At 35.1% G+C, this 144179-nt stretch overlaps 2 protein-coding genes across 3 annotated transcripts; both read right to left on the reverse strand.

Annotated features, from left to right (window-relative positions):
- Positions 1-28230: 28230 nt before the first annotated feature.
- LOC149566488 (protein EXECUTER 1, chloroplastic-like) lies at positions 28231-112801 on the reverse strand. 2 transcript variants are annotated; one of them, XM_089819807.1, is made up of 12 exons: positions 112116-112801; positions 70649-70765; positions 70487-70552; positions 59257-59363; positions 59092-59173; positions 58294-58917; positions 29771-29897; positions 29496-29668; positions 29282-29356; positions 29090-29182; positions 28849-28998; positions 28231-28766 (listed from the first exon to the last, which is right to left on the reverse strand). In XM_089819807.1, the coding sequence occupies exons 1-11, from the start codon at positions 112521-112523 to the stop codon at positions 28876-28878; spliced, it is 1995 nt and encodes a 664-aa protein (XP_089675933.1). In that variant the 5' UTR covers positions 112524-112801; the 3' UTR covers positions 28231-28766; positions 28849-28875. The 2 variants fall into 2 exon arrangements, with proteins under 2 accessions (XP_089675933.1, XP_089675934.1); XM_089819808.1 differs by having other exon boundaries at positions 28231-28698; positions 112116-112663.
- LOC149566489 (uncharacterized) lies at positions 106600-108327 on the reverse strand. Its single transcript, XM_089817411.1, has 4 exons — positions 107753-108327; positions 107517-107641; positions 107168-107444; positions 106600-107060 (listed from the first exon to the last, which is right to left on the reverse strand). The coding sequence occupies exons 2-4, from the start codon at positions 107558-107560 to the stop codon at positions 106674-106676; spliced, it is 708 nt and encodes a 235-aa protein (XP_089673537.1). The 5' UTR covers positions 107561-107641; positions 107753-108327; the 3' UTR covers positions 106600-106673.
- Positions 112802-144179: the final 31378 nt, after the last annotated feature.

The raw sequence follows: 144179 nt of genomic DNA on the forward strand, positions 1-144179 counted from the left end.
TGTAAGCAATAACTTGAAGAAAATTACAAACAAATATGGAAGAGTAGATTATCTAGAAGGCTACAAGCATCACAAGGAAAGGAAAGACTCATCTATACTAGTGATGTGATCAGTTTCCTTCAAAGGATCTTCATCAACAATCAAAGTTGCATTTCAGATCGATCCACTAATTCATCCTAATAGGTGCATTGGTCCCAAATCCTTTAACTGGGTGGACCTAATAGTCCTTGCAAAAAATCTTAACAGAGTGCATACTTAATTGTATTGTATAAATCCTTTCACAAGGTGGACCTAATTGTCCTTATTACTCCTAAAAGAGTAAGATCACTAGAAGTGATCAATTGTAAGCCTTAACAGACCAACTTTATTACTGTAGTAGTGAAGCATTGTGGGTGTCATCCCCACCCAATTTTACCTTCTACTTAGAGGGTGTTTGGGTTACCAATTCTTGTGTTATGGTGTTGTTACTTTACTTCTTTATGTTTATTGCATGCAACTAGATTAGACAACTTTAAAAATTGGTTTAAGTGATTGAAGTTTAAGTGGTTCCTGATTCACCCTCCCCCCTCTCAATCACCTAGCTTGCATTACATTTCCAACAATTGGTATCAAAGATGAGTTCTCTTATCAGAAAGTCTAGCAGCTTGAGAGCAAAGATCAGAGACAATGGAAGTATGCAAGCTAGAGAAAGCCATTGAAAATAAAAAATTTGGATCTACATGTGGCCATGGATCAAATCAAGAAATAGAAGGAGAAACTCTCTCAATTCCTAAAAAGCAGAAAAGAATGAATGGAAATCTTTACACACAAAAAAAGATTGAAGACATTTACAAAGAAAGAAGTTCAAATGAAGCAAATGCAACAATAGAAGATCTACTTGGAAGGAACCTTATTCTTCAAGAAGTCAAAAAATTGAGAAGAGATCAGGAGATTCATTCAGTCAGAATATGTGAAGTCATGGAACAAAAAAATGGCAAAAGAAGACAAAAGATTACTCAATACTAGGTTAGAAGAAAAGGATAATAAAATCCACCAGCTTTCACTCCACCAAGCAGACATAACAAATTAGTTGAACAATGCAAATCAAGAAGTCATCAATATAAGGATATAGAATGAAAGACTCATGAATGATCTTAGAGAAGAAAAACAAATCAATGAAATAATGATGAACTCATGAGCAAGCATGGATCAGTTAGCTGAAATATCCCAAAATAGACAGAAAGGAAAAACCGGATTGGGCCACACTGAACAAGGGGATTCATCACAACAAGGAGCTCAAAACAACAAAAGACCTACATGCAATCATTATGGAAGGATAGGGCATACTTCAAACAAATGTTGGAGAAATAGAAAGTCAAAATTTAATGGAAAATGTTACAATTGCAAAAAGCATGGGCATAGAGCTAGTGAGTGCACTAAGAAAACCAAGTTTGAAGGAAAATGTATCACATACAAAAAATAAGGTAATAAATCTTCAAAATGTAGAACCAAGAATTGGAATCCTACTAAACAACTGGCTAAAGCTATCTTTGGTTGGGATTACAACACTCGGTGCAGATGTTATTTATGTGGAGAGTTTGGACACATTGGAGAAAATTGCATAAGGAATCACTTCCAAAAGAAGAATCCTACCAAAATATGTTATGTATGTAAGTAACTTGGTCATCTAGCAAAGAACTACATGAATAGAGGTAAAGTTGAAGATGAAAAGAAATCAAAGGCTAATAACATCAAGACTCAAATGAAGTGGCAATGGGTAAGGAAGTCTCCAGAGAATTCAAGTGAAGTTAGTGAAGTCATTGAATTCCAAGACAATGGATTGGGTGATTCAATCATCTTTGCATGAGAATGAAGGGTGATAACTGGAGCTATGATAAAATTTCATATTCTACATCACTTCCAGTCATCCAAGCAAAATAGTCCAGATCAGCATGTCAAATGCATTTGGACAGAAGAAAATTTTAGGCTAGACTGAGTTGTTAGTTCTAACCAAGTCACTCCTTAGATCTAACCGAGATGTTAGACCTAACTGAGTTTCCTCCTAGACCTAACTGAGTTGCCTCCTAGATCCAATCGAGCAAGAGTAGAATCGAGTGAGTAACTGACTCAACCGAGTGTGGGCAGTCTATTCTAACTATGCTTCAAGACCAAACCAAGTATCTCTTACCTACCCAAGTTCAAAGTATTAATGGAGCCCTAAAATTGTAAATCTAATAAAAGGGAGAAATTGTAGTTTCATTCTTCACCACGAATTCAGATTTTTCCAAGAGTACAGCAATCCTTGAGCCCCAAAGTGCTTTAGAGAAAGTTTATTGAAGGAGATTCTTAGGAAAAGTCATCATCATGAAAGTCTTCTTCAACCAAGCAGTATGGTAGTGTCTTCCAGTTTGAAGGTCGAGAAAGGTTTAGAAATGTTGGTTAAAAGTTCGAATTGCATTCCTCCAAAATTCCAGCTATATCTAGCAATTGCAGAGGAAAAAGATCCACAAGGTGCTCACTCTTCCATTCCTCCAAAGGTACTTCTCATCCACAATATCAGGTCATTTTATCATTGTTCTATTCAAGAGTTAGGGAATCTCGAGTTGGATCAGGCCTATGTAGCACTATGTGAAAATGATGTCTTGAAGCCAGATCACAAGCATTTGGAGGTCAAGGGTTTGACCCACATATTACACATGCCAAGGAACTTCTGAGTCAAATGGGTTAGACTTATACTATATAAGTTGAGTCCACGATATGTCATTTTGGTTGGAACAAACCGACCCTATCACAAGGAAGATGATCCACAAGGTAATAAGGTATCCTATGATAGACCAAGGCTACTAAAACCTTGGGTCAGACAGAACTAACAAAATTGACACTCATTGAATGGGATAGAAGAGGGATGAAGCTGAACAATGTGACAGACATGGAAATCAAGTTTGGCATCCATGTCATTGCTTACAAAATCTATGGCTCAAGTCATGCCAACAGTGTGCCATGTGAGGCAATAGACCTAGCATACAAGATCATCAAGAAGAATTTATCATTCAACCTTGTCAAGCTTCAACATTTCCAACTAAGCAAGAACATGGAGAGAATTTGGGCCTCAAAGAACAATTCATGTAAGTTCGGCTTGCTCTTAGTATGTTTGTTCTTTTATGTGCAAAAAATCTTTCCTTCGAAAGGAAATATTGTATGGAAGAAAGATACTTCAATTCTATGTTAGATAAATACATTCATAGATGAGATAGGTGAAAATTTTGAGGGCATCATGGATGCATACTTTGACAATTTTAAGGAGAGGATGCAGAGCATGCTTAGGGTCCCTAAGAAACTTGTGGAAGATTATGAATGGGATATATGTTTCCTAGTTGACTATGACAGAATTCACATACAGGCAATCAAATCTAGGATAGTGTGGGTTAGACCTCTATCTTATGAAGTGAATATTGATAAGACAAGGGACATCATTGAGGCTCTCATCAATGAGCTAGTGGACCCTAAGGCCACTTATTTTGGAAATTATGAAGAATCCAAGAAAATTATCTCACTTGAGATTCAGCTCCCTCAAACTTCGAAGAGAGGGAAGAAGAGGTTGGAAACCACAGGAAAGAAACTTGCCAAATCAGATTCATCTCTTATGATCATGAAAGGTAAAGGTGATGATGTAGAAGAGGAAGAGGATGAAGAGGAAGAAGAAGAAGAAGAAGAAGAAGAAGAAGAGGTAGATGTCATGCCCAAACCTACGAGGGCAAAAACATGCACACAAAATTTTTTTTGAATAATAATTATATAATGCTCAAGTTAATTACATCATAAGTTTATAAACTCTTGTGGAGGAGTACATTGTTCAACTGAAGCTCTTGATATAACAATTATATCGACGTTACCCTCGTTTCATATTAATCTTAAAACAATAATTTTAAAATTTACTCTATAACATTATAATTAAGGTAGATTTAACATTTATTACATAGCATCTTTTATCTCATATAAAGTTAACATTATAAGAAAGAAATTTTAATCAAGTTCAACTAGGTCAAGTTCAATTACAAATCTCATAAACAATTATCGATTTACAATTTAATCGATATTGAAAAGTCGCTAAGGAAAAGTAATTAACTAGAATTAAAACATATTATATATATATATATAATTTATTAACTTTAAATATTTCAACTATCTTAACATAAAAATTAACTATCTAATCTTACTAAATTTACATGATGATAGAACCTAAAATTTGATATTAATTTAGCATGATGCTTATAACAAAATTTAACTTAACCTTGTAATTCAAATAAATCACCATTCAGATACCAATTCGATTTATGCTAAATTAAAACTACGATTGCAACTAAACTATATTAAAAAGATAAATTTATTTAATAGAAATACGAACTATATTAAAATCTAAACTATATTACATTTAATATAAATTTGATACTAAACTAACTTAATATATAACTAACTTAATTCTAAACCCTAACTAAATTACTTATCACAAAACTAACAAGCTAAAAATTTAAAATAACTTAAAATTTAAATTAACTTAACACAATACCCTAACACCTAAACTAAATCTAACTAAAATTAACATAATAAAAATTAACTATTAAACTCTTACTAATTTTAAAATTTAACTAACAACTAACAAAATTCTAACTAATCATGAAATTAAAATTTTCTTAAAATAAGTAACCAACTAAGTTAATTAAAACTAAACTAGCAAACCAATGCCTACTAACTAAAAACTTTTATTAAATTAAAACTAATGTTACAAAAATTTAACATAAATATATAATCTAACTAAAATTAACTCCTAAAACTATAGATCAAAAACTAACTTATATTAAAACTAAAGTAAATATCAACTAACACCTATACTAACTATTAAAAACAACTAACAATTAAAATTATTAATAAATAAATTATAATACAAAACTAACTATCATAAAAAGCTAACCTAACTAACTAACCTACTAACCCTACCCTTCTTCCCCCTACACACCTACACCCTCCCTCCACTGCCATCATGGGCAGCGCTCTGCCCAACCTACCTTCAGCGCAGACTTTTTAAAAACTTGCATAGGCCAAGATAAAGGGGACGTGACCCAACTTTAAACAAAGTTTTTAAAACAACTTTTACTCCCTTTCCATGGTCAACAGCATTAAAAAGGAGGGACCAATGTGACGTCATCCCAATGATGACTAAAGACTTGGAAGGTTTAAACTTATTAAATATTCAATCCAAAGTTGACGTCCCCCATGGATGGATAAAGCATTAATGTTAAAAAGTTTTATAGGTAGCAAAGTTAGAATATTTAGGATATCTGCTAAAACTATAATATTTTTGTCATAATGAAAAGACTTTGGTTATAGGTTTTATTTTATTTTATTGTGATGTGAATATTTTAATTGTCTATAGTAGCATCAACCAAATTTTGAGTTTTCCATACAATTTCTAGAATGAAAATGTGCTTCTACAAGCCTCTTTTATATGTGTTTTTTGAAACTTACTTGATGGTTAAGGTCTTACTATGTAGTCTTATAGGATTGGTGTTTTAACTCTTAAATGATATTAATCTACCACCTTTTTATGCATTATGCTCAACAAAATCAACTATTGCAAGATCATCAAAATCTACGTAAATTTCTTATGAATTCTTGCTTAATAATTTTCATGAACCTCAGATGCTATGTATTTCAATGATACCTACATTACAAGGAACAATCATCTACAGCCAACTACAATTACATCTTATACAATCGACACCATCTATTTGGTTTCCTACTCCAATAGTCTAAGTTACTCATGATAAGTTATTACAATGATAGCGTGAGTTACTCATTGGACTAAGTATAGTTTAGGATGGTAATTCATATAACAATCAACATAAAACTTAATGCAGCCGATATACAATACATGGCAAGGTTAAAGATAAACTAACTGATTTATGCTTTTAAAAATTTAAGGAGATACATAATCTCTTAGTCCAATTGATTTGATCATAAGGAGATTTAACAAAGAAGAGATAATTTGAGTTCTCAAGGTAGGAATCCTAATTCATCTAATACTTATACATCAACTTGGAAATTTCATTTTATCAATTTGTTCTTCCTTAACAATTTAAAAACTTGAAATATCACAATTCATGACATTATCCGTTATTCTATTTTTAGTGTGCAACCATATTAAATTTAATACACAATTAAATCACATGATAACCAAATATGCTCAAACACCAATTTTATTGGCAAACCTGATTCAAAGGCTCAGCTGGGAAAGAATCAGGAAGAAAACCCAGCTTCGTTGCCCATCCAACAAAGTTTGAAATACCAATTTACATAGGATATCAATCCCAAATTCAACAATATAACTTAATTTTCTTCATGACCCTCATCCAGGGATTTATAATGTTTTCTGCAACACATCTCTAAAACCATGGCGGAAACAAATATCTAATCGGGTGACAACCAAGCATAATCCAGAGACAATCAAACATGCATAATCATACATGGTATGCACAATAGGATTCACAATGAATCAATACTAGGAAAAGGTGGATTCTTCCAACCAGGAGAAGTCAAGCACAACACCAATAGATGCCCAATCGGGGCTATATACCAAGAACTTCCGTTCTTCCATTTCAACATACCAGAATCATACAAGGTTTGTGCTGACAGGTAGGGGGCCATAACACCCTACCCTTTCTCCCTCTTCTCATCCTGAGAAGAGACTCTACACTAGATGGAGTCCGACTAAACAGACCTTTCCCAAAATTGGTCACTTCTGCCCTCTCCAAGGGTGAGTAATACCAAAACACCCATACAAGAAAAATCTCAAAATTGCAAACATAAACATGAAAGGAAATCAACCAAAAATAACATGGTTTCCAAAGCTTCCCAACATACCCACAAACATACAAACATTGAAACAACAACAAGGTAGCATAAGCATGAAACAAGACTGAAATCTGAACAAGGGAGATGAGGATTCCAACCTTCACAAAGAGGTAAAGGCAATGAACAAGTTTGAGTAGAGTATCCCTTTCCTTCCTTCCACCTTCAAGAATTCCTCTCTAAATGTAGAGATTGGGTAACAACCTCAACTAGTCCAACAAAAGTCTCTAAATAAGCCTTAAACTCAACCACCCAAAAGGAGCAATAACTATATCCACCCACCTACAATTCTAGAAACTCCTAACTCAACCCACACCATGGTTAAACCCTAAAAGGAGGTGAGGTAAGGCAACTCAAGATAACTACTTGCAATTTTCGCACAAAGGTAAAATGACACTTTTTGAGTGGCCTCCAAAGTCAACAAAAGGGGCTTAGGGGTTGGAAAAGACCCCTAACCCATACCCATACCCCTTGGGTATAATTATTCCATGTTTTGAAGCCTTAGAAAAAGGTTTAGAGCTAAACAAAAGCTAGGAAATAATTAGGACCAATTAACAACTCTAAAAAGCAGATTAAGCACTAATCTGGATTAGGGATGACTAAACTCGATTAACAAACAAATTAGCAAACTGACACTCACTTAAACCAACTAAGGTCCAAAGGGTACACAGCTAACCCCAAATCAACATGCTGAAGACCATACACAATTCACGAGTGTCAAGCGACACTAACAGAACATAATTACGAAACATTCACATTTATTGAACACGGAAAGATACATTCATACATCTCACAATACAATACTTCAATTACGAACAACAAGGTTTCCAACATTAGCACATAGAGATCAGTTATGTTCCTCCGTCGATTTCCTCGACTAAAATATCTGCACACTCATTGCACACATCAGTAGTCCCGAAAATCACATGTACATATATACGTATCAAAAATTTACATAAATTGAAACATACATACATTTTACTTAATTCATCACATACATATACATAAAGCATTAAATGACAGACGTCAATAACTGAAAACAACATCACACAACATGAAATAATATGATATGTTCAAGTATCTGATAATGTCTCGACCATCTCGAGTCATGAGCGTCAAAATGATAAAATAACAACCAAGGTTACGAAGGGTCGGGGCGAGGCCTCACAGTAGAGAAACCTCCCAAGAAGACATAAAAGACCCCATCCAAGCCACCTAAGAGAGCAACAAGGTCAACACCTGTAATCACAGCTACCAAGCCAAGGAAGGGAAGAAAGAAACTGAAACTTTAAGATGAAGATGAGGATGAAGATGAAGATAACGCTCCAATTATCTCACTCAAGAAGCCACCACCTACCTTTGAGCAGAGACTGAAGATGTTAAAAGAAGGGAATGGAATGGCAGATTTTAAATATTTGAAGTATGAAACAAGAAACAAAGAAGAGCAAAAATAGATTGATGAAGCATTGGTTGAAAAATTGGCAAGATGGATGTATGACCCCTTAAAAGTCAAAGAGCAAGCCCCTAAAGCTCTATTTAAAGTTGTCACTCACCATTGGACCAATGCAATGAAAATAGAAAAAGACATTAGAGAGTAGACCCTAAGGAGTCTCATGCCAAATCTCTCTGACAAAGAAGTCAAGGAGGCAATGACCAAATATGAAAGCAGAAAAACTCCTAGATTTAAAGCTTTTCAAGTTTTATCTAACAATATAGATGTTGTGCAATCCACAACAAATTTGTGGAAAAACATTTTTGACATCAAGGAAGAGAGAGACCTTTCTAAGATTCAATCAATTGAGGATTATGATGTTGAGAAGATTGCAGTAGAGATCATGGCATCAATTCCCTCCAATCCATCCATGGCAATAATTGTGCATCAATCAATTGAGTTGAACCATGTTCAACCGAGCAGTGCAATGGAGACTGTTACACCAAGTTATGTCACAAACAAAGCCGAACAGCAGGCTCCCACAACTTCAACTGAGCAAAAGACTCTCTTAGTCTCAACCAAGCATCAGGCTCTCTTAGTCTCGACCGAGCAGCAACAGCAAGAATAGCAGAAGGACTTAGTTGAGAAAGGAAAATCTATCATTCCTTCTTCAACAGCCAAAGGCAAAAAGAATATAATTGATGGAATTGATCTTTATGGGGATATTGTATTCCCGAATTGGGACCAATCAAATCTATTAGTTGAGAAAATGGAAATTTTAGGAGAACTATGGAAGAAAAGGGCAAAGCAAAGAATGCTAAGAGCTAAAAGAAATAGAAGCCAAGTCTTGGAAGACATCAAAGAAATATTTGTAGATGCTCTATCTATAGATAAATGAAAAGGCTCTCATCATGATCAATTAATTGATATTGTGCACAAATCCAATGCAGACACTAATGGGCAGGACAAACTCCTTATGAAAGTTGAAAGGAAGTTTGAGAATAAAGTGCTAGAAAATATAGCACAAAAGATAGCAATTGATCGAGTAGAATTGACTACTTTAATTTTCGAATTAGAAATCATTGTAATAATGTTGTATCTCTATTTGTAAAGTTGAGTGATTCTACTAAATTTACTAAAGAAATAAAAGAAAGATTGTCCAAGATTGACTTCGATTTGAAGGATAGTGCAAATTAGTTCGCACTTAATCCAAGCTCCAGTCCCAATCATTTTGTAAGAACCAGATTCCTAACAGATCTTCAGGCTAAATTACTAAGGGAAGAGGCTAGAATAAGGGCAACATTGGTTGATATTCAAGGTATGTTACTTCCACACATGGACATTATGCAGAAGAAGATGGATCATGGACATTATGCAGAAGAAGATGGATCATGGACATTATGCAGAAGAAGATGGATCATGCAAGGACACTAATCAAAGACACAAATCTATCAGTTGCAGATCACATGTATGAGTTATCAGTATAAATTCATATTGATCTACATATTTTGAAGGTACTACAAGATAATTGGGATACAACTTTGTCCATAATTTTAAAGGTACACCATGATTTTCTTTCTCATCTTGGCATAATCTTGTAAATATTTTGACATTTGTAACAAAAACAAGGGGGAAAGTAAGTGTACAAAGGGGAAAAGAAGTGTAAAAAGTGTAAAAGCATATAGAGGAAGTATATGTACAAGGAAATATGTACAACTACAAAGATATGTAAAAAGAAAATAAACAAAAAAAAAAAATCGAAAAACCCAAAAAATTAGAGTTTTAATTCAAACCGAGTTACAGGTCTTCAATACAAACCGAGCTACAGAATAGACCATACACAAAGGGGGAGTTTGACTGAAGAAATTTTGTTTTCAGATATCATGTATCATAAGTGTTTTTGATACAATGCCAAAGGGGGAGAGTGTTGATCACATGACAAGATATATTGTCTATCAGTGTCAAAACACTTAGTCATAATGTAAAGTCAGTATGCAGTGTTAACCGAGCTCACAAAGGATCCAAGCAAACAAGTTAATTTTGCAGTGGCAACCGAGTTACAATGGAAATTGAGTTGTCGATTCTCACCGAGCTATAGTGTCAACCGAGTTAACAGTGTTTATTGAGCTCCAATGAGAACTGAGTCACAAAAGTTTTCCAGAACAATACGCAAGTAGAGCAGTGCAAACCGAGTTTATAACATCTATCGAGTGATCATTGTCAACTAAGCACCTAGTATCTACTGAGTGCCAAAGCTAGCCAAGGAGACAGAGGTGACTGAGTGTTTCCAGTATCATCTGAGTAAGACATTAACCTGAATTACAGCACTAAGCCAACTTGGTAACTTTTTTTTGTGAAATAATCATATTGTAGCCGACCTATGTAATAACTATTTGAATGGATATAAGGTATTTTGGTTATCCAAAATATGTAAGCAATAAGTTGAAGAACATTATAAGAAAATATGGAAGAGCAGATTATCTAGAAGGCTACAAGCATTACAAGGCAAGGAAGAGACTCATCTATCATAGTCAGGTGATCAGTTTACTTCAATGGATCTTCATCAGCAATCAAAGTTGCATTTCATATCAAACCATTGATTCATCCTAACAAGTGCATCAGTCCCAAATCCTTTAATAGGGTGGACATAACAATCCTTGCAGAAACTCTTAACAGAGTGCATACTTAATTGTATTATATAAATATTTTCACAAGGTGGACCTAACAGTCTTTATTGCTCCTAAGAGAGTAAAATCGCCAGAAGTGATCAATTGTAAATCTTAACAAGCCAACTTTATCACTACGGTGGTGAAGCATTGTGGTTGTCATCCCCACCCTATTTTTACCTTCTACTTGGAGGCTTTCTGGGTTACCAATTCTTGTGTTATGGTGTTGTTACTTTACTACTTTATGTTTATTGCATGAAAGTAGATTAGACAGATTAACAAAGTGGTTTAACTGATTAAAGGTTACGTGATTCTTGATTCACACCCCACCTCCCCCCCCTCCGGTAGTCACCTAGCTTGCATTACATTTCCAACACTAAATACTATAATTTAATGCATAGCTAGTGTTGAAGAAACTCTTACAAAATGAAGAAAAAGAGATCAAAGTGAAGTACCTGAATACAGTCCAAAAGTGAGCATGCTCCAAAAGGTGTTGTCTAGACACCATATTGGTCAGTCTCCATTAATTTTTCTACACTAGCCTCAGACTGTTCACTTACTGAGCCTATTGTTACATGGCATATGAGAATTGATTCTAGTAGATGGGCTTATATTGGCTTGAAAATAATGAAGACTTAAAGACATGTATGTGAATGCTAATACGACTAACATTAGGAAAGCCACTTTTTTTATTAAGAACATGGTTTATCTTGTAATTCTTTTGGCAATTTGGATTCATTATCACTATCGGCTACTCTCAAGTCATTAAACGATGCCCACAACCATAACATAAAGTAGAAACAATTTTCCAACTTATGGGGAAGGATATAATTTTTGTGGTGTCTTGGACTTCTCTCCATCAAACAATATTGTTGCATGAGACCCTCTATGTCAGTGTATTCTTGGCATTTAAGGAGCATCTACAATGTCCACATCCTATAACATTTAATGAAGGGACACAAACTTCAACTTTTAGCTTAGTTTCAACTCCAATTAAAAAACCAAATCTATGCTTCCATTTGGAAGGTTCATACTCATGATAAAACACAGTAGATATGGAAAACATAAATTAGATATGTTATAAGTTAAATTTAAATGTAGATGATTGATTAGCCAAGTTCTACTTGGATGGTAAGTTATATACTTTTGATCATTGATAACAAGATTGTCTAGTTGTTGCCAAATAGTACATTCCTAGCATAGGATAATGTGTATTTAGAATTTTATGTCCACATCACTTACCTTTTAAGATGAAACATCCACCGTATGAGTGGACATTTCATACGTGAAATGAAAAATAATTTGCAGTAGTGGAGAAGTTTTGAAATAGTTTTGGGAGCATATATTCCTATCATAGCTTATTGTAGGCATTGCGCTTGGCTAACTACTCTTGCCTTTGTGGTTGTACTAAACCAGAAAAAACTTCATTTTCTATATTTTATTTTTTTAAGTAGAGAATCTAAAAATATGGCAATGTGAGAGATTCTAATTAGTTAAATTAAGTTACAATATACATGATAGTTGGATTGAGAAAACTTCCACTAAATCGCCCCTTGGTCGTCAAAGGTTTTGTTGCCAGCAATAATAATACCATTAAGTTTTGAAATATTTATCCAATTCAATAGTATAGATTCCCATGCATTTAGATTAAATGGTTGTGTACTTTTAATTTCTATACACTTGTATTTTTGTTAGACAACTTAAGCATCACACACTAAGACTTGATTCCTAGGCTAAAAGTGTTATATTCTACTAAGTTGTTGCATACCTTAGGAGGACTATTGAATTGTAGGGTCCCGAGAAAGTGAGGGGACCAACCAAAAAGTGGTACCCAACTAGGATGTTTAGTGTGGCAAATTCCATCACACAAGTTGCTTTCCAAGCTGCAAGAAATGCCTAAGAAAATTTTTTGTTGATCGCTGTGAACAAGGAAAGTGATAAAGATAAATAATCCATCCATAAGAAATATTTAATACCAACCATATAATATCCACCAATCCAATCGTCAGAAAATTAAATAAAAGAAGAGAACATGTTGAAAACTATTACATGAACATTTTCCTTTGTTATATAATATGACTATATGAACATTTTTATTCATAATTATTTTGAATGGCATCCCATCAATTGAACCTATAAAAAAAAATTGTAAAATCTAAGTACTACTCATACACACTTTATGGTCTTCATTTAAAACAAGCATCTTACAATGAATTTGATTAAGCTGCAAAATGAAAATAGAGGAAGGTGGATAAGTGTAAAAGAACTTACACTATAACTACACGACCTCCAACAATGTAAAGAATATTTGTCGCTCTAGGACAAGCTTTTTGTTGCTTACAGATTAGGGCTAGAATAAGCCAACCAATAGAAGAAAAAATAGCAATTGACGCCTTTTACAATAATAAAGTAGGTAAGCTTTCAGGGGCATTGCCCTAAAAAACCCCTTTGGGGGCATTGCCTCTTGACCCCACCCTATACTACGACATGGAGCACACTTGAGGCTCTATCCTAAGACCCTGCACTACCCCTTGACCCTATCAGGGGCAAAACCCCGTAGAATAATCTGGGGGGAAACCACACCGAATGAAGTAGGAAAAAATTAACCTCTGAATTTGATTAGGCTCCACATCACAACAATCTCCCACTTGGAAGCTAATCAGACTGCACAACAATAACTTCCCCCTTGGAGACTAATCATAGCACCAGTAAACTTGTAGCTCCCATTGGAATGTAAAACAACTCCACACTCTGTTGTTCTTTTATTTTGTTCAATCTAGAAGACCAACTGAAGCTGAAGAGGAGTTCAACTTCTCCTTGTCACTGCCTTTGTAAACATATCTAATGGATTATCATATGTATGTATCTTTTCTAGCTTTAATTGTCCATCATCCAAAACTGATCGAATGAAATGACACCGCAAGTGTATGTGTTTTGTCTTTAAATGTAGAGCAGAATTATTCGCAATATGAATGACACTCTAGCTATCTATAAACAAATGATTGTCCATCTGAGGGTGCCCCAAATCTTCCATGAAGAATTGAAGTGATATCATCTCCTTGGTTGCCTCTATACTAGCAACATACTCTGCCTCTATAGTGGATAAAGCATTAACTTTCTACAACCAAGAAATCCAACTCATTGTTGTCCCACTAATAGGAAATACATAACCTATAGCACTCTGCCTAGTCTCAAGATCCCCTGGTAGATCTAAGTCAACATAGCCCTGTAAATTAGTAGTAGAGCCTCCAAAATGTGAATAATTACTAGATGTTCCTCTAAAATATTTAAGAATCTATTTCACTGCATTCCAATGCTCAATCCCAAGATGACTCATATAACTACTAACAACTCCCACTGCATGTGCAATATATGGCCTAATACATACCATGGCATACATTAAGCCCCCTACAGTTGAAGCATAAGATATCTTAGACATCTTATCCTCCTCGTCTTGTGTATTTAGACACATCTTACGTCCTTGGTACCTCACCTGTTGTTGGACTCACGCTCTTCATATCTCCTTGGGATCTTTTAGGGTGGGTTCTCACCGGCTACATATTCAAATTGATCACCAATTTGGTAGGGAGGACAAGATTTGTCAGCTTTGTCACCTCGAGGAGGTCGAGGCCGAGTCTCACTTTATTTTTCATTGTCCCATTTACTATGAGGTCCAAGGGAAATTCTACTGTTTTTTCAAAGAGTATCGGTCTCTTCCCTCATTCTTTAGATATACCGACCAGCATTATCTTGCACTCTATCTTGAAGAGACCATGCAACTTTGCTAGCACACTATACAACTCCAACTTTTCTCGACATCGAACCCTACGCAACTTATCACCTCTTTCTTCAGTCCTATAGTTCCTGCCTGAGGATCGAAGCGACCTCTCTGCACTATCTCAGTTCACACCAGATCTGTGAGACCTCGTAGAGATTACACTCGACAACGTCCTTCTAGTAGACCTCAGAGGTGACCTTCCAAAGTACATGATTGCCCTAATGTCCACCTTTCCATTCTGTATTACTTCTCACCTATGAGGAGTTCTTAGCTATTGTTATTCCCTTTTCTTGGTTATTTTGTTGTTTTTCTTTCACGTTCTTTCTGCGGACACTGTTTGGTGCTCCATGTGCTGCCTTTTGCCCTTTGTACTGTTTCCAGTCCCTTAGACCCTCATTGATCTCTTGTTGGACATTAATAAATTTATCTTATCTTTTCTTATAAAGAAACATTGCAACACCTTCTCAATATAATCAACCTGAGATAATGTCAATGCTTTGTTTTTCCGATCTTTATAACTTTTCATATTAATGATTTTTTTTTGCCCCTAAATCCTTCATGAAAATGAATGTGTTAATTGTTGTTTCAACCCGTTAATGTGATCCATGTTAGACTCACAAGAATATCATCAACATATAAACATAAAATAATGTAGCTATCATCATCCAACCTCTTAAAATAAACACAATAATCTAAATGAAACCTAGTGTATCAATGCTCATGCATAAAACTGTCAAATTTAAGAAACTATTATCGAGGTGCTTGCTTCAAGCCTTATAAGCTTTTCTTCAATCTACACACTAAATTCTCTTTACCTTTAACTTTAAAACCCAGTGGCAATTTCATATATATTTCTTCATCCAAATCACCATGAAGAAAATTGTTTCAACATCAAGTTGCTCTAAATGCAAATTTTTAGTAGCCACAATACTTAAAACAATGTAAATATAGGTCATTTTAACAATAAGAGAGAATATCTCATCGAAATCAGTGCCCTTTTTTACATGCAAATCCTTTACCAACTAACATGGCTTTCAATCTTTTCTTTCCTCTATCCTCGTTTTTCAACATGTAAACTTGTTTATTCTGTAAAGTCTTTTACTTGCAGGCAATGTACATAAATCCCAAGTCTAATTTTTCAGTGAGGAGTCTATTTCATCTATCATTGCAGACTCCCACTGAAGCTTTGTATCCATCTACACAACTTCATCATAACAATCAAGTTCACCAACATTTGTTAATAAAATAGAGAGAATATTTCTAAAGGTTTATTTAGCCTTATTGATCATCTAGCATTAACTGGGGTGTGTGCTATTTGTTATTATCGTTGTTGTGGAGCATAAGGGACTATTGAAACATTATCTTTTTGAATATCATCTAACACTACATAATCATTTTCTTTCTTCTCATGCTACTGCAACAGATCTTTTTACAACATTTTCTCATTGAATATGACATCCCTGCTTCTTAACATTTTATGATTTTCAAAATCTCAAAGCCTATAACCAAATTCATCAATGTCATATCCAACAAATATACAATTATTTGACTTAGCTTCCAGCTTGGTTCTATTTTCATAATCTATATGTACAGATACTTCACAACCAAAAGTTTTGAGAAAAGAATAACTCGCATTTTAACCAATCCATGCTTCCTCTAAAATACCACAACCCAAAGGAGTAGATGGACCTCTATTGATCAAATATACATCAGATATTTGATAGCCTCCACCCACATGTTTAAGGTCAGCCCAACATGCAACCTCATACTCCTTGATAGCCTCCACCCACATGTTTAAGGTCAGCCCAACATGCAACCGCATACTCCTTGATAGCCTCCACCCACATGTTTAAGGTCAACCCAACATGCAACCTCATACTCCTTGCGTGCTCTATTATTGTCGTGTTCATGCATTTAGACAATTAGTTTTCTTGTGGAGTCTTTGGAATAGTTTTCTACTAACGAACACCGTTAGTCGAACTATAATCTTCTAATTCATTGGTGCAATGCTCACCACCATTATCAGATATTTGATAGCCTCCACCCACATGTTTAAGGTCAGACCAACATGCAACCTCATACTCCTTGATAGCCTCCACCCACATGTTTAAGGTCAACCCAACATGCAACCTCATACTCTTTGCGCGCTCTATTATTGTCGTGTTCATGCATTTAGACAATTAGTTTTCTTGTGGAGTCTTTGGAATAGTTTTCTACTAACGAACACCGTTAGTCGAACTATAATATTCTAATTCATTGGTGCAATGCTCACCACCATTATCAGATCTAAGACATTTTAATCTTTTACAATCTCATTCTCAACCAAGCATTTTCATTTCTTTAAAGTTCGAAATATATCAAATTCATGTCTTAAAAAATTAACTCATAGTTTTCTAATTGTATCATCAATGAATGTAACATAATAATGAGAGCCACCAAGGGAAGATACCTGAGCTAGTCTTCATACATCTATATACACAAGCTCTAATTTCTCATTTTTCTTTCCCTTGTCACTCTTCACAAAACTCTCTTTTATTTTTCATATACGTAGCTTTCACATAAATCCATATTAACACATTTCAGACCTAATAAAACTTTCTTTGAAATAATTTCATACCTTTCTCACTCGTGTGCCTAAGTCTATTGTATCATAGTGTTGTTTCAAAATCTATAACAATTGTTTATTCTCCCTACTCAACTGTAACAATTGTTCCTAAACATTCATTTTTCTCTTAAACAATTGAAGTAGAAGGGATAGTATAACCTAAACAAAGATATAAGGTGTCTACATTCACACATTTTGCTACTGCTAAGGAACCTTTTAGGACATTCATATTTTTATCAATAAAAGTAATTGTGTAACCCTCATCATCTAGTTGCCCTGTTGAAATCAAATTCTCACCCAGTCTTGGAATATTTCTTACCTCTTGTACTAGCCAATGATTCTCATTTTGTAATGTAATCTTAATTTTTCCATTTCCAACAATTTAACAAGGTTCATTATCCCCCAAATAAACAAAGCTGAAAATCCTCTTAGACATAATCAAGAAAATAACCTCTATAGGTATAGTAGGAAATGAAGCCCTTAAATCTGAAACTCATGAACCATTAACACTTTCTAAAGAAACAAGCAAAGCATCCTCTTCAGATTTGTTACTTACCTCATTTGCCTCCTTATTCCCTTCTTGTTTGTCTCCTTCATTGTTCTTTCGAGTCTAGCAATCTCTCTGCTTGATGATTTCTCATGATTTTGTTTGTTCAAGACACTTCCTAATGTAGATCCACCTAAGTTTTTTATAAGAGTTTTCTCACTCAGAATAACACAATTCACATCATCAAATTTTAGGGTCAGATCTAGAAATAGGAATTACTCAGTCATTCCAACTTTAAGACAAAGAATACAAAATCAAGAGAGACCTAATTTCTTCATTCAAATTAATATTTACATAACAGAATTGACTAGTAAACATATTAAACTCATTTAAATGGTTTGCAACAAATCCACCTTCTGCCATCTTCAAGATGATAAATACCTTATTTGAAGCGAAGGGTTTTTCATACAGCTTTGTTATGGGATGCATCAACTCTTTAGTCGTCTTCACTTTTGTAATATTAAATGTCACAGATTGCGCCAAGCATTAACAAATACTTCCAAGTGTCTTTCGATACAAAATACGTTAGTCCTCATCTGTCATAACAATTGGTTTCTTGGATTTTTCTTGCAATGGCCACCATAAATCCTTTTGATAAAGATAATCTCCATTTGTATTTTCATTAACTAGAAGTTCTACCCATTAAACTTCTCAACCTTCAAATTACCCTCATATGTCATTTCTCCCACACAACTGTGAGATCTTCAGAGGATAACTGAAAACAACCTTGCTCTAATGCCACTTGATAGGGTTAAAGAAACAAAAGTAACAATTACATGCAAAACTAACCAATATTAGAAAATAATAAATCCCACGGAAGAGAACACAAAAGACAAATTTAACATGGTTCACCCATATTACAATAATAGATAAGTCATCTATTATTGGTTAATGGTTATCTATTGTAAATATCTTAAGCTTTAAGTTTGCTTTCATTTTTTGCTTTCTCTAGAATAGAATGTTTCTATTCTTTACGATCGTTTCCTAAAGAAACATTGTCTCATTCTTTTATATATATTGACCTTTCAGTCTCTACTAATATAAAGAAAGTATTTACCAATTAACTCGTAATATGGTATCAAAGCTAATACTTAAAAATTTTCAAAAAAAAATTATAATTTCTTCTTGAAATTATTTGTTTAAATTTTTTCCAAATTTTTTCCGTCGAATTTCTCTCAAACACACCTAGGATTTTCGGCTTAGAGAAATTCCCGAACTTGAGTATGCAAATCATGTGAAAATCGTGGTTGTTTTTTACCATTCTCTACTGGTATTTGCAAATCGTGATTTCTTTTGCCCAAAATTCTCTGCACGTCACGATTTTTTTGGGCCGAACTCATCTATTTGCAAAGCGCAATTTATTGGTATCAGGCTCATTTTTTTGGGTGGCTTTTCTGCCACTCTGGTCTGTAAACAGCTCGGTTTACTTGTCCTTAATTGTCTCTTCTGCTCGTGACCAGAAACCATATAGCATATACCAAGGAAAAATGGGTCTTTTTTAGCTTTTTTTGTGCCAATGTCTTTTGCGACCTAAAACCTGCAAACTCAGCCATTTTTGGAGGTCAAACAAGGTTTTTCAACACTGTCTCAATCTATAATCGTGCTCTAGGTAGAAAATTGACCATTTTTTTCAAGAAATTTGCCATTTTTCTCAAATTTGACCTTTAAAGCCACCGACTAGGGTTTTGCCCAAAACCCTAATTTTTGGGGTCAAATTTTTTTTGTTTTTAGATTCTTGGTGGGTTTTTCACGAGCTCAACTAGGTTGTTGTTCATTTTTCTGGGTGCCTCGATTTTCAAGCTAGCGAATCCAAAAACTGTAAACATATTCCTTTCGAGTTTTTTGAGCTCTCTTCTAGGTCACTCTCTGATTCTTCTGAGTCTTTCGTATTTTTGCCTCAAAGAACATGTCTTCATAATTTTTCATTGAAAATTGTGTCATGGCATCTCTGACAAATATTCTACTCGAGCATAATTCTAAATTCAATGATCGCAATTATAGAACCTAGAAGCATTGCATCATCGCAATTTTAATATCAAAACAGAGATCAACTTGTTATGGGTGTTACGAAGCGTCCGACTTCTTTGGGTCCTGATCAAGATACATGGGATTTGAATAATCGAGAGGCAGTAATGCTTCTCAAATTATCCGTAGCTGATGATCAGCTTTCACAGTTTCCATCTAGCAAGACAGTTGCCGAAATTTGGACACATCTCAAAGGTCTTCATGAGACTTCCGACAAGAGTAGAGCCTTCTTTCTGAAAAACACTCTAATCTCTATATCATGGATGAGCACACCTCGCTCCAGGCACACCTAAATCGGATTCAAAAAATTTGTGATCAACTACTTGCCATCAGTCGCAAGATGGAGGAAGAGGATATTGTAGTTATCACTCTTCGAAGTTTACCAAAATCCTATGAGTATTTTATCGAGACTCTCAACATCACCTCTACTGGTGTTGATATGAAGTTCACTGATCTCTGCACACTTCTACTTCAGCAAGATCTGTGGAAACAAAAATTCGGTAGTAGCTCCAATTCCACCTCCACTGAGCAAGCCTTTCCTACGAAATCCTTTCCTAAGGATAAGGGCAAGTTTCAGCAACCTTCTCAACAGAAGTCTTCTGCTCCAGCATCAGATGGTTCCAGAAAAAAGAATATTCAATGCAAGTACTGCCACTAGTTTGATCACATGAAGGTTGAATGTCAGAAATGCTTAGTTGCCCAGTCTAAGCAATCAGGTTCGCAGCCCAAAGCGAACAGTGCAGAGCACACTGAGTAGGCAGAATCTGCCTTTTACGCCTTCATGGGTAAAAGACCTGCAGATCATGTGAACTCATCTATCTGGTACATTGATTCAAGTGCCTCTCAACATTTCACTCACCACAAAGACTAGTTTACTGACTACTAGCCTTATTCAGACTCTGTTATTTTTGGTGGCGGAGAAGAGCACACAGTTGTTAGTAAAGGCAACATTCAGATTCAATCTATTGGGAGGAATCTCATATTCCTTGATGTATACTACATTCCAGGGATGGAACTAAATCTACTCTCAGTCAGTCAGCTGCCACAACATTCTCCACACTTAGCAGTCACATTCAGTTCACATCAGTGCACCATCACTAATTAGGCAACTAAGTCTATTGTTGCACCAGGTCTTGAAGATCATGGTCTTTTCAGACTTTTTGACTCTAGTGATTCTCAAGACTTAGCTATGGCTGCTCGACGATCTTCTATCAACACACCTTGGCATCAGCAATATGGGCACTTAAATGTGCATTATCTCTCACAGCTTGTTTGGGATGTGCTTGTTCTTGGATTGCCAGAGATTCAAACTCAACAGCTTGGAGTTTGTGACGCATGTCAGGATGGGAAGCAACATCGCACACCTTTCACCAATTACAATTCTTAGCAAGCTTCTCAGGTACTTCAGCTTGTTCATGTCAATATCTTCGGCCCTATGGCTACTCCTTTTGTTCTTGGTTCGAGGTATTTTCTGTTGTTTGTTGATGATTTCAATAGAAAAATGTGGGTGTATTTTCTTAAAAAGAAATCAAATGCATTTATTGTATTTCAAAAGTTTAAATCCTTAGTTGAAAAAGAGTCTGAGAAATCTATTATTACTCTTAGATTGGGGGGGGCGATTTTCGTTCTAATGCTTTCTGTAGCTTCTTGGATACACATGGCATCAAACGCTAGTTAACCACACCCCACACATCATAATAGAACAATGTAGCTGAACGTCGGAAAAGGACAATCACTGAGATGGCTCGTCCCATGCTCGAACACAGACTTGTTTTGAAGCAATTTTGGCCAAGCAGTCAACACTATCGTTTATCTGTTGAATCAATCACCCACAATGGCAGTCAAAGGTAAAACCCCGAAAGAGCTCTGGTTAGGTTGCAAGCCTAGAATCAGTCACCTGAAAGTTTTTGGCTCTCTTGCTTTTGTTTGGATTCCTGATGCTTCACGCTCCAAGTTGGATGCCAAGAGTCAAAAACTGATGCTTGCTGGATATAGCAGTTTTCACAAAGCCTACCACCTAATTGATGTTGAGACATCTCATCTCATCTACAGTAGCAATGTAGTCTTTGATGAGCAGCGAGGACCATTCATGCCTATTTCTCTTGTTCCTGATCCAACAAACCAATTATGGTGGTTCATGATTTGGGAGTACAACTTCCATTAGATCCACCTGATGGGAGGACTCCATTAGCTCTTGCAACTCCAATTATTCCAGTGATACCTGTATAGACTCCTCCAGCTTCTCTTGCAGGATCACCTCGCTTTGTAGATGTTTCACCTGAGTTTGATCCAACTTCTTCTGATGAGGATCCTACTGATCAAGCATCTCCTAGTACTACTATTGGTCATTCTCCTATTTGGCCTAAGTGGTGGGCTAAGATACTTGCTGATCTTCGTGATGATGAGCTCATTGATGGGAGAACTACTTGGAAAAAGAGCAAAACTACAGATTCTGTTAACTTTGCTCTTACGACCAATATTCACAATATATTGGAACCTCAAACATATTCTAAGGCTAAAGGAATTCCAGAGTGGGAACAAGCCATGACATCTAAACATCAGAGTCTGCTAAAGAACAACACCTGGATCCTTTCTAATCTTCCACCGGGGAAGAAACCCATTGGCCGCAAATGGGTCTACAAAATCAAATACAAATCAGATGGTACTTTGGACAAGTACAAAGCTCGTTTAGTGGCAAAGGGCTTTTCTCAATGTCAGGGCATTGATTATGAGGAGACCTTTGCTCCTACTACAAAGATCAGGACCATCAAATTAGTCCTAGCCATGGCAGCACAGTTTGGTTGGAAGGTCCATCAGATGGACATCAAGAGTGCTTTCCTGAATGGTGATTTCCATGAAGAGGTCTACATGACACAGCCTCCTGGTTTCAAGGTTGCTGGTAAAGACCATTAGGTTCTCAAATTGGTAAAAGCTCTATGGCTTGAAGCAAGCCCCTTGAGCATAGTACATCAAGATTCATAAGTACCTTAGTGATCAAGGCTTCAAGAGGAGTTCTTCTGACTCAAATCTGTACATCAAGACTACTGACAATGACATCATCCTTCTAGTTATCTATGTGGATGATATGATCATCACTGGCAGTTCGGCATCTTTGATTCAAGGAATCAAATAGAATTTATGCCAATCTTTTGATATGACTGACCTTGGGCTCAAGCATTATTGCCTAGGTGTTGAAATTTGGCAACAGTCTTCTGGTATATTCATCTCTTAGTCCAAATATGTCAGGGCCCTATTAGACAAATTCTGAATGCAGCATTGCAAACCTACATCTACACCTATGGAGAAAGGTCTCAAGTTATCAGCAAAGGTTGATTCTCCTTCTGTTGATGATACTACATACAAGCAACTAGTAGGCAGCCTCCTCTCTGCTACTAGGCCTGATATAAGCTTCGCAGTCAGCTATATTTCATGCTTTATGATAGCTCCTAAGGCTGATCATTGGATGGTAGTAAAGTGTGTGCTTCAATATGTGAAGAGCACTTCAGATTATGGACTTAATCCTAAGCTCAGTGGGTTCACAGATTCAAATTGGGCAGGCTTTGTTGATGATAAAAAGTCAACATCTGAATATGTGTTCAGTTTGGGATCCGGTGCAGTCACAAGGACCAGCAAGAAGCAACAGGCAGTTTCTCGCTCTTCTACAAAGGTTGAATACAGAAGGACTGTTAAAGCAAGATGTGAAGTTGTTTGGCTTCATCGGATGCTTGTGGATATGCATGTCACCAGCAAGATCGACTACTATGTTTGTTGATAATGAAGGCGTTATCAAGTTAGCATGAAATCCAATCTCCCATGAACAAACCAAGCTTATGGATGTTCATTGTCATTACATACGATAATTGGTTGAAGACGAAACTATAGATTTGCAGTATGTTTCTACCACAGATCAAATTGCAAATATTCTTACCAAGCCTCTTGCTCCTAATAAATTTGTCAAATTCTGAGGACAGCTTGGTGTGTTAGATAGATTAACCATTAAGGGAGGGTATTACAATAATAGATAAGTTGTTTATTATTGGTTAATGGTTATCTACTGTAAATATCTTAAGCTTTAAGTTTGCTTTCGTTTTTTGCTTTCTCTAGAATAGAATATTTTTGTTCTTTACAATCGTTTCTTAAGGAAACATCGTCTCATTCTTTTGTATATATTGACCATTCGATCTCTATTAATGTCAAGCAAGTCTTTACCAATTACCTCGTAATAACCCAATAACCTGGACTACGTCCACCAAATATCAAGTCCGATATTCTTATTATTCTATAATTATAATATGTAATCCCTTACAACTCAATACCGCCACAAAAAGCTACAATCGCATCATACCTTACGAAATCCCTAAAACCGTAAGCCTTTTATACAAACAGTTTGTTGCTTACAAATTAGGGCTAGAATAAAACAACCAATAGGAAAGAAAAAATAGCAATCGACACCTTTTACAATAATAAAGTCGATTGAGCTTTCACAGGCGCATCACCCCTTTACCCCAACCTTTAGTGCGACGAGAAACACACCTTAGGGCTCTACCCCAAAACCTTGTCTTGAGGGCATTGTCCCCAAACACCCATAGAATAATCTAGGGGGAAACTATGTTGAATGAATTGGGAAGAAATTAACCTCTAAGTTTGATTATGCTCCACATCACAACAGGTCATTCACTTGCCTACCAATTTATCTCAAAAGCATGTTTTGGTTGTCGGCCACATAGTTTATATTAGAGATGTTTCAACCAATCAAAGGGCTAGAAAAGAAGGATTCAAATATAGAGAATGCTAATAAGTTCATTCCAAAATATTAAAGAGACATCTGGGGCCCAAGAGGAAGGAGTCTTAAGCAGGTAAAAATGTTGATATAGTCAAGAAAGAATAGAACAGTTCTACTTGGGAGAAGAGAATGCTAATAAGTTCATTCCAAAATATTAAAGAGACATCTAGGGCCCAAGAAGGAGTCTTAGGCAGGTAAAAATGTTGGTATAGTCAAGAAAGAAAAGAACAGTTCTACTTGGGAGAAGAGAGACTTCAAGGACCTTCACAAAGCTTAAACCTTTGTGATAAGGTTCATTAAATATCATTGAATAGGTATATCAAAATGCTTTCAGGATGCAGTTGTTGTAATACCCCTTTAGGCGGGATCTGTTTCATTTATGCAATTAACTCTTATGGTCCCGTAGGGGTTAATTATCACACAAGGGGATCCAATTAAAGGGATGCAGTTGCATCTTACTTTAATTTAATTTAGGATTTAATTTAAGAAATAAAATATGGAGCACCACATTGGGGCCATTCCTTTAAGATTTAGGAACTAGGCTTTTCCTGCTTAAGAAATTTATTCGGTTGTTCATTTCATCAATTGGAGTATTACCTATTCATGCATTTTTTATTCCAACTAGGGATCAGGATTGGAGAGGCAGTTTTGAGAGGTGTGAGATCTTCCCTAGCCTGTTGGTTTCTCCAAAAAGATGAAGTCACTTCATGACCTAATTGGACTAACCAAAATTCATTCCATCTTGCAGACATATCTATCACATCTGGCAATACCATTCTATAAACATCAAGGAAATAACCACAGCCAATCTTCAACAACAATCTGGAGCAGGGCAGAAAACTTTCAATATTGGAGTCCAGTCATTGAAGAATATACCTTACAAGAATTTAAGTAATCATTTTGAGATTGCATGAGTATTGTGAGCCAGAATAATTCCTGCTTTCCAATTCTACAAGCAGCTTAACATAGCTGAGTACATTTCTCTAAGGAAACAACAAATTTTGATACTGTCCCTTACGAGTCAGCTATCCTTGAATGCATGACAATTTCTAGAGATATAGTAATAATACTGACGCTTCTTGGAGTCGGCAATACACAAGCAGAAGCAAATTCATATATATGATCACAAGGTACCTAGCAAGGATTCTATTGATCAAAGTATCTGAATTTGGAGAGCATAAATATGGTATCATTTATATCAAATTGCTTGGGCACATCATAATTAAGGCCGCTACTTCTGTTGTGCAGTCAGCATACAGACAGTGATGCCAATTCATTCCCATTTGAAATTGGTTGGAATGTCACCTAATGGGAATCTTCAAGTCCCATAGAAAGTGAGAATCTCAGGTTCTGACAATCCTCAACACCTGTTTGAAGGAAAGCACTAAGTCCCCTGCAATTTGTTTACTAGCTAGACTGTGTTATCATTTGCTGGAACAAGTATTCGATGGTTGATCAACAGAGGCAATTGAGCATTCACATCATTCTGTGATTCTTCTGCAGTTCGACAAGTTTCCTTTTTACCAGTGGTATTTTGATTCAGACTGTAAGGAGTATAGAGTTGTAATTGAAAAATCAATTCATCTGAGAATCACAACACAAATGATATCATAACAAGATAATCTGAACTGTATTAATTTCATCTTGATTATTGAAGTTTGTCATTCTCTGTTTCCTGCTCATAAATATCTGTGACCACTGATTATATATTCTCTTGAATCGCATTTTGTGGTTAGTGCATTACAGTTGCCTAAATACACGAAGATAATCTCAGCGATCAATGTTGGAAAGTGAACTTGTTCAAAAGTAGACCAAGAGGATTACAATTCACAATCGCTGACTGATTTTACAAGGAACAAGACAAGTGGGAAAATGACACTGCTTTACAAGAAGGTAAAGGAGACCGATAAGGCCACCAAGAAGCATGGTTGACACTTCTTAATGGGCAACCACCTAGCAATGACAAGAGGGTTTTGAAAAGAGATATGGGAGAAAATTTCCTTATGTGATCATGCTCTTAGTCTCACAGCCCAACAGCCTTTTGGTGGACACTTGATCCAAAAATTGCCTGAAATAAAATTCACACAAAGGTGTCTTAAACGATCACTTAGCTGTCAACAAAACTGTCAAGTGGCTTGGAAGCTATTCCGAGGTAAAATTGATAAATCTTATTGCATTGTAATTGGTAAAGTGTTGGATAGTAGTAGGGATGATCCAAACATCTCAAGATTTTGGATGAGAGCAAAGTGAAGAATGTTAAAATCCCTCCTTTCTACAGGTAACAAAGCTATCATTCACCACAACAAATGGAGGAATACCATGGCATTTGTTATGTATACCATGGTGAATGTTAGAATACTGCTGCATTTGATTTGTTTACCACCATGGATGAGAGAATGCCCCAGTAAATCTGTAATGTCTGCAATGACAACTTTGTACCAACTGTCGACAAAGGGTATTTGAGTAGCTTTTGACATTGGGTCAATTTGTTTCTCAAGGCCACCTCCACTATGGCACCATTGGTGGGTGTGGAAGCAATATAACTGTTAAAATTAGTAATGGGACTGGCCCAAGTAGTTGACCTCTTACTATGTTTTTATAAGCAAATGGAAGAGCATAATTGCCTAGTTGCAAGGTGGATAAATGCGGGTGAAGTAGCTTGAGGACCATAAAATGAATTTCAAGTAGCCTCTGTAGTGTAACCACTATATTTCTTTCCTAAATTGTTAATGTGCACTTGGTATTTTTTCACCCAAACTGGATTTTCTCCAAGTGTTACTTGGTACCTATGTATTCATTTTTGTGCATGCTCTATTTTCTTTTACTCAAAGTTACTGTTCAGGAACTTTTAATATTGCAATTTCGATTCCATTTCAAGAGGTTAACAATAGTGTGAAAGTTGTGAGTTATATTAGGAAAAACTATAGTTGCTGATAACATGAGGTATAATCTCCATGATTTTTCACCAACAAACCTGACGTATTTAGGAACTCTCTTTTAGAATTATTCAGATTTATAAATGTCAACTAAAAGAAGTTTTGAGGCTTGAAGGTCCAAAATTTTGGATAAGTGTGATTCTGGAAAAATGCTGTATAAATTTTTTGAATGCATCAACAATTTAGACCACACTGTGTGATTCATCATCATGCCGAGTAGCTCTAACTAAACAAAGTCAAAACAATAATGAGCTAATTTTATTTACTTTTGGTAATGTAACACAGACAACATAACAAAAAATTTAATGAGCAGGAGTTGATCATTTCAAAGCTCTTCTAACCCATTTTTCGATTTTATTATATACTAATTTCATCCAAAAGAAGTACATAACCTAATCTTATTCAAGGATAAGCTCTACAAATATAAATGTGGATTGAATAGTTGTAACACTATTACTCAGCTAAATTGGAATGTCTGTGAGCTGCTGAAATTTACTTCGCTATGATAGCATAATTATAACTTTCCTTACAACAATCAAGTTTGATTCAATCAGAATAAAAGTTGGAAAACAATTTACACCATGAAAATCAAATTATAATACCAAAACCAATAATGGTGCTGTGCACCAATGGTTGTCATCCTTTTAGCTGTGAAATACACTGTGAAAGTCCTTGTAATTTACATCTTTCACAATGCAAGGAAAACCCTACGTCTTCCATTTGACCTTCAGTTTTGAATAGTGAAAAACACAGCCAGAACAAAGAGAGCAAGTCTGAATCCGCAAACTGTCATGTTTACAACAAAAAAAATACATATATAGAAAGGATTGTGAACAGTATGTATCAATTCTTACAAAGGGAGCATCCATAAATAACACAGTTGAACACATACAGCACATTTTGGTCCACATGCATTTTGTTTACAAACTTTACCTTCCAGTTTAAATATCCTTTCTCAAGTCGTTAAGTTCCATACAAGTTCAGGCAGCAACCCTTCAGTTTCAACCAAAACGCACAGCCCAATTCACCATGAACACGGATCTAGGAGCCACGTGTCATATCATTGAGGTTCCAGGAAATTCAGTCTGATCAGCTACCCAATAGGAAATCTAAGATTGAAAGATTTGCACTTACATCAAAAATCTGAAAAACTCACGAACTAGAAGAGAGATCTGGGGAAAACATGATTACCTCAAAAACCAATACACCTTGCATTTTTCAGGTAGTATCTGCACCCCCATCTTCTGCCGGAAGGCTTAACCGTTTGAACCATACTGGTATTGGATATTCATGCAGAGACAATAGAAAGCCAAGATGTGGACCGGTAGTAGAGCCAGTCCCCTGAAAACATAAAGGATATTCAATACTGTCTTACTAAATCATACTGGTCTTGACAAAAACATACTCTTGGAAACATCATGTACTCACTCACCTTCCCATCAAGCAGCAAAAGTTCTGCATCAGCCCACTCACGGTTACGAAATCCAGACTGTGCTCGTCTCTCTTGACCCTTGTATCTTGCAATCTGAATTTCATTTATAAATTAAATCTTGCAAGTTTAGTAAAATGGTGTGGTGGTCAAATTGATCTAACAGTTCAAATTTATTGAAACCCAGAATCATACCACTCCAAGCTCTTCAGGGTAAATATCTCGGTGAGGAAGTAGATATTGTTTCCCAATTTTTGCACGGAAAGTAACCTGGAAATAAAAATTCCGTCATTATTAGCATCTAAATATATTTTATGAATACAAGCTGTGTAATAGGATCATGAATGGCAGTAAACTTTTTGCCACAAGGCAATGATTTGATGAACAAGGATTGGTAAATGCAATTTACCTGTCCTGCTGGTATAATCATGTTCCCTGTCAGCTTTACAGCTTCCACGTATTCATAATACTCAAACTTCGAATCCTTACTAGGAATTGCATTATCATCATGCCATTGACCAACACGGCGCCTTAACTGAATTACTTCTGAAGTGTACGGACCAAAAGTGCCAGTATACAACCCTAAAAGATAAAAACAAATATTTATTATCAAAGTCGTATAAAGACTTTTCTATGTTCAAATACCATGCATACTAAAAGTCTAGAATTAAAGGCCCAATATACCACAAAAAGGATCAGCATTTGCCGCTTCAATATTAATGCGGTGAAAAACTGTGCTCGCATGCAAGCCACGTCTTTTTTGTGCCTCACTAACTGCCAGTGTAATTATCTCTCCAAAGTCCTGCAGCGCCTGCCAGATTCATTTTGCCATAAACACCCATTAATTTTTACACACATCGATTTACAATAAACAGCAACTTTGATTATCAGGAAAATCCAAAAAAGAGAGGTATCATCACGTCTTCAGACAATTTTCAAATGAGATACAGAGAAAAGAGCATTATAGACTTTCAGGCACAGAATGCAAGCCTAGATCTATCAATGAATTAGAACAAGTACTGAATTAGGTAACAGAAAAAAATAGATGTGAACCAATGCTTTCCAACCCAGTTTAAAGAGATGTAAATTGTTAAAAAAGACATCATGCAGCCTGCTGCCTTCTGAACCCAATATGACTCTTGCCAGGTCTGATAATTCTTTGGCAACATCAAACAACCTATCAGTTATCTGTCTTTCAGTGATGGGCTGTACTTAAATAGATAGAGTTGCTAACAAGTAACATTAAAATTTTCCCATGTTTGACAACAGGAACTGGCAAAGATCATGAGGTGACCCAAGTTCCAAACCATGAGTGCCTAATTGTACTAAGGTAGAACCAGTTGCCTACTTTGATCCTTCCACATGGCATGGAACTATTGCCCCAGTCGAGATATGCTACAATTGCTGAGATGATGAGATGCAACTTCAACTCTTTGAATGACTCTTTTCTCTCTTCATTGCTTGGTTGGATACCATCCACATGGGCATGGAAACCTTACCCAGGCCTAGACATGCTACAATTGTTGAGCTGATGAGATACGCCTTTGAAATGTCCCTTTCTCTGATTTTATATGATATTTCAAGCCTCTAATCAGATTTTTAAAATCAAACAACCAATATTACAAAGATCCACCAATTTCTCAATACACCCCAAATCAAGTATGCCGGAAATAGTGTCAAAAACTTCACAGCTTCACATATTATTAATAGATCTGAAAGTGGACATTTTTATAGAAATTTCAGTAGCATAACAGCCTACAAAATGACATTTCCAGATCTGTGTAACATTAACACAACAGCTCCCAAACGGAGGACAAAAACAATGCTCAACGGGCTCTCGAAACAACACAAAATAGCTGAAAACACCACAGAAACACCAATAATCTATCACAGAAGTATAATCATGACCAAATACATAAATTCAGCTCTATTTTAACATCTTAATGTCTGATATACAATAGCAACCCAAACTGATATGAAATATTCAACTGGAATCACCAAACTCTTACAAAAAACACACCCCAAAACCCACAAATCTCCACTGTTCAGCTCAAAGGCAAACTCTGCATGAGCATGCACATGGAATGGCTTTAAACTCCCGTCCTTAGCCTTCTTAGAAACCTGCAAACTCTCGTTCTTGGGTCTCCTTTTCCACAAATTTGGCAGCCTCTGAAGAACAACAAAGCAATGCGCAAAAATCAAGTTCTGGAATGAGCCCAAAATGCCTCCAAACCCCTTAAAAGAGCGCATAACCCTAACTCACATCCAAGAGGGGTTAATAAAACATATTTTAATAATAATTTTTATTTATTAGTCCATCGGTTTCCAAAGATTAACCCCTTTTGCCGAAACTTCACCTTTGTGCACCTTCCTGCCTTAGCAAAAATTATTATTTTTAATTATTTGAAAAGGGGACATGACAAGTCCTCCCCTCCCAAATATTGCTTGTCCTCAAGCAATGAAGGTTGGAATGCTCAAGAATATGTGTTTCTTCCCAAGTTGCATCCTCCAGTGGTAATCCTTTCCATTTGACCAAATGCTCTATGATACTCCTATTTCTCAATCTTTTCTCTCTTGTATCCAAAATCTCTTCTGGGATCAAAACTAATATCCCTTCATCATCAAGAGGTGGTAATTCTGTACATACTATGGTTTGCTCGCCTAGAACCTTCTTCAGGCAAGATACATGGAAAACATTATGTATTTTGCTGTTTGGTGGGAGCTCCAATTCATAAGCTACCTCTCCTACCTTCTTGGTGATCTTATAAGGCCCATAGAACCTTGGCTTGAGTTTCTCTGCCCCACTCCTCTTCAAGGTGCTTTGCTTATATGGCTACAACCTGACAAATACCAAATCTCCTACCTCAAAAGATCTTTCGATCTTTTTCCTATCAGCATACAACTTCTGTTGGTTCTGTGCATGTTGTAGATTATCCTTGAGGGACCTTATTATGTCTTGGCTTTGCTTGAGGAAATCACTTGCTACGAGTACTCTGTTATCTGAAAGTACTAGATCAACAAAGGAAAGGGCATCATAACCATAAAGAGCACAAAAAGGAGACATACCAATAGACATGTGATGAGATGTATTGCAACAATACTCCCCTAGGTGCAACCATTTCACCCAAGCATGTTGTTAATTTGAAACATAGTTCCTCAAATATCCCTCTATCCATTTACTAACTATCTCTATTTGTCCATCTGTTTGAGGGTGATGGCTAATACTGGGATTGAGTTCAATTCCTGCCAAATGAAAGAGCTCCTTCCAAAATGAGCTGAGGAATCTACTGTCCTAGTCACTGACAATGTTTCTAGGCAAGCCATGTAATCTAAAAATTTCCTTGAAGAAGAATTCAACCACTTGTGATGCCTTGAAATCAGATGTGGTAGGAAAGAAATGTGCATACTTAGTTAGTCTATCTACCACCACATATATGCAATCCTTACCTTGAACCTTGGGCAACCCAGTGATGAAGTCCATGGAAATACTTTCCCATTTTTGTTCAGGAATAGAAAATGGCTGCAACAACCCTGCAGGAAAATTTTGCTCACTCTTATTTTGTTGGCATACCATACATTCCTTAATGTGTTTAAGGACATCCTCCTTCATACCCTTCTATGAAAACGGCTCTCGAATTTGCCTGTATGTCTTGAAGTATCCCCGATGACCAACCAAAGGTGTGTCATGAAAGGCCCTCAATATCCTCTCCTTAGTTTTTGATCCTGGCACTAAAAAGATCTTGTTCTTGTAATAAATCAATTCATCAGAAGCCTTGTACCTATTATCATCCACTAACTTATCCAAAATCTTGATGGCAAAGGAATCTTTAGCATACTCTAAAATTATGGAGACTTTCCAATCAGTAGAGATAGATGTTACGAAACACAGAGTGGGCTTTCTTGAGAGAGCATCAACAACCACATTATTCTTTCCTTTCATGTATTCAATATCAAAATCATAAGCTTGCAATTTGCTTACCCATTTTTGTTGACAATCATTCAAATCCCTTTGGTTCAAGAAGAACCTGAGGCTATTATGCTCTGTCTTTACAATGAATCTCCCACATACCAAATATTGTCTAAACTTATGAAGTGCATGCATGATTGCCAACATTTCCTTATCATAGATGGAGTAACCTTTCTCTGGTGGTAATCCTGGAGGCAAGTCATTGAAAACTATACTATGCTTATCAAAAATATTTTGAATTTCAAAATGGAAATTACCTTGATTCTTTGAAGAGCTTGTTGGATGGATTATGATTCCTGCTGCCCATGCTACTTGTCCTCTTCGAAAAGTCCTCTCCATCTTCTTTGCAGAGACCGCCTTAGGTGCTCCATTTGATAAGCCTCTCAATAAGACTTTTTTCCCATTGGAATGAAATTTAAACTCCATAGTCTGATGGTTCATGTAATAGCCTCCAATAGAGTGCAACCATTGAACACCCAATACAAGATCTGTCTCCCCAATGCCAACAACATAGAAGTCATCACATAACTCATAATCTCCTAAGGTCATCTTGAGTTGTTTCACCACCTGTGTGCAAGGCATAGTGAATCCATCAACTACAGTAACATTGAATCCCTCAAAATCTTCTGTTTTAAGCCCTCTTTTCATGACAAATCCCTCATCAATAAAATTGTGAGTTGCCCCACTATCAAGAACTGTCGACCTTTGCCCTGCTAGTACCCCTCGAATTTGAAAGGGATGGTAACTTGGGACTCCTGATAATGCTGCTAAAGTGCCATCCTTGCTGATTTCTTTTTCTTTCTCTTCTTCTACCTCCTCCTTAGTTTTATGAAATTCCTCATGCTGATCTAAATCAGATTCTAAAGCAACTTCAATATAGTGCACTTGACATTTCCCCAAACATCTGTGTCCTAGAACCCATGGTTCTCTACAAGTGAAACAAAGCTTTTTCTTTCGTAATTCACTCCTAGTCTCTTCATCTACCTTCTTTTTTGCCACATTTATCACATCTTTTGGTGATAGTGTTGGAAAAGTCTTTTTCTGAAAATTTCCCTTATGTTGCCAAAGATTTGGGGGCTTTTGATTAGTGACTGGTCTCATAGGCATGCAAGTTTCAAGTTGCAAGCTTCTTTTGATAGCTTCCTGTAAGGTTGAGGGTGAGAAAGCCTTAACCAAACCCTTAACAGAATCTTCCAAACCATCAAGAAAAAGATAAACAATCCTCTTTTGACTCATATCAGGTACCATAACAGTCACTTTTTGAAACTCTTCTATATACTCATGAACTGATTTGGTTTGCTTCAACTTTGACAATTCTTTAAAATACTCTTCTTCATTCTTGAGTTCAAATCTATCTATCACTCTTTGACTGAAATCATCAAATGTAATTACCTGATCATGACCTTGAGTAGTCATTCCATGATACCACCAATCATAGGCTGCATCTTCCAAGTGTAGACTTGCAAATTGAACAGCATCACTTTCCTTCATGGGGTTAAGTGTGAAGAAAGTCTGTAATTTTTGTAGCCATGCTCTAGCTGAAATTTTATTTGTTCCATCAAAAGCAGGTGCCGTAAACTTGCTTATTTTATTTTTGAGCTCTCTTCCACTTATGTCATGCTCCCTCCTGTACTCTTTCTTGGGCATCAAAGTGTTCATCATATCCACATATTCTCTAAAAGGAACCGAACTGCGAAAGTCATCATCTAAGCCATTGTAAGTAGCTCTTAATGCAATCAAGTTACCTGTAACCTCTTCCACGGGGTTAAGAGCTGGATTTGGCACTGGTGGCTCATCTGCATGCAGAAAAATAGTTTTTGTTGATTTAGAGGGTGTGGGTTTCAGATTTCTTGGCTCCTCTGAAGTGCTCCCTTTCTCATTAATAGATGCAACTCCTTGCAATTTTTCTGTGAATATTCGCAAAACCTTTCTAGTTTCTGCCAAACTATCCACTGTTTGCTTCTAAGTATTTTCGATGTCTTGGAAAATTTTCTTTGCCATCTCATCTGGATCAACCATACTTTTTCCTTTCTTGGATTTTGTACTTTTACTTTCAATTGGAACTTTGATCAAAATTTCTTTATTCTTTTCTCGCTGTGAATATCTCTTTTCTCTTTCACTTAGTTGCATGCAATTTCTACAAACCCTCAGGCTAGCAAGATCATAGCTCTGATACCACTGAAATGTCTCTTTCTCTGATTTTATATGATATTTCAAGCCTCTAATCAGATTTTTAAAATCAAACAACCAATATTACAAAGATCCACCAATTTCTCAATACACCCCAAATCGGGTATGCCGAAAATAGCGCCAAAAATTTCACAGCTTCACATATATTAATAGATCTGAAAGTGGACATTTTTATACAAATTTCAGCAGCATAACAGCTTACAAAATGACATTTCCAGATCTGTATAACATTAACACAACAGCTCTCAAACAGAGGACAAAAACAATGCTCAACGGGCTCCCAAAACAACACAAAATAGCGGAAAACACCACAGAAACACCAATAATCTATCACAGAAGTATAATCATGACCAAATACATATATTCAGCTCTATTTTAACATCTAAATGTCTGATATATAGCAGCAACCCAAACTGATATGAAATACTCAACCGGAATGCTCATCGGGCTCCCAAAAACAACACAAAATAGCCGAAAACACCACAAAAAACACTAATAATCTATCACAGAAGTATAATCATGACCAAATACATAAATTCAGCTCTATTTTAACATCTTAATGTCTGATATACAGCAGCAACCCAAATTGATATGAAATACTCAACCGGAATCACCAAACTCTTACAAAAAACACACCCGAAAACCCACAAATCTGCACAGTTCAGCACAAAGGCAAACTCTGCATGAGCATGCACATGGAATGGCTTTAAACTCCCGTCCTTAGCCTTCCTGGAAACCTGCAAACTCCCGTTCTTGAGTCTCCTTCTCCACAGGTTTGGCAGCCTCTAAAGAACAACAAAGCAATGCGCAAAAATCAAGTTCTTGAATGCGCCCAAAATGCCTCCAAACCCCTTAAAAGAGGGCATAACCCTAACTCACGTCCAAGAGGGGTTAATAAAATATATTTTAATAATAATTTTCATTTATTAGTCCATCAGTTTCCAAAGATTAACCCCTTTTGCCAAAACTTCACCTTTTTGGGCCTTCCTGCCTTAGCAAAAATTATTATTTTTAATTATTTGAAAAAGGGACATGACAGCCTTCAACTCTTTGAATGATTCTTTTAGTTCTTCATTACTTAGTCGGATTCATCCATGTGGTCATGGAACCCCTTGCCCCACAATCTAGATATGCTAGAATTGTTGAGCATATGAGATGCACCTTCAACTCTTTGAATGATTCTTTTAGATCTTCCAAACCCTTCTATGGGACCCCTTTCCTTGTAAGCATATCCAGGGACAAGGAAAATCGGTAAAAAATCATTACAAAGCATTGTTAGTAACTAACCTGTACAAGAAATATTTTACCTGTCACATCATTCAAAGCCTCCATCTCCATTACAACCCCAATTATTTAAGAGTTCCTCTTTAGCCCAACATTACAGAAATGTCTTAAGAAGCATACCTTGGGGAAACATGAGTAGACAAATCTTTGGGTTCAGAGATAAAATAACTGCCTGAAACTGCTTCATGCACTTGATAAGGTTCTAAAGGTCCAACTCCTTGTTACACTTATTCTAATAAGCCTCATCAATCCCAACTAACCTATTTTCAAAAGAATGCAAGATGGTAATTTGAGATGTAAATGGGACATTGTATGGTCTGACACTGAACAACATTCTATTGTTAACATTGATGCCATCTTCTACTATAAAAGTGATATTAATTTTGTTCTCTTCAGCTATCTTATCTAGTTATACCCAAAAAAATCATTTAAAAACAAGTATACCTTATGCCCTGCTACTTAATTAATGAAGAGAATGAGTGAAGGGTCTTTTATTGCTATATTTAGTATTCTTAAATTGATGCAGATTATGATCCATTCTTTCTTCACTTGTTACCATTGTCAACATCTGATACAACTACATACAGCATTCTGTCAAATGTTCTCCAGATCTTAGCACAAGAATTGTATTTTGACTGTTATAATTTTGTCCGTGAGGATTTTATTATAAATATGACTAAAATTATGGAAGAAGAACACTGTCACAACTTGACTTAGGGTTCAGGTTTGCTTGGAAGACAACACATTCAAATGTCTGATGAATGGAAGTAATTGCAAGAGTGATAGGATGAAAATCTAATCGACACTAGATTGACCAAAACAGAAAACATCATGCCAGAATTGTAAGTGGCAAGCTTGGATTATGCTAAAGTTTTGTACAAGACCCAAGAAGTCGGATGTATGCCACAACTTGTTTACATATTCACCAAAAATGCAATCACTTGTTTCTCTAAATCCTATATTTTGCTATTGTTTTTGAACTCATTGCAGAATAGGGTAGACAATCTCAGAGTTTGTGTGTCATTAATAAAGAATAGCCAGAATTCAATTACATGAGTTCAAAACAGGCAAAATATAGCAGATCCAAAAACGCTAAAATGCTCGTAAAATCAAGGGAAAAGAAACTGTAAAAATTATTTCATGCCAAATGTAGTGCATGGAAAGGAAAACAAAATTCCAGATATCAATTATAAGACAAATTTCAGAGGATCTTTTTTTCATTGCTTGGGAAGGAGAGGCCTGATTGCAGGTGTCGCTGATATAAATCCAGCTAGATCAGGGTCCTCCTTCCATGTAGACCTTGAAAGTACTTCTGCATGGATTGCACTCATAAAGGACTCTAAGAAATAGATTATTTTCCATCCTAATGTTGCCCCTCCAGGTGTACACCACAGCCCACATGGTGCTAAGGTAGGGTCACCTGTTTTATGATTCAGCAGTTCATTAATTTCTATGGAGAGACTAAGCACTGGAAAAAGAGACCAACTGAATGCATTCACAGGTCTGGGGATCTAACCTTTGTGCCCAGTGGATAGTAGTAATTAGTTATTAATCTGAACAACTCTATTGCCATCACAGAAAATTATGTAAGCAGGTGAGTATTTCATTATATATATATATATATATATATATATATATATATATATATTAGAATTTCACAGTTTTGCTTTTGTTTTTTATAGCTTGCTTCCACGATCACTGCTTTTTTATACTTTGATTCACATTACTTGTACTCAAAATGCAAATGGAGCTTATAAATGTAGTGTTTTCCTTCAACAAAACTCAGAACAAAGAAAATCGGAAGAATCACAAACGTTTGTTTTGATTTTGGAGTGCCAAAACAGTGCATCAATGAAGGGTGTCACTACTTCCAGTTTGTAAATAGGAATATGGATATCAGCTATACCCTATTCAACCTTTGCTATAACTGTAAGCCCATGCAAAACTATGCATACAATATTCCATACAAACAGAAATGAAAACATTGCTTTGAGAAGACATTTTGAGAATAAAGTAAATCATGAAAAATATATGTTCCACAGATTCTCAAGACCATGGGGGTTTACATGGGGTTGCGGGATGACAGCATCTGGCAAGGGTCTGGGGGTGGATTCCCCAACATTGTTCAGAGAAGGGGGTCTATGGGCAGCATTCCCAGTGAGATAATGGAGCAATCCACCCAGCATTCCCTATCACAGTAGAGGTTAAGGCCAATGAGCAGGGGCCCTAACAGTAAGTGCAAATTAAGGGCCTTTGAAACCATGCAAACACCATTTTCACACTTAACCAAAGAAGGCTAATGTTCTCAATCTTGTTGTTGCTCTCACTTTTCCTATCTTAAAGCTCTTTTTCTTAGCCTTTCTCACTCTGCTTGTTACAACATGCAACTTTTCTAAATGCTGCTGGAATTTTTTATTAATTTGAAGTAAAGTTAGGATCTTATTTAATTACTTTTTGCGAGTGACTACAATGAAGATGGGGCTATACCATTATGGTTAGGGTTAGTTTCCTTAATATTAAAAAATGTTAGATTATTTCATTTAAAAGTCATCTTTCAGTTATTTGATGTAGGGAACAGCTGGTAGTTTCTCAAGCATTTAAAAGTTGAAAACAAGTCTCCTAAGGGTCTAGAGAAATCCCAATATCTCTTTGTAGTCCCAAAAAAAGGTGCATCCTGCAAATGTTCCCTCTTCGAGAGAGAGATCCCAAAAGCATCTCCTAATAGAAAGTGGTGGAGGGAGAACAGAAGTGGGCCATTTCCCTGAGGTCCCCATCTTGAGAGTAGCTAGATTTTGTAGGGGATTGCCTACCCATCAAACACAAAAAGAAAAAAGAAAAAGCCCAGATCATACCTAAAACATAGAAGTACTGTGAATTTTCTTTATCTATTCCCATGCCCACCCTCTAGAGCGTCAAAAACCCTCTAGACAAAAACCAGCTGGTTGAATTAAAAAATTTACTATTTTTTTGAATTGCATATGAACAAAATATGATTTTTTATTTACTTGTATTTTTTCAACAATTTGACCCATTTACCTGGTGTTCACTGGATTTTTGAATTACCTGAGAATTGTGGGTTGTTTTGGCACTAGGTACAATTCAAACTCAGGTATACACATTTAACAAGACTATCAGGTGGAAATGCTACCATTACACTATCGGCCGATCAAAGCCCCAAATCCTCTTGGAATGATTGCTCTTACATGAGAGGCAATGGTCTCCATTGCAGCAAGCTGCAGAAAGATGCTGTGTAAAGTTGTTTGCGACTTAAAGTTTTTGTGTGTCTTTGTCCCAAGGACAGTAGCTGATCTACATTGAAGGTCCGCTAAAGATAAATCACTAGAATTATGGTGCATTTGACTATAAAGTCAACTACTTGAATCATTTTGTAGGAATGCTGCAATTAAAAATTTGATGGATGAAGACCAAGGAGGATTGTGATAACTTACTATGGGTCTTTCCTTCTACAAATGAAGCCATATTGGTCACAAACCTAAAAGGTGTATTATTGCCTTTGTGTTAACTTGGTTGCGATACAAAAAATCCTTAATCTGACAATTTTACATCAGATCTGTGATGTGGGGAAAGTAAATATATCTTCAAAACCACGAGTCTTTCTTATTTCAAAATAGACTAGGATCTTGCTTAAGTGAGCCTCCCATATCAGATTTTGGCCCTCTGCCTCATGCAATACACATCAGTGCCCAAGATGAATCAAGAGTTTATCTTGCATGTGGTAATCTTAAATGGTCTTGAATTTATGAAATCCCTACAAGATATTTGTGCAAATCTAAACCAGATTTGTACAATTTTGGGCATGTCTTGGTCTCGTGTTCATGTGGGAGGCACAAGAATAAATTTAAACTAAAAATTTCCTCAAACAATCTACAATTGGACAGCCATTTCCGTTCTGCATGATTTGTAACTGGGATTGTTGAAGATATGAATACTGCTTTAAATGGTGCTTATTCTAGAACTTGTTTTCCAAAGAACTGCAAAAGTTTGTGATTTTATTGATAATGGTCTCCACTCTTGATATCCAATAGCGTAAATGTCTTCTAGGTCAAATTGAGTGAGCATTGCTCCAAATGCATGCTCCCATTGGCTGCTTCCAAACTCATTGAGGTCAATTGTGTAGTTACATTTGGTCACTGAAAAAGATTCTTTCTCTAGTTATAGCTACCCTTCACTGCTATCAATCAGCTTCTTAGATGTTTTGTCTTTTTCTGAGCAGAACATAAGGTAAAAGATTTCTTCAGATTCAAAAGAGACACTCCCATGTCAATATTAAAACTTGAAGTACTATTTTGTGAACTATTTTGTACATAAATAATTAGTTTTGAGGGTTGAAACATCCAATAGAAATGAACTAATTTGCCACATCAATTTTTGTTTCTCTGGTACAGGTCCAAGACTTATCAATTTCATAACTTTAGTGGCTCTCCACACAAAGATGCCCACTATAACACAAACACAAACATCCTCTACCTAAATTGCGAACACTAGAACATCCAAGAATTGAATTGAATATTTGTATCACAAACAAGACAACAGTTCATAAATCAAAGTACTCAAATATTGGTATGCAATGTTAAATTTGAAGGATTGCTGCAAAAGTAATAGCACTGCCATTATTTTTGGTATGTATTTTCCAATTTGCAGCAGTCTCTTATTTATATACAAAAGTGAGTAAAGAATAGACATGTCCCTTCATGGGACATGTCTATTTATTAATATTATCATAATCTTTTATATATATATATATATATATATATATATATATATATATATATATATATATATATATATATATATATATATATATATATATATATATATATATATATATATATATAAAATATTTTTTCTATAGTTTATCTAAGAGAAGCTACAAAACATTAACACTCCCTCTTAGCTAGAGAGGATAAACATATGACATATATTACGCCATTGGTAATATTGGGAATGACAAATTTTAAGGATATCTTTGATTAGAAGATATTCAACATTTTGATATCATGAGTATTGGTCTTCTAGAATATCAACATATGATATTCACCAATTACTCAAATAGGATTTTGATATCACATCTGATATCAAGAGTATTGGTCTCCCAAAATATCAACATTCGATAATCACCAAGTACTGAAATAAGATGTGATATCACATTTGATATCACGAGTATTGGCCTCCCAAAATATCATATGATATTCACCAATTACTCAAAAATAAGATTTGATATCACATCTGATATCAAGAGTATTGGTCTCCCAGAATATCAATGATATTCACCAAATACTCAAAAATAAGGTTTGATATCACATCTCATATCAAGAGTATTGGCCTCCTACAATATCAATGATATTCACCAAATACTCTGAGTATTGGTCTTCTAGAAAGTTGAGATGCAAGACATTCACCATTTACTCAATTTATTTGATCTCATAATACAAGTTATTGTAAGATGGTCACCTTTACAACAACTTTTCCAAATACAAGTGACTTCATTTGGAAGTCGTCACTTCCTCGTGATGTATAGAGGGGGTAGGCCCATTAAAATCACATAGCCACGAGGTATATTCATGAATCACAATCCTCATGACTACTACAATTTATTGATCGTTGGAGAATCCATCTCAATATGGTTTACTCCCTCTGAATCAATATAACCGAGATCACCAAAGGTTGACTGGATCATATCCTCTATCTACTCCCTCTGTTTGCCTCTAATGAAATGACAGGCTCCCTCTGAATCTCAATCTCCCTCTTTTCCCTGCAAGAACATTCTCGGAGGAAAAGATTAAGGCAAATAGTAATAAATACTCATCTCATATGAATCAAATCATAAAAATTTCTAATACTTATCTAGACATAAACAAGTTATCTCAGATTTGTGATAGCTCATTCTACTATTTAATATTATTCATAACATAAATTATTGAATAGCTTATTTGGATTAATATATATTTCCCTTTAAAACATCATTCTTAATATATATGCAATTATATAAATATGCTCCTACATATAAACATATTATATAAGGTGAAAGTTTTTAAAAGAAGAAAAAAAAAATCGTACCCTACCTTTTGTACTGCATAATAGATTTATTTATTTTAATATTTAACAAATATTATATCACATTAATTTTATTATTTTGTTCTTTTCTATTTTATACATATATATACGTGTGTGTGTGTGTGTGTGTGTGTGTGTGTGTGTGTATATTTCATAGGCAAATATATCCTATCTCCATATATATATACACTATTTGCAATATGAAAAATATATGTTCAATAAAATATATTCATTTTGATACTCCCTTATACTTACTTGGTTTGTGGGGAGATCCCAACTTAAGCAATTCTGTATGTCTCTAACTCACTTCTGTATGAATAAATACTAAGTTGCCGGTTTGGATTATTGTACAAATGCGGGTTCGAGATTCGGGTTTGAAATTCATCTAAATTTTTTTGGGATTGGATTCGGTTCGTTTTGGGTTCATCCATACAAAAATACATGTTTTTTTAAAAATATGTATGTGTGTGTATATATATGCAACAAAAAATAAATCCATACTTGAATCTGCTAATAGTAAAGCAACATAGCGAAATACACCACCAAATTTATGTTTTAGTACAATAGGACATTAATTGCATCATTTAGCCATACATACAACTTGATACACTTGCTTGGTCACATGCATGGAACATATTTCTAAATCAAGGAGACAGTTTCATAATGAAAGGAATTGTCAAAAGATAAGTGCAGTTACTGAATTTTTATGTTTTATTGGTTAGAGCATTTCTAACCAGGCTATATCAAAAGTTGAGATACAAATTTGAAGTCCCGGATTCAAAGATATCATTTCTTTTTAAAGACATTCCTCTATAATCATCAATTTAGATGTCACCTATTGTCAATTTGGTTTTCCTTTATAAACGAGTTTCCATTTTCATATACAAATGCCTAAATGACATATAAACATCTTTTTTGGTCTTTTTAGTGGTCACAATAGGATTGGGAGGTCAAAAAAACACTTTAAAAGTCTTAAAAAAAATGTTCCGAGACCAAATTCAGCCCAGGTCTAGATAGCAAATTCTACCCGATTCCTCTGACAGAATTTGCAGCAAATTCGTAGCTTTGCAAGAGAATTTGGAGAGAATTTGACAAGGACTAGACTTTATACAGAATTGAACCAGACTTCAAGGGTTGCTGGAGAGAATCTGGTAACTTAGAATAAATACCTTGCAATGCTGGTATAATTGATATAGGATGCTAATTTGCTAAGCTCCCCTCACATTGTAACAGTAATAATAATATTACCTGATATGCATTTGCTAATACGATTTCCACCATAGTCTCAAACTTTATGCATATTCCTTAATGCGATTGACAAGAAATTGCCTTCTCTGAAATCAATCGCAAACTGAACTATCCAATTTGCTGCACCAAACAACAAATTCTATCCATCGTAGCTTTTCAAATTTTGATCAAACCACCACAACACATAATACATGTTGAGTTCAGGTTTCAAGGAATACATAATAATATTATTACCCATGATAAGAATGTTTGTAAAACCCGAAAGATATTTTTCAGGTGAATATTGTCAACCAGTAGTATACATAATTGCCCCTTGAAGATGATATTTATTCTCCAGACTCCAACGAGCACACACTTGGCTCTACAAGATCTTTCATTCCCAATAGCAATAATAACCTAATTGGTAAGTCTTCGGTGACATGTGGGGAGGAATCAATTTATATTTCATTCGAAAGTGGGCACCAAAAGAAAAACACTTGAATTCTCCATCAGAATCTATGAAACCTAACAAAACTTCAACCATGTTTATTAAAACACAAATATGTGTCTTCATTCAATTTCAGAGACATATTGACGATGTGTATCCTAGACATTCGAACTTGCTCTGATACCATGTTAAATTTGAAGAATTGCTGCAAAAGTAATAGCACTGCCATTATTTTTGGTATGCACTTTCCAATTTGCAGCAATCTCTTATTTTTATATAAAAGCAAGTAAAGAGTAGACATGTCCCTATTCATTAATATAATCACAATCTTACAGTTATGTTATCTCTAGAATATATATATATATATATATAATTTTATTTTTTTATTTTTTTCCTACAGTTTCTCTGAGAGAAGCTACAAAACATTAACATGCAAAGATACAAAAACCCAATCTAACAAAAAGCTCAATCGTAGAGTTGCAATTATTGATAATATATGTTCAATAAGTGAAATCAGAGTCCAGACACACAAGATTATATGAATTGAGCATATAAATGATAATATTGCATTAAATACAACTACAACACACACAGAGAGCTTGAACAATAGACTTCTGTACAAATTCTGAAACAATTAGCATTAGTGCATCTAAAAATCAACACCATGTATATAAGGCTTGAAAGTACAACTTTATATAATTGCACCTTTCTAAACATCAAATTGCTTTCAAAAGAAAAGTTGCAGCTCTGAATTAAGCTCATCAGCTTAATAAAGCTCATCCTGTAAAACTACACTCATCTGAAATAAAAAATTACTCATACGCGTATATAAAATAACTTTCTCTAAACCATGTTGATTCCAGTGTTAGAAATAGTCTAACAATAACAGTCAACACACTTCCCAAACAACAATAATCACTATGAAGATTCCATCAGTTGATCTGATGGTGAAGTGTGAATCCTGGATGATCATTCCTTTCTTCAAACATAATATGAACACTCTGACCACAAGTTTCAATTCATTTGGTTCCAATCATGCAATAATTTGAAATCTCGAGTCATGAACATTCAACAGTTTGTCATTCGTAGCAAATCAACTTCTCATACTTGTTGATTCAGGATCTCTGATAGGAACAAGTGATATAATAATTGATGGAATATGCTAGACTCATATTTACTTACCAATCTGATTCTGTGACTGTGATTGCTCTGATTGTGCAGATCTTTGGGACTCTGTACTCACTGAAGGAGGACGGGCTTGCTGTAATCAATGTCTTGCTTGCAGATATAATCGCTATGACTGAATAATGATCCCAGTCTTTATTGTTGTAGTAATCATCGAGTCTGAGAATGCCTTGTGATTGATTCCAGACTGCTAATAACTCCTGGGATATATAAGTGTGGTAATATGTCTCCGTAGAGACATCATCTACGTAGCCAATGGCCGCATGGGGTTATGTCCCTATGTGGACATGATACTAAGCCATAAGTAATCTTAATTCGGTAGTTAACAATCTCACCCGATAACCATTCAGTGCACAGTTTCATTTGTATCTACTTATAACAAGAGCCGGATATGACAAGTAAAGTCACTTATAAATAATCAAACATATATATATAATTCTTATTAGTAATATAGACAATGTTCATTCAAATGCTTAGTATCACTTCGACTGGTGCTATACATCAACGCTCCCTCTTAGCAAGGGAGAAGTGACAAAACTTTAAGAGATCAGTATTAAGGATACCTAGATTCTATATACAATACATTATCTGACTTTAACGCTCTGAAATAGTGACTTGTCAAATAATTACAATCACCATGTTATGAACACTATCATAACATATATTATGATCTCTAATTGTCCAGACTCCAAACCAATATCTAGAGTAATCATAATGCATTCGTTATCAATGACTTTTGGCATATCCGGAAGAAAACTATCATAATACTAGGCCTATCATTTGTAAGATCATTACCTTACAAAGATTACCTTCTAAATATATGTCTCTAAAAGATCGTCATTACATATATGATGCAACTATTCAACTTAGAAGCATAAACAAACATATAAATTGAAACTTAAGTTCAATATTCAAAAATTACAATTTGATCATATCAAGTTTACCTCTGAAATATTCCAATTTAACATTGGCAAGAGGTTCAGTAAGGATATATGTTGTTTGCTCATTAATCTTGATATACCATATCTCTGATTCAAAAACTGAATTTATAGATAACTGATTTATCTGAGTACAACATTGCATATATCACTTATGTATTCGAACTTTGGAATGTATCACTCTCTCTCTGATTCCTCACTTTGGGATTCTCTTTTAAATTCATCCACTTTATCTTTGTTCAACAACTTAAAATGCAAGATTTTCATCCTTTTCATACTTAACTTCTGCTAGGCTTGAATTTTCTCCCGTTTCGGACAAAAGTTATGAGTGCGACCAAATTTGTCACATTTGAAGCATTGTACTTTGGACCAATCTCTTTTCTTGTATGATTTGTTGAATTCCTTGTTGTCTTGATGAATTCCCTTTCTTTTTCCCTTATTATTGGTATTGGCTTGAAGAGCTTGAAATTCTCCCTCTTGATTTGAAATGATTCCTCTCGTAATTAATCTTGACTCTTATTGAGTGCATTCATTTTTGAGTAGTTCAAACTTAGGAAGATCTGGTCAAGAACTTAGTCCATGAATAAATGTCTCCCAAGATAGTGGTAGTCATTTTAGGGCTATGATGCTAAGTTCTTTGTCATCTACTTCATTTCCAATGGTTGCAAGTTGATCTTTCAATTCTAAGATTCTTAGGAAATAGGACGTAGCAGTTTCTGCATTCTTCATCTTGACATATAGTAGATCTTGCTTCAATGTTAGCAATCTGCTTGTGTTATTAATTTCGAAAGTATTCTTTATAATGGAAAACATCTCAAAAGCAATTTTAAGACAAGATATAGAAGGAAGAATACGATCCTTCACTGAGTCTATAATACTTTTCATGGCCTTGTTGTTGTGCCTTTTTTCATGTCGTTTTATCTGGATCATCTTCAGGTATTGATTTGTTTGATTCTATGTACTCTTCTAACTCCATTTCTCTAAGTACTATTGTGACTCGAATTTTCCAAGATGAAAAGTTTGATGCCCCCTCAAGTCTATCCTCTAATCTTACATGATTAACCATTTTGAATTTGACGATAGAATTTAATATTGACAAATCTGAGTTTTTATTTTAATTCTAGAAAATATATATTCCTATTAGGATGGCTCTGATGTAAAGTTTATGGTATAAATCAGACTGAGATAATACCTTGTATTGCTTGCTAAAGATGATCTTCTATAATTCAGACTCATATGAAGTGTTCCCAATAGTATAAATACTATTATGAATATGTTTTATCTCTACAATAATTCGGATAGGGCTCAATTGCTAAAGGAGAAGACCATATATTATTCATGTGTCCTTTATCCACAAACATACCCTATATAAATATTACAACCAAAGGGCATGTCCCTATCTAGGTTGGCCCTGAATGTTCTCTTTAAAATCGGCGACTTTACAAGGAGACATATGTTAATACATTAAACTAACCAAGATGATTTAGTTAATCCTTAACTATGTTGCCCAAAGGAGACGCCAATACCTATTAAGGAGAAGACAATTACTTATAGGCTTTACTTCCAAAGGGATTGAATGCATTCTCAGATCTGTACGATCTATAGAATCAGATCAATATGAGATCGAAGTTACAGAATTAACACTCCCTCTTAACTTGATAATTATACTGAGAGATAACATATATAGCATCATCAATTAAGATGAATAAGCATAGATTGATACTCTATATTTATCTCAATCTTCTAAGCATGTGGTATCATTGAACACATAATACTATGTCATATTACTATACCTGTGATATGACTTATACTTGTGATAACAGTATTGCATGGAATGCAATATATAGGATAAAATCTGAAGAATGATTAAATTCTTCCTTTATCTAAGTTGTGACTCATAGGTACTGGTAGGCCTATATCACAATATGATCCTAAGTTAAGATCTACCAGAACATAGGATAAAATCTGGAGAATGATTAGATTCTTCATTTATCCAAGTTGTGACTCATAGACATAGACATGTCTACATCACAACATGATCTTAAACTCATCTAGATCTGACAGTAGTTCTCTACTATTCAGCACATTATCTAAGAGATTGTCATCTCTCATTATGTTTTTTATACAAGTGTTCATTATCTCAGAGATCGTCACCTCTTAAATAATGAATACAAATGGAGCCCATAACAATCAATAGCCTAACAATAATAATTTTAATTCAAAGTTATTAATAATTAAAGAATACAAATGTATTACAATTCAACCATACCAAGTCTTTTCATGAAGTGATCTATCTTCACTCGAGAGAGAGGTTTGGTAAGAATATCTGCTATCTGATTTGCAGTGCAAATGTATTCTAATTTTACAATATTCCTATCTACCATATCTCTTACATAATGGTAAGGAATTTCAATATGCTTGGACTTGTCATGAAAAACTCAATTCACAGAAAGCTTGATGGAACTCTGATTATTGCAATGAATAATAGTAAGATTTATGGGTTGACCAAATAATCCCACAAGTAACTTTTTGAGCCAAATTGCTTCCCGAAAGGCCATTGTTACGGCAATGTATTCTGCTTCTGTGGAACTCTGTGCTACTGATGCCTGCTTTCTACATATCCAAGATATCATCGCTGAGCCTAAACTGAAAAAACATCTTGAAGTGCTTTTCCTATTAGTAACACTTCCAGCCCAATCTGAGTCTATGTACTCATGTAAGTCCAAGTCAACTTTTTCATGCTTGAGCCCAAGATTAAGAGTGCCTTATAAGTATCTCATGATATGTTTGACTACAACTAGGTGAATCTCCCTTGGCTCACACATAAACTGTCTTGAGGCATTAACAACATAGCAAATATCAAGTCTTGTATTTACCAAGTACATAAGAGACCCAATCATCTGTCTGTAAAGAGTAGAATCTATGGAGGGTGATTCTACAGCTGCTTCCTTAAGTGTGTGTAGATTAGTCTCTATTGGAGAAGACATAGGTCTATAGTTCCACATTCCAAATCTCTTCAAGATGTCTAATGTATACTTTCCTTGATTAAGTATGATGCTATTAGAATTTTGTCATACTTCCAGTCCCAAAAAGTAATGAAGGAGTCCTAAATCTTTCATTTCAAATTCTTTGATTAGATCTTTTTTGCATTGACCTATAAGATGATCACCACCTGTTATTAGTAAATCATAAACATATAGTATCAAAATTATCATATCATCTTTATCCTTTTTATAATAGAGATTTAGATCAACTTCATTCTTGGAGAATCATAAACTGGAGAGATACTTATCAATTCTTTCATACCATGCCCTTGAAGCCTGTTTAAGCCCATAGAGAGCTTTCTTGAGCCTACATACAAAGACTTTAGGGTTATGAGTTTCAAATCTTTCAGGTTGTTCCAAATATACCTCTTATGTAATTTTTCCATTCAGAAATGTTGTTTTTACATCTATCCGATGTACTTTCTATCCCTTCAATGTTGCAATAGCTAGGACTGCTCCTACAGAGGTGTATCTGGCAACTAGAACAAAGGTTTCTTCATAATCAATTCCCTACTAAGAGAAAACTCTGGCTATGAATCTGGCTTTATATTTTTCAATGCTACCATCCACAGTATGCTTAATTTTAAATATCCACTTAGAAGAAACAACCGATTTTCCTTCAAGCCTTGGGACAATTTCCCAAACATCATTCTTAATAATGGATTGGTATTCTTCAGTCATAGCATCCTTCCAAGTTGTATGTTTAATAGCATCTGAAAAATTAGTTGGTTCTAATTTAAATAAATCACTCATGTTTGCTACATAACTAGAAAATCTTTTAGGTCCTTTGTTTCCTCTGAAGGTTTAAGGTTCCAGATGGTACAACGAAGTCTTGTGCTTCCTCCACAATCTTAATAGCCCAAAGTGATCTTTTCTTAAGATTCTGAGTTCCCTCAAGATTAAGATTTTGAATTTCATCTTCATTTTCTTCAATGTTCTCCCTTTGAGACTCAGATTCATGATTTTCTTCAGAACTAGGTAAATGTGTTGAATCTTCAGAACTTAGGGCTCTTTTCAATGCTAAATCTTCTTCAAATATTATATCCCTACTAAATTCAATGTTTTTCTGACCAAGTATGGAAATTCTATATGCTTTAGATGTTTCACTATACCCGACAAAAATACCTTTCCTCCCAAAGGGTTTTAACTTAGTTCTCTTTTCTTTTGGAACATGTATATATACTGAGCACCCAAATATCCTAAGATGGCTTATATTAGGTTTAATCTTAGTAAAGACTTCTTCAAGAGTTTTATCTCTAAGATGGGAGTGAGAACTTCTGTTTTGAATATAGACAGTTGTACAAGAGGCTTCTGCCCAAAGATAATATTCTAAATTTTGATCAAATATCATAACTCTTGCTACTCTATAATTGTTCTATTCTTCCTTTCTGCCACCCCGCTTTGCTGTGGGTTATAAGGAACAGTACTCCCTCTTAATTCCTACTTCTTTACAAAACTCTTTAAACAACTCTGAAGTATATTCCCCTCCATTATCAATCCTAAGAGTTTTAATTTTGTGTCCTAGTAAATTTTCAATTAGGGTTTTGAATTCTTTAAATCTCTTAAAGATTTCCTCTGATTCTTTACATTTTAAGAAATAGATCCAAGTTTTCCTAGAGAAGTCATCTATAAAAAGTATATAATACCAGAATCCTACAACAGAAGGAACAGAAATAGGTCCACATGAATCTGAGTGGACTAATTCCAAAACATTGTTAGTTTTTCTAGTGCTATCATGAAATGGACTTTTGGTGTTCTTACCCAGAGTGCATCCTTTGCATATGCTTGAATGATCTTTATTCAACTTAGGTAATCCAGTTACCATCTTCTCCATAGTTGATAATGCTTTGAAATTTAGATGTCCTAACCTTTTGTGCCATATTTTGTTTATATCAACAGCTTCATGAATTAAGGCTTGAATAGGTTAAACTAGGTTCTATATTTAATTCATATAAGAATCCCTTTCTTTGACCAATCAACTTTGATTTCTTGAATGAAGAGTTCTTAGACAAGGTTATAACTTTACCATCCATGAATGCAACATTATGTCCATCTTCAAGTGTTGTAACAGAAATTAAATTCCATTTTATTCGAAGTACACAAAGTACTCTTTTGAGATGTAGAGAAATACCTTACTTCAATTTCAAGGTACAATTCCCAACATCCTTTGACTGAATGAGAGGAATTATCACCGATGGTAACTTTGTCATTAACTACTTCTAATATTGAATTTAGTACTTCTTTGTATCCTACAATGTGTTGAGATGATCCACTATCAATTATCCATGCTTTGCTTGATACTTCATTTGATAGTGCAAAATACAATACACAATTCTCAGAATCATAGTTTTCTTCTTTCCTGGTAACATTTGTACAGTTTACTTGCTGCTTTGTATTCTCAGAGCAATTAGATCTATAGTGTCCAAATTTTTCACATCTGAAGCATTTTATTTTGGATAAATCTTTCTTAGGTTTGTCATTTCTTTGATTTCCCTTCTTCTTGGAGTGCTTCTTCTTACCTTTATAGGAATTTGTGCTAAGAACATGAAGTTCTTCATCTTCAATTTTCAATTTTTCTCTTTTCTTAGGTTTCCTAGATTTTTCTTGCAGGCAATCTCCTTTAAGTCTATTAAAGTCTAGAAGATTGTCTCTAGCACTTACTCCTTGTGAGAATGTTTCCCATGAATCTAGTAACCCATCTACAGCCATAAGTGTTAGCTCCTTGTCTTTAATTATGGTCCCTCTACTTGCAAGTTCGTCTCTTAGACTAGCCACCCTTAAGAAGTATGAGTTCATAGATTCTCCCTTCTTTATCTGTATATGATTTAGTTGCCTTTTTAGTGCAAGGGTTCTAGTCACATTGGTAACCTCATATGCATTTAATAATGCATTCATCATATGAAATGTTGTTTGATGTTTCAATAGCATAGGTACTATTTCATTTTTCTCTCCATCTAATATGATTTGCATGGCTTTCCTATTTCCTTTACTCCGAATAGTTTTATTAGGTTCAACATCAAGTTGCTTTGATGCTTTATCAACAAACTGTTTCACATCATTGTCTTCAAGAATCGTCATAATTCTGAATGTCCAAGCAACGAAGTGTTCTTTTCCATCAAACCTGTCCTCGGGTTTGATTGTGCTTGCCATTGAAGATAGAAGGATGTTGCTAGATATTTAAAGTCTGATTGTCAATTTGTAGAGCCTAGGTTCGACTACCAGAGCTCTAATACCAGGTAAAGTTTCTACAAATTCTGCTATAAATCAGATAGATATAATACCTTGTATTTCTTGCTGAAGATGATCTTCTATAATTCAGACTTTTATGAAGCGTTACCAATAGCATAAATACTATTCTAAAAATGTTTTATCTCTGCAATTATTCGGATAGGGCTCAATTGCTAAAGGAGCAGACCTTATATTATTCGTGTGTCCTTTATCCACAAACATAACCTATATAAGTATTACAACCAAAGGGCATGTTCCTAGAAGGGACATGTCCCTATCTAGGTCAGCCCTGAATTGTTCTCTTTAAAATCGATGACTTTACAAGGAGACATATGTTAATACATTAAATTAACCAAGATGATTTAGTTAATCCTTAACTATGTTGCCCAAAGGAGACGCCGATACCTATTAAGGAGAAGACAATTACTTATAGGCTTTACTTCCAAATGGATTGAGTGTATTCTCAGATCTGTACGATCTGTATAATCAGATCAGTATGAGATCGAAGTTACAGAATTAACATCTGATACCATGTTGATTCAGGATCTCTGATAGGAACAAGTCATATAATAATTGATGGAATATGCCAGACTCAGATTTACTTACCAATCTGATTCTGCGACTATGCTTGCTCTGATTGAGCAGATCTTTGGGACTGTGTATTCACTGAAGGAGGACAGGCTTGCTGTAATTAATGTCTTGCTGGCAGATATAATCGCTATGACTGAATAATTATCGCAGTCTTTATTGTTGTAGTAATTGTTAAGTCTGACAATGCCTTGTGATTGTTTCAAGACTGCTGATAACTCCTAGGATATATATGTGTGGTAACATGTCTCCGTAGAGGCCACGTAGGGTCATGTCCCTACATGGACATAATACTATGCCATGAGTAATCGTAATTCGGTAGTTAACAATCTCACCCAATAACCATTCGGTGCACAATTTCATTTGTCTCTACTTATAACAAGAGCCCGATATGACAAGTAAAGTCATTTATAAATAATCAAACATATATATATAATATTCTTATCAGTCATATAAACAATGCACATTCAAATGCTTAGTATCACTTTGACTGATGCTATACATCGACAATACTTTGCCATACCCACTCTTCAAACCCAACAATTTTCCATAACTTTCCATCATCTTATCTATTTTTCCTCCACTGAAATATGTGGCACTTGCCAGGTCTTCACATGCTTGGTGAGGTCTCTTTTCAACTAATCTTTCTCCCTTATGGTATGTTTTACATCCTTAGGAAAACAAAAGATGAAACCTAGGAACAAACTAACCCCATATTTCATTACATCTAGTTTATTCATCGTTCTCTTTTAAAAAAACGTGCATGGGAAAAATACCAAGGCTTATTAAAATTTCAGATTCAATGTCAGCCTTATTATCCACCTTAGCAATATCCGTTTCCCATTCTTTATGGTCTTTCTCAATCTCTTTTGTTGATTGCCCAATCGTCTTCTCCTATGCATCCAAGCTACTACACAGCTTTCACTAAATTATCAATTGATTTCACCCTCCCTCCATACAATTGTTTGATCCAAGACTTTTTTGTCCCTCTGCGTGGTGCACTCTTACCAAGTTGCAGTCCCCTGTAATCTTTAACAACTGGCGGGACTAGATATGTGCATAGGTTTGACTGTTCAGGTCCTCAATATAGGTTGTCAAATATCTATTCTATTCTATTCTGTTGTATCAATTCAGCCTTGTCCTTTCCATCGCTCTTATCTTCTGAATTTTTCTGAAGATGTTGTACCAAGTAGGTTGAGATCTAGTTGCCCTGTGTCCTTCCTAAAGGAGTTTCCCTGCTGATGCAGAAGTGGTTGCAAATCTTGGACATTCATTGGGTGAATCAAGAGATATTTCCATAAAGGCATTTCCCTAGTCATCTCTTCTAACACAACTTGGGTCCTTGCCTTATTTGTTAGAACCTTAAGCAAGGATAATGAACAGATTTTACAATGTCATGTCTTCTCAATTAGTAACTGCATTTTAATGATAGTGACAACATCTTACAGCATTTAGTTGGTTTTAAACACATCAAGGTTACAAAAATAAACAAACAGCACCCTCAACGGATGAAATGGAGTAAATGATGCTAGTCACAAGAGCGAACAAGGTCATTCAAGTGGAAGCACAAAAAAATCACAACCCGGAAGTATCAAGGCCTTCTGCTGCAAGTAGATGATCACAGGGTTCAGCATGAATGGTTGATCTCTAATGAGCCCTTTCATTTCCATCAATAACCCCAGAATGTTATGTATATCATACTGGCAAAATAATTGACTTCGTGAGAAGATTCACACTCTACCCAACTTTGACAATATAGTTAGTATCATAGAAGCGAAAATCATTTTGAGAAAAAATAGGCAAAGCAATAGAGTAGGATTTTTTGAAAAAATCGGGAAAAATTAGAGATAAAATCGTTAAATAATCAGATTTGCTAAAAAGGTAAAACTTTAAGTTAAACAGTTATTTTTCTTTCCTTTAAATTAAGGGGCATTTCCACATCATAGATATATTGTAAGTAAATAAAAGAAAGTATAGAGCTAACTAGTAGATTGTACAGAATAGATGATCATTATTTATAATTTTATATAGATATCACTGATTTCATTGCACAAAACATACCACAATAGCATAAAAGATAACTAAATGGAGATAATTGTCAAATATCAATTACAATATAGTTTGTGACTTTGTACAAAGTCAAACCTATAAACTAAGTACAAAGTTCCAAAAACTGAAAAGTAGGCAATGGCGTGCTAGGCCATGTTGATTAAATTGAGAAACATTTGCACTCCTTAGTGGTAAACTACTCAATTTTATCCAGGAACATAAGGTCTAAAGGAAACATGAGAAGAGACTTTCCCATCAAGTAGAAAATTAAAATTCTGAAGTTTACTGACGCATTTCCTGATATCTTACTAAAAGGATATCCATAGAAGGTTTGAAGAAAAGGTCAAACACAGAATACAATATTAAACACCTCTAGTTTTGACAAAATTAAAATATTGAATTGTACATTTCCTGAAATGCTATGGGTGCTAACTCAGGCCCATTCCAAAAGAAGTATGAGAGCTTAAGTTGGCTAATTAACAATCCTCTCTCATCCTGCAATTATCTTCTAGAGGCTTAATGCATTTCTATAAGTCCCATAGGAAAAAGGCTTTAATGTAATTGGTATTATCTTCTTTTTGTTGATTATAATTACAAAACTTAGAATTTTATCATAATTGACATATTTCTGATGTTGACGTGGAAAATTATAAATGATCATGACTGACTCCACATGATGTGTTTTACTGCATAATAGGTGAGTATTTACATAATAAAATATAATAACAAAAACAAATACAAAAATATATATAACAGAGACAAAAATTTACAACTAACCACTGCCATTTTGTAAGCTAATATATACTATAGATTAACTCTATAACAAACAAAATAAAATTTATTGAGAAAAATGAATTCCCAACCTTGCAAAAATTTGATTGGAGTCTGGAGTCGATGGACTTTTCTCTCGCCACAAATGCAAACAAGTAAGCTGAAAGCAACTGGACTCTCATGTAAACAGCAAATAAACAATTTTATCCCTCTATGGCTCCCACAAAAAACAAACGATTTAATCCTTGGCAAACAACGGCTCCCATGGAAAACAAATGATTTAATCCCTGTCTACAATAGACTCCCAAGACAACTGAAGATATGTCATTCAGGGGTCAAAGGAGACTTTCATTTGGTGTCATTTAGGTTTTCCTGGCAGCAAGTTTTTGCGCACCTTCAAACGATTAATTGTAAATTTTGTTATGATTAACCGTGATTTTATCATGATTAAATGCGACTTTTTTGGCCTAAGAATCATTGAATGTGTTGACCAATTTCTGGGGAAAAAATCGGGAGCGACCCCGCTTCAGGATTAATCGCAATTTTTTGGAGATTTTCACTTCACTGGTTAGTATCATCACTAGCATCTCCATGTGCGCAACAGCAGGCTTCTGTTCGAAATAGGTCATTAAAAGCATATGACCAATCTCTTCAACACACAGCAATGGAGGTTCCACAACATTGCCAAAAATTATGTGTTCCAGCTCCTTTATGCATTTGGGCCTCATTTTCCCCATCATATAACCAATCTAGGAAATCTTTGTTTAAGTCTCCGTTTGTCAAAGTTGTTTAATTATTATTCTCCATGATCCCTCATGAGCCTATCCTACATTGGAAGCTGCAAAGTTCCAAAAAATTAATGTTTTGGTGTTTACGGTCCTTTGTGTGATTGTGGGCAATGTTCTGAGGTTTCAGTGTTTCACATCCCTCTACTAGTTTCCTCCAACCCCACCCTTCCCCTTCTTCCTGTTAGAGATTCAGACTTTTCCCATTCTGACATGCATTTCCTCCAACCCCACTCCAACATTTTAAACAAAGTTACTTTTTGAAGTTGGGTCACTGCTTTACTTGCATCATTTATGTAATTATGCTTAATAGAGGTTATATATGCAGTACATCAGTACTTGATCTAGCGACAAACTCTTGAGGCCAAGGGTACTTTGGATACTAATTCAGTTTTTTCAGTCTGTCTATGTCTCATTGTATTTAAATCTTGTTAAATATTACTTCTAGGAAGACCCCCTGCATCCATCCGAGCCTAAAGTGAAGGAAAGACAATTCACTCTCATCAATTGGGCCTGTCATCACTCAATTTTTGTTGATAAACTCGTCTATCTTCATGAACAATATATCCCTGATCTTGAAATGGACTGATCCTATCTAGAAATGAAAGCGGCAATTTTGGGACTTAACACCACTGCTGGTTCAAAGTTAAACACCTACTTCTAGGTCTCAACAGTGCATAATGTTTCTTGCTTCAGTCCATAGCTGTTTTCAAGCAAATTATGCTAGTAGATACTAGATTTGAAAGGTTAAGAATGCTTTGGAACAAATATTCTACCTTCCAGTATTATCATTTAAGAGACTTGTCTTGCAATCTTCTAGACCAGCTCAAGCTTCCCAGACATTAAAGTCATATGTACCTAGAGTTGTCTGCATTTGTTGGTCATTACTTTCTCAGCCTTTTCCCTGGCTTAAATCAATCTTTCTCATTCTTGGATCAGGTTTAAATTTTTAATAGAATTCTAAACCTCTTGAGTGCATGCTTGTCATGGGTACTTTGGCAATTATGTTTAAGCCTGCTTAGGCCAATTATTGCCATCATGATCCCAACTACCATCAACTTCTATAAAGACCTAAAAACATTTAGTTTACAGTAAATAAAATGGAGATGACTCAAGTAAAAACATTAGCAAAGTTATTAGAAGATACAAAATGATTCATGATAAAAGTAGGGACCAGCATTTTTAGTAGTTCATTTCTTGATTAAATAAACATGCTATTAGCATATATCCTGGTAGAACATAAGTATAATGGAACCTAAATCTATATCCATTCTTTTTATATCATAGTAGGGTACATTAGAACTCCCACGGTGATGTAATATGCTCTAGAGTGCTATCTTTATAAAGCCAAGGCACTAAATTTTGAACTGCAGCATAAGGGCGATCTATATCTCCACTTATGTTGAAGAAAGCATAAGAAAGTCTCACCTTCTGTTTGTCAACATTCCAGGGTACCTCTGGAACATCAGCAAACATAGGAACAGCTGATGTCTGTCTCGTAACTGTAGCAACTTTCCATGAGAGTGCCATTCCCTTTCCTCCAGTTGACTGTTGATTTCCATTGTTCTCAATTTGAAAGCAGAAAGAATCATGACCTCTTCTCTCTACTTTTGCCGCAACACGTACAGGAAGATTTGGAGGTGCATCCTCTGCAATATTCTGTAGAAGAGTACCAAATGCAACTTTGGCTGCAGCAAACTGAACAAGCTCAATAAAATCATCAGCCCCTATTGCCACCTTATCATTATGTAGATCAGCTTCAGTTCTAAATTCATGAACAGACCCTCCACTAGTAGTGATCTCTTCAGTTTTCCCTTTATTGATGTCCTGGATTAACTGGTCAAAAACCCCTGAAATTATATCCATGTCTGCTCGTTCTGGAGTCGCAATTTTCAAAACCTTGAACTTGAGACCTGGCATCCCAGCTTTAAGAAACTTCAGAACATGTCGGAGTCCCTCATCTTCAAGTTCTGTATCATCATTTTTCTCCATGTCTGTTTCTTGTTCTTTGGTATCTTTAGCAAATTGTCCATTCCGCTGCAAGTAGACTGCCTGCAAATAAATGACTAACTCTTAAAAAATTATGACAAACACCACACATGTTCCATTAATTGATGGCAATAGATGGGCACAGCAGCTTCCACATCCTAAAAGAAAGTTAATATTATTATTCTTTAGCACATTAAGACCTTAATGGATTATATTTATCTGTCTGGTTACACTTACCTGTTGTTTGTATTCCTGATCACCGTCTTTAGTTATAAAGATTTCAAACAAAGGAATACCTGGTCCTCCTGCAGCCAGCTGCCTGTTGAAGCAATGAAAAAGCTCAATACCAAAGGTTTCATAAAACTACATCAGATATGCAAAGAACTAACTAGACAAGACTACCTCGCATTGTAACTCTTGGCCACAAATCTCCCATGTTCAGGGCTAATACGGATGATTCGCCCATATGGATCACTGGCACTGTCTGCCAAGCCAGACCACCATCCAACCTATTGAAATCATTGAATCATCAAGATGGTAAAAAATTAGTTTGTTCTTAGAAGCTTGCAACAAAAACAAACTGCAATTTACATCTCCTGAGCAAATCAATTCCAGAGATTTCAGAAAATAACTCTGTTATTGTGATCAACAATTCAATTCAAAAATTAACCAACAAAAGTAATTTGGATAAAAATATGTATTTTGTGCCAAGCCTCAAATTTAACTTGTATTTGTAATGAATAGATAAATTTATTTCTGAATTCTGAATATAAGAGTTTATTCAGAAACACTGTTCAAGCGCTGTTTGGACATGCATAGATTATACAGAAAGAACTTACTTAATTTCAGTTCCTTCATATATTAAGTATGCTTTGCTTTAATTACCTGAGGGTTTTCAAATATTATTTACACAAAGTATGTGTAGCACTGCACTGTAAAATTTCTGCAAATTCTAAGTTTCAGATCTAGGATAATACCTTTGGGTTCTTTCTGTTCTGATCTTCTCAGTTATCTGCCCTTGAAATGAAATGACAATATGATTGTCTTTCTGAAATATATATATTATTTTACAGCAGGTATCGAATTTATAGGAGCAGACTTGGTGTTTTTGTGTGTCCTATAACTACACCTACACCCACCTTATATACACTAACCAAAGGGCATGTCCCCTAAAGGGGCATCACCCTTTCTAGGTCGGCCTACAATACCTCATCAAGATCGGCGCTCAAAGGAAATATTTAATGTTTAATCAACATAACCAAATAGTTATGGTTAATGCTTAACAAAAGGCTATTTCCCAAGGGTAGCCGATCATGTTTCAGCCAAGAGTAATGTATTAATAGTCTCTTAGAATGATATTCTATGGGAGAAGAGAGTATGCGGTCTGCACAGTCAGACCAATATGATTATTGAATTAGAAGTTTTAACACTCCCTCTTAACTTGATAATCATACTACGAGATAACATATCTAGCATCATCAATTACAATGAATAACTAATAAGCATAGACTGATACTCTATATCTATCTGAATCTTCTGAACAAGTGGTATCATGGAACACATGATATTACATCATATAATCACCTTGTGATATGACTTATCACTTATACTAGTGATGATAGTCTTGCATGGAATGCAACACACAGGATAAAATCTGAAGAATGATTAAATTCTTCATTTATCTAAGTTATGACTCATAGGTACTGACAATCCTATATCACAACATAATCCTCAGTTACGATCTACCAGTACACAGAATGAATTCTTCCTTTATCCAAGTTGTGATTCATAGGCATAGAAATGTCTATGTCGCAAATGATCTTGAACTCGTCTAGATCTAAAAGCAATTCTCTATTGTTCAACACATTATCTAAGAGATCGTCATCTCTCATAATGTCTTTTATAAAAGTATTCATTATCTCAGAGATTGTCACCTCTTAAATAATTAATACAGATGGTGGAGCCCATAACAGTCAATAGCCTGACAATAAAATTATTTTATTAATAATTTAAAGAATAAAAAAAATTATAATTCAATCATACCAAGTCTTTTCTTGAAGTGATCTATCTTCACTCGAGAGAGAGGTTTGGTAAGAATATCGGTTGTCGGATTTGCAATACAAATGTATTCTAATTTTACAGTATTCCTGTCTACCATATCTCGTACATAATGGTAAGTATTGCAATGCTTAGACCTGTCATGAAAAACTAGATTCACAGAAAGCTTGATGGAACTTTGATTATCACAGTGAATAATAGTAGAATTCATGGCTTGACCAAATAGTCCCACAAGTAACTTCCTAAGCCAAACTGCTTCCCAAGAGGCCATCGCTGCTTCAATGTATTCGGCTTCTGTGGAACTTTATGCTACTGAAGAATATTTTCTACATATCCATGATAAAATTGCTGATCCTAAATTGAAACAGCATCCAGAAGTACGTTTTCTATCCTGAACATTTCCACCCCAATCTGAGTTTGTGAATCCATGTAAATCCAAGTCTACTTTCTCATATTTCAGCCCAAGGTTAAGAGGGCCTTGTAAGTATCTCATAATGTGTTTGACTGCAACTAGCTGAATCTCCTTTGGCTCACACATAAACTAACATAAGGCATTAACAGCATAGCAAATATCAGGTCTTGTATTTACCAACTACATAAGGGACCCAATCATCTGTCTATAAAGAGTAGAATCTATGGAAGGTGATTTTGTTGCCGCTTCTTTAAGTTTATGTAGATTAGTCTCCATTGGAGAAGACATAGACTTCCAATTCCACATTCTAGATCTCTTCAAGACATCTAATGTATAATTCCCTTGATAAGTATAATGCTATTAGAATTTTGCCTTACTTCCAATCCTAGGAAGTAATGAAGGAGTCCCAAATCTTTCATCTCAAATTCTCTAATTAGATCTTTCTTGCATTGATCTATGAGATGATCATCACTGTTATTAGTAAATCATCAACATACAGTATCAAAATTACCATATCAGCTTTATCCCTTTTATAATATAGATTTGGATCAACTTCGTTCTTGGAGAATCCTAAGCCGGTGAGATACTTATCAACTCTTTCATAACAAGCCTTTCGAGCCAGTTTAAGCCCATAGATAGCTTTCTTGAGCCTACAAACAAAAACTTTAGGGTCATGAGTTTCAAATCCTTCAGGTTGCTCCAAATATACCTCTTTTGTAATCTTTCCATTTAAAAATGTTGTTTTTACATTCCATCTGATGTACTTTCCATCCCTTCGATGTTGTAATGGCTAGGACTGCTCTTACAAAGATGTATCTAGCAATAGGAGCAAAAGTTTCTTTGTAATCAATACCCTCTTTTTGAGAGAATCCCCGAGCTACAAATATGGCTTTATATTTTTCAATGCTACCGTCAGCAGCATGCTTTATTTTAAATATCTAATTGGAAGAAACAACATATTTTCCTTCAGGTCTCGGAACAATTTCCCAAACATCATTCTTCATAATAGAATGGTATTCGTCTGTCATAGCATCTTTCCAAGCCATATGTTTAATAGCATCCGAAACATTGGTTGGTTTTGATTTAGACAAATCATTCATGTTTGTTGTATAAATAAAAAATCTTTTGGATCGTTTGCTTTCTCTGATTGTTCCAAATGGTGCAGCAAAGCCTTGTGCTTCCTCTACTGTCTTAATGACCCAAAGTGGTATTTTCTTAGAATATTGATTTTCTTCAAAATTAAGATTTTGAATTTCATCTTCAATTTCTCCAATGTTCTCCCTCTAAGGCTCGGATTCAATATTTCTTTCAAAACTAGGTAATGGAGAGGGTTCTTCAGAACTTAGGACTCTTTTCAATGCTAAATCTTTTTCAAAAATTACATCCCTACTAAGTTCAATATTTTTCTGACTAGGTATGCAAATCCTATATGCTTTAGATGTTTCACTATACTCTACAAAAATACCTTTCCTCCCGAAGGGTTCTAACTTAGTTCTCTTTTCTTTTGGAACATGTATATATATTGGACACCCAAAAATCCTAAGATGACTTATATTGGATTTAACCTTAGTAAAAACTTTTTCAGGAGTTTTATCTCTAAAGTAGGAGTGAGGACTTCTGTTTTGAATATAGACAGCAGTACAAGAGGCTTCTACCCAAAGATAATATTATAGATTTTAATCAAATATCATAACTCTTGCAGCTTCTATAATTCTTCTATTCTTCCTTTCTGCTACCCCGTTTTGTTGCGGGTTATAAGGAACGGTACACTCCCTCTTGATTCATGTTTCTTTACAAAACCTTTTAAACAACTCTGAGGTGTATTCCCCTCCATTATCAGTCCTAAGAGTTTTAATTTTATGTCCTAATAAGTTTTCAATTAAGGTTTTAAATTCTTTAAATCTCTTCAGGATTTCTTCTAATTCTTTGCATTTTAAGAAGTAAATCCAAGTTTTCCTAGAGAAGTCATCTATAAAAAGTATATAGTACCAGAATCCTCCAAGAGAAGGAACAGACATAGGTCCACATCAATCTGAGTGGATTAATTCCAAAACATTGTTAATTTTTCTAGTGCTATCATGAAATGAACTTTTGGTGTTCTTAAGCAAAGCGCATCCTTTGCATATGCTTGAATAATCTTTATTCAGTTTAGGTAAACTAGTAACCATCTTCTCCATAGTTGATAGGGTTTTAAAATTTAGATGTCCTAACCTGTTGTGCCATATTTCGTTTATATCAGCAGCTTCATGGATTAAGGCTTGAATAGGTCGACTAGGTTCTAAATTTAGTTCATACAAATACCCTTTTCTTTGACCAATCAAATTTGTTTTCTTAAATGAGGAGTTCTTAGCCCAGGTTATAACTTTACTGAGCATGAATGCAACATTATGTCCATCATCTTCAAGTGTTGTAACTGAGATTAGATTCATTTTTATTCCTAGTACAAAAGGTACTCCTTTGAGAAGAAGAGAACTACCCATCTTTAGTTTCAAGATGCAATTTCCAATTCCTTTGACGGAATGTGTTGAATTATCACCAATGGTAACTTCACCATTAACCTTTTCTGATATAGAGTCTAGTGCTTCTTTGTATCATGTAATATTTTGAGATGATCCACTATCAATCACCCATGCTTTACTTGAGACTTGATTTGATAGTGTCGAATACAACACACGATTCTCAGGATCATAGTTATCTTTTTCCCTAGTAATGTTTGTATAGTTCACTTGTTGTTTAGAATTCTCAAGACAATTGGATCTGTAGTGTCCAAAATTTTCGCATCTGAAGCATTTTATTTGGGATAGATCTTTCTTAGGTTTGTCATTCTTTTGATTACCCCTTTTCTTCTTGAAATGCTTCTTGCCTTTATAGGAATGTGTAGTAAGAACATGAAGTTCTTCATCTTCTATTTTCAATTTTCCTCCTTTCTTAAGTTTTCTGGATTCTTCCTGAAGACAATCTCTCTTAAGTCTATTGAAATCAAGAAGATTATCTCTAGCACTTACTTCTTATGTGAATGTTTCCCATGAATCTAGTAATCCATCTATAGCCATCAATGTTAGTTCTGTGTCATTAATGATGGTTGCTATACTTGCAAGTTCATCTCTTAGGCTGGCAAACCTTGGGAAGTAAGAATTTATTAATTCTCCCTTCTTTATTTGTATGTGATTTAGTTGCCTTTTTAGTGCGAGAACTCTAGTTGCATTGTTAACCTCATATGCATTTAGTAATGCATTCATCATATCAAATGTTGTTTGATGTTTCATTAGCATAGGTACTATATCATTTTTCACTCCATCTAATATGATTTGAATGGCTTTCCTATTTCCTTTACTCCGGATAGATTTATGAGGTTCAACAGTAGGTTGTCTAGATGTTGAATCAACATATTGTTTTACATCATTTTCTTCAAGAATCATCATGATTCTGAATTTTCAAGCATCAAAGTGTTCTTTCCCATCAAATCTGTCCTCGGGTCTAATTGTGTATGTCATTGAAGATAGGAGAATGATGCTAGATATATATCAAGTCTGATTATTTAATTTGCAGAGACTAGGTTCGACTACCAGAGCCTGATACCATGTAAAATTTCTGCAAATTCTAAGTTTCAGATCTAGGATAAAACCTTTGTGTCCTTTCTGTTATGATCTTCTTAGTTATCTGACCTTGAAATGAAATGACAATATGATTGTCTTTCTGAAATATATATATTATTTTGCAGCAGGTATCAAATAGTGGCAGAGATGCTTATAGGAGCAGACTTGGTGTTTTTGTGTGTCCTATAACTACACCTACACCCACCTTATATACCCTAACCAAAGGACATGTCCCCTAAAGGGACATGACCCTTTCTAGGTCGGCCCACAACACCTCATCAAGATAGGCGCTCAAAGGAAATATTTAATGTTTAATCAACATAACTAAATAGTTATGGCTAATGCTTAACAAAAGGTTATTTCCCAAGGATAGCCGATCATGTTTCAGCCAAGAGTAACATATTAATAGTCTCTTAGAATGGTATTCTATGGGAGAAGAGAATGTGCGGTCTGCACAGTCAGACCAATATGATTATCGAAGTTAGAAGTTTTAACATGCACACTGCATGAAATTTTTGTAAATGCTGGAAAGGAGTTCCCTTTAGAAACTTCAAGAAACATAGATGTTTTCCAAGTCAAAAAAGTACAAAGGTGTCAACATATTTCTCAGTCATGGTTGTAAATTAAAGAATTGAACACATAAAAGTTGCAGCTCTCTTTAAAAAAATATTGCTAACCCGAATGCCCATCATGCCCATCATTTTGAAGTGAGATACTTTTCTTACTTCTTTTGATAACTACATACGATCTAGGACTTGGACTTTAAATGTGCATCTTTTCTTTCCGGATCGAGTGTCTCTTATTTGTGCAAATTAAATACCATACTAGAAACAATTGTGACATTTTGGACTTCCACAATCTTTAAAAGATATCCTTTTGTTTGGATTTGAGATCTAGGCATCTCAAATGACATAATATTTAAGATGTGCACAGGTTATATTTCTTGTTCATTGAATATTTCAATAATCCTCTTGAATATTATGTCCCACAATGTATCATATGTGTTTCTTTCTTTGGGCACACAAATTTCAATTGACTGTCTTGCACAATGTGTTGAGATTGCAGGAGATTGTAAGCAATGTAGGAGATTGTTGAGATGGCAGACATGCTGTATTGATGGCAGGTTTTGTCATTGATGTCAACATATGTTCTGTGGTTGCTGACAGACTCAAATTCTATATGTTGCAGGTTATTGATCAGTACAGTACGGACATTGTTCAGTAGTTATGAGCATGCAAGCATGATTTCGTGTTGCAGGTTGAGTGTAGACATTATGTCTATGGTCATAGTATTTTATGTGTTGTATTGCATGAGTTAACAATGATTTAGTGAAGACAGGTTGAAGACCTTTGGGCAAATAATTATGCGAAAGGCAGTTCCAGTATTTTGGATGTAACTATTATGGGAAGATAATGTGTTAATAAACAAGATCATAAATGATCTATATATACAAATATAACCCAAGAATGTTTCTATAACGAAGAACGAGAGAGAAATTGAAACATTCTAGAGGAGAAAGAGAATGCTTTCATATTGAACAGAGAGAATACGAAAACAGAAGTGGAGTGACCATTGGAAATAAAAGTGAATTTACGAAAGAGAGAGAAATAGAAATAGAGAGATTTAACTCTAATACCCTCTCTTAGTGGCCAATCAACTTCAAAACCAAAAAAAATTGTAAGGGAATCTGCCCTGTATGTTCTGCAATATTGGTATGTGGTAGCATTAACTGTGGGAGGACCAGTGTCAATACCCAAAACAAGTGCCTCAAGTCACGGTCATTCTCTACTTCTAGGTCTTCTTTCTGTTGAATTGTTGACTGCCTTCCAAGAGAAGATTGGTGAGAGATGCCAGGACATGTTTTTTAAACAAAAAAATGTGAATATCTGAAAAGGCACGAACTTCAAGGCAGATTGATAAAAGACCTAAAAAAAATGAAAGGACACCAAGAAGAGAGCTCGAAACCTAGAAAGAATCTGACCTAATCCGCTGGCTCAAAAATTCAGGCACAGAAAACAATGCACCCAGAAAAACAAAGACCGACCCAATTGAGATCTACAAAAACCCACCACGAATCTCCAAAAAAATTAAAATACGGAACGGAAAAAAGGTGTTTCGAAAACAAACCCTAGCCATTTTTATTTTTTTTAAATGGCATATTTGACTGTAAAAATGGTGGACAACGTAACTGTTCTGGCCGGAAATCAATGACAGAGGGTTGTAAAACCCCTAGACATCACCCTTTGTAGAAGATGTGCAGAAAAAATAGGTCGAAATGCCTCCAAAAGAGGACACGATATTGTAGAGAAGCGGGCTCACAAAAAAAAATCAAATGTAGGCCAAAATGCCAAAAAGACAGTTGTTTTCCAGAGGAAGCTAGTCGCACAAGCAGGAGAAAGGCAGACGATGCACAAGCTACAGAAGAAAAGCCGCCTAGAAAAAGCAAATATACAGAAACCCTAGACAGATTTTAGAAAATATCCCTTCAAACAATTTTTGAACACACTCACGCAAAGGATGTTCAAAATCTTACAAGTCTAAAAAATTTATGAAGAAATTAAAGATTTTCAAACCCTATTTCAAAAAACAACTCAAAAAAATTCAATAATGAAATTATTATTTTTTTCGAAAGAAATAGCTCTGATACCATAGTATGATAAAATAATGAATGTGTTATTAAACAGAGATCACAAATGATCTATATATACAAGTATACATAAGAATGTTTCTATAACGAACAACGAGAGAGAAATAGAAACATTCTGAAGAGAGAGAAAGTTTCTCTATTGAACAAAGAGAGAATACGGAAACATTGAACAAAGAGAGAATACGGAAACAGAAGTAGAGTGGCCATTAAAAATAGAAGTAAATCTATGAAAGAGTGAGAAATAGAAATGGAGAGATTTAACTCTAATAGTCACTTGTTGGCAAGTTGGACTTAATGTTTGCAAGCGTAGAAGATGTTAGAAGACTCTATTGTGCCTGTATGTTCAGATTTGAGGATCATTTGGTTAATGCTAGAATGGTCACCAAACATGCAATATATTATCCTAACAACCAACTGGAGGATGTCGAATGTTCATGTTTATTGGAAGCATTAATTATGGACCCTAGTGTGTGGATTAATATATCTAATGGTTGTATAAATATTAAATGTTTATGAAGGCATGTATGCCTTATACTGGTTCTATTTAGTTATTTGTGCATTGGGGTAGTCCTAATAGGCCGACCTATTGACGATTGGCTAGGGTAAGATGGTAGGGTTGTCATTTAAGGTAAAATATCATTCATTTTGAGATGGCAGATCTTAAGGACAAGTTTGGAGTCAGTATACTTCGAATATTGTCCAAGTATAATATTGATAAACAAGGTATAGGCAGTCAGTTAAGTTCGGCGAGCTTCAATGGAAGCATATTAGGTTATGCGGTTTTAGAGGAAGGTACTATGGACACCAGGTAGTATATATTCAAGACAGTAGAATGTTAAGTTTTGAGTAAGTATTGGGTAGATTACAAGAGACAGGTTTGACAAAGCATGACAGGGTAAACAACAAAGTATTGACTTTTTGGTAAGGAATTATTTTGGCTTGTCAAAATAATTCCTTGACAAGGTTGGGACGACATCCTAGATGTTAACCCACATGTGGTAGAAGATAGTTTTGAGTTTTGGGTAACGTTCAAGCATTGCAAGGCAGACAAGATTAAAGATTTTGGTATAAAAGACTTATCTTTTTGTTTAGCAAAGTATGCAATTGCATTGTAATTAAATAATGTTTAAATGTGCGTTGTGTATGTTTTGTATAGATACGAATTTGATGTACTGAGCATAGCAAAGCAGTAGTATGATTTTTTGTGAAGGGGAACAAGGACTGATCAGATATTGAAGATATCAGCAGCAGTCAAGTTTTGGTATAACTCTACATAACTTGTAAAGCTGTATATGCTTTGTATGAGCAGTGAGCTCCTATTTTGTATTGTAATCACAACTCCTAAGAGAGTTAAGACTTCTAACAAGGCCTAGTTCTCAAGCAAGGACAAATACACTATACAGATGTAATAGACTCCTAACTGGGTCAATATCTTTCACAAAATACTTTTGATTAGTGGATCATTTTGTAGGTACCATCCCCACCCACCAAGGTTTTCCCTGTTTAACAAACAATGGTGTTATTTGCTTGATTGTGTTATGCTTATGTTTACTTTTCAGTTTGATTATCTATGCAAGTTTAAAGATTGTTAATGATATCCATAGTTGGGCAAAAGTTTGTAGAATATTGATTCAACAACACCCTGCCCCCTGCCTCCCCCCCACTCCTTGAGTATCCCCTATTTCTAACACAACAATTGCTAGTTTGTAATTGGTTTGAAGAAAAGTAATTTCATTCATTTGTAATATATGGAATGGTATGGCATGATCATGTACGTGAGACATGATGCTGGAATACCATAGCAAAGCAGAAAGATTGTCAAATGTTTTGAGAAGAGGTATGAGTGGAATCTATCTAGTGGACCTCAAAGGAACTGTAAAGGCAAGTGTGTCATTGTTCAGTAAGTTCAAGCTTATTGTATTTGTAGATCCAGAAGGTGGGTTTAACCTCATCATTTAGCCAATGAACCTTTTGTTCTCATCAACTCCTAACAAGGTTGGGAATCTTTTAACAAGAGTTTGAGTCCTTTAACCAGAATCAGCCAATGGGAAGTTAGCACAACAATGAGTGTTATATATAGATGATAGGTACTATTGACCAAGAAACATGCCTTGAATTCTTTCTAGTCATATCATGTCAAAGCTTATAGTTCTTAATCTTGTGCTTGTTTCTATTCAATTAGTCAATCACTTCATTTCATGTTCAGATTTCACCTCTAGTATCATGTATCTAAGTTGTCATTGTCACTTGTCAGTACCCTATATGGATTCACTAGAATGGCAGCTGTAATTCAATGTATGGCTGCCAAAAAAGAGTTAGTAGCTATTCACCTTAAAACACTCGGTGTTAGCATCCCAGCGTATGGACTTGTCTGATATATAAACTTCTAATGGTGAATATTATAAAGTCATTGGTCAAAAGGCAATATCACAGATGAACAATTGAATGTTGAATTTGAAAACTATCGTCTTGGAAATTTCCCTTCTATTATATATTTTTAAGTATCATCTATCATTGTATTATGCATATTTAACAATTCCTGTATGTTTGGTTTCTGTCATTAAAAAAGTTTTTTGAATTCTAATATATAAGATCTAAGCCACAACTAATGACCTAATAGTTTTTCTAATAAACTTACAACTATAATATTTAAGAACCATAGAAAATAAAGATTTGAGATTTTACAAACAACTTCCAATTGCAGGGTATAACATGAAGGGGCTGAGTTTATATAATCAATAAAAAAAGGAAATTAAATAAGGAATTCATGAACTAAAATAAATAGTCAAATTACTAAATCTTAGTGATTTCTCGTACTTTTCCAATATCTAAGTCAAAAAATCAAGCTGAGAATTCTTTAAATAATCTGAATTAGGGCCATATATGCTCCACATATAAGAACCATGAAAAACAGCTCACCAATCCAGCAGAAGTTAAATCCCGAAGCTTTGTTGCATCTTCATAGCGTTCCTCCTCTACTGCTTTCTGAAAAAGTAGGCATTGCATGAAATGAGAAAAATAGGGGTCATTATATCATTTGATTAGGCCAAAACCCAAAACCTGGAAATAAAAGAAATTTACCTTCAACTGACTAATGACTTCATTAGTGGTATCATATGCAGTTATTTCATCAATGAGCAGTTTTAATTTGGTAGCCTCCTTGTAATTCTCAGTTTTAATGGCAAGTTCTAGGAGGATCTGCAGACAGAACAACAAATCCAGAAAGCCCATTAGTCCCTTGTGAAAGTTTAGCAGCATCTTCTTATAGTTTTAAGTACATTATATGATGTGTAGCATTATGAAAAAGTTACGTTTTCTACATAAGCACAGCGTCTTCTGCAATATAATTCAATGACAAGAACACAAGTCCTACAAGAAGAAAAAGCTGCATTAACTATACTGAGATATTGATCTGTGACAGTTGTTCCTTCATCTTTGGGAAAATTAAACTCTAAAAATAAGAAGAGCATAATGCATTGAAAAGTTACACCCGCCGCTTTGACTTTTCCCAAATGAAACTAGGTTTATGGAACCCTAGAACAGGGAAAATTCTTGGTGAGGTGACTAATCCAAGTTATTAAATGCCAAGCTGGTGAAACCAAATTATGACATGAATTCAAAAACAAATTCAAGCAACCAAGTCATAGCTTTTAATATTAATATTTTTTTCAACATACTAATCTTATTTTATCATTCTGTTATGTTTGATTGAAACATGAAAAGGCAATATTGACACCATAGACTAAAATAGTGCTGATAAATGGCAGATATATTGGCTTCTTACAAGAAATTTTGCAAAACGAGAAAACTTAAAGTTTTTTCCGCAAGAAAACTCTGTCAAGAAGACTCTAAAATCTTGGTGATAAATTCGCCACTTCTCGGCGAGAAATTGCAAACTTCTTGAGAAAACTAATCAAATTCGCGCAAACGACAACAGTAAAACTGGGACACCCTGTGACTTGCCCAATCATTAGTTATTTTGCAATTTCCAGCATTTGGAGAGAAGAGAAGGGTTTTAGAGGAGAGAAATTGCGTTTGGCAGCCTTGTAGATCGATTGCAAGTGGATTTGAAGCGGATTTGAAGAGAATTTTCAAGCAAATCTGGGTTCACACGTAAGTTTTCTAAATTCTTTTTCTTTTTAGTTAATTGTTTTGTCTTGCCTTAGTTGCATCTAACTTAATTAAAACTCCAGAATAACATTTAGAATGTTGTCTAATGCGTTTTAGAGCATAATGAATAAGATCTAACACCATGTTTTTGCTATCTTCCAAACAAACAAAAAATAATAGTTTTCTCAAAAGTTCCATAACACATTTTTGGTTTTTTTCTTTCAAGTTTCAGCTCGTGTTTAAACTTATTTGAGTTTTAATCTAATTTAATTTGTTCCTAAATATGTTAATTAAATTTCTAAATTTGTGGCTGCAATTTGTATTTTGTATGTGTAGGTTGATTTTTCATTTAATGGCAAATATAAATTCCTCTTTATTTAAACTTTCAGGACACTTCCTCCAAATTGTCCCTCTTGGACTCTTTGGTTAGACCCACAGTCTTATATGATTTAGTGGTTTGGGGTCCCACCCTCCTGGATTGTGACTGGTCCTTAGCTGAGTGGGTTTGGACACTTTACCTCAAGCGTATTGTCAGATGTCACCGTTCTACTCCCCGTAGTATTATTTTGGCGGAGTTTGGAGCTCAAACCTTCAGACTTGTGGTCATCTTTAATCCGGTTTTGGTTTCTTCACCGTCTCTAGGGCTTTGCAAATTCGACTAGCGGCTGACACAAATATTCACACTTGGCTTACTGCTCTTCAATCGTTGTTGGTTCTGATTTGTCCACTAGGGCCCCTTGCTGGTACGCTCAAGCCACTACATTGATGGGTTTGATCGGGATCAAGATTGATTGTCTCCCTCTCTATCAATTTTCTCTGGATGCTTCTGTTCATCTCCTCCCCTCTCGTCAAGAGTTGAACGGGCATGTGAGACTCAATATTTACAAACAATATATTAGGACGACTTGGATTAACCCTCTAGGAGGGTTGCGTTGTGTCCGGGAATGGCCTTTTATGTCGAGAACTTCTTAGATATCCAGGATGAGATTATTGCGTGTCTTGCATATTTGACCCACGTTGGTGCCATGCCCTTCATATTTCTCTCAGTTCCTTCAAAGTTGGATCCCACCGACTTAAATACCAAACTAACCATCACATCGATAGAAAGCACTGTATTTTTCGTTTATGTGCCTTGGCGGAGATGGGAACAAAGATTCACTTCATCTCTTGTTGTCCCATCTACGATGAGATAAGAGGTAGGTTTTACTGTCTTTTCTAAGATTACAAGTCCTTATCGGCTTTTTTCAGTTACATTGACCAGCATTGCCTGCCGCTTTATCTTCGGGAGGCCATTCAACTTCATGAGCATACTTTGCAGTTGCTTTTTCCTCAGCACTAAGCTTTGGATCCACGAATCACTGGCTCTTATGTGCCCATGTCCCCCATGAGGGGCATGAAGCGACAATTAGGAACTCCCACTCCCAGCCACATCAAATCAATGAGACCCTGTTTTGGACATGCCAGATAGCAACACTCCTCATTTGACAATACTCAAAGGCGTTCCAAGACCATTGTCACCCTATTCCTTATCCATCGATGATCGACTTCTTCTAGCTAAGGAAGGACCCCTAGTCCCTTTCCTCAGTGTCTTCCTTTGCTTCTTTGTTGCTTTATTGATTTGTTCTTTTCGTGGGTACTGTTTGGTGTCCCTGCTATGGGTGGTTTCCCTTGTTTGTAAATTGTTAGTCCCTTAAACCCCTGTTTGGTCTCTTGTTGGAAATTAATAAATTTATCTTATCTTATCTACAACTGGGTCAGTTGAAGCATCTGCTAGTGGCCCTATAGGTGCATGTCCATCTAGATTTGTAGGCACACGTCCTAAAGGGAGTAGAGACAAGACATCGAAATATGCTTTTGAAGGAACCGATTATAATAGCGTGATATGCATGAAATGTGAAAAACCAATTTGTGGAGGCATTTCTCATTTGAAATACCCCCTTGCAGGGATCAAAAAGTATGACACAAGGATTCGTGATGAGATCACGGAGGAAATAAAGAGAGATGATTGCTTTGGTTGATGCCCAAGAGGAAAAAAAAGTTGCAAAGGGAAAGGGCAAAATTGGCCATGAGGGCAGCCAATTCTGAATCACAAGGTTTTTTTTGGTTTTTTTTCAAGAATCATTTGTTATTTTCTAATCACCATTATTAGCTTGGAATTCTTGGATTGTGCTAAAACAATGATCATAATGAAATGATGTGGGTTGTGACTAGGTATCCTAGTCACCCTTGATGAAGAAGTAGCAGTCGGGGGCATAATGGGCTCTACTTATGGCCCACAAATCCGCACACCTACCATCCACTTAGCTTCCACTTCCATTGGTTCCACTAAACCACAAAAATCTCCTCTTGATGGTTTTTTTGTGCATCCTAGAGCACTACCATCATATTGGAGGGTATTGGATGCAATACTGATTTGCATCGACGAGTTGACATTCATTAACATTCGATGTGCCGATTTTTGTTATTTTAGCATCCCCTTCAATGCTGCAGCAAGTCCTTATTTTCTGAATTTTGTGATTGATTGTATAGTGGCGGGAAAGGGCTACAACGCATCTTCTCCTACAAATCAAAGTTGTATACTTAATGTCATTTTTATTTTGTGCTTGCAGATTACTTAAAGATGATATTTCTAGGAATAAAGATGTGGTCAAAATAAGAAATTACAATGGAAATAGTTTGGCTCAATCATAATTTCAGATGGATGATCAGATGGAAGAAACTATACTATCATCAACTTTTTAGTTTCTTGCAAGGATCAAGACTCTTTCTAAGTCCTTGGATACTTCGGACAAGATAAAGATGGTTATAACTTTGGCTCTAATGCTAGAGCATGTTGTCATGGAGGTTGGTGCTGATTATGCGGTGCAAATAATAGTCGACAATGTAGCAGCAAATATTGCAGCACGTACGATCTTACAAGATAAGTATAGCACACTCTTTTGGTCTCCTTGTACAGTGCATGTTATTGATTGGGTGAGACCAGTTGTAGAGGAAGCAAGGAAGGTAACAAAATATATCTACAACCACCCTTGGGTCCTTCACTTGATGACAGAGTACACCCATGAAAAGGAGTTGGTTAGACCCACGGTTACAAGGTTTGCAATGATGTTCTTAACTTTGCGCAGTCTTATTGGTTCTTTGAATCCTCTAAAGCAACTGTTTGTGAGTAAAACATGGCTAAACTCAAGTTATTCAAAGAAGCTTGATGGACAGAGTGTGACATGCATTGTCTTTGATAGCCACTTTTTTTATCAAGCTATAGAAATTGTGGAGGTAACTTAGAAACTTAAAGTCGAATATTTAATTCTTTTGTATCCAATAATCAAGTATTTCATTATTAATTTAGAAGCCCGCTCTCTGATTAATGATAATCATTTTCTACGTTTCAATTGTAGATGGCAAAGCCCTTGGTTAAAGTTCTCTGCTTGGTAGAACAGGAACAAACTGTTGAAGTTGATGACAGAACAACCCCATAGCTCCCAAGAATCACCTACATGCAAACACCTATCACAGAAGAGAGAAGTAAAAAGATATGGAGGCTGAAATTCTCAAAATCCAAAGATAAGACATTCTTGATGAGCAAAAAGAGAGATTATTATTATCAAAAGTGAATTAATATTACAATGAGAGATCGCCCTTATAAAGAAAATTGAAACCTTAAAAAGCTCTAACTTAAGTTGCATCATAATAATTAATAAAAGAATTAATTATTATATGCCTAAAGTTTAGCTTAAGTAGACTAGAGTTAATTAGAAAATGTCTAATTACTCTAACACCCCCCTTAAGATAAACTTAGGGAGTAGCTAAAAACCTAGAAACTAATACTAAAAGTAGAAATGGGTCCCGGCAACAAGGCTTGATGAGGTACCCAAACACAACCAAATCTCTCAAAAAAGGAGGAATAGAGAAAACCACGTGGGAAAAACACTACTCCAAAAAGAGATGAAAAACATGCTGAAAGAAACTAGTGAAGGACTGAAGAAGCCTCCAAACTAGGGAATGTCCCAGAAGATAGGAACAAAAGATGATCATGTAGAACACCACTAAAGCATGTAGAAGCTGCAAAGCTCTGTCAAAAGTAACTATTGTTCTAAAGAACCTCCTCTGAAATAAAATCTAGCCAGGTAGAGAAGACTATAATATGCATCGAACCAAGAGGCACAAAAAAGGCAAACAACTTAACTCAAAGATACAAATGGCATGAAACACCATAGCCTAAAGAGTGGATCAATCCAACATGGAAGGCTACAACCAAATTAGAAAATGAAAAAAAAAATCTCTATATGGTAAATGATCCATCTCACCAATACGCATAGGTACCTAACCACTACATCCCCTAGTACATAGGAACAAATACTGAATACATAGCTCACTCCATCGAAGCAAGGAAGCATGAGAAACAACAGAAGAACCCCCCTAATGCAGACAAGGGTGAGGTGACAGGCAACAAGACAAGTGGGCCAAAAGAATTGCATGTCGAGGAGCCACGATCAAGATGCACAAAAGAGTACATATGTGTATACTAAGGTGATCAATCTCAGACACGTCATGAGGTTAATGTCATAGAAGGGAAGCTCACTGGAGAAAGGAAGATGGCAAACAAAGGCAAAACATCGAATGAGTAGTGCATGTACAATAAGGCACAAGATTCAATGAATCTCAAGAATACAATAATTTGTATGAGTATCCTCAAATGTCACTACTTGAATCAGAAGGCAAAACAAGGCAAAAACTACTGATATGAAAAATACAAATGCAATATGGCGCTTTATCTCAGCGCGTTTGCAAGAATGCATACAAATGATGTCTAAATAGACAAAAAGAGACATAAGACTAATACATTAGATAGTATAAGTCATGACAAATCATCTAAAGCAACGAAATCGGTCCTCGGACATGAAACAACCAAGATATCCACTAGAATGCAGAAATGCAAAAGACTAAATCGAATGTGCCTAGAGTAGAATCTAGAAAAACAACCAGCAACATTGGAAAGAGCTTTGAAAGATCTTTCCAACGATTTAAAGATTTCCCAAATTGGAGATTAGATGCTCAAGATATGTCTCCAGGAGTGCAAAAAGGAACTCCTGACTTTAACAGCACAAAAAGCCATCAAAAAAGCATCAAAACTGAAAATCACCTGTACCACTTAACAGGCTCGGAACCAACTTTCCGGCAATATCTCATTTTTAGAAAATGGCGTCTGTATGCTCGAGATATGAGCAAAAAACCAAAGGTCGATCCAAACAAGGCCTAAAGGAATGACAGGAATGCTGATGTCAGCAAGTGACGAGCACAAATTTGACAGTCAAATGGTCGTCGAGGCAAAAAATATGCCAAAAAATTACCCCTATTGGAAATAATATCCGATTGCTGGAAATACGTGCTGAGGAAAGGTCCGGTGCTGGAAAAAAAATCCAGTGGCCAATAAAGCATGTACAAGTGTCAAAAAAAAATTCATTGGCAAATAAAATGCCCATCCAAGTCAAACCCGCTAATGATAGGAAAATCGTGGTATGAAACCACATGTAGAAGATGGTAATAAAAAACCACCATAAATGACTTCTACAACAAAAGAAGTCAAAGGGCAATGACTAGCATGTGTGTAAATAAGGTGCAAGAAAAAAGGCTTAGAATCCGGCTTCTTAAATCCCAAAAAACACTGCATATAGAAGAGAATGCTAATGTTTAAAAAACACCAGTCAATCCGCCTATACAAAGTCATATATAGCGGGCCCACTATCACATGCCAATAAAATCATCTGCAACTCGCTTATCCATGAAACATCCACCCAAAAAAGGTGGCGAGGTTCAAAAAAGCCCGCAAAGGAGGGACGACCCGCAATTTGACATTCGTAGCCCAAAAACAAATGCCCACCAATCGAAACTCATGTACATAAAGAGGTGAAAGGGGGGAGTCAAATGGTGGGACCGCTCAAAATGATCCTAGGCTAGAGAAACAGGTGCTCCTTACGACCTCCAACCAATCACAAATGGGGACTGTCAGAGAGCAAGAGTGGTGCAAAGCCCAAAAATACATGGACCAAGGCACTACAAGTGGGGTCCCAAGATGGGCCTAACTGCACATTAACAAGTTCAGACCACTGCCTGAATGGATAGGCTGGATGCAGAGGCCAAGGTAGAAGCATTCGAGTGGATGATTTTGTTGCAATCACTCAACCCAATGCGTGAGAAAGGGACCCATGAGTTTTGGCCTTTGCGCTAAATCCCAAACAACCACTTCAACCCCACTGCTCCTCCCAAATAGCGGCGCCTCAATTAAAATACACAAATCAGTAACACGCGGGGGCCAAAAAATGCACCTAGTCACACATGGATCACTGTTCTTGGAGGACAAGTAGCATGTGGAGTATGCAACAAATTTCTCAATGCCCAAAAAATGTGGTGTTGATAGAGATAAATAGAAGCGCATGGATGCCAAAAATCACAAGATGTGGGTACAACTGAATAAAAACCAAATCAAATATGTGATTTAATCAAAAAATGAACACCAAACGCATGATGCCCACAAACAAAAATCTCATGCACTTCAAAAGATGCCGCCAATTTGCTGACTAGGAGGTGCAGGAATCAATGGCACTAAAGGCATACGTGACCAAGAACAGAAAAAAGTGCTCCAACTTAAGCTTTCACTCTAAGTAAAACATGAAGTCAGCATAAAACCCACCAAGCTCCAAGCTTTAACCCCAAATGGCATGCTTAATATGAAAATATCACACCACAAACCATGCCCAAACCGTTGATTCTCCAAAAAAAGTGCGTGGGCGGGACTTTCAAACAGCCCACTTGATTGGTCCAATCCCTAACAAGTCTGCAAACAAAGTCGTGCCCATAGACAAAATTTCCTACCCATTCAAACATGCATTGGTCCATAAAAATGTGCAAAGGTCAACGATGCATAGAGACCACCAATATAGCTTCCTTCAAAATCTTCTACAGCCCGAGGAGGAGAGGTGCCATCATGTGAAATCCTAAAACAAAGTTTTGTTTGAGTGGGTCTCAAAAAGGACACGAACAGGGAACCTTTATCCACGCAGGAACCATAAGGTACAAAAGACCAAAAAAAATGCCTCGTGCAAAATCACGCCAGGGTTGTTTCCAATAAAGAATCTCACTCCCTAACACAAAAATGGCCTTCTCTTTTTGACAAAAGGTATGCATTTTTGTAAAAAGGAATTTGCAATAAAATATTTGATAGAACATCAAAAATATTGCTGCCTCGATTTGCATGCCCAGATCAATATGGTCTAGGTGCAAAAAAAAAATTTGCCTTAGATTCCAATAGGGTCCAACTCCAAACTAGACATATTTTATATAGAAAAGGGGGTTTTTGAGTGCTCTGAGCTCAATAGTGATGTTCGTTTGGGCTCAAAGTGCTCTGAAAAATAGATCCCCCCAAATCCAATACAAAATCCTCTGAAAGCCACAAATCTGAAAACTGATGCCAAATCTCTCAAGAACAGAACAGGGACATAAAGATCTGGAACTCTAGTACCATGTTGAAGTTGATGAAAGATCAACCCCACAACTCCCAAGAATCCCCTGCATGCAAACACCTATCACAGAAAAGAGAAGCAAAAAGCTATGGAGGCTGAAATTCCCAGATCCAGAGATGAGACATTCTTGATGAGCAAAAAGATAGATTGCTATTATCAAAAGTGAATTAATATTACAATGAGAGATTGTCCTTATAAAGAAGATTGAAACCCTAAAAAGGTCTAGCCTAGGTTGCATCATAATAATTAATAAAAGAATTAATTATTATATGCCTAAAATTTAGCTTAAATAGGCTAGAGTTAATTAGAAAATATCTAATTACTCTAACACAAACCCCAATGGAGTCTCTTTTGTTGAAATAATGGGTGTTGCACACATTTCATAATATTGTTATATTATATTATTTTATTTTATTATGTAATGTTGCAACTAGATGGACGTGCAAAATGTAAAGATTCCCATGGGATATACTTGATGAGTTGTATTGTAATATTGTGATAATATTTCATATAATTATTTAATATTGGGGAAAAGAATTAAATTTACAATATTAAATGTGGGGTTAATGGGTTAGGTAGAACATAGTTTATGTAATACCACTTAGTGGTTTTGTGAGACTTGCTACAATATAAGCAGCCACAAGGGTAGTTGTTGAGAGAAGACATAAGGCAAAAAGGGAAAGAGTCAAGCGAGACAAGACTTGACAGGTTAGCCAAGGGAGCATTTGTGAAGGTTGGAAGCATGGCATGGGATGTGTGAATTCATGCTTGTTCACATAGAGGCCATTGATAGGGCCAAAGACACAGTAAGAAACACTAAACAAGGGACAGTCTAAAGTTTGAGCCCATATGGGCAATTACTGATGGGAGCAATCAGCTCCACCAACCCATTCATGCCAAGGGGTGTTGCCTCAACCCTTGTTTTTGCTTCTCTCCATTGTACATGGATCCCAATGGAAAGGTCGAGGAGGACTTTAGTGAATGCATGTAGAGGATGGTACCCGACACATTAAGGTGAGAGACCTCATTGTAGCCAAGATGGAAATGTATCAAAACCCAACAGGCAAACCATTCTCCTCGAACATGGCAAGGAGAGGTAGAAACACTCAAACCCCCAGTACAATATTTGGACTTTGTAGTCTTTCACATGCATAATAAGTAGATAAAACCTAAGTTAAACATGTCCTCACCTTGTTTTCCAACTTTTTAATATTTATCTTGCAGATGCTTGGTGACGAAATTGGGGTGGAAATGTGGCAAATCTGCAAAAACTTGCCCTTTGCACCTTATGCCTGCCATGTAGCTCATCCGGTCGTGAACGTAATTGGAGTTTATTTGAAGCCATTCATACAAAGAAGAGAAGCAAGTTCGCACAAAAATGCCAAAATGACCATATCTATGTGGGATATAACCTTAAGTTGTGCATAAGAAGGGTAGAGTCAACACCAATTGGTCCACTTGATCTGGATGACATAGATCCTCATGGTGATTGAACAACACAAGAGCAGCCTTCATTTTCACAGAGGATGGCATATATGATTTGGAGAGACGGGCTATGGAGGAGGGTGGATTTGCACCCAAATTGAATGACATTTAGCAGGAGGGCAATGAGAGTGAGGACACTGAGGACACTCAGAGTGAGGATTTAGATGATGAGGAATAACTGCCATCACCAACAACAACTACATCCAAGATGGATATCAAATCATAGCCACATTCACAGAGGACTATTAGGGCTAGACCCCCTCCCACTCCCATAGTTTTAACTAGAGCTATTGGGAAGGGGAAGAGGAAGATGTAGATTAGTGCCATATTGTACTTGACATTTGTATTTGTTTATCTTTTTACAAAGACAATTTGCTATTCTTAGTTCACTTCAAAGTTCAGAGTCTCTGACTATGGCTTTCTGCCATCGAAATTCCACACAAGGATGCAATTTTGTTACATATTGCATTTATGTATATCTAAATCAGCCTGTTTTGTTTGTTCACTCATTTACTGACTCATTAGATGCATCTCCTTATTGAATTTTGCAAAAGAAATGCATTTATAATTTAATTTTAAGTCATTTTTAAAATTCTAGATATTTTCCGAAGAAGTTGCCAGTTTATCTCTGGTATTTGCTGAGAACTTTTTTTGCCTCACCGATAAGCGGGAGAGAATGAGATTTAGAACTGCGATTGAAACAATTTAAACAACTTTCAAATAAAGACCCATCCTCTTTTAAAGCACAACATTTAATAAAGAACTGAGTTCTTCTGTTTTAGCACAAACTTTTGAGATCAGCTTTAATACTCTGAAGAAAAGGATAAGTGAAACCCATCCCCCATTATCTCCTAGATCTACATAACACATCAACTAAAGAATTCAATCTAGAGTTTCAGGCCTCAAAACACCTCTGGAGTACAAGTAATATGAAATGACCAGTTCCAACATAAGGTAGTTTTAAAACCACCAGTTCCCTTAAAGGCCTGTTAAGGAACTGCTAATGTGATGAAAATGGTTTGGAATGGATGAAACATATGAGAAGTTGAACCAACTAGCCGATCATTGTCTATTCATTGCTAGAGAAGAGTACATTTGAGTGCATAGTTAGGGATATCCCACACCTAGATGAAAATATTAGAGCAAAATAAAGCATTGGAGACTAGTTTGAGTTTTGAAGAAACTAGAAGAAGAATCTCAATTGGAAAATGTAGCGGAGTTAACAGTAAGGACAAGTAAAAGTTGTATTTCTTACCTCTGTAATTGTTCCTTCAAATAATAAAAACTACAGAGCAATTGTTATTACAAATTGGTTTTTAGCCATCCTGATAATTTCCAAGAGAAAAATCTTGTGTTGTATTGCAAACTTTTAGATCTTTGTTTTCAGCCCAAAACAACATTTAAAACCTCTACATAACTGTCATTAGAACAATTCAAGCAGAGCAAAAATATAGTGTGTTGTTTGTGCATTTCTAATGCATAAACCAACAACAAGAGTGGATGTTTCAAGATCAGCCCTCTATGAACTCTACAGAACACACCCTATTCAAAAGTTTGTTTTTGGGGACAATGGAGAAGACATGGTTAACAAAGATAAATTCTTGAATGAGAAGCCATCAGGGAAAGTCTTGTAAAAACCTAAACATGCCCAATTCGAAATTGAAATTAAAGTGGAAATAAAATCCTTTAACAGACAAGTAAATACTATATTTCTAGATATTTGGATAAAGTAAATGGAGATATATTTTAGTGTGCAGAATGTTAGAAAATGGAAGAGCATCCTCTTATATGACAAAAATGGCATTTGCCTTCTTCTTGCAAGAAAAAAGCCCCATAGTTGGTAGCTGGGATGAGTTCAATGAATTGTTGCACAAAACTTTATATCTGATTGGGCATAAAGCTAAATAAAAGATTAAGTAGTTATATTTAAAACAAGATGGTGGGCAGAGTGTGCAGGACTATACTAAAAAAAATTTAGTGACAATCCATGTTGCTTGGATTAAACATAAAGACTAAGGCATGGGAACAGAATAACTTCAAGACCTCCACAGCCACATCTAGAGAAGGGTAATCAGCATCAAGCCACAGGAATTGGATGAGGCATGTGTCCAGAAAAACTATGTAGGACAAGGGCAGAAGAAACGGGAAGGAAAATATTCAAAGCAATGACAAAATACCAATCAGCCCATTAAGGAAAACTTCTTTAAGAAAGGTAATTTGGAAATATAAGAATACTACTGTTTCTGTACATTGATGTAAGGATGCTTTAAAACATAGTGTTCATTGCATTATAGATATACATACTAATGCAAAAAGTTGGAAGTTGCATCCAAAACTACTCCCAAAACTAGTTCCAAAGAATGGGCCAAAGTGATCTTCATGAAGCCTACAACAATCCTCATGGATGAGTAAGAAATTGCAAATGGTCCAGATGTATAGCAAGGGTACATAGCCACCAAGGCCATAAAAGCAGAGAAGGAATAAGAGGAGATAAGCAAGCTATTCCAGCTCAAAACAAAAGTCATATAAACAAAAAGTCAAATGCACAATACTCACATTTTAACCATACCATGTCAACCTATGCCATATTATTCTAGCTCCATTTGCCCATGTTTTTTAATAAACTAGTCAATGCCAGTTCTAACTGGCAATTTGTAATTGAAAAATGTGCGGTACTTTTGTAAAATCCCCTTTTGGGATATTGCCCGTTTCTTTACCTGCAAACAGTATTTCGCTCTTGAAATTTAGAATCGTTAAGGATAAAAAATTCATGACAGTATTCGAAACAAAGTTCACACTAAATTCATGTAGTATAACAACATCAATAATGAGATCATCATAGCTTGGGGAATACTTGGTTCAATCTGTGATAACACCATCTCCCAAAAAAATCACACAGTGAGCCACTGGGGAGGATTGTAGACAATGATATTGAGGTGGATCTTCTCCAAATTGCCCTAGAAGCAGGAAGCGGTCCTAACCAACCTTGTTCCCTTGGATCTGTAATGACCCCTACTGGCACTTACACTGATTTAGCCTATTATTCCCAACTAGAGTTTATACTCCACTTAAAAATGTCAAATTAAATGTACCTTATTCTCACTTCCAATGATTAATATACATCACTTGTTTAAATCAAATTAAAATAAGAAACACCCCGGGTTCATTAAACATACTAAAGCTCTAATTCCTTGCTTCTCTCCTAATCAAAAACCTTAAGAAAGATGGGAAATTACTTGTTTGTGAGCGATTGAAAACCATTTGCGAGTAGGTCCTTCAAGGGATTTGTGGCACATATTTGCATTACCTATATTGGGGCTACGTCTTCAAAGATTCATGATATATGTCCTTATCCCAATCTTGCGATTTTCCTCCTACGTCACTCGGTATTACTTCATCCCTGATGAGCACACCTATCTTCTTGACAATATTAGTGAAAGTTTAAGGAATTGGCCAAGTATATAAGGATGTAAACATATATAGCATATCATAAATACAATCCTAATGCCATTATTGTTACTAGATTGATAATATACATACATAACACTATGTTCTGATGTATACCAAATATATTGACACATTCTCTGATTCCTTGTTTCGTTTATATGTATACACATACACATATAGAATTGTATTAATATTAGCAAATACTAATCTACACATTAATTCCTTGTCCTTAGGACTATTCATATATAATTAATTTATAATCAATTGTAGTTCATTGACACTTACCAGCCATATATATATATCTTCACTCATATTTTCTCAAACATGAATCTTCATGATAATTTGAATTTCTATAGTCGACATATGCCATGTTATTCTAGCAATATTTGCCCCATGTTTATTAATAAACTAGTCAACCCCAGTTCTAAGTAGCAATTTGTAATTGAAAAATGTGAAGTACTTTTGTAAAATCCCCTTTTGGGATATTGTTGGTTTACCTGCAAGCAGTATTTAACTATTAAAATTTAGACTCATTAAGGATTAACAAATCATGACATTATTCAAAACATAGCAAAGTTCACATTCAATTCATATATTACAACATCAATAATGAGATCATCACAGCATAGGCAATACTTGGCTCGATCTGTGATAACGCCATCTCCCGAGTCAATCACACCAATGCACCTCTAGGGAGGATTCTAGGTAATGATATTGAGATGCATCTCCTCCAATATTGCCCTAGAACCAAGAAGGGGGCCTAGCCAACCTTGTTGCCCTCGGATTGGTAATGACCCATAATGGGACTTACTGATTTACTCTATTATTCCCAACTAGAGTTTGGATTCCACTTGGAAATGTCAATTTAAAAGTTCCTTACTAAGAGAATGTCACTTCCAATGATTAATACATCACTTGATTAAATCAAATTACAATAAGAAAGAACCCTGGTTCATAAAACATACTTAAGCTCTAATTCCTTGCTTCTCTCCTAATCAACAACCTTAAGAAGGATGGGAAATTACTTGTTCATGGGCAATTAAAACCATTTGCAAGTAGGCTCTTCGAGGGATTTGTGGCACATGTGTGCATTAACAATATTAGGGCTACGTCTTCAAGGATTCATTGTATATGTCCTTATCCCTATCTTGGGATTTTCCTCCTACGTCACTCAGTATTACTTCATCCCTGATGAGCACACCTATCTTCTTGAAAGTATTAGTGAATGTTTGAATCACTAGCTGAGTACATAAGGATGTAAAAATATATAGCATATCATAAATACAATCCTAATTCCATTGTTATTATTAGATTGATAATATACATAAATAATATTCTATGATCTGATGTATACCAAATATATTAATATATTCTCTAATTCCTTCACACACATATATAATTGTATTATTATGAGATAATATTAATCTACATATTAACTCCTTATCCTTACACCTATTCACATAAAATTAATTTATAATCAATATTAGTTCATCGACACTTACCAGCCATATATATATATCTCCTCTTATTATTTCTCTATCATAAATCTTCATTATAATTTCTATTCTTATATTCTTCCATTTCATCTAATATGTTTGTATACTCTCTAATCCCTTGATTTTCCTTGTGATCCCTTTATATCCTTTCTTTTAAGAAGGTAGGTTCGGAGCCTGGAGCTCGGGTCCAAGTCCAAATTCATCCGGGTCTAGAGCTGACCCACAATCCCAAATAGGGACCCTGTCCGGACCTAGGGCAATCCATGCTGACCCACGGCCCTTGGAGCAAAAAAGTGACTTTAAAAACATAAAACAGCTAATGTTTTATTATTTTTTTGTTTGTGACCCTAAAAGAAGCCCAATAAGAAACATTTCATTCATCTAATCTCTCATTTTGCTCTCTCATTTTGGTGTGGCCATTTCGCAAGTTTTAAGAGAAGATTGTAGGGGTTGTTTGTGGAGTCGCAACTCCTTCCAATAATCAGTGTTGAGTGTTCCAAGTATGCATTTGATCCTTCCCTTTGCTTCTTTATTAGTTTTTTTTTAGTTTTTTTATTGTTCTACAATTTTATCAAGTTCTTGTATAAGTTTTGAAATATCTTATTTTTGTTTTTGTTATAGATTGCAAAAATGAGTAGTCAAAGTTCAATGGGCGGGGAGGGTGGGGAGGGACCCCAAAGATTTAAAATTGATAAAAATTCTCCTTTGTGGAAGTATACAACAAGAATTGAGCAATGTGTTAGAGGGGGAGGGTGTACATGGAAAGAAGCTTATATTACCGAGTTAAACATCATTTCATAGGTCCTATAGGCCAAGGGTAATGCATATGTGAGGGGCCCCCAGATGGAGATAGGAAGGAATTGTCAGCTTCTCAAATAGAAAGCATGTTAAAAGAACAACAACAGACTGATAAGTTAGTGTCACAGGGGGAAAAAGATAGAACAAATCAAAAACCACCAACACCACCCTGTCAAACTGCCACTAGACAACATCCCTTCCTACCTACCTCTCCTACAGATGAAGAACAAATAGAAACACCCCCATCTTGCAAGAGAGGCCCATTAGCTAAGGCAATTCAAAATGAATTGAGAGAAATTGCTAGCATTAAAGTTGGGCATTGCCTCTTTACGAATGGTATTTCATTCAATCTAGTGAGATCACCATATTGGAGAGAGATGATGCAAGCAATAAATGAAGCACCCATGGTTACCGAGGCCTTGGATATGAAAAGTTGAGAACCACCATATTGCACAATGAGAGAAAGAATGTAGACACCCTCCTCAAACCAATAAAAGATTCTTGGATCCAAACGAGGTTGAGTATTGTCTCTGATGGATGGAAAGATTGCAAAAATCGTCCTTTAATAAATGTGATTGTTGTCTCCCCCGAGGGGGCAATTTTTTTAAGGGTGGTTAATTGTTAAGGGTGGGTAAAGGATGCAAATTTTATTGGCAGACATCTCATTGAATCCATATAGTCTATGTGACTTGACAATGTTGTCCAAGTAATAACAAACAATGCTAAAGTTTGTAAGGCTACAGGCTAAGTCACAAGGTTCGAATTCAACTTCGAGTTCGGCAACTATGAAATTTGGATAAAATTCAAGACCTCAAAAAAATTGGAAAAAATTCGACATTAAATTCACCTCTATAAATTAATTTTTAAAAATAATAAATAATAAATTTAAATTTAGATAAATATTATACAAGAAAATATTGTAATTTAAATTGATAAATTATATATACTACTATTTATCATATAAAATAATAATATTATCTAAATATAAAAACACCATATAAATAATAATAATAATATTGTTGATAACATAAAAAAATAAAAAAACTAACATCTACTACAAATATCACAGTATAAATAAAACTAATAATATTAGCATATAAAATAATATTATCTAAACATATAAAACTATAATATAAATAAATAATATTTATTATTTTTAATTATATTTTAATTCGAAGTGCGCTTCAGATATATGAACTGAATAACATAAAAAATATAAGATATACCTGACTGGCATTAAGATAAAAACACGGACAAAAACCTTTGTAATGGCGCTCTAAGAGACGATTAAAATGCAAGCAGGGAAAAATCACGGATTAATGCCTCTGCATGCAGGGAAGAAAATGCGGAAAACCCTTGATGACGTTTTATTAAAGATTGCTTGATATATCCATACGAATATTAGGCCAACTTTAACGAATTTTTTGTGCTGTTTTGAAATTCGCGGAATTTCGAACCTGATAGCTGAAATTCGCCGAACTCTGTGACTTAGGCTGCAGGTGCTTTGGTAGAACCACGTTATGATCATATCTTTTGGACACCATGTGTCGTCCACTCCTTGAACTTGTTGAAGAAAGCAACTGGAACCCAAATTGAATGGGTGAAAAAAGTGTATGATGGTGAGGAGATCCAAATGTTTACAACAAACCACCATATGTCACAAGCAATTTTCAAAACTTTCTCTCACTTGGAATTATCGAAGGTAAATTTTAAACTTTACAGTTTCATTTATCTTTGTGTGTGGTACTTTATTAAATTGAATAAATTATTTTTGTATTGTTTACAATGTACATATTCGAAATGGGTTATTAACTTATAATTTGAATTAACATGGTAATAGGTTGCTGAAACAAGGTTTGCTTCACACACAACCGTCCTTCGACGAATTGTTAAGGGTGGGTAAAGGATGCAAATTGTATTGGCCGACATCTCATTCAATCCATAGTCTATGGGACTTGACAATTTTGTCCAAGTAATAACGAACAATGCTAAAGTTTGTAAGGCTGCAGGTGCCTTGGTAGAACCACGTTATGATCATATCTTTTGGACACCATGTATTGTCCCCTCCTTGAACTTGGTGAAGAAAAGCAATTGGAACCCAAATTGAATGGTTGAAAAAAGTGTATGATGGTGAGAAGACCCAAATGTTTGCGACAAACCACAATATGTCACAAGCAATTTTCAGAACTTTCTCTCGCTTGGAATTATCGAAGGTAAATTTTAAACTTTATAGTTTCATTCATCTTTGTGTGTCGTACTTTACAAAATTGAATAAATTATTTTTATATTGTTTACAATGTACATATTTGAAATGGGTTATTAACTTATAATTTGAATTAACATGGTAATAGGTTGCTGAAACAAGATTTGCTTCACACACAATCATCCTTCGACGACTTGTGAGGGTGAAACAAGCATTGTCCCAAATGATTATTAGCAACCAATGGGGTGGATGGAAGCAAATTGATACAACAAGGGCTAAAAATGTAAAGGATTTGACCTTGAGTGATGATTTTTGGAATCGGGTGGAATATGTATTAGAATTCACCGAGCCCATCATGTCTATGCTTCAGTTTTCCGACACTAATGAGCCTTGCTTGGGGGAGATATATGATGCCATGGACTCCATACTAGAGATAGTGAAAATGGTAAGCTAAAAAAATTTACAATACTTTATCCTTGTCTATTGAGAGATTTTGATTTTTAATTTTAATTAACACTACATCAAGATAACTTACATGAACATCATTTGACATCCCAAGTCATTCAAAGAAGAGATTGGGAACCTGAGGAAACCTTCTACAAAAAGGTGGAGAAAATTGTTCCACATTGTTGGAACGAGATGACTACACGTTTACACCTCTCGGCATAAGCACTTTCTCCCAAATATTATAGCGGTGAGATACTTTCTACTCCTGGTTGCTAGTGGGTATAAGAAGGCATTTAGCAGGCTCTACAATGATCCTGGGGTGGCATTGAATCTTAGAAGATAGTTTGCAGACTTCGTCTTAGGAAGAAATGCAGACCCTGATGCAATCAATGAACAAAGTAGAATGGATGTCATTGGATAGTGGTACTTACATAGACAAGGTTACATGCAACTCCAACCTCTTGCCATTAAGATCCTGTCACAAGTAAGTATTTAAGTTCCATTTTGTCTCCTTTTTTTAAGGCCACTTAGCTTGTAGAATTAGCACTCTTAAATTCCTATTGTATTATAATTTATAATTTCTAATTTTTTTAAATTTTGTTGGTTGTCTCTCCAGGTTGCGAGCTCTTCTGCTGCTGAGCGGAATCAGAGTACATACTCCTTTATCCACTCAGTGAAGAGTAATTGGTTGGGTTCCAAGGAAAAAAGAGGACTTGATATATATTCTTAACAATTGGCCCCTCCTGTCAAACAAGGATCCAAAATACAAGATGGGGCCAGAGAAGTTATAGGATGTATTACCCCAAACAACTAACTTGGACATGACCGTCCAAAATCTAGCTAGAATTGCCTTGCTAGATGTTGCGAGAGGACAACGAGAAGGATGTAACAACCTCTGGGGCTAGTGGAACTAGTTTGGGTTCCAATTATGAGGATGTAAATATAGTTGGGGATGAAGCCATTGAACACTCATTTTTTGGCGACCCATGTGAACCTTGAAGGGCATTTGCATCTTTCATACTATGAGTCTATGATCATTGATAAACTATTAAACATTTGTCATATATCATTATGTTTCAAACTTTATTATTTGTCAATCAATGAATTGATTTATGTTTTGAAATTTCATTTTGCAATTTAGTAATCCAACGTATGATTTTCTTTACAATCATGAAGTATGATTTTCTTTACAATCATGAACATAGATTAATGAGCGAGTATTTAATGTTTATCTTTGACATTTGGCATTGATCAATGATCAAGTAACATTGATATATTCATAGTATGAAATAAATTAGTTAGTTTTACAATTATGCAAGTTTCTCTTCTTTTTTGCATACACACACACACACACGCACACGCACACGCACACGCACACGCATGCACACTCATGAACCCGAATCCATCCCTGAACCCAAATTGGCAACTTAGCCTTTCTTTGCATAGCTCTCCCGATGATCCAATTCAATCAAATCAGTACCTAATAAATATATATTCAGTTTAAGTAATCCATAAACTGTCCCCCATGGTCTCCAAGAAGTTACAGAAATGTAATCACGTATTATCACTGGTTTACTGCTGACAATAAACTGAGTTCTGCACTGCTACTGATATGCACAGATAGGCTCGGGTATAATGGTTCCTTTTAATCCGTATTCCTTGCCATTGCCGCCTCTCCTTGAAATGATCTTTGGATACTCTTTTATATCTGCACACAAACTTGGGTTGTCACCTTTAATAATTAAATCACACCTATTGAATAAGTTAACTGTTAAGCTGATTGCACTTTTCGAGTTTATACTATCACTCCATTGTATTAGTGTTTAAAGTTAACAAAACTTTGTTCCAAGATATCACTCCTTGCTGTATTATGTTAATATTTGATATTAAACATGTATTGACGAAGTTAGACTTAGTCAGCCCATAGGAAGTGGTTAATTGCTATTTGAAATATTAAAATATTTGATTAAAATTGATTATCATTTAAAATATTGAAGTACTTAATAAAGAATGATTACTATTTATTGTTTCTCTAAGTCAAAGTAATAACTATATATTAAATATATCATATATAAATTATACTTGATTACTATTTAATTTATTAGATTTAAATATCAAAACATTTATTAGTTTCTAATTATATCAAATCTTCAATGAACTATTATCATAATCTCAACTTATTTTAGTATTAATCGTAATGGTTATGTATAGAGTTTATCCAAGATTGTAAAGTGTAAATCTTTTGAATTAGCAATGTTTAATATTTTAATTCTATTATTATTTATTTATTTTATTATTATTATTTGTTATAAATCCTATTTAAGGAAGGGGGCATCACAGAATCCTATCATGAGGGATTTATTAAGAACCGAGAAGGGGGGCCCAAGCCCACCTTACTATCCCCTTAAGTCGGGCATGGGGGCTAACCCCGCCTTTACAACTTGTATAGGTCATTCAAGGCTAGGAAGATGACCAAACCCTACCTTGCTGCCCATAAATCCTAGTCCCCAATGTGGACCTACCTACATTCCCATGATTTCACAATGCACTGGCCAAGGCAAAATAAGATGATAAACATATGCCTCTTTTTATATCTTCTCTTAACTCTGCTATAAATAGGAAAGATATATGTTAGTTGTTTCAACTACCGTTCGCCCCTAGAGCTAGCTGGAACGATGATCTAATACCAATTGTAATGTAAAAGTTAACATTTAAACATCATAGAACCTTAACATACAAAATTTCAATAATCAAACAAAATGCTCAATATGCATTCATAATTTGGAATTATTGTCAATATGCATGCAATATTAAAAAATAATAATAACATAAAAAGTTAAAATACACCCAAGAACATAATTTGGAATTCTTTATCAATACCAACAAGAACAGTAACCCACCTTTTAAATTGAGACATACTACTATCATTTAATTCTGAAGCTACACCTAAACCTAAACCTCCATCCCATTGTAAGTGGACTGATATTAATACAAAAAGGTCTCTTGTACAATTCAGATCCTGATATAGGTCTGTTACAGTAAGATGGTACCTTGGTGTAACCTCCAGTATTCACCACATCTTCCAGAAAGGACCCAAAACCAATCCAGCACTGATGTATTGCTGCAAAATGACATAAAAATCAGTGCAACACCGGTGTTGGGGTACGTTAGGAAGAGTTTCTAGGTCAAGGGGGGCAAAGGGTCTCAATTTCGGGATAGGGGGATGGTAAGGGGATGGCAGCAAGGGGCAAGTGGGTGGTGGAGAGGGAGCGTTCTGTACTATTCATATACAACTTGAAATGTTAGTTATGAAATGATGTTTCAGTATAACATACCAAATTGAAATGCTTGAACATAGGAAAATTGCAACACAAACCAAGACTATTGAACATTCAACATAGTAACATACTACATACCCTATAGTAACATTCAAAAATCAAAATTGAAATAGAAATACAAGTGCATGTCCTAGCGGCAACATGGTTATGGAATGGTCTAGGGGATGGGTGGGTGCTTGGGTACTCCAAGTACATGGTGCGGGGATGTCCCGAGGACGAGTGCTTCAAGGTTTAAGGGGGGGAGGGTTGTGAGTCCCCAAATTTCACTAATAAAAATGCATGTTCTAGTTTCATACTTTGCCAACACCTTGCAAACAATCTGCTATATAATACTCTGATTGTGTAGCATGACTATAACAACATTCTTAAATTCACGATTCTTAATATAATGTTATAAAATACTAATCGTAGGACCCCAAATAGAAGGAATTAACTATTACACAGTAAAAAGCATGTTAGGAAAAACTTGGAAGGAAGGGCCCAGTTTAAAATTATAAAAGAGTGTTTTGAAAAAAGAAAAGGGTGGTTTTTAGGCGATGATGTTGCCCATCTCATCGAGGATGTCCATCTGACTATCTTGGGGACTTACAAGGTGTCCCAAAGGCATCACCAACCATCACCTAGACGTATGGGTGTGCCCAAAAAAAAATTGAAGCTCCGAGTTTTTGGGACGGTTCATGTGGATTTTCAAAAAAAAAGGACAGGTTGGGAGCATCCCTAGTTGTCCCCAAGTCTTACAAACATTTCATAGAGTGATTCATTAACGACTAAGGTACAATGTCAAGGCTAGACCCAGAGTTACCTGTAAGTGGCATGCTTTTCTCCTCCCGTCACACAATATTCACCTCTCATCACATGTTTTCCTCCCATAAAGCCTTTTGCTCCTATAAGCATTTTTTATGGCTTTTTAAGGTTCCATGGGATTTTTTTCATTAACTTTTTGCAGCAACTTTAATCATATTTTTTTCCTGACTTTTAAGCAATTTCAATGTTATTTTACCATGATTTCAATATGAAAAAGTAAAAAAAAATTCCACAGTCATGACTACTTTTTAAAGATCATTGCTTTATTCAAGGACTGTAATAGTGTGCTGAGGTGATTCTCTCTTACCAAGCAAACTCCTTCAAGTGTATTATCCAATTTTGCACCATATATGACATATGCTTAATAGGTTTTTGTCAATATGTACTAACACTGAAATACTGATTATTGATGAGAATTCTAGAGTAATTGACAACACTGAATCTTTAATTTGCATCTTATTATTGATTTTTTTACTTTCCAGGTGCTCCATTTGGCATGAAATAACATCTTGATTTTTTTGTGTTTTTTGTTAATGTTGGTAGCTTCAGGAGCTATCATTTGTACCTTTCTAGTTGAGTTTACTGGTGGTCAACTGTGCTTTCAATTCTATGTTATCTGAAATATTTATGCTAAAGCGGTTGATCATCATTTTGATTATAAAGCAGTTCATATTTTTGTAGCATCAGAAGTGTAGCAGCACTTCTCTTACTGTATGTCTTCAATGTTTTGGTATCGGGCTTTAAGTTCCATGAAGATAACCGTGCAAGCTTGCGGCAGTTATGTTGTGAGCATATTCCTTCTTCATCTGCCTTTATTGTTTCATATTAAAGGCTCATTTACAGTCAGAGCATGGGTGGCTGTTGATATAGATTGTCTCTCTCCAAACTGCTGTGAAGTGTTTAGTATAACCTGTGTCATGACTCCTTGGCTACTGGCAGTTTCGAGCTAAGACAGAGTAGAGTATGATTTGATGATTATTCAAAGAAAAGAATATGAAAATATTATTGTTGGCATGAGAGTCTGTTATTGAGCCTTTGTCAAGCTTTATGGCAGCAGCTCTTGGCATCTTGTTTCTTTCTTAATGTCAAGTGTATGTTGCACAACCCCTTTCTATCTTGTGTGGATTTGAAGCGACACAGCATCCTAACTGCTGACAATTCATTAGTGTAACAGGTGTTGTCTTTCATATTACCTCGACATAGGCTTTGGTGGGTGTTGTCTTTCATGTTACCTCAACATAGGCTTTGGTGTGTTCCTTCAAGATAGACAAGCAGTCATGCCTTTGAAGAGTCTCCAAAGTTCTCTTTGTGCGACATCAATTAGATAATGGAAGGTCGATTGCTTCATGCATAGAGTCTGGAACAACATTTTTCAGTGGATGCTGGTTTTCAGTTATATTGTATTCTCATTCAAATACAGAGGGCATTATCTTTCAGTTTTATTCATTCTGAGTTTTTTGGGACAGACATTGATGAACCATGTGTGAAAGTTTATGGTGAATGTTTAAGGTGTGTTGACAGTTTATTGTGTTGGAGAACTTTCCTACAGTATCAGGCAAGACCTCTAGATATGCAGTTATCTGTGTTTTCCTTGTCTTAAAAATAAGTTTATATCTCCTGTAATGTGTGGGTCATATGTTACCAAATCATTCTGTGTATGATCATGTACGATCAATTTATGTGTGTGAGACAATCTCATTGTCAAAAGTATCTATGAGATTCTTGCAGCATTGGATATTCCACATTTGCAAAGGAAAAGTGATTGAACTGTGAATAAGGCTTATTGATTGACTGTTAAGTGTTGACAATCATAAGCTTGAGAAGATTGTATTTGTTTTGAGCATACAATAAAGGATCTACCTTTTGTGGGGCTCAGTTTTTCACCCTCAAGTGGAGGGCTTTACAAGGATAATTTATCGTGTCATCTGTTATTCTGTTTCTGTATTTGCATTCATGCATTCTGGTTCAAAATTTTAAATTTATAAGTATTTCAGCATCTTTTATATTGGTACCTCTTCACCATTTTAAACCTGTGTAATTATACTGTGACTATGGTTTTCCACGCCATTCTCGTGTAAGTGTAATGCAACTTTGGGTAAATACAATAGTCAATACAGCTTCTTAATACAATTTTATGCTGACTGATATTATTGAAAGCTTGATTTAAAAATACGATCATTCTCACTAATATCCTTTTTGTTTGGTTTAAAAAGGTGCAGAGATTCAACTTATGAACAAATGTGAATTCTAGTTTACCATTAATCCAAAATATATTGATGAAGTGAAAGTGGATGTGATTCACCTTGATGCATCTGAAATAATACTTGGAAGAACATATTTATATGTTCGAGCTATTATTTTTATAAGAGTTAAAAATACAAATGGATCAAGAATGGAGTTGTGATACCCGGTCAAAATAAGATCCATATAATTAAAATATAAATGAATAAATATGTAATGAATAAATAAAGTAATGATATAATAATAATGTAATAGTTAGAATTTATTATAATTATATTATAATATTGCGTAATATATGAAATTAAATATTATTATAAAATGATAAAATGCAATATTTAGATTAATGATCATAATATATAAAGTCAAGTATATATAATGCACTATATATAATAATATTAATATTAATAATAAATAATAACATAACAAAAATATAAAGTTTGTTAATGTTAATATTAATGTTAATAAATAAAATAATCAATTTAATGAAAAAACACACCTTTCTCATATCAAGGTATATAAAGAAATATTAAAACACCCAAAAACGTGATACAAGAAAAAAAAAATTAGAAAAATGGATTTGGTCTGCAAACAAGTTCAGAATGAGGAATTCAAGTAAATTAGGTAAGGTCCAGACAAGGGACATTACAAATGGTATCAGAGCACGTTTTCCTACCATCCTATAAGGAATATATTTGTATGGAAAGAACTGCAACTATGACTCCATAAAAGAAGAGTAGAGAGACGGATTGGATAAAAAGGAAAAAATAATGAGTATGGAAGACAATAGAAAGATATTGATCTAAATTAAACATTCGATCAAAACAACCTCGATTGAAAGAAGGCATCCAATAAATTGGTGTAGAAATATTTAGGGACAGTGCCATTATGATTGTAATAACCCCAACTAGTTATAACTTCGTCAAACACGTTCTTTTATAATTCAATTGTTTGACATTTCGTCAAACACTTGGCAAGCAAGCTCTAATACCACTATAATAACCCCAACTAGTTATAACTTCGACAAACACCAAATTCTTTTATAATTCAGTTGTTTGACATTTCGTCGAACACTTTGCAAGGAAGCTCAAGTACCACTGTAAATATGATATTTTATTTTGATCATAGTGCTATGAAATGTAAAAAATTGCTCACAACTAATTATGACATCAAGCACAATTTCTCAGATAATTTCAGCCATATTAATTCTAAGAGATGAATACAAATACTGAAATATATAATTGAAATTCTGAGGATGACTAGTACTTCACACTACTCTGAAATTATTCATTAACCAACTAAGCTGCTATAACAAATAATTTTACAATTGGATGAAACCTGTTACTCCTAGTTTCAGTTTGTTTTGTAGCAGATATCCACCATTTGCAGGTCTGGTCACATGCATTTAACAGGTCTGCAGCTGCACCATGTACTGGTAAATTATGCACGCCCAGCTGTCATTAGAATGCTAGCATTGCTGTCTCCTAACCACAGGCTGAATGGTGAAATATGGGGCCTGTCTAGTGGTCCAAACCTCAGCAGAATTCACGCCAATTATAACCGTAACAGTAAGGCATTAACGAGCCCCAATTTGTAGATATAGCTTGCATTCAAATAACATAATTTAATCACCAAACTTATGACAAATTGCACACAAGATCAGACCTGTTTGATACCTACTTGTGGTATCCAAACACTGCTTCAGACCTGTTTGATACCTTCTTGTAGTATCCAAACGTTGCTTCCCAGGATATAATCAGCAGCCACAAATGCCCAGATCAGGTCGCAATAATGCAAATGCCAAATACAATTTGATATAATAAATTTCAATGAACCTCTTCACAATCTCCGGACAATCTTCAACAACCAAACTCTCCTTAAATCAGACAATTACCATAGAACAAATCCCTCCTTTAGACACAGATAAAACAGTAACTAGTGATTACAGATTGCTATACAACAGCAATTTGCAATACAATCTTTAGAACCACTTTCAGCTTCAAACCCTTCTACCTCAGCAAGGGGACAAACTTTAGAAACTCAGAAAAGCCACAAAGGCAACAAAGCAAATAAATATTCAAGCATGCTTTCCTCAACAAATGGGCTTGTATTTATAACCTCCAAATGCCTTTTTTGTTGCCAAAATGTAACTTCACTCAAGAAGTTTCACCACACAACATTAATTAGAAGCTTCCATTAGATTTTTTCACTTGACTTGGCTTAACTAATTAATAAATGGCTTTTTCTAATGATAACTCAACTCTCAACTTAAGTTAAATTATAAAGTTAAATTATAACTTTATAATAAGTCATTTAATAAATTAATAATAATTTGGCCACTAAAAATATAATGACTACCAAAATACTCATCATTTAAATATGTCGTTTGAAATAGAAGTCATACCTATTATTTCTCCATGTGACCAAAGGCACTTTTCAAAAATAGAAAAGGTTCATCTCAATCAACACCCAACTTACCACAAATAGTGAGTACACCAAAATTAAGCCCAAACGAAGTCCAATCTGAGCCAAATAAATACCAACCTATAGCTTACTGAAATGTGGAGAAGACAAGACCCTCCCAAGCCAAGCCATTGCCTCAAAAGATCCTCTATCTATGATTATTAGACTACGAGAATCACAATAATAGGCTAATCCCTGAAACTCCAATGCTGGGAAAAATGGGGACATTACAAGAATCAGAACAAAGCAATGTATATTGGGATCGGAGCAATATCAATATAGGACATCATTTTTTCCATGAAGATTATCTCACCAAATATAATCCTTCACTCTTAGATCGAAGAACATATTAGAATTCCATGCTACACAGAATTCCACAATCTTTAGTAAATCTGATCCTTGTCATTTCAAATATAATTGACTAAGTGATCTTAAAGAGTTGTAACAACCAAGGAAGAAAGTATTATTGTACTACTCGCAAGACGATCACACACAAAAAAAGAAACCAAATTGTATCGTTTCTTATGTGCTTCAGTGGAAGCCACCTTTAAACTTACCAAGATTGAAACAAAGATTATAAGCCCTGTGAAACATACAAGGGGGCTGCAAGTACAGAACCCTCATATCCACATGCACATTGACATAGCCATTGACAACAGCGAACAAGTGGACAAACAGGCTAATAAGAATTGAATATAAAACATGGCCATCTAATGGAGATCGAAGAAGAGTATATAAAACAAACAGCGTCAATAAACTGTATAACAAATGAGGAAGATAGGGTTTATTTGAAGTCACAATACTAGGAAGAATACAATTTCAAGTGATTTACAAACGACTAGACTTGCAAATGAATACTATAATTGAAATTTGGTAGTAATTTTGAATATATTTATAATCAGAGAATCGTCTGCATCAGTGTTGAGGCTAAGTAATCATTGCAGACTCCAGACATGATGCTACAATAAGGATCAGGAAGATAGGAATCATTGAACTGGAGTTTGTCATAGGTTTAATTAGTAGTGGCTATATATTATAGTCTATAATCAAATCAACAGAGAGCCCATCTATGTTACAAATCCATTAACTATACATGCAACAATTAAATATTATTCTTTAAATTTTGAAGATTCAAAGCAAAGTAGAAAGAGAGTTTCAAAGGGAACATTACAAAATTCCATGTTGGCAATGATAATAAGTACATGGGAACACATCTGTGCAAGGCAGCTTGGTCCAACATCTGGACGTATATTGATGAAGATAGACTTCAAACATTACACTCAAGCATGCAACAATGATACTTGGCAAAAGAGAAAAAAAAAAAAATTATTAACCACAAATGGTAAACTCCAAAGAAGCAATCAATCTTCACCAACCACACAATTCATATTCAATCTTATACAGAAATTTCACATATTTTCAAATGAATACCTCAATAATTTTATTGAGTTATATACAGGTATAGAATAACTGATGATACAAGAATAGTCTTCAACACCATTTGTCAGCCCACGCACATGGAGAATTCACTGACTAAGACAAGAAGACCATATGAAACAATCAAGAAGGCAATCCATCTGAATTGCTTCAAGAATAAGGACGAGGAACCATAGTCACAATTACTATTCTCCGTGAATACGAAATAGGGACCATCAATTTCTCAATGAGAATGGTTATTCTTTTAACACGACCTCTTAAAGACGTGCATGCCATTCTAGAAGCAGCATTAATATGTGCATACAGCTATTCAAGAGACAACAATCGTAATTCATAGCATGAATGAAGTAATTACTATAACCGGGAAATAGGAACCAAAGTGTGCAGTGAAGAATCAAGGACAAACACTGAAATACTAAATTGTTTGAGAAAAACAATATCATTAGTTAGCAGTTGCAACTAAATTTTTTATAAGGATATAAGTCAACGACAATATAAAGGTGCAACATCTTTTAATTGACTCAGAAAAGAGAAGAGAAAGTAGCGATAAGTATGATTGATATTAACACTAAGAAGATTGTAATTACTAAAACAAAGGCCGCAGTAGTTACATATATTTAGGTCAAATAAAAGTTTAATTTCTTTCTAATAGCTAAGACTCTTTCAAGAGTTCACACCTCTTATAACAAGTTATGTTAAAAATATATATGATATATGAAATCATTTGAGTGATTTAAAGAGGACATTCTATTACTATTGGAAATATTTGATTAATATTAAATAACATCAAATTGAGTCATCAATTGTAAGATTGAAAGATCAATTGTTATCGAATACATCATGAAGAGGCACAAATTTCAAAGTGTGTTTTAAAAAGAGGGGACCTCTCAGACATGTCCCCTAAGGTGCATCTTTTAGGTAAGGGTGGGTTTACTAGGTAGCTGCATACATAGCATAATTCAGATAAAGCAGAAAATGTAAATTGGATTCATATGGAATATATTCAACACATGTACAAAGGATACATGCATAGATATATGACAGAAAACTTTGACAGAAGACACTCAGATCATAAGACAGAGCTTCATACATCTATGTAACTGGTATGTACAGTACCGTTATTTTGATTGTGCATAATTCAGGTAACAATAGTGTTACTGTTATTTAAACATACATGCTTAAGACTGGTTATTATTTCAAAGTTAGGAAGAAGAGCAGAAATGCAATAAGGAAGAGGCCTGTGTAAATCCAGCCAACAGGTCATTCCCAAGATAGGGCAGAGATCAGCATCCCCAAGCACCTTGCGAACATGTCCAAGAAAGGCTTAAGGGCTTGGATCCGTAAAACCTTGAGGGAAGTTGTTGAGTTTGGTGTCTAAGCAACCTGTTGCATCTCAGCATTCTCCTAGACTGGAATAATAACCAAGATAGCATGATCTTTTCAATTCACATATAGTGTAATACTAATTTTCCTCTTGGGGAAGTGGGGGGAGGGAGAGAGAGAGAACAAAGGTGTATTCAGGAAGAGGCTACTATAAATCCAGCCAACTGGTTATTCCCAAAATAGGGTAGGGATCAGTGACCTTGAGTGCCTTGCGAGCAAGTCCCTAGAAAGGCTTAAGGGCTTAGATCTCTAAACTTTGATGGAAGTCGTCAATTTTGGTGTCTAAGCAATCTGTTGCATCCTAAGTGTTCTTCTCGGCTAAGAATAACAATAAGAGTAAAACAAGCATCCCACTAAATAGGTCACCTCATGTGGATGCTTAACACCTACCACCAAGGCCAAGGGAGTCAAAGTCCTACTCTTGGGCTTAGTATGGGATTGGCTTGGACTAAATTATGAGTCACATTTTCTTGAAACTTATATATACAATATGTACTAATGATCACTTGTGGTTGTAAGATTCTATTGAAGAAGTAAATTTTGTAAATCTTTTTCTTGACCCTAGTTCGTTGCAAATTGTAAGTCATTAATCAAGAATGCATGCATTATATGTTTGCATCATGTCTACTTTGTGTCTTCATGCATTCATATGTCTACTCTGTATTTTCATGCACTTACATGTTTACTTCGAGCATGCTTCATGTGTTCATGCATACTCCATGAATCCCTTATGATTTCTTGCATTCAATAATATGCTCTACAAGAAAAGTTATGAATATATCTTTTTTGCTTGAGGACAAGCAAAATTTGAGAGGGGAAGACTATGATATCCCCATCAAAAAATGATCCATATAATTATAAATGAATAGATAAATAATATAAATAAAATAATAATATGATATTAATAATGGTATAGCTATAATTTATTCCAGTGTAACACAAGGACTTGCAAGCCCCTCCCAAGCCTCGAAGTATCCATCCCCGAGATGTCCCCGCACTTGGTACTTGTGTACTCAAATACCCTCAGCTTTGCCATTCTGCAACCATGTTGCCGCTAGGATGAGCACTTGATTTTTATTTTATTTTTTATTTTTGAATGTTACTATTGGGTATGTAAAATGTTACTATATTAAATGTTCAATTGTTATAGTTCATGTTGGAATTTCACTATGCTCAAGTATTTTTAATTTCGTATGTTCTACTGAAACATCATTTCATAACAAGCATTTCAAGTTCTATATGTATACTACATAACACCCCTCCCTGCCTAGTCCTCCCCTTGTTGTCGTCTCCCGACCACCCCCTGTCATCCCAAAAATAAGGCCCATTTTCCCCCTGTCTCGTCATTTCGTCGTCTCGACATACCCTAGTATTGGTGTTACATTGATTTATTCTAATCATATTATAATATTGCATAATATATGAGAATTAAAAATTATTATTAAACGATAAAATATAATATTTAGATTAATAATCATGATATATAAGGTGAAGTATACATATTATGCATTATATATAATAATATAATATTAATAATAAATAATAATATAACAACAATAGGCAAAAGCCTACAACGCAATGGTAACTTGCGAGCCTCTCATGTGGGAGGTCCTAGGTTCAAATCTACCTTCGCTTAACATATAATAATTATAATAAAGCTAGGCTTCAGCCGTTTACTGATCAAAAAAATAATAATAATATAACAATATTAATGTTAATAAATAAAATAATTACTTTTATGAAAAGATGCACCTTTTATCATATCAAGGTATATAAAGAAATATTAAATCACCCAAAAACGATATACAAGAAAGAATTTAGAAAATATGGATTTGGTCTACAAAATAGTTCAATATGAGGAATTCAAATAAATTATGTAAGGTCTCGACAAGGGACATTACAGGAGTTAACTACAAGTCTACACCAAAGCAGGGCAAAACTTGCCATGATAAGAACCAAACAAGCCATAAAAATCGACTTGAGCAGAATAAGCAATTTTGTTTAGTTTTTGAAGGATAAACAAGAAATTAATCTAGATGCCTCTACAAATACAACTAATAGCAAGAACAAGAAAGAGTTGGATGATATGTTAACATATCTCTAGGCAGATTTGCAAGCACCAAGGAGCTTCCACGTAGAAGTAAGGTATACCATTGGATTCAATTGATTCTAAATCTCATTTAACTAATTTTGGTTCATACCTCTTGGACTGGCTATAACATGTCAAATACTTCATGAAGTTTGATCTCAAATCAGGATAGCAAAAAAATTGGTTAAAGAAGGATGCATGGAAAACTATTTTCATAAGAAAACAAGCTTTATATGAATTGATAATTATTCATTTTGTTTATGGAATGTACCACGAACTTTTAGATACTAATCAATGATGTGTTAAGGAATCACTTATCTACTTGGGGCATGCAGTTGAAACAAGTTATATAGCTACATACCAGCAGTTAAAAAATCAATTAAACCAATCGATAAATGGCTGCTAAGCTAGAGGTCCTTTTAAGAGGGCTGCTGCTCCCAATTATGCTGTAGGTATAGATAATATTATGGAATATGAACTGAATGTGAAAATTGGAATCTCCTGTGAGAAAATCAGAATGGCCATACCTCTTTGATATAATATAAGTTTGGAGATGGCAAGGGATGTCAGCAGTAGTGTGGGGGGCAAAGGGACGGGTTTTGGAATAGGAGGACCAAGGTTCTAAGTCTGGAGATGGCAAGGTACATCGGCAATGGGAGGATGGTGTTGAAATACATATAGTACTTGAAAAAACAGTTAGAAAACGATGTATAAATACAAGAATTAAAAATGAAAGTTTGGCAGACTAGTAAAGCTTAGAAAGCATTGCACTTTGAAGTGACCACTAACAATTTAACATTGAATACTGCAATGAGAATGTCGAATTTGAAATTTATATTATGTTCAAGATTTTATAATGATGATTACAATGACAAAGGTTCAAAATAATAAAATGGAGTGAACTGAGACCTCTAATCATTCCCAATGTCCTCATCGCTAAAACTGGTAGACTCCATATGATGAAGCTTCTCCAAAATTATTTCAACCAGCCCTTTTATGTAGCATCCTCATCAATTTGTGTTGGACCATTAGCTCTACATCCCACTGCAATGTTGGCCTTCCCTTGTACAAAAGGGCCATGCAATCAATGAGACAAAAAGTGCTATATACAGCCACAAGCTTCTCTGCTCTACTAGAGATAAGCTTATTCCTCATAATCTATACGATTACCAATTCCTCTGAGCAGTAAAATAACTAGAAGCCTGAGATAGAAAATGAATGACTAAAGAGGTAATCAAAGAAGTTAGATTGTGTACGGTCCACTAAAAAATTTGGCCCTCGTGTGCCATAGTTCCCTATCCACCTTGGCCTCCTCAAAGTAACACCAGAGAGCAACAGGTTTTGACATTCAATGCAAATGATGCCAACCTCTACAAGATCATACCCCTTACCTTCACCTCAACATCTTATATGGATGTAACTCTACCATGCCTTTGCACATACAACTCGGGGCTCAATGCATAGGCAACCATGTGCAAAGGAGTGTTGAGCTTCTCCAATCTTGATGAATGTTTGGTTCAATGCACTCATTGTAAAAAGCTAATGTGGGAGCCTTCTCTTGCATGATTGCCTTTATTTGGTCTAGCATAGAATCAATGCACTCATACACCTTTCAAAGGCTAGGTACATTAGTATCTCAATCTCTAATCATTTAGAAGACTCGAGTAATGATGGAGAGAAATATTTTGCATTAGCCCAAAAAACATCATGAAGTACATCCAATTCCATTTTGTTGTCATAACCCTTAGTTGTAAATGACTCTTGCAACTCAAAGTATACTCTGAAGGAGAATTAAATACAATGCATATCTAGTCTCAACATGTTTCAAAAAATCCTTCTTAGAGGAGGTCTTGATGGGAGTGTGTGAAGTGAGGTTGTTGCAAATACACATTTAAACATTTCTAGCAACATTGATCACTATTTTGAAATTATTAATCTTGATAAGGCTGAGATATTTTCCACAGCAAGTCAAATTGTGGCATTTCTATAAGGGATGAGTTCTTGTGAACCAATACTAAGGAAACATGGGTCAATGAGTTTGACTAGAAAACCACATAAGTGAATCCTGATAGCAATATCACAATTAAGAATCATTCTCAAGTCCTTGAGTGCATTGTTCATGGGATGTAAATAACAAGGAGTCCACCAAATGTGTCTATAAGCTGCCTCAATTAACTTCCCTACAAAAATTGTATACATGAGCCAAATCTATTAGTAGTTGAACCATAGCATCTGTGGGGATCAAAAATTCAAAAATTGGTGTCCTTAAAATGCCTTGAACAACAACAGCCTCAAAAAATAAGGTTTCTCTGGTCCTATAACCGTGGTATTGCTGGGTGGATAATGCCTCAAATCTATCCATTCATCTATGACTATGTTGTCTCCACTGGTGATCCAAGATTCTTTCATTTTCATCACTAAAATATTTATTCTAGAATAGCTCTTATCCAAGATTGTGATCCTCAAATTTTGTCTCTCTTGGTGGCATATATGATGGTCCTACCCTTGCCACCTCCGCCATCGTGTCCTTATAATTAGGAGGTGAGCCACATGAAATGGAATGTCATTGGCAAAGACATTTTTGTCTATGGCATCATCACCACATCCTTCACTTTCACATTGAACAATTCCACTTGTAAGTTGAAAGCAGCACTTGTAATCTTGTATTTCGCCTAGCCAATGCTATTCCCCTAGAAAAAAATGCATATTTACAACTGGCCTATACAAAGTAGTAGAAGTATAACCTTGTATCTGGTGAACCCATGACCTTAAAGAAGCAGATGTGGGTACATTGTCTATATACTAGACCACTCCATAACTTACATACCTCAGACCTATAGTTCATTTTTTCTGCCAAAGTATCACATACTATTAAACCTTCTCCTCAAATATGAAGGAGGTGAGCATTAGCTTTGACAATGTCGCCGTGAACTTCTAGCTTACAAAAAGTGGCCCTTCCACAACCCAGTGCCCCTAGATGCCCCAGGCTTGACTGGCAATTTTTTTCCTAATTGTTTGAGGGGAGACTTTGGATCAAAGGGACCCCTTGAAGAAATATTGCCACTACTTTGGAAGGGTGATTAATATTTGCACTAGCAATGGAACTACTGGTACAGGTTTCACAGGCAACCCTCTTTGCTTTTGCATTCTCATCATGATTAAAAGGCATAGTCAGATTCAGTTTGAGCATCATCCTCTACTTCTTGAGGCCTAAGTTCAACCACATCCCACTCATGCCATTAAAACTCCTAGTGACATTACAATAAACAATATAAACTTAGGAGCTCATAATTTTAAAATTAAAATTTGAATGGTGCATAATGCAAAGGATTACAACACAAAGATATCATTTTGTTTTTCTTACTTCAGGGAGACAAAGCACATAAGCAAAGGATACACAAATAAAAATCTTTGCTCTTAATCTTTGTCAATCAAGAATTTCGCTTTTGTTTTTCTCTTAGTTGTCGATTCATGACACGAATCCGATTCGGGCACGTGAATCGGATCCGTGGATTCGGGATTTTTTTTTTCCCCAATTATGATTCGTGGAGGATTCATGCATATATATATGCATTATATATACTAAAAAATAAGAGAAATATACATAATTCTAAAACTAAATCATTTCATAGTATGAATTTATGATTCTAGTATGCATCTATGAATCTAGTATACTTGATCAATGACATTGATAATTAATCTATTTTCACGATTATAAAGAAAATCAACACATTCACATTGAATTACTGAAAGTGAAAGTTTGTAACATTCAAAATATAGATCATTAAACTTAAAGTTTATAACATGATTTACTCATAAAAGAGTCAAGAGTCAACACTAAAGCTTTTGATTTAATCATCAAATGGATTTTCAAGAAAATCCGCATCAAAGGGGTACTGGTGAGCTACAAGTGTTGCATCTGTATCACTAGAGGAACCCAAACCACTAGTAGTAGAGGGGATTGTTAACTCATAATCCTCCTCCTCATCATCCACATCAATCAAAGTGGATCTAGCAAGATCCCGGATGGTCATATCTAAATCAGGAGTCTCGGGTGCTACATCCCAAAGCTTTTCGGGCCCCTTCTTGTACTTAGGATCCTTCCGTGACAACAAGCGCAAATTGTTGTGAATGAACACAAGGTCTTCTGATTTTTTTGGAGCCAACCGGTTGCGTTTGACTGAGTGGATAAAGGAGTAAGTACTCCAATTCCGCTCAGCTACAGAAGAGTTGGCAACCTAAAGAGAAATTAAAAATTATCAATACAACAATCAAGATAAATAAATTAAATAATAAATTCAAGGAATTGAGAATGTTAACCTTAAGCTTAATTTTACAAACTTACTTGGGATAGGACCTTTATGGCAAGAGGTTGGAGGTACGTGAAGGCTTGCCCATGAAGGTACCACCATTTGATGGCACCCATCCTGCTTTGGTCTACTATGGCAATAGGGTGGAAATCCTCACCTAAGTTGAAAGCAGCAAATTCACTCCTCACAATTACCCCAATCTCTGGATCTTGGAATATCTTAGCTAGTACCCTCTTATACCCATCTGCAACCTTTGCATCTCTAAATGGTGGCACTCTACTTGGAAGGCGAAGTACATCTGCACTATAGTACCTAGGGATAACAAAAGACAATTGAACACTATCAAATATCAATAGCACAAACATTTGATAAGAACTACAGTACCTCGGGGATAGAGCATATGCAAGGAGGTGCAAAGGTGTGGTCATCTTGTTCCATCAATGATGAACAATTTTTTCCACCTTCTTGTAAAGGGTGTCCTCAGGATCGTTCTCCCTCCTCTGTATGACCTAAGATATGAAATATGAATAATAATTATAATTAGTGAATACGTCAATTTAAACTTTAGAATCTAGATATCTCTCAAATAAAAAATTGTTGTAAAAGAGCGTAAAACTTACCATTTTAATTTTTTCCAACATACTATCCATGGAATCATAAATATCCCCAAGGCATGGCTCATCACTATCTGCGAAGCGAAGCATTGCCATTATTGGATCGGTGATTTCCAACACATAACTCACAAGACCTCACCAATCCTCATCTAGTATCATTCTTCTCACATTTAAAGCCCTTGCTGTATTGGAATTCTTCCAAACGCCCCATTGGGGGCTAATGACCATATGCTTCAATGCTTCTTTTACCTTCACAAGTCATCTCAAGACGATTGTGTGAGAGGCAAAGCGGGTTTCAGCAACCTAAGAACATGTTAAACTCAAGTTAGTAAAACATTTAAAAATTAAAACATGTTAATGTAAACAACAACAAAAATCAATAACTATGGAATCCAATAATAATCAATTATATATTAAATATAAAAATTTACCTTCAATAACTCCGAGTCCGAGAAACTCCTAAAAATTGCTTGTGACATGTGGTGATTTGTCACAAACATTTGAATCTCTTCAGCTTCCTCATATATCCTTTTCACCCAATCTATTTCAGTGCCAATTGCTTTCATCACTAAATTGAGAGAGTGGACGGTGCATGGTGTCCAAAAATATGATCATATCTAGACTCTACAATTATCCCTGCAGCCCTGCAAACTTTTGCGTTGTCCGTGACCACTTGGACAACATTATCAGGACCCACTGACTCTATGGCATCAATGAGAATGCGTGAAATAAATTTGGCATCTTTCACTTGCCCTTCACAATCAACTGCCTTCAAGAACATTGCCCCCTTAGGGCATACAGCAATAACATTGATCAATGGACGGTTTCTACAATCTTTCCACCCATCCGAAATAATAGACACACTCGATTGAACCCAAAAATCTCTTATTGGTTGAAGTTGAGCCTCTACATTTTTCCTCTCATCATGTAACATGGTAGTGCGCAACTTCTCATAACCAGGAGGTTTGTAACCATGGGGTGCATCATTTATTGCTTCCACCATCTCCCTAAAATAAGGTGATCTAGCAAAATTAAATGAAACACCATTTGCAATTAAACAATGTCCAACTTTGTGATCAGCAATCTCTCTTTTCAATTTGGAATGCCCTATCTAGTGGGCCTCTCTTGCGGGTGAGTGGAGATGGGTCTTCATCTTCATCATTTGTAGTTGGCATAGGCAAAAAAGGATGTGTTCTTGTGTTTGTTTGATCGGATGATGGTGTTGGTATATTTGCTTTTTTGGAAGCACCAAATTTTGCTTTTGCAACTGCTCTATCAGCATCATCTTGCTCTTTTGCTAACGCTGCTATTTGTGCAACTGGTAATCCCTTCTTATCACTACCTTCACCCGCAGGGCCCAAAAAATGTAATTTCACTTGAGAATCGAAGCTTCTATGTTGTATGTTGCAAAAATTACATTTCCATATGTATGCCCCACCCCCAAGACATTGTGCAACTCTTGTTATGTGTCTCCATAAAGGAGACCCCTTATCAATTTTGAAGCTTGGTGATGCAGCCCCACCCCCACCCACTGAGCCTTGACTACTCATTGTTCTATTCTTGCAATCTAGAAAAAAAAAGTGAAAGAAAACCATGCTTCACACTTGCACAAAAACTTGAAAATTTGGAAAACTAAAAATAAATCAATAACCTATGAAAGAACTCAAGAATATGGTTGAAATGCATACCTTAAACACTTCTTGCAAAGTATTTGAAGCTCCACAACTGATCTCCTTCAAATCCAAGCACTTTACTTCAAACTAGCAAGTATGAGAGAGCAAAATAGAGAGCAAATGAACTTGCATTGTGATTTAGAGGGTCGGTTTTAGGGTTTAGGGCCTTTAGGAAAAAAAAAACATTAAAAAATGAAATTGGGCCCACATTTTTGCTTCTCTATTTCGTTATTGCCGCGGATTCACACGGATCCGCGCGTGGATCCTCGAGGATCCGAGCAGGATTCGTAATCCTGCCTATGGATCCGTAAGGATCCGCGGCCTGCGGATCCTTACGGATCCATAGGCAGGATTACGAATCCTGCCCGGATCCATACGTGGATCCGGATCCAGTCATTTCCAGGTGAATCCGGTAACTAAGGACTTTTTCTTACTTCAGATTGCAAAAAACACAGAAGCAGAGGATACACAAAAGGTATAATTCAAGTTTGACAAAAAAGGGAAATTAAACATCTAAAAGTAATTTGTAAATACTAAAAGTAAAACTTTTTTTTTTAAATATTACTATGACAGCTTGCTGTTATATGATTTTTCATTTTAAATAAGCAAAAAATGTTTGCAACTTAGTTTTGCTCCTCTTCTTTCTCATCTTTTTGCTCCTCCTCAACCCTCTTGCACTTTACTGTCACTCTTTCACCTTGCACTTACAACCTTACTCTTGCACTCACAATATCAGCTTCTTAGTGATCTGTATTTGTGAGTTGAAATGAAGATAAGAGGGTGATCTATAGGGTTTGTGAGACATAGACCTTTAGGGATGGGCCTCGGGCACTGTGATCAAATAAAAAATTGCCTTTTTTTTTAAGATTGCTTTGTTGTTGTCATGAGAGATGCTTGGTCATCCCCGAGATGGTCAAGCAACTCCTGGAAGTCCCCCCGGATGTCTCAAGGATGTCCCTACATCCACTCCAAACAGTAATGTTGGTGGGTGACACGCCACCCAAGTCCACGTGTTTCAGAGATATCCTCATTCCAAAAACACAAGGTATTTTGGCAGGATAAAGTATCAGAAAATATTTTGCAAACCTAGCTAATTTGTAGTTGCTAATCTCCCAGTGACTCCATCTACATATTTATTATTTATATATGATATGATCAATGATTATAGATCATTTCTAGCATTCATAACTGATAAGCATAATAACAAATTTTCCAAGTTTTATTTTCTTTCTCTTGATTTAAGGTTTTATTATTATTTACTAATTTATAATTACAGATGTCTTCATTTATTAAGCCTAATATTATTGTAAAATGGACATCTTTAACAGAACATGCATTTCATCCCCTACATTTAATTTGTATACCCTACATTTTTTGCTTGATCAACGAATTCCTTAATACCATTACTTATTTGGATGTCTCCATCTACCAGTCTTTATTTAAATAATCTTATTGATTGAAGTCATTAAATTTTAATAGAACCTAATTCCTTGTCAGAAAATCACCTACGAATTCTTGGTTCCCATGAGGTCTTCAGATGACTCCAACAACCAATCCTACGGAAGCAGCACAACTGATATAAGTGAATGCAATTAACTGATTGACAGGAGAATTGAAAAAAACGTACCCTAAACTGTTCCCACAGCATCTTCAGGCAACTCCATCTACCAGCCTCCATATACGTAAATATAACTGTTAGAAATGAATAACAACTAGTAGATAATATAAGAATAAATGTTTAAAAGATTTCAAACCCTACAAATTATTTGTTTCCTCGGAGAATCTGAGCGACTCTAAATACTAGTTTCCTTAATCGTAGAAGAACTGGTACATGCAAATAACAACTAATTAATCAACTGAAAAATAGCTAAATATTTAGAGTATTACAACTCCTATAAATTCTTCCAACTAACCTACGAATTTGGTATTCTTATGGTCTTGCAACTCCAACCCTGTCTCTACATTAGTGACATTATGAATAAAAGTGAACAGGAACTAACTGATTCAAAGAAAAATAAAGAATGCTTGAAAAAATTGAAAGCTCTATAAATGAATTGTTCCCACGATGTAGGTGACTACGTCTACCAGTCTTCAAATATGTAAAGCTACCGACACAAGGTATATAACACGTAATCCACTGTGAAAAACTGGTAACCTAATAATAATAGGTGAAAATGACCAGATGAGGGTATGGTTTAAGAATTTTAACGTAAACCTCTTCAGTCACAGGGTCTCTAATTGACTCTCTCAAGCAGTTTTTATTTTCGACACCTGACTGATGGAAGTGATTACACCTAATTGACTCCGAGTCGCTGGCTACCCGCAATCGACAACGATGATCAACAGGATGGCCGAAATTAAATCCTTGTAGAAATTCTCGAATAAATCCCTTCGAAGCAATAAATGGGCATATCACATGGAGCCACATAGTAACTCGGATGCAAGGTTACCGTCTAAAGCGTTTGAAATAGATTTTAAAGAAATAATTGATTTACCGCAAAAGCAGCAAAATCTCCTACCAATACGCCGAATTTGTAAGCCTCTAAACTTTGAATTAGAAACAACCGATTGATGGAATGAAAAACGACAAAATCTTTACTGGAAAGCCTCAGTTGTTCACAGTCCCTATCAATGATGATTTAAACTTTGGAAGATAACTGTGCAGAAATCTCTACAGTAGTAGCATTTCTACATACCTCCAAATCTGACCTTGAATTCGCCTTTATCTCGACCAGATGAAAATATTCCCGCCAACTATCCCACTCCTGTTGGGGACTCCGCTCCTCTTTGCCCTTTAAATTTTCCAGAAATTTCCTGACAATGCCGTGAAATTGCTCTCCGAGCTTTGCCCCGAAATTCAGACCCCAATTACCCCGTCTTCCATCTACATCGGAATTGTTATTGTAATGGCAATAAAATGTAGGTGACCGCGAATATGGCTTTGATCTTTTCCTCCCTGAAAATTCAGCTTGACAGGGGCATGTGTTTATTTTGGAAATTGCAGAGATTTTGCGTGTTGGTGTGTTGTGGCTTTCCCTTGATTGCGATAATCTGTAATCAATATAGCTGGGACCTGAAACTCCGCCCCGCGCAATTGCAGCCATGTTTTGGCAAAAAAGCACAGAGTCCCTTGGTGTTTCGATTAAAGCTTTGTTTCGTTCCTTATCCTTGAAAAACTAGCGGCGAGAAGTAGAAGATAAATTGTTTTCGACTTTCTGTTGTTATTTTTCGAGTGTTTATCGTTGAAAATATTTTCGAAGGTGGATAATTTTATTATTATTAGGAGAGGGCATGTTTCTTTGATTGCTGGACCCGTTTTACAGAACAAAAGACCTTTAAGCTAAAATTTCATCAAATGGCCTAGTATAGTTATTGTTGATTTGTTTTTTCAATGTTGGATTCTTTGTTTTATATTTTATAAGATTATGTGGCAAAATTTTTTATTATTAGTTTTCAGTAAGTACAATTTTAACTTTTTAATTTGTTTGTCTAATTAGAACAATTTATTATTCAAATACTTTTTGACAAATAAAGTTTTCATATTTATTACATTAATAATAATTCAATACAAAATATTTATTAATGTTATTTATTACATTAATAATAATATTTATTGGCACTTTTATAGTAGGGAGTGCAACTTTTTCATCCAATTAAAATAGTTTATTATTCAATTACTTTTTGCAACTACAAAGTTTTCTTATATATTATATTTAAACTAATTAACAAAAAAAAAAAATCACATTTCATATGTTTGTCCAATCAAAATAGTTTATTATTTAATTTTTTTTAACTATAAAGATTAAATATATATTATGTTTAAACTAATTCACAAAATATATTTAATGACAATTTGATTGGTTGTTTTGTAATGCAATAGGACTTGCAATTTTTTGTACACAAAATACAAGTTATTTTAGAAACTTTCGATTTATTTTTCCTAACAAAATCTCCAACACTTATTTTAATTGTTAAACAACACTTTACATTAATATTATTTCTTTCTATTGAACTCAACAAAAATCAAAACTACTATCCACAACACAAATCAAAACTACTAAACTACTATGACAGGAACTAGATGCATTGTGTCCTTGTTTGTTTGAATTTCTAATTTATATTTGTAGATGGAAAAATATGGAGATAGTTTTTGTTGGATAATTTATTAAGTTCGAGTAGACTAAGAATCTAAGATCCCAACAAGTGCTACTTAGTAGCTAAGTACTTTCCTTATAAATTATAGTAAATAGTTGAAATTTTAAGTACAAAAATCTAATAATAATCCTAAAAAGTATTTATTGGTCATTTAAACTATATTTCTAATTTTAATTAAAAACATTTTAATTGTATTATTTAATAATATTAAATGTAGTTTAGTTTTGTATTTTTTAATTATCTATCATCATTAATAAATTATATGATATAGTATTATATTATACCACATTATAGTATCATATTTTATATAGTAATAATTCTTTAAATAAAAAATAGATTATTATATTGAATTATATTATAATTTTTAATGGTATATTCTACCATTAAATATGCATCATGAATAGTATTTGGCAAATTATATATATCATTAATATATTATATGGTATAGTATTATATTATGTCATATTATAGTATCATATTTTATATAGTAATAATTCTTTGAATAAAAAATAGATTATAATATTGTATTATTTTATAATTTTTAATGTTATTTCTTAGTATTATTAATATGCATCATGAATAGTATTTAGCAAGTTATTACAACAACTTCATAAACTCGACATAAATGCCTCAAAATTTGTATTTTAATGGTGCTTCTGTAAAAAGTATGTATAAGAGGCTAAATGTTTTAGCCAATGAGATGACTAAAATTAGTTTTGTTCATTTCTAAACATAAAAAAATTGCATCTACAATATACAATATATTAATTTTATAAGAAAAGATAAAAATAATTGATTTCCATTTGTGGAAGTAAAGAGTTTTAATCAATAATTAAGTTGTAGACTTTGGCTTATTTTTTGTTGGCCTATTTTTTGTTAGATAATTTATTTATTTTTATCGGTAAACGGCTGAAGCCTTGTATTATATAAACAAGAAGTAAAAACAAAAGCATGTTTCTCTATTCAAACGGGCACTGGTAGGAAAGATCGAAGAAGAAAACCTCCAGTCTTGCCCAGGACTTCCATCCTATATAGTTACAAGTTTAAAAGGGGCATACCCCAGTTTATTTTGTATCGACATTTACATTACATATTCATATCTTTTGAAGAAAGTAGGAGTCTTCTTTTTTTATCAGTTTAAGGGAGGCTCCGAGTGTGTTGGTTTGAATATAATTCTTTGAACTTTGACCCTGAATCTTTGAGATTGTCACTTGATTGTTTCTTTCTTTATTTCTGTCGACTTGATGTCATAGTGTTGCAACTCATATGAATCGTTAGTACCATTAGGAAAAACAACAATATCATTGTTTTTATCTCGATTTTGTTTTTCTTGTGCGAATCAAATCTAATTTCTTTGTAATTTAATATATGCTCAAGATCATCTAAGTGTCTAAGTGTCTTTTGGTGATCATCTTGATGGTTGAAAAATGGTTGATTAATTTAATAAAATCTTATATGACTAATTGTTAATGGTCTCATTCAAATTCTTATTATCAGTCTTGGTCATAATTTGAACAAAAAGTGAGTAATTCCTTATCTAACTTAATAAAGTTAATATAAACTAATCTGGTTGATTAGACCTAAGAAATTTTTTAGGACGAGTGAGTGGAATTTGCCTAAATTTAGAATGTACTTGAGAAGCTCACAAAGGAATTAAAAAAGGGAGTTTTTAGGATATGCTAATATAGTAGTTTCCTCCATCGTTATGAAGTTATGTTATGATTTGATCGTGCTTTTATGATCATATTTGTTCCCAATTCTCAGAGCAATTCAAATTTAAACACTGAATTTCCAATTACAAGTATAAAATCTAAAATTTTGATGCCTTAGAGGAATACACATATAATCTAAATATCTTGTATGGAAGTCATGTCTAATGGCCTCCACGGTTCCTTGTGTTTAAGCTTAGATGAATCTTATTCAATTTTGTTTGTCATTTATCAATTTCCTATTTCTGTGAAGATTATACCTCTAATCAGTAACTACTAAGTCATTAAGATCTTTATCAAATTAAGTGTAAGGAGTGTGAGAGCTTTATTACTATAGTAACTTTAATACCAAGATTCCATATTGCAAGTTCTATACTTTCTACTGATGAAGCTTTACCAAAAATAGTAGTATAGAGAAGAGAAGAAGAGAAGATTATACCATAAACGAACTTTGAGGCTCAATGTAAGATGTATTTATATTAAACTATATTCTATTATTAATAGGATATGTACAAAGTTTGACTGAAACATTATCAGGAGGAGCCAGAGGCTATAGCATATTGCTACAGTATAGACATTAAGGAAGATCCTTTAGTACCAAGAAAAATGCCCTAATCAATGGAAATGGGGTCAAAAGAATGGGAAACTTTGGTGAGCTTAAGGGAATTGCCATTAGATCATGTGATTCATGTTCCTTAATTTAATGTCTTTCCCATCTGCCCCTAGATTTGCAAGATGATCAGCTTCAGAGTTGCCTTCTCATAATATATGTTGAAAGCTTACCTCTTCTATTGAATCGACTAAGTTTAAAATAGGTTCTAATCTTGAATTAATTTTCCTATTTGGGGTAGTTTTTTTTTCCTTAATGCGTTGAGGATAATCTTTGAATCTCCTTCAATAACTAATTTCTTGATATGAAGTTCTCAACAAAGCATCAATCCTTCCTTAAGGGCTTCCAATTCTATAATGTTATTGGTAAGAATGCTTAGAGGTTTATCTCTTTAAATAAGTCAATCACCATCTTCCTTCATTATGATACACCCTAAACCTGCTATTCTTTGATTGCTCTTGAGGCCCCATCAAAGTTAAGTTTATACCAGTTTTTGGGCAGGGGTTCCCATCTACATTCCTTTCATGCTAATTTGTTGGCTTTAGTGTATATAAGGGGTGGATTAATTAGCCTGTACCAATTCTTCTTCATCTCTACATCCCAACTTGTAAAGGTTCCTTCTTCTTTGGGTGAATTCCTGAGATGACAATTCATTACCTCTATGATACTGGATTTGATTTTGTTGAGGAGGGAAGGAAGCTTTAGTGTTGAGTCTTGGAATAATCTTTTGTTTCTTTCCTTCCAAATTCCCATAATAAAATTGAGGGAGATATTTTTCAAATAGTGTTATAGACCTTATGCTTTTCTTTTTTAGACTAACCTAGTAGATGGTTGACTAGGGTTTCTGGGAAGGGAGAGTACCAATTCAGTTTATTAGTTCGCCATTCCCAACATTTTTTGGTAAAGTCACACTGGTACAATAAGTGTTCCAGTCATTTATGAGGAGTTCTTATAAAGGATACACCTAGAAGGTCCTTCATATCCCATTTTAGAAAATTTAATTGTTGTAGGGATCCTTTTTTGGAGTGCTTCCCATAATAAAAGACCCACTTTAGGAAGGCAAGCTAGATCCCAACATAAATTTAGAGGTATGTTAGTTTCTTCCCAATCTAGAGAGTTAAGTATGAGATTATATCTGTTTTTTATGTTATATTTACCATTATTTGATGGTGCCCAGATGAGGTTATGTTGGCCATTCTTAAATGCTACCAATCTATTTTTAAGAAAGGTCTTGTATTCTACTTTTTCTTGTGGGGAAAGGTCAACATTCTCTATAGATTTTCATTTGATGATTTCTTCCCCATTGATAATTCTTCTTTCTTTATAATAGTTTAGATAGTTGCCTCATAACTGAGTAAGGGTGTTTTGATGTTTATGGGAAGATTGCATCTATTCGAGGGTGGAAGCATGTCCCATGAATCTTCCCAAAAGAGGATTTGATTACCTTTACCTATATCCTAGGTGAGATTGTTACTAATTAAGGTATGACATTTCATCATAAGGCTCCATATGTTGGATCCTTTAGGTGGGTTTTTAGTTCTAAATAGCGATATCGAATTTGATTCATTCAGGTATCTATTGTATAGGATCTTTTCCCATTTGCTTTATTTTTCCTCAAACATTCTCCAAACTAATTTAGCTCCTACGGCTTGATTTTGCCAACTAAGATTCTTAAGGTGGATAATATTAACAAAGGATAATTTTGATAACTTATTATATGTGAATATTTTGTATATAATTTGAACCTAGTGTTATGATTCATGATTTAAAGAATGCAATGAAATATTTTAACCATCTAAATTAAAAGTTAAATTAATCAATATATCTTTTTTTTTTTTATTCTTATTTTAAGAAGAATATAAGTAAAGTATTTTTCTATTAATTTGTGTAAAAATGGAAATAAAAACTATTTTTGAGATCAATATATTTATCAAATATTGGACTCAAGATGTTTCTTTTTTATATTGCTTTTTGTTGTGAGGACATGTTTTAAATAGTTTGCAAATGTGATATTTTTTGAGTGGTTGAGTAAAAATTTTGTTATGTGAGATTGTCAATTGTTTTCATGAAAACAATTTGATTTTCATTATAAATTATTTATCAGGTAAGTTATCATTGCATTTGAGCATGAGTTTGTTGTTACAACTAGAGTCACTATCTATTGGAATGATATTTTTTGAGTGGTTGAGTAAAAGATTTGTTATGTGAGATTGTCTATTATTTTCATGAAAATAAATTGATTTTCAATATAAATTATTTATCAAGTAAGTTAGCATTGTATTTGAACATGAGTTTGTTGTTAGAACTAGAGTTACTATCTATTGTAAAAAATACATTCAAGAAGTTGTATTTACAACATTTTTATATTGGGAAAGCTAAACCTAAAATATCAAAATAGTATCATAAAAAGACACATGTGCAAAGTATTAGTTCTTTCCAAAATAATGAGTATTTCAGTAGAGAATGAGCCAAAAAAATCAATGTATCCAAATTAATAGTGTTAACTTGTTTTTTGAACTAGTAATACAGCAAAATTTTAACTAGAATAACATGCAAAAAAAAAAAATTACCATGTAGACAAATGGATCGAATCTTCCTCTAGTTCCAAAGTGTTTGACCTTATTTTTATTAGCAAGTCTAGAATGACAAATTCAAAAAAACAAATTTTAATTCAAATTCCTTTTTCCACAATAAGTGGCTCGTGTCATTAAGTGTCCCCCTATACACCTATATTCAAAAAAAGGATACACGTCAAATTGCAATTGAAGATGCATATTTTAACATGTTTTCACCATATGTAATTAGCAAAATGAGTTGAAAAAAATTATTCAACTTTTGGGGTTAATTATGCACTCTCTTTATGCTCTAGTGAGTTCTTTTGCAATTGTAATAGTTATGTAATCTATTAAGTGTGTTATATTTTGTAGACAACAGTTGTTACTGATTTCACTTGTAGGTTTTGTAGTTTTTGTAACATTAACAGTGATGTGCTTTTGGAATTTGTTGACTAATTTAGTTTTCTAGTTATTGTACAAGTGATATTGTTATATCTTACAAACAACATTTATTGACTTTCTTTTTTTTCTTTTTTGTATTTTATTCTTACTTTAAGCTTTGATCAATTTAAAAATGAGTTGAAACAACATATTAAGGTTCATTGCAATCTTTCAGCACATATTTCTTCCATATTAGTGGGTCATCAATCTATTTTAATAGGATTTGTATGGATGGTCATCTCTAATGTTAGCTTGAGGAAATGACACCTTTGCTTGAGGAATCATTGCAAGTGGGACAATCACTATCAGATGCTCATTTAAGTCATCAAAATTTAAGTTGTGTAAAGCTTCTTCAAAAGGGGCCCTTTTTTCTGAGGGTCTAGAACATGTGAATCCATGGGAAAGTTCCCACCTAAACATTATCACAACCATTATATGCAGTAGATGTAAAACTTCTCCTAATGCACTTTTCATAATAATTGTGACCTTCTCCTGTGGTCGAGGTCAAACCCTTGGTTGTGTCCTCACTCGTCAATGTGAATTTGGATCCAATTGATAAGTGTGGCTCTTCATCTAGGGCTTGTTTGAAGGACCAAGCTCTAACTTGATCATAATTACTCCTATCTCTATTATTGTTAGAAGAAACAATGTTAGGATTAGAAGTGCCCATTTGAGAAAATGGTGGGTGGAATAATTGCCTATAAACACTATGTAATGGTAATAAAGATGATGGCCTAGCTCACATGAGGGAAAGCCTCCTTGTAGTGTCTCCATAAGCGCACTTGTAGAGGAAAATTGGCTTTACATCCTCCCACTATAGGACAGGAAAATGGAGTCATTATGTGTTAAGGAACTCTGAAAGCATATAAAAAATATCCTAACCAAACATTAAAGAATTTGAGAGAGAGTATAAAAGATGTACAAAACACACAAAAAATAAATTTAACCTCAAATGGACTTCAATGTTCTTTGTTGTTTCTCCAATTATTGATATGTAGCTCTCATAATACTAATATGCACTTAATTGTGAAAGAAAAATGGCATGATAATGAGAACATTCAAAAGACATGCTTGCTAAATATTTGAAAGAAAATAAACAAAATGTATAGAGATTTGAGAGGAAATTAGCAAACTGAGAACAATTTGGAAATTTGGCATAATTATGACATGATTGAAATGCAATGCACTAAAAATAAGGGAATTTGTAAGGGAATGGGAGAGGTTAAATTAGTGGGAAAAGGGTAAGCATAGTTGTAAGGAATTTGGAGGCTACAAAATAGGGAGAGGAGACTAATTAGTATGGATTGAATTCCATGTGGAAAAGTGAGGAAATATTTGAATTTCAAAATTAATTTACTCTCACAAATTAGTAATTAGGATTTATGAAATTATGAAATTTCATTAAACATGAAATTAGCCAATTAATTAAAGTAAAATTATTAATTGTTAAAATTGGGAAGAAAAAGGTAAATGGATGATATCATTTATCAAAATTAGCACTAAGGGATAAATAATGATTGGTTACCCCTACAGAGGGCAAAATAGTGAATTTTGATGAGATTGATAAGACAGGGTTAATTTTGATAAGAATCATTTATTTTGACAAGATTAACTAGGTCAAATCAATTACAGTTTGTTGAGTTGTCATTTTGCATGATGCTTAACAACAGGAATCCTTTCGAACTCCTTTCTTGAAAAGCTAATCTAGGATCAACTCCAAGGTTTAGGGTGATCTTGTGACCTATTGGAATCCACTCAGTAGAAGATAAATGTAAGTGTTCGGGAGGAGGCTTTTGCTAGTTCTGACCAATTTCGAATAAAATATTGAATTTGCTTGCTATCTTAAAAAGTAACCACACAAAAAGAAATATATTTTTCTATTTTTATATTTATAATGAATGTAGTTTTTACTATGCAACTATATGAATTCCTAAATTAACCAAGTGTTTGTAAAATAAAATAACGAAGATAGGGTAACAAGAAGTTTAAGAAAATGACTTGGAAAGTAAATCCCTAATGGGCATAAGCCACGGAAACACGTTGAGTTAAGTCTTTGAAACGATTAGTAGGTAACCAATGAAAATACGAGCAGCACTACTTAATTCCACTAATGCAATCATCAATGGGAACTCAATAACCATAAGATGTTTCAAATTTCATCTAATCGCAAGGCCATGGAAAGTGTGCTCATATGAGACAAAAAGCTATGCAGGAACAATAAGGTGATCTCTTCTCTAACTTAGTATGTCAGCAGAATTTGTAAACACGTGGCAAACACCAGAATTAAAAGATCACTCAATGAAAATAACACAACAAAACTATTGGATCCATTACACTCCATGAAAATACATTCACAAAATATAACACACTCGGGCAAGAATAACTACATTCCGAATGAGAGCACCAATAGCATATATTATTGCATCAAAATAATAACTCGGAATATATATTTAATTCCTCAATTAATAGGAAATCTTCTCCTCAATTTGTGTTGAGAGTGAGAGATCTCTTTATGCAAATATATGCTTGTAAACTAATAAAATAAATATATTTATGTATATACTAACTCTCTAATTGGTGTTAAGTAGGACTCCACCCTTATTTATATCATTTAATGGGTGCATGTGCCTTTGCATGTCTTAAAACAAAGAAAAAATGAGAAAATAAGAAGAAAAAAGTCATTAGATGATGTAGGAGTCTCTGGAGATGCCAAAAATAGAAGATCAAACTTCTCTTGAGGTTTGTAGGAGTTGAACTACCATCAAAATGCATTTTTAGTGCATGGAAAGCTCTAAATTTGGAACTGGCAATTAACTATTGATGCACCTCTAACTTCTTCAGAAACTTATGGCGCACCTTTGGAGAAGCGCATCTTGGAAGAAGTTCACCTTGCACACCTTGGGAGATAGGTCCAAAAAATGCAAAATTTTCCCCCAAGTGTCAAAACTAAAATTCTAGCTTATGGGTTTTGTTCCCCTTCATACCGGAGCTATGTCTGGGTATATTCTCTTGAATTTCTCTATGATTTCCATCACTTGGGTTGCATCCAAAAAATCTAAAGCACCATATTTATCCTTTACTTTTTGTCAATAGTTGCCCACCTCTATGCAAATCTCTGCAAAATCTCACAATTTCACATCCAATTCTAACAATGCCTCTTCAGTCTAAAATGATTGTATAATATCCTCATTAGTGGAAGCTTCTTCAAAAGTCTTCCAAAATTGTTCAAAAACTACTTGCACAGTCAGAAGTCTATCCCTTATATCATCTTTGAAAATGTCAAGGCAAGCATTGTTGTAATATTTATATCCTTCCGAAACTTGCTCTTGGGTTTGATCCTTGAGCCTATGAATATCTATGTGTAATGTCTCCATTACTTTATTACCATCTGTAATCTTTTCCATCCAATCATCTATTTTATCTAACTTGTTCCTTGTATATACATCCATTAGCATCTGGTACCTTTGACCCTTTATTGATTGTAACACTTGCAGGTGTCTTTACCCCAAGTATGTATCTCATCCATCAACCCAAAATCCTGGTTTAATATAGCAACCAACTTGTCTGCATTATCTTGCATATGATGCAGTAACTTAAGATTTCCTTGTATGATTTGCACACCCTTTTCTTCAAAACTTTCTCCCCATTGTTGACAAGCCTTCAAAAATGGATTTAATTGTACATTCTCTATATCCCTCTTATCGAGTGTCGCACCGAGAGTCTCCTCAGGGTTTTCAGGATCCAACAAACCAACTACTTTGTACAAATAACCTCTTAGGATTTCATTCTAATTTTAGAGCTTTAACACTTCAGACTCATCTTGTTCTAAGTGTTTAGACACATCTTTGATTCCTATAGTGACCATTAATTTGGTAGTATCCACAATGGGTTTTCCAAGGAAGACCTCTTTAATCTGATAATCTTTTGGGGTCAACTCCTCAATATTTGCATGTGGAGGAGGGATATTAACATGGGTGAACAAGTCTTGATTTTGGTTACTCATAATGAAGGCCAATGTTTGTGCATCACCCACATGTGGCTTAGGTTTCTTGAGGGCTTCAATTAATTCTCTCTTTCCCTATCCCTCGATACAATATAATTGCCTTTTATGCCTAACTGTCACCTCTTTTCTCAACCATCCTAGTGTATCTTCCATCAGAGACTTATTCTTAGATGAAAAGGGGACTTGTACTCCTAGGGCCTTTCCCTTATCACTCCTCTCCAGAGTCTTCCCCTTTTGTGAGAGATCTACACTAGGCATCTCTGTGTCTATTGAGTCCACAGTCCTCACCTCCATATCTTGGGAAGTCTATTGAGGTTCCTCATTTATTCTCCCCTCCTATGATACCTCATCGGCAGGTCTTTGGTGTGGCTCTTCTTCCTGTTCAGCTTGTACCTATTCTTCATTATCCAGAGGGAGAGGAGTAACTGAACCTTTATCCAAGCAAGATAAATCTTGACTTGGTGATGGTGGAGCAATTAAAGGTCCTTGTGGCTGAGGTGACAATTAACTCCAATCCTCTTGTGGAGGTTTATTTTTCAGTGTATTCCTTATCTGATCACCTACAAGTTCGGTGCCTATAGGCATGATATCAAAATCTAACATCTTAAAGAAATCATCCCCTTGATCCTCTTGCTTATCAATCCACTATGGAAACTCATCCTTCAAAGTTGTAACCTAAATAAGTTGTGAAGGAATGGATGGTGGAATTATAGTGGAGCTCCTTCTCTATTCTACCTCAGTAGCCCTGGCAAGATGAGTCCTTTGACTCAAGGGAAGGTTATCCTCCTCTTCTTTGTCATCCTGTTCTTCTTCTTCTAGAATAACTTCTGGGACTGACGGAAAAGGAATAACCTTTCTTATCACCTTTTGTCTCCTTGTCCTTTTAATTGGAGTTTTCATCTTTTTCTTCTTAGGAGCTAATGGAGAGGCTTCTTCTTCTTGGGCAAGGGAAGACACTTCCTATGCTTCTTCTTCAACTTCTTGCCCTTGTTGTGGTGGTGGCACCAACAAATTATCCTGAGTTTGAATGACTTCTACATTTTCTACCCCTTAGTTCTTAGGTGCTTGAGTTGTCTCCTCTTTAGGATCAGCTTGCCAAGGGGAAGCTCTTTTCCTTTTATTCTTACCCTTCTACATCCAGAAGTATCCAACTTCTCTATCAGGCTAATGCACCATTTTCGGTCTTATTGGAGACTAGGTTGCGAATGTTGGTACTGTCACTTTCGCTCATGTACCTTTCATTGGGTGGGTTGTAGCTTGGAAAACTACTATTTGTGGAATTGGATCCAGCTTGGATGGTCTCTTAATCCATTCTTTGGTAACTAGATGATATGCCTTGCCCTATGATTGATATCTACATTTTCTTCTCTATTAAACTCTACATTCATGATAGGCCAATTGTATATCTTATCTTAGTTATATAAGATATATAAGACCTCTTCGGTGTCTTGCTGCACAATCTTTGATGGGACCTTCATTTTCAAGGCACTGCCTACCAAATAAAGAGTCATCCTACAATAATCTCTTATTCAAATCTTGTACTCATTTACTATATTCATCCAATGATCCTCTATGGCATCTTCATGTTTAAATTGTTTTCCTACCAAGAACTAAACTCTACCAATGTTGTCAAAACATGACGAGGGGAATTATAATCCTCCAAGGGATACTAATCCCATTTTGACTCAAAAGTCATGATATCTTGCTTCTTCTTGACACCAAATGGACCTATGGTGATGGGCCATACCCAAGTCTTCTTATGTTGCTTCCTTACTCTGTCATAGACAGACAAGAATTGTCGTGCAATCTTTAGCAAAATAAGTCTATCACATGGATACCTTAGGAGCTTCTTAGGATTTATAGTTGTACCTAATACCCTTAAGTAAGTGAATGTCTTTATTTGGATGTAGTAGGCACCTATTTCTATAATCTTTGTTGCTACCTCTTCTGACTTCCTTTTTGCATAGTCTCCGTCAATAAACTGAATGATTGCAAAAATGAAGGCATCATTGATAATTCTATATTCCTTGTTGTGATCCAAGAGCTTTTTCCTCACTAGCTAGGGGTATGCCACATAAGGCCATGCATCAACATCTTGCAAGTTGCCCCTTTTAAACAACCCTAGGTAATCTGTAGTTCTTGCTGCTAACAGATACACCAAATAAGATTTCATATAGAACCTCAGATCATTTTTGACCGCCACCAGCTATTCATCTAAATTCTCATTGAGAATTGAGGCCTTGTCAATTGCCATCTTTATTGTTCTAATGGTTTCAATGAAGTGTACCATCCATATGTTTAAGTGTCCTGTTGTTGGTAATCCCATGATTCTTCTTAGGATCACTATGGAATGTATGATATCATCCTTCATGTAACCTCTTAATCATATCTACTTTCTTGACTTTTCTTCCCAAAGGTGTTCTATAATGAGATATGAAGATTGAATAATTTTTGTGGCTTCATGTTCATTCTCTCTATACCACCTTTCTGCTTGATGGTATGTCAACCTAATGTACTGATCTATCATTGGAAGATGGAAAACTTTCTTGATGTTCTTGGGCCTCAGATCTAAGACAATCTCTCTAGTTATTCTTTTCACCACTCTTTCTTCTAAAACATATTTCTCTGCTAATGCCATAACTAGCTTAGAAGATTGTACTAAAATCGAGTGTGAAGCAATGTTTACTAACCTCAATTTGATGAGTGCAGTTACCATTGGGGGCCTCTCATTTGGTTTGTTTCATAGAGCCAAGAATGCATTCCAGTCAATATGGCCTAACTTAGTGTCTTGAATCTCTGAATTAGCATCTTGGAAGCATGATTTCAATAGAACACCTTGAAATTTGAAGACCACAAATTTTGGAGCCATCTTTTTAGCAAGGGAGGACAAGGAGGAAGCCATTTTATTTGCCCAAAATAGGAATCCATTAATCTAGAAGGTTGAAGCAAAACCCTGAACAAACCCTAGTTACAATAAAAATAAACCTAGAATGTAAAATTATGACAAAATTCACAAAAAACCTTATTTTTACTCTATAAGACAAAAACTTTGGTGCACCTTGAGGGTGTGCTAGGTGCGCCATTCCTAAGCAAAACCCTCAAAAAATAAGAGTGTGCCATGTGCGCACCCTAATTATGCAAGGAAGGTTTATAAGTATTGAAATAGAGGTGCATACATAACACACCAAGTATGGGGTGTGCTATATGTGCACACTTATTACACTTAGGAGAAAGTTAGTCTTTGAAAGGTTAGGTGAATGTTTATTCTTTTCAAAAAAATTGTGAGAAAAGGTGCACACCTTGACTAGGTGTGCAAGGTGTGCACCTTGTAACATAGTGTTTTTTGTGTTGTGTGTAGGTTCTTTGAAGATTGGCGCACCTTACAAAGTGCAGAGGTGCACTCGTTGGAGTGTAGAAGATGAAAATGAAGTGATGAAGGGTGGTGGGGTCATAGGATGTATAAGCTCAGGATGGAGCACACCTTTGAAGGTGCACAATTGCACATGTGCGCAGTGCACAAGCGCGCACTTCCAAAGGGAAGTGCTCCTAAACTAGTGAACTTAACGCACTAGCGCACCTTGAGGGGTGCACTAGGTGCGCTAAGTGAACTAGTATGCCCTTTCACTTACAAAATTTATTTTTTACCTTAAAACTCATTCTCAACAAAATGGGTTTTCAGGCGGAGAGCCAAACAAGGCATAGATACCAGGTAGAACCCTAAAAAAGACTTAGACTTCGGACTACAAATCTAGAAAGAAAAAAAAATTAAAAAATACTAGGGGGTCCCCATTTCTAGTAGAAATGGGGCGTGCATTGTGAAACCACAATACAGTTATGATACAAATCAAAGAGGAATGTTAGTAATTAATTGAACAATTTCAAATCTAATAGATGAAGAATGACATAATGTCAACACTTGATAAAAATCATATTCACAAAATATAAGGATAATTAGGTTTACAAGTGTAGGGTGAGAAAATGGAACCATTGCATTCTAAGGAAACCACAAACACTAAAATAATACAAGTAATTGACCTATCCTAACATTAAAGCTGTGAAAGAAAAGTATAATAGATTGAAACAAATTCAAACAACTCCCTTCAACATGCTGTAATGGACACCCAGGAATGCCCAAAAGCTGAACCAATTGCTGAAATTATATTAATTCTAAAAATGTTGCAATCAAGTACAAAGAGATGTATTCCAAAGGCCAAACCCTAAGGGAATGACTTCTAGAAAGTTACAACAGAGAATGAATGTCCTCTATTGCCAAAAAAGGAGTGTTATTCACACATCCAAGCTCTTATCAAATGCAAATCATAATCATCTGATGATCAGCAATGAGACTTTCAGCCCTATTTATCCTTTTCTTCATCCTTCTGGAAGGAACTAAAACATTAATTAATTGCAAGAGCTAGAAGCTTCCTCCTTCCAATAATTAATGCATACCCTAGAAATTCCTCCCTGGCAATAATTAATTAAATCATGAGAGGCTTCCGTCCTTCCAATAATTAATACGTACCCTAGAAATTATTAATACAAAGTCACCTTTTAATTTTAATTAGACTTTGGAGAACGTGAAGGCTAAAACATGGGAACATTACAGGTCCGCCCTCCTTGAAATTGCTTGCCCTCAAGCAATCTTAGTCATGTTTGCTGTAGCACCTCCTCACTCTCCCAAGTAGCATCTTCCTCTGGCAGATATTTCCATTTAACTAAATATTCTTTAATCAACCTGCTTCGCAGAGTCCTTTCCCTAGTATCCAGAATAGCCTCAGGAATTAATACAAGCTTCCCCTCCTCATCTAATGGTGGTAATTTTGCCGAAGGCACAACTCTTTGTCTGATGGCTTTCTTAAGCCTTGACACATGAAACACATTATGCACCCGACTATTTTCTGGAAGCTCTATCTCATAAGCAACCTCACCCACCTTGCGGATCACTTTGTAGGGGCCATAAAACCTAGGCTTCAACTTCTCTGCTCCACTTTTCTTCAGTGATGACTGTCTATATGGTTGTAGCCTCAGGTAAACCATATCCCCAACTTCAAAACTACGCTCTATCCGGTGCTGGTCAACATATAATTTTTGCTGATTTTGGGCTTGTTGTATATTCTCCTTGAGCACCCTCAAAATATCCTGACTATCTTGTAAGAAGTTTTTTGCTTTGGGCACTCTACTATCTCCCAAAACTAGATCCATGAAACTAGGTGCTCCATAACCATACAGTGCCATGAATGGAGTCATCTTAATGGACATATGATAAGTGGTGTTATAACAGTACTCCCCCATATGTAACCATTTGACCCAAGCCCTCTGCTATGTAGTCACATAGTTCCTCAGATATCCTTCCACCCATTTATTCACAATCTCTATCTGCCCATCTGTCTGTGGATGATAACTAGTACTAGGTGTAAGTTTAGTACCACACAACCTAAACAACTCTTGCCAAAAAGTGCTTATGAATTTACTATCCCTATCACTAACAATGAAAGTAGGTAGCCCATGTAATCTGAATATCCCTCTAAAGAAAAGATCAGCCACCTGTGCTGCTGTATAAGTGGATGAAATAGCAAAGAAGTGAGCAAAATTCATCAGTCGGTCAACTATCACATAGATGCAATCTTTCCCTTGTACTCATGGTAACCCGGTGATGAAGTCCATGGAAATACTTTCCCATTTCCTATTCAAAATGGGCAAAGGTTGTAACAACCCTGCAGGATATGTGTGCTCTCCCTTATTTTGTTGGCAAATTGTACACTCTCTGACATACTTCTGAACATCATCCTTAAGCCCTTTCCATGTGAACCATTCACAGATCTGCCTGTAGGTCTTAAAGACCCCTAGATGTCCAGCTGTAGGTGCATCATGAAATGCCTTCAGTATTACTTCCTTATACTGTGATGAAGGAATCAAATATATCCTGCCCTGAAACTTTATCAACCCATCCAACACCACATAACGATCATCATGTATGGTGCTTGCAATTACTCCAGAAGCCCAAGTGTCCCTCGCATATTCTTCTGTGATCTTATTTCTTAGAACTCCTGTAATCTCAGCTAGAGCACAAATATGAGGCCTCCTGGATAAGGCATCTGCAACCACATTCTTCTTACCTTTGACAAAATCAATGTCAAAGTCATAAGACTGCAACTTTGTGATCCACTTCTGTTGTTTATCATTCAAATCATGTTAATTCATGAAGTATTTGATGCTGTTGTGATCGGTTTTGATAACAAACTTTCCCCCAACTAGGTAGGACCTAAACTTAGCCAATGCATGCATTATAGCCAACATCTCCCGATCATATATGGAATAGCTTCTCTCCACTCCACAGAGCTTCCTGCTCTCAAAAACAATGGGATGCTTCTCCTGCATCAAGACTGCTCCGACCCCATCCCCTGATGCATCACAATGAAGCTCAAATGGCTTTGTGAAATTTGGTAGAGCTAGTATTGGGCATGATGACATTACCTTCTTGAAATGATCAAAGCTTCTCTGAGCTGCCTCTGTCCATGTGAAGGCCCCTTTCCTGGTAAGGTCTGTCAAGGGTGTAGCAAGCTGTGAAAATCTTTTAACAAATCTCCTGTAAAATCTACAGAGACCAAGGAATCCCTTAAGCTGTGTAAGATTTTTTGGAGTAGGCCAATCAATAATAGCCCTAATCTTTTTAGGATCTACTTGAACTCCCTTTGCACTGATAATATGTCCAAGATATAGTAGCTCAGTCATCCCAAACTCGCACTTAGATTCCTTGGCACACAATGATTCTTTTTCCAAGGTAGACAACACCATCTCAAGATGTTGTAAATGCTCCTCCCAAGTATTACTAAAAACTAAAATGTCATCAAAGAAAATCAAAACAAATCTCCTAAGCTGCTCCCTAAATACCTGATTCATGCAACTTTGGAATGTAGCAGGGGCATTGGTTAACCCAAATGGCATAACCAAAAACTCGAAGTGGCCATAGTGACATCGAAAAGCTGTCTTCTCAATGTCCTCCTCCCTCATCCTGATCTGATGATACCCCGACTGTAGATCAATCTTTATAAAAAAGCATGCACCATGTAACTCACCAATTAGCTCATCTATTCATGGGATGGGATATCTGTTCTTAATGGTCTTCATGTTTAATGTCCTATAATCAATGCACATGCTCATTGTCCCATCCTTCTTCTTTACCAACACTACTGCTGAAGCAAAGGGACTCTTACTAGGCCTGATATGCCCTATTTCCAACAACTCCTTAATTGCCTTCTCTATCTCATCCTTATGTTTCTTAGATGATGATAGGGAGTAATCATGACTGGTTTGGCTCCTTCTTCAAGCTCAATAACATGTTCTATCCCTCTGTTAGGAGGAACCTCGTGCGGAATCTTGCCAAATACCTTAGTGTGCCTGTCAAGTATCTCCTGAATCTCTGGTGGATGACTCTGCACCTGTGGCTCTTGTGAAGTTGGCATAGTGAAGCATTCTGTTGCCCACTCTATGTTACTATGCCAAAAAAAAATTTGTATTCTCCTCAGGGAAACTACTCTGCAACTCCCATCTAAAAGTCCTCTAAGTACCACAGTTCTTCCGTCATGCTGAAACTTCACCTCCAATTTTGCTAGGTTAAGTGTGAACTCTATTAGCGAGGCCATCCATACCATGCCAAGGATGATATCATAGTCTCCTATGTCTACCACATAGAACTCATCTTACAACTCATAGCCATCTCCAAACTTGATGTGAAGATTAGATATCTTTTGAGTGCATAATAGTTTGTCACCATTAGCTACCATAACTCTAAATCTGGCGTGCTCCTCAGTCTGTAGACCTCTCTTGGCTATAAATTGTGCATCTATAAAATTATGTGTAGCCCCAGTGTCAATGAGTGAGATCACTTTTTTCCCTTGGATAGTACCTCTGACCTTAAATGTGATTGCCTTCTGAGCCCCCGTTAATCGTGCTAATGACTTCTCATCCTCAGGAATGCTGCTCTCCTTTGTAGTGCCATCATCATCTGAATTTGAGTTTTGATCCTCTCTCTCTAATTGTGACTCTTCTGCTGAGAAATACTCCATTTGATTTGCCTTAGCCTTGAGTGGACACTTATGAGATAAATCCCAAGGCTCTCTACAATGAAAACATAACTTTTTCTTTCTTAAATCATTCAAGGTGTTATTATCCAACTTATCTCTTTTGGGTTGAGCATCCTTGTGAAAAGGTTTTTTGTCCTTCTCCTTGTCCTTTTTCATATAAGAATCCTTTTGCTGAAATTTGCTCCTAAATGAAGAAGGTGCTAAGTCACGAGCCTTTTTACTGGCCTCCTGCAACGTACCTGGGTCATGTCCCTTGACCCAACCTCGCAAGGGTTCTGAGAGTCCATCCATAAACAACACTATCAACCTACTCTCTAAAATATCTGTGACCAACACAACTAACCTCTGAAACTCACTAATATATGTTTCAACTGATCCCCACTGCTTGAGTTGTGCCAACTCCTTAAATTGTAATTCAGGATCCCTAGTATCAAATCTCTCTATGAGCTTCTCAGTAAACTCCTCATAAGATGTGATTTGATTATGTCCCAAGGTTATCATGCCATGGTGCCACCACTCATGTGTTGGTCTATCCAAGTGAATAGTTGCATAGTTTATAGCCTCCTCTTTAGGCATAGGATTCAGCTGCAAGTATGTATCCATCTTCTGCACCCAAGCTCGTGCGGTCATCTTCCCTGAAGCATCATAATAAGGTAAAGAAAGTTTCCCCACTTTCTTTCTCAACTCAAAGTTTTGACTTCATCCTCCTGATCTGGGCATGTGTCTCATCCTCAAGTCCAAGTAATCTCTGAGAGAGATATTTGCCTGAAACTCTAGCCCACTGGCCTCCCAATCCCTCCTAAACTGATCCTGTAACTCTATAATATGTGGTTCATTAATCGATTGAACTGGTTCTCTGGGTGGAAAGGTCAGTAGAAGAGGTCTCGAGCTAGTTGTTTGAGTTTGTCGTGCAACACGTCTAAAGTTATCAACCTCATTTCCATTGCTGTCATGTCCATTATTACCATTAATGTTGTCTCAGCCTCCATTATCATTACCCCTATTATTGTTGTTTCCATTGTTGGCATCACCTGGATTAATATTGATGCCCATCTGTCTAGCCATTAGCTACAACATCATATCCGTTTGCCTATTTTGCTCCTGTTGCATCATATTCTGCTCCCGTTGCATTTGTTGCCCCTCCTCTAATGTACCCAGTAACCTGAATATGACATTTTCTTGGTCAAAACTAGTATTTCTATCATCTTGGTCACCCATGCTGTTGTCTTGTTCAAAGAATGTTTCCTCTGTGTCTGTATGACTGGATTGTATGTCCCTCTGCACAAATAAACTATCTCATTCGTTAAGCGAGTCCGAACTCCTACTTTGTCTTGCTCTGGTATTGTGAAAATTATAAAGCCCTTGTCGCATGCTCAAACATAAATGTTGAAGATCTTCACAAGATGGCAGGACTTATAGCTCTGATACTACTGTAATGGACACCCAAGAATTCCCAAAAGCTGAATCAATTGCTAAAATTGTATTAATTCTAAAAATGCTGCAATCAAGTACAAAGATATGTATTCCAAAGGCCAAACCCTAATGGAATGATGTCTATAATGTTACAATAGAGAATGAATGTCCTCTATTGCCAAAAAAGGAGTGTTATTCACACATCCAAGCTCTTATCAAATGCAAATCATAATCATCCGATGATCAGCAATGAGACTTTCAGCCCTATTTATCCTTTTCTTCATCCTTCTAGAAGGAACTAAAACATTAATTAATTGCAAGAGCTAGAAGCTTCCTCCTTCAAATAATTAATGCATACCCTAGAAATTCCTCCCTGGCAATAATTAATTAAATCATGAGAGGCTTCTGTCCTTCCAATAATTAATACATACCCTAGAAACTATTAATACAAAGTCACCTTTTAATTTTTATTAGACTTTGGAGAACGTGAAGGCTAAAACATGGGAACATTACACATGCTTTAGTGCATTTATTACATCTCAAAGGATTTGATGTGTAGCCCCCATAATGACAATATCCACATAATTATGAAAGAAAAATGACATGATAACAAGAAGATTCAAAAGATAGTAATTGTTAATTATTTAGGAGAAAATAAACTCAATTTATATCTAGATTTGATGACAAATCGTCAAATTGGAAAATTGAGAACAATCGAGAAATTTGTCATGATATATAACATGATTGAAATGTAGTTTGTTATGCATAAATCAAGGGAATTTTTGAAGGGAAAGGGATAGGCCAAAATAGTTGGAAAATGGGAAGGGAAGGTGGAAGGAATTTGGAGGATAGAAAATAGGGAGTGAAGGTTAATTAATAGGGACTGAATCCCATGTCGAAAAGTAAGGGAAATTTTGAATTTGAAAATTCATTTATCCTTAGTAATTAGAATTTGTGAAATTATAAAATTCTATTTTAACATGAAATTGTCCAATTAATTAATTTTGGAACTTAGGGAAAAGGGATAAATAAATGACATTTATCTATCATGATTATGACTTAGAGACGAATAATGGTCATTTACCCCTAAAGAGGGAAATTGATGAATTGTATCAATTTTGATGAGATTGGCAAGAAAAAGGATTGATTTTGATAAGAATTATCTATTTTTACATGATTAACTAGGTCAAATCAATTTGGGTAAAGATGCAAATCAAGGAGAAATATTTGTAATTAATTAAACATATTTTAGTGTCTAATCAATGAAGGATGACACAATGTCAACACATGATAAAGAGCATATGTGTGGCATAGAAGGACAATTATGGTTTGCAAAATGATATTTTTATCATAATACAAAAAAATTAGCAAGTGTTGTCACAAGCATTCACCAATTTTGAATGTCTATAGTTTGCACCTTTTTATGTAATGTGATTCTAAGTGTTGTTTCAAAGAATAAAAGATCACGCCCCAATTAATTAAGAGAATGGAGGTAGGATACATCCTTAAAAAATTGGGCATAAATTTGATGCAAGGGCAAGTTTTAAATATATATATATATATATATATATATATATATCTAGGACTAATGGAAGAAGAATTAGTAGAGAGAAAAAATTAGACGAGGAGTAGTTAATAATGATGATATTTTGATTTCATAAGTGCACTTTATCTTTACAAAGATTTATTTAATATTGTAAAATAGATGTAGCACATTGTGGCATAAAAAGATAGAGTAGTACAATGCAATCCCTTTGCAAAGGATAGATACAATGTAGACAAGGAATAATTTCAGATCTATCATGAAAAAAAGTAGAGAAAGAGGGAAAATATCATGGTAAAACCTCTCCCTCAAAAAGAGAGATGAAAAAACAAGAAGAGTATTGATGGATGGAGTAACCAATACCCCCTCCATTGTTATGAAATGAATTGAGTATATACAACAAAGAATCCCCCAATAGGAAGAAAACAAGAATACATGATATCCCATCCATAATGAATGATATCCTACAAGGATGAGAAGTGCTCGAAGGAAAAACATAGTCCAATGCCTCCAAACAAAATTTCTCCCCGTATAAAGAAGATACATCCTTATCACTGTACATACTTCATTGTAGAATGGATCATGATCCCTCTTTGGTGGACATGTGGTTCAACATTATGTAAGTGATAGCTTATCTCCTCCTTATCATTGTCTCTTATTGACTTTCCTATATAAAGAGGTTTATTATGTACATTTTGATAAATCTATTAGACTCACCCAATCATTTATATGTAATCTATTGATGTTCATTGTAATACCCCTCCTTTAATATCATTGTAGACTTAATTGTTGAAGTTTTATCTAACTCTTCTGTGGGCATGTTAGCCTTAACTGATAATTGAAAATGTAATACTTTGTATATATGATAACTGATTATACCAGATAGTAATGGTCACTTACTTGCAATGTTGATACTTTCATGTGTCTATTTGATGATTATATGATTATCTTCATAATGATGGTGCTTTAATTACTCTTAGTAAATGTAATTGCTTCTATAATGACATCATATGATATGGCTTCAAATGATGATGATGAGTTGTTTATATTAGAATATAATGCTATTTATACTTGTGATTTATTTATTATACTTACCCCATACTTGCATGTGTATGGTGTGGGTGTCTATTTTGATTCTGTCTGACATGCCTGATGTAGTTGAGGGAGGGAGTCATAGTCACTTGCGAGTTGGGATCTACGCGATGTACCACTCCCCACCATCACCTTTTTATCTTATATATATATATATATATATATATATACATATATTTATACACACATGTGTGTATACACATGTACACATGTGTGTGCACATAGGTGTGTGCGTGTGCGCACACACACGTGTGGCACATGTGTGTCACACACACACACGTGTGTATATACATATGTGTATACATATATGTATATACATATGTATATATATATATATGTCTGTGTGTGTGTACATATGTGTATATATATACATATATATATATATATGTATACATATATATGTATATATAGATATATATGTATGTATACATATATATACATATACATATGTATATGTATATATATGTATACATACATATATATACATATACATGTGTGTATATATGTATACACATATACATATATATATATATGTATACATATATACATATATACATATATATATATGTATACATATATACATATATACATATATATATATATATATGTATATTACATATGTATATGTGTATACACATATACATATGTATATGTATAGATACACATATACATATGTATACATATACATATACATATACATATATATACATATACATATACATATATATACATATACATATATATACATATACATATACATATATATACATACACATATACATATACATATACATATACATATACATATACATATACATATACATATACATATACATATACATATACATATACATATACATATACATATACATATACATATACATATACATATACATATACATATACATATACATATACATATACATATACATATATATATATATATATATATATATATATATATATATATATATATATATATATATATGCACATGTGCATGCTCATCTTTTATGTAGGTTATAGAAATTGAGCATCGACTTCCCTGAATTGTCAGGATGAGCGTGCCCTATGACAATGACTCAATGGTAAGAATGAGGAAATAATGTTCAGGTCTAATCCTAGCTAAAGCCTAATTACTTTTCCTGAGAAGGAGTACATTTATTTGACTGCCTACCCTTTTTAAACCCAAGAGTTTTTTTTTGTGTGGGTTGTTTGATTTTGACTTTGGTTAGTTTTGTTTATGTTTATGTTTTTTTTATAGGTAATTGGCCGAAGCCTTGATTACTTATCATTTATTTATTATTATTTGTGAAGATTAATTATTATTATCTGTTAAGCTTGATTAGTTTCAAACCCAAGACCTCCTTGATGAGAGGTTCACAAGTTACCATTGTGTTGTAGATTCTTGCCTAGTCGGTTTTGTTTATGTTGCTTTTATGTGGGTGTGATTGTTTGATTTGCTTGATAAAAGATTTAATTAAGGTGCTTGGATTAATCATATGATATTAGAACTATTATATATTAATAGATTAAAAATAAATATTAAAGTATGATGATATTTAATTAATTGAAAAAATAATTAAATATACACTTTAATTGAATTTAAAAGACTTAATGTAAATGTCTAATTTGGTAAATAGGAAAAAATAAATAAATAATTATTAAGACTAGATATTTATATATTATAATTTTTCAATTATCAATAATTAAATTAGAGTTGCATTTAAATAATGAGCTTTAATTATTATTATTAATTATTATTATTATTTTGGTCGGTAATAATATATATATATTTTTAATATCCAAGAAATCGATTACAATACAAAAAGGCTCAATTTCTTACTATTTAGGCCAATCGAAACACCCCTAAAACTATAACATATTTGTTTTCCCATAGATAAGTACTTTCTCATAGATAAGCAACAATAAATAGGGCTCTTAAGTTGGGAAACGAGGAGAAAGGGGTTGTTACTCGCAAGGATCTCCAGGAGCTGAAAGACAAGTGCAATGCAGTGGAGGATGGCTTCACCCTCTTCTCAAAGTTCACACTTAAGGTGACTCATGTGGCTGCCACCACTCTCCAGCTACTAACTAATACGTCGGAGGAGGAGGACCTTGGGAAGGAGGACTCAAAGTTTCTCTATAGCTTACTTGTTGAAGACTGGGCCAAGGTGCTCCTGGCTGGGAAAGGAAAGAAAAAAGATACCAGTTAGTGGCACCCTGGTACCTGGTGTTTTTTGGTACTCTATTGGTTGTTCCTATCCATCCTTTTTTGATGGTTTTGTTTTTTTATGTTGAACTTGGTTCTGGGATGTAGGTGGTACAATGTGACGACCACATATATGCATTTTGTTATTTTGTTAAACTCTGCTACTTTTAAGGGTAGGATCCCTAATACTGTTAATTATTGTAATATTGTTACTTATGTTTTTGATGTAATTCATTAGGGGTGTGTGTGTGGTTGTTTACTAGTTGTTGGCTAGTTTTTATTGGTTGTGCCACCACTTTTGTAAATGGCCAACCCCCTAGTTTTGGCTGCTTTTATATCAAAAACATTACATATCATGTCATGAATTACAAAAACTATAATCTAAATCATCCTTTGAATTCACTTAGTTTGACATCATTGATTTAAAGTCTTCTTCTTTTTGCAAAAAACTTCACAAAAAAACCTATGCTTGCATCGGGAATCACCTTCCCCATCGTTTCTTGTGCATCCATGCCTTCTTCACCTCTTGCATGTCATTCCTTTACCCAAACCCATATTTTGTCACCTTCCATTTATTGTTCCTTTATCATAAAAAAATGAAACATGTTCATCCCCAACTTAAAACCTTAGTATAAGGATTCCAAATATCCTTGTCGAACCCTAAAATTTTCTCAAACAAGATTTCTCAGCAATTTCACACCACAAGAGGAAAAACCACCCTTATGATCATTCTGCGATAACGACGTCCTCTAGAGTGGTGATAACAAGGTGGTGTTACAACAAAACCCCTCACTCTTCTCCCCTACCTTCCTCGAAAAGACTAGATCCCTTCCACCAAATTATATCATTCTTCCATAATTTTTTCTTTGTGGGCCTCTTTATCCACTCCATCAGGCCACCACATAAACCCAAATTTTCCAATATCCTCTCCTTCACCTTTATCTTCAAAGCATTCAATATTATCAAGCCCATGCCCTGACCATGCCCTTTCTAGAAGTGAGTCCAAAACTACTACCAAGTCCTTAGGAAATATAGATTTTATTATCTACTTTACCTCTTCTTCATTTAAATCCAGCTCCAACCCCCATGCCACTATCATCACTATAATGTCCACTTTAATCTTCTAGCGATGAGTAGATATTTGGAACAAATCATCTAGGGTTCCCTTAAATGCATCTATCACCTCCAGTGTTGGGCATAGAAGCAGCAATCTAAGGCATTGATCCTACACCACGTCATAGAGAGCCTTTTGTTGCCATTTTGTTTTGAATGTGAAGGTAGCTTCCATCTCTAACCTTTCTTTCTTTCACTCTATCAGTCTTTTCAAATTTTGTTCACATAATTTATGCTTAGTGATCATCTACATTCCTTAAAAGAATCCATTCCCATCTACCATCATTAAACCACATGCTTGAAATTTACATTAGCACCCATTTGTCCTTACAAAAACCTGTCACTCTATTTGTGATGCATCACCTTTCTAAGTTAATAAATCTTACTTGTGTTTATCCCACTCCATCCCATCATTATCGTCGTCATCCTTTACACATCATCTTTAAACACCCACAAACTCTTCTATTTTTTAAAACTTAAAAGTTTCCAAGTTAATAAAAAAATCTTCATTCCAATAGTTACACAATCCAAACTTATATTCCCCTTCCTATTGAAATTTCACAGCCCATTCAGAGAGCATATCTACCTCCCCATTCCCTTCCCTGAAAGCATGACTTACTTTAAATTCTGTCAAATTCTCTAACTCCTTTCTTATTGCTATCACATAATTTTCAAGATGCTTGGCTAAAATCCTATTTTTCCTAATAGCCTCTATCACTAAGAGCGAATCACCCTCCAAATGCATTTTTTGTCCACCAACTTTCTTTGCACATTGAATTGCCAACATGGTTGCTTGAAACTCATCCTCATTATTCATCCTTATGATAAGTTTTTTCCACCATAAGCCACAAGTTTTCCCATCCTGATTTCTAATAATGAAACCTGCCCCTGATTTCCCAAGATTCCATTTTTTCATCCTATCAAAATTTGTCTTTACCCACCCATCTTTTAGTGCTTTCCATCAAGTTTTCCTTTTTTCTTCTAAGTTTATTTTATCCTTAGCCATACATCCTAATTTTCTTATCTTAATCCTTGGCCACAACTTCTAAATAGCTCTATCATCTTTAGTAAAAACACAAAGCTTTAACTATTTCATAAAAAATATTGCACTCATCACCTCCTCTATAGTGTGATCAATTTTCCACATTAACCTCTACAAAGATTCAGATTTACATAAAAAATTATCCTATTTCTCTCCTTCCATATCCCCCATATTACTATCGATGAGCTAACAATCCACACACTAGCCAACATATTTATCATCCTCATCATAGACCAGGAAATAAAGAAATATTTTGATGTATGCATCCATGGCCCCTGCTACCCCAATTTTTTCTACACCTTTCTCTAGCAAGAAGAGGCCATCTCACAGTTCAATAGCAAGTGATCCATTGATTCTTCCTCCTCGTCACACATCATACACCTTGAGGGTCCCTAAAAACCCAACATTTTCATTCTCTCTTTAGTGAGTATTCACCCTTGCACTGCCAACCACACAAAAGGACATAGTTTTTGGTAAAAATCCTCATGCCAACATAAGTCCCCTGCTCAAAAAATAGTTCCTCTCTTTGAGCCAATAAATCATAGCCTAGCTTCACTCAATACTCTCTTGATGTTGAAGCACACCACCTTACTTTATCCTCTTCTTCAGTTTAAATCACTTTCTTAGCATAAAACAAGCCTTTCAAAGAAAGTTATTGTTGATGAGTCAATCCCTCCACTCTCCAATCCTTCCATTTCCATACCTTTCCCCATGTTCCCTATGATTCTTGCATATAATCTATGACCTTTGGGCCCCATTTTTGCACAAAACCCTCTTTAATTCTCCATCTTGAGATTCCTCATTCAAAACCTTTTACCCATTCCAAGTATCATCCCAAAAGTTAACCTTTCTACCATCTCCAGTTCTCCAAGGTACATGATCCAAAATAAAGTTCCTCCAGGAAGCAATAAAATTCCATATTGTTGATCCATTTTGAATCCAAATATTTTTCCCTTAAAATCTTAATCCATAACTTCTCCAATTTTTTGTAGATTTGATACACTAATTTAATACCTAAAGCAAGGTTCATCGAATTCCAGTCCCTCAAACCCACTCCCCCAACCTTCTTAGGTAGACAATTTTGTCCTAACTTAGGAAAGGGATTTTATCATTTTTCCCAGACCTATTCCCAAAAAAATTACTCATTTTTTACTCAATAATTTTTACCACCTTCTTTGGGATATTTAAGCACATCATTGAAAAAAGAGGGACTGTAGACACTACCAATTTTAACATCAAAATTTGCCCTACTAAAGTTAACCACCTTTCTTCCCACCCTTCCATTTTCTTTATACACTTTTCTACTAGGCCTTTCCAGGTGTCCACCATATTTTTTCCTTGAAATAGAGGAATCCCAAGGAACCTATTGTGCAAAGTCCCCTATTTAATGTTTGGGATTCCTAAATTGCTCTTTGTTTACTAATGGGAGTATTGAAAAAGAAAATTTCAGATTTATTCCAATTTATCTTCTACCTAAACACCTTCCCATATACATATAAAGTATTTTCCATAACTTAAGCCTCACTTTCTATAGCTTCCCCAGCCAAAAAATTGTCATCTATAAATAGTAGACATGATACCGCCTCAACCCCTTCAACAACCTTTACACCTTTCCATTTCCCATCTCTTCTTTTCTCCATAATTAGTCTGCCCAACACCTTTATTAGGATAATAAAGATAAAAGGGAAAAGCGGGTCTACTTTTCTTAAACCTTTTCCTAATTCAAAAAAACATTAGGGGCTCCCATTAACTAAAATTGAGAAACGAGTTGACGATATGTACCCATTTAATCCATCTTGAATCAAATCCAATTTTTTCTAGGACTTTCAGGAAAAACTCCCTATCAACTTCATCATAAGCCCTCTTAATATCCAATTTCATCATAATTTTACTCAACTTTTTTAACCTAATAGAGTGAATCATTTTATGAGCAATAATTACTCACTCATAAATGGATCTTCTTGGGGAAAAGTCACTCTGCTCCATAGAGATTACCAAATTTAAAACACCTTTCAATCTATTTGCAATAACTTTTAAAATAACATTATATATTGTATTACAAAGTTCTATAGGTATAAAATCCTCAAAATTTCTATAAGCATCCTTTTTTGGCACTAAGGAAATAAAGGTATTATTTAGATCTTTCAATACTAACCCACCTTTCCTTGATTCCTTCACCATCTCCCAATTCTCATTTTCTAGACAATCCCAAAAGGTTCTCAAGAACATGGTTGGAAACCCATCTAGGCTTGGACTTTTATCCCTACCCAGCTCTTTAATTTCTTGGAGCACTTCCTCTTTTGACACTTCTGCAAAAAGCATTTTATTTTGTTCATTTGTGGCACATTTCAAGATGCAAGCTAAAATAGGGACCAAGTCCACAACCTCGCCTTATTCCACTAAGCCTTTTCTTTGAAAAAAGGACACCTCTTCCCCATTAAATTTCCCTATATCTTTCAGTAAGGCTCCCTCACTATTTTCATTAGAAAATATCTTATTATGAGCCTGTATCACTTTTACAAAATTATTTTAAAAAATTGTATTTCTATCCCCTTCATTTAGCCAGGTTTCACTAATTTTTTGGTGCCAAAAAACCTCTTCTCTATCCAAAACCTCATCATATTCTTTACTTAACTGCTTCTCTTCCCTAAAATTGGCTTCCAACATCCCTTGTTGTATAACTTTATCATTCAACTTTTTTAAAGACTCTTTTAAGTCCAGTTTCTTCTTTAAAGTGCTCTTAAAAGACTCCCTATTCCATATTTTCATCTGCCCTTTTCAGAACTGCAACTTTTTAAAGAAAATAAAGGCTTTATTTCCTTTGTAGCATAGACAAATTTTCCACCATTACTCCACCAACTCCTTAAAACCTTCTGCCCTGAGCCACATTGATTCAAATTTAAAGAGGCATCTGTTTGGCAAGAATTCCTCTTGAAATTGAAGCCCAATTTGGAAGTGATCTGACCCATGGATAGGTAAGATTTCAGCTTCCACAATCCAATTAACACTAGACTAGTCCCCTCCCATTAGAAATCTGTCCAATTTTTCTGCAATTTTGACAACCCTAGTCTCCTTTTTGTCTAAGTAAACTTGCTTTTTTTAAAGGGATATCCATAAGGCCATTTTTAGTTACAAAAGAAGAAAAGTCTACTTCATTAATAGATCTCCAACCTTTTCCCCCTCTTTTCTCTTTAGGATATAGAATAGAATTAAAGTCTCCCCCTAGCACAACCATTTCATCTTGCATAACCTCGAACACTTCTACCAAAGTTTGCCACAACACCTTTGTTCCCCTACTTTGTGTCGGTCCATATACATTAATCACATTGAATTCCACATCCAGTTGCTTTGATCTTACATTTATCTATTGCCAATTTCGCCATTGTTGCATAACTACTACTACCACTAATTCATCCTTCCACATCACCCCAAGTCCCCCAAATGCTCCTACTGCCTCAATCCATTCACTCTTCCACCTACTAAACCTTCTTTTAACACCTACTATATCCTCCTCTTTGATCTTTTTTTCTTGAAAAAGTACAAAATTTAGTCTCACTTGATCAAGACCTCACTTGATTAAGCAAAATTTGTCAAAGGCATTGAAGCCCCTGAAATTCCATGAAAGATCTTCATCTTCTATGGGAAGAGGAAAACCCTCTTCTTGATTTTATCTTACTTTGACTTTTCACACTTCTTGCTATCTAGATCAAAGCATTTATAGTCCTTTTTTTCTCTTTTGGCTTTCCTCGCCTTTATTTTATGGTTTTTCCTTTTCATCTGAGATAGAGTTCTATTTTCCTTCATGACAAAATTATCAAAAATTCCCCAAAAGTTCTCCTCAACTTCTAACAAACCTTCCTTTTTCACTTTCCTCCTCTTCAGAGTCCTCCCCAAAGATACCTTCCTCATTAAAGAATCCTTCCAAGTTCCTAATAGGGGATATCTCTATATCCTTTATTCTGTCATCATCCAAACATAAAACAAACTCCTCTTGTATCAGGTTGGGGTTAAGATCCTCTGAATAGGACCAAGCCCCCTTATCTAGTTTCTCCATTCTATCCTTCAGACTCTCCTCATTTCCCTACACAAGTGTTGTTGTTTTTCTCCTTTTGAAGGGAGCCTATCATCATAGGAGATTCTCTACCAATATGCTCAGAAACCTCTATTTTCCCTCTCTAGACATACTCATCTCTTTCTTTCCTTTGAAAGATTTAAGGGCTACTCATGCCGTCAATTTTCCCAAGTTGATCCTCATAAGCTCCAAAGTTCTCAAAACCCACACCCATTCCTCTATCCCCCCCACTTCCTCACCATTACAAACTCATTTCTCCTCTTTCACATTACTCATCCTTTCACTTAGGACCAGTTCACTTTCTTTATTAATCGATACAACTAATCTTTCCTCCCCGCTCTTTCCCTGCTAAGAAGAAGTGAAATCTGGCAACATAATTGCCCCATTTAATAACCTATCTCCTTCCTTTTCCTTCAAACATTCTTCCAAATCATGGTCTTCATCTAAGACAAAACTCACAAACCTTTAGCTCCTCCTCTACAGATAGAGCTTGTATCCAAACTCCTACATCAGAGCACAATTCTATCATCTCTAGCAATGGGTGACAATCATTCCATATTATGAAAATATGGGGAAAAATTTGAAAGGTTACCTTATCAACCATTTCCACTACTTTAACAAATGTTCCAAGCTTGTTTCCAATCACCTTATAGCATTCATTGGTCCAATATTCTTGGGGAATATCTCTCAATCCTATCCATATTGGGAAAAAAATTAT

This window comes from Cupressus sempervirens, chromosome 3 (assembly GCF_028749045.1).
Source record: "Cupressus sempervirens isolate cs-2001-9-10 chromosome 3, ASM2874904v1, whole genome shotgun sequence".
NCBI classification, from domain to species: domain Eukaryota; kingdom Viridiplantae; phylum Streptophyta; class Pinopsida; order Cupressales; family Cupressaceae; genus Cupressus; species Cupressus sempervirens.

What these genes read in the sequence shown, in the direction of transcription:
- LOC149566489 (XM_089817411.1), bottom strand. Translation starts at nt 107,560, where the DNA reads ATGACCACACCTTTGCACCTCCTTGCATATGCTCTATCCCCGAG. An exon ending in GCATATGCTCTATCCCCGAG is followed by an intron (nt 107,445 to 107,516) that starts GTACTGTAGTTC and finishes TGTTATCCCTAG; the next exon opens with GTACTATAGTGCAGATGTAC. An exon ending in CCATAAAGGTCCTATCCCAA is followed by an intron (nt 107,061 to 107,167) that starts GTAAGTTTGTAA and finishes ATTTCTCTTTAG; the next exon opens with GTTGCCAACTCTTCTGTAGC.
- LOC149566488 (XM_089819807.1), bottom strand. Translation starts at nt 112,523, where the DNA reads ATGGCTGCAATTGCGCGGGGCGGAGTTTCAGGTCCCAGCTATATTGAT. An exon ending in ATTTAACTTCTGCTGGATTG is followed by an intron (nt 59,364 to 70,486) that starts GTGAGCTGTTTT and finishes TGATTTCAATAG; the next exon opens with GTTGGATGGTGGTCTGGCTT. An exon ending in TGATTATACCAGCAGGACAG is followed by an intron (nt 29,357 to 29,495) that starts GTAAATTGCATT and finishes TTTTATTTCCAG; the next exon opens with GTTACTTTCCGTGCAAAAAT.